This window comes from Ruditapes philippinarum, unplaced genomic scaffold (assembly GCF_026571515.1).
Source record: "Ruditapes philippinarum isolate M1 unplaced genomic scaffold, ASM2657151v2 ctg74_1_1_1_1, whole genome shotgun sequence".
NCBI lineage: Eukaryota > Metazoa > Mollusca > Bivalvia > Venerida > Veneridae > Ruditapes > Ruditapes philippinarum.
The window spans coordinates 435-106,799 of record NW_026865153.1 but is presented as its reverse complement, the minus strand read 5'-3'; the positions used below and the strand labels follow the sequence as shown (position 1 = coordinate 106,799).

Below are 106,365 nucleotides of genomic sequence, written 5' to 3'. Positions count from 1 at the left end.
GAATTTTATCTGAAAACTCTCAATTTTATTTGGTAGATGAAAGGAGGTGACCGGGAGGGACTTTTTTGTTAGTAAACAAGAGCAATCCGTGATCACATGTGTCGCCTGACATGATAGTCATTTGCATGTTGCAGCTACTGTGTAGCAGGAGACACTCAAATCATTAACATGGCCAAACACATTTGTTATTCAAGGGCTATAACTGAGCCAAAAGTTATTCAACCAGAAAACCGTTTTATATAATGCAAGTACTTGAGGTACCTATCAATCCTGTCAAATTTGATTTAAATTGCATTAGCAGTATAAGAGAGTCTTAACAAAACATAAAATCATTAAAGGGCCATAACTGTGACAAAAATCATTGAACCTTAAAATACAAATACAAAATGTAATATAAACTTAGTACTAATCATTCCTTTTAAGTTTGAATGAAATTGCACTAGTTTTTCTGAGAAATAGTCCAGACAAGCTTCTGTTTAGGTGGCAACTAAAAAAAACCCTTTTTATTCAAGGGCCATAACTCAGCCACATATCATTCAAGCGGAAAACTCATGTTATATGCACAAGTACTTGAGTTACCAATCAATTCTGCAAAGTTTCATTGAAATTGCATTATTGGTACTCTGCATAGGGCGACACAAAAATGGAAACAGTATATAGGGAAAGAAACAACAAAATGTCAATAATCAGTGGAATGTTTTATATTTTATAAAAGTGAATAACAAACAAATAAATAAAAGTTCTCAATTCTATATACAGTGGAACAAAAAAAAATGACATAATACCAAATATATCAATGAAATTAACAATAAATTAACAATTAAAACACACATGCCCCCACCCCGATCAAAAATTGGTAAATAATAAAAGGAATGGGAGATTTCCAAAATTTTCATAATTTGACCTTTGAAGGTTAAGGTCATTTAGGGTTTAAGGTCATATTTTATTTTATATTCATCATGAAAAAACTTTATGTTTATGTGTCCAAGAAATATAATGGAACTATCCAATAGAATGAAAATATGGTGGCCAAGGTTACAACTGTTGGCAGAGACAGACAGACAGACAGACAGACAGAACAACAAAAAAGGATATAACCCTAATTCTACTGATGTGGAAGAATAAACAGATCTATCTCCAATAACAAAAAGAAACTGCTTTTAACTCTACATTGTCCAGTTTATAATTTGTAACACTTTTTATATTGCTGTTGTATTTAACTATTTATCCAGTTAACTACAGCACATTTTCAATAACATGTTTCAATAAGATTTTAATAAACATGTACATGTATTTAATTTGCAACAAGAATTTATAAAATGAACATAATAATACCATAATTAATCAAATATAACCCTGGATTTGTATGCTGTAACATACATTAAAGTGCAATAACTCTTTTCAATAGAAAACATTGGAATATTATTATGAATATGGTAAAAAAAAAGGACCTTAAACTGATAGGTGTGATGCTGTAAAATTAATACAATATATTATGTTGTAGTAGCTTTCTGAGGCTTTGTATTTTGCTACCAGCAGCGGTGGAAAATTGATATCTCCCGAAACCGAAGTTCGAGCAAGATATTAATTTTTCAACCTTGCGAGCAGGAAAATACATGGCCTCAGACAGCTGCTTCAACATAATTATTTTTTTTATACTCCAATAAATTTTAAGACAAAATGAGTTTTAATATACTGAACTTAGTTATTTGAGAAACAGAAATATATCCGAATGACCGATGAATACGTAACTTCTGCAAAAGAGGCCATGCCTTCAAAAGCTTTGGTTAACATTTCTTAATGCTATGTAATACACAGCTCAGATGGTAATCAACGAGAAAAATAGTCCGGTACTTCTGTTTATGAACAGACTTTTATTACAGTGTCTGTGGTACATGGATCCGTATTTGTCACTAACATAAAACAAATTTTTCCATACATTCAATTGTATTAGCTAGGCATCAAGATTTCTGTGAATTTTAGAGAGAAAACTTTTCAATATTTAATTAATACATTACTTTATAAAAATCAACTATTCTTAAACAAGCATTTTTATTAATTTACATGTCCTGCCACAGGCATTAATTTTCATGCCTGTTAAACTCTTTAGCATTGAAAACAAAAATACCGTAAAATTCCTATTAATTGCCAGAGGCTAAACATTTTTCAAAAGGCGGTTTATTAAACCATAGTTTTTCCTAAATCCAAAATTCATGGTGTTTAACAAGTATTCATTTTAACATTAAAAAGTGTTAAAGTTTAAAAGTTTATATAATACATGTACATTAATGTTTTGTGTTAACTATAAAATACATTGGATTGGGAAGGGTTTGAATAAAATTATGGATTTACACTTGAGTTCAGTACTGGTGAGCTGATTTTTTCCTTATCAAAAAACCTGTAGAGACCTTTATTAGGGGAGGGGCGTTTAATAGAAATTTTACAGTAGATGGAGAAATATTGCTTATCATATGGGTAACTTCATAAGACCCATTTGAGACATTTTTAGCCTATAGAATATGTGTTGATAAAAAAGAATCATTAAAGAATTAAAATACATATGTACTGGAATCTATCACAATATACTATTACTAGACTATACTAATGTAAAAAATATATAAAAACATATTTATAAATATCTAAAGTTGTAAAATAAGGCTATTTACTTGCGTGAACTTTCCATTTTTAATGGTGAAATATAATTTCAAGTTTAAAATCAGAAACCTTTTTGTGTTTCCTTTTCTGATACGGACCTTAACAAAAAGGTTAACAGCAATGTAATAAATTATTGTAATAACAAAAGACAAGAGGGCCATGATGGCCCTGAGGTCGCTCACCTGTATATAGCCCCCCCCCCCCCCCGGCCAATTTTTACCCAAGGCCAAGGGCTTTTATTTGAACAGACTTGGTAGACACCCATAAGAAGATGTTTCATGCTAAACATCTAAGTTCTAGCTCATTGGGTTTTTTAAAAGAAGATTTTTTAAGTTTTTACTATACACATATAGTTAAAAACAATGACACCCCTAGGGCAGGGCCAGTTTTGACCCCCGGGCTTTTATTTGAACAAACTTTGTAGATATTTACTTAAAAATGTTTCATGTATAATATCTAAACTCAAGCTATTTGGGTTTTTTCAAAGAAGATTTTTAAGTTTTTGCTATAATCATATAAGGAAAATCAATGATCCCCGGGGCGGGCCAGTTTTGACCCCAGGGCTTTTATTTGAACATACTTGGTAGACACCCATTAGAACATGTTTCATGCTAAATATCTTAGCTCTAGCTCTTTGAGTTCTTTAAAAGAAGATTTTTAAGTTTTTACTAAATGCATATAGGGAAAATCAATGACCCCCTGGGGCGGGGCCAATTTTGACCCCAGGGCTTTTATTTGAACAAACTTGGTAGACACTCATTAGAAGATGTTTCATGCTAAATATCTTAGCTCTAGCTCTTTGGGTTCTTTAAAAGAAGATTTTTTAAGTTTTTACTATATGCATATAGGGAAAATCTATGACCCCCTGGGACAGGGCCAATTTTGACCCCAGGGCTTTTAATTGAACAAACTTGGTAGACATTCACTAGAAGATGTTTCATGTCAAATATCTAAGCTCTAGCTCTTACAGTTCTTTAAAAGAAGATTTTTTAAGTTTTTACTATATGCATATAGGGAAAATCAATGACCCCCCCGGGGCGGGGCCAATTTTGACCCCAGGGCTTTTATTTGAACAAACTTGGTAGACACTCACTAGAAGATATTTCATGTCAAATATCTTAGCTCTAGCTCTTTGGGTTCTTTAAAAGAAGATTTTTTAAGTTTTTACTATATGCATATAGGGAAAATCAATGACCCCCTGGGGCAGGGCCAATTTTGACCTCAGGGCTTTTATTTGAACAAACTTGGTAGACATTCACTAGAAGATGTTTCATGCCAAATATCTAAGCTCTAGCTCTTTGGGTTCTTTAAAAGAAGATTTTTTAAGTTTTTACTATATGCATATAGGGAAAATCAATGACCCCCTTGGGCGGGGCCAATTTTGACCCCAAGCTTTTATTTGAACAAACTTGGTAGACATTCACTAGAAGATGTTTCATGCCAAATATCTAAGCTCTAGCTTTTACAGTTCTTTAAAAGAAGATCTTTTAAGTTTTTACTATATGCATATAGGGAAAATCAATGACCCCCCGGGCTGGGGCCAATTTTGACCCCAGGGCTTTTATTTGAACAAACTTGGTAGACACTCACTAGAAGATGTTTCATGCCAAATATCTTAGCTCTAGCTCTTTGGGTTCTTTAAAAGAAGATTTTTTAAGTTTTTACTATATGCATATAGGGAAAATCAATGACCCCTTGGGGCGGGGCCAATTTTGACCCTAGGGCTTTTATTTGAACAAACTTGGTAGACACTCATTAGAAGATGTTTCATGCCAAATATCTAAGCTCTAGCTCTTACGGTTCTTTAAAAGAAGATATTTAAAGATTTTTCTTTCGGTTGCCATGGCAACCAGAGTTCTGCATGAAATGGAATTCTTTGAACAATCTTGATAGAGCTTCATACAAAGAGTATTCCTGCCAAGTTTCATTAACATTGGCCTTGCGGTATCATAGAAGATGTCCTTAGAATATTTAAAATGTGGACGGACGACAGACGACGGACGCCATTTGGTTGGCCATCCTAAAAGCTCACCTGCACTTTGTGCAAGGTGAGCTAAAAAACCCACAGGAAATTTTTATCTCCCTTAAATTTGATTTGAAATTTCTAAAGGGAAAGAACTCTTAAAACAAGAGTTACTTCTCATGAATGAAAAAAAGAGAGAAATAATCTTGACTGCAGAGCAATGATATTTTGTGGTAAGTGAGAGAAATAATTATCAATTATCAAATTCAGTCCTGTCACAACTTTGCTAAGATTTTGGAGCTACAGGGGGGCAGAGAAAAAGGTAAGGCTCAATACTTTATGGTAAAATTTCTGTTATAAAAGTACTATTATCAGAAAAAAGATAAAAAGTCTATTTAGTCTTCCAGATAACAATGAGAAAGATTTAAATATATAAGTAAATGATGCTGAAACTTTGCGTTCTGGAAAAATTGACGTCTGCTTAAATGTTGTATGCTTATATCTATTTTTTTTTAATCGAAAGCAATAATTTTTAAGCACAACTGTCAAATAACTTGATACCAAACAAGCACTGACCTACTGGGTGTCAGGCCTTGACAAGCATTCCTGACGAGCACTGTGGTACTCAGCGTCCTGCCTGGTACCTGACAAGCACTGTGTTACTTGGCATCCAGCCTGGTACCTGGCAAGCACTGTGGTACTTGGCGTCCGGCCTGGTACCCAGCCTCTGGTCTAGAATCTGACAGGCACTAACATACTCAGCGTTAGGACTGGTACCTTGCAGACAGTAAAGTACTTGGTGTTTCAGACAAGCACTGTGGTACTCAGCATCTGGACTGGTACCTGGCAGACACTAAAGTATTCAGCATCTGGCCTGGTACCAAGTGTTTTTTGCAAAGATTATTAAGATTCTGCTCAGCAAGCTAAGTAACAGTTACTAAAATAGGTAGCCAAAACATACATGTATATCTTATTTTTCTATATCTATCTAAAGTACAGTTGAACTAGATTTTATAATATATATTGAGTAGGTGTAGAACATACAAGCTTCTCATATCTACCGAGGTAATAAACTGAGTTAGACTATCTAAATATACCATATAACACCGAATCATAATATCATAACATCAAAATTGTCAAATTGATCACAACTATAACCTTTTTACTCTGATAGATTTATACTCAACATAAGTCAAAGACTATACTCCCAATACATTTCTTCACTGATGTATTATATTCAACTCTTAATCGTTTAATTTCTTTAAAGTACAGTTATAGTGATTTAATATTAAGTATGGAAGTCAAATACTACTTTGTTTACATTTTGGTACTTTTATGTCAAATTATTTCACATTCAGCACTACTTCTTAAAGAAAAATAAGCATCTGACATTTTCTAAAATAATTAGTAAAACATTATAAAACTCATATATGCCTTTTCTAGAGAAGTAAAAATATATTCATTTCTGAGGCATAGTGTGCCTTTAAAATTCACATTAAAATGTAAGAAAGGTAAATATTTCTCCCTAAAAACTAAATCTTGACAACAACTCTATTTTATTAACATGCTTTGCTATTTTACACTTCTATGAAATACTGTTTTCTTGGATATAATATCTACAATAGTTAAAACACAAATATTGCATGTGACAATTAACATCTCTGCATAGAAAATATTGCTTAAAAGGGGGGAAAAATCACAAAATACGTAATCACATATCTCACTTAAATTCTTATATACATTTTACATAATAATGTTTCTCATAACAAAAAACTAGAAATGTGTCCATAGGACACGGGTGCCCCCACCGCGCCACTGTTCTGTCAATCTTTTTACTAAGTCAAGGGAAATAACTCTACAAATACTGGATAAATCCACAAGCGAAACCCCAGGTGCAAATCTAAATATGCTGAGCAATCTGCCCGTAAGGTTTAATGAATATGTCAAATCCTTTTTGAGTAACTTGCGACACAAGTTGAAAATTGCAAAAATTTTCTAAGTGAAGGGCAATAGCTCTAAAAATACTAAATAAATCCAGACGAAAATACCTGGTGCACAACTGCACATGCTGATCAACATTCCTATAAAGTTTCATGACTCTAGGTCAAATACTTTTTGAGTTACGTGCGACACATGTTGAAAATTGCAAAATTTTACTAAGTAAAGGGCAATAACTCTAAAAATACAAAAAACATCCAGACGAAAATACCCAGGTGCACAACTACACATGCTGATCAACATTCCTGTAAAGTTTCATGACTCTAAGTCAAATACTTTTTGAGTTACGTGCCACACAAGTTGAAAATTGCAAAATTTTACTAAGTCAAGGGCAATAACTCTGAAAATACTAATAATATCCACACAAAAATACCCAGGTGCACAACTACACATGCTGATCAACATTCCTGTAAAGTTTCATGACTCTAGGTCAAATACTTTTTGAGTTACATGCGACACAAGTTGAAAATTGCAAAATTTTACTAAGTCAAGGGTAATAACTCTGAAAATACTAAAAATATCCACACAAAAATACCCAGGTGCACAACTACATATGCTGATCAACATTCCGGTTAAGTTTCATGACTCTAGGTCAAATACTTTTTGAGTTACATGCGACACAAGTTGAAAATTGCAAAATTTTACTAAGTCAAGGGCAATAACTCTGAAAATACTAAAAATATCCAGACGAAAATACCCAGGTGCACAACTTCACATGCTGATCAACATTCCTGTAAAGTTTCATGACTCTAGGTCAAATACTTTTTGAGTTACGTGCGACACAAAAGTGAACGGACGGACGGACGGACGGAAGGACGGACGGACAGACGGACGGACGGACGGACAAGGGTAAATCTAAATGCCCGCCACTAAAGTGGGGGCACAATAAAAGGTAACTTAGAAATGAAATAACAAAACCTATCTTTAGAATTAAGTAATTCCATTTTAAGTACATTCCTTTAAGTACCATGTAAAGGGGCATAACTCCTGCTGGAATTTCTAGATGGTAGGGGGGTAACTCCTGCAGGAATTCCGAGATGGTTACCATATTCTTTTAAGTACCATGTAACGGGGCATAGCTCCTGCAGAAATTTTGAGATGATTAGTATATTCTTTTAAGTACCATGTGAAGGAGCATAACTCCTGCAGGAATTTCGAGATTGCTTATAAAATTTGGTGGCTGTTTAAAAAAAAGCTTAATGAGTGTAAATGATGACTGTCAAAGGATGGTAAGCCATTTTAGGTGATCAATCCATATATTCATGAAAAATCATCCAAAAGTTTGTTACTGTTTTCTATTTTTGCTTCCTATCAGGGGCAAAAGCAGTTTATGTTCAACCCTAAAATATTGCCCTTTATTTCTCTACAAAGTTTGATGATGATGTAACTAAAAGTTTATGAGACAAAGTTGTTATCTAAGATTATTTTCATCAATTACTGGCCTTTGTGGTCCCTGAAAAAGAGATGCTGAATGAATTCTAACGATACAAGGAAGGTTAATACAAAATCTGTGGAGGTCAGTAGAATTGGCCAACCAGCTCTATAGTACACTTTCCTAAAACAATGCTACATACTAAGTTTGACAAAGATCTGTCTATTCATTCATTCAGAAGAAGTTGGTCAGGAGAGTTCCTACCGTTGGTTATATTTAGCCCTTAAAAGGGTCTGTTAAAAAAATAAAAAAAAATCCTAAGGAGCAGGTCATAGTTTTCTAACTGTTAGCTATATTTTGACTTTGAAATAGGTTTTATAGGAGTTATTCTAAAAAATTGCCCCAGATCTTGTGTTTTAGTAATTGTGTATGGAAAAGAAGATGTTTTAAGTAGCCCAGACCTTGATTTTTTATATTTTTTTTTGGTTGGGTTTTACGTCACACCAACACAGTATAGGTCATATGGCAACTTTCAAGCTTTACTGAAGGAGAAAGACCTCAGGTGCCCCTCTTTATGATTTCGTGTTTTAGTAACTGTGTACAGGAGAAGATGTTTTAAGTAGATTGGTAATACAAGATCTATCCTAATTAAAAGCTTATCTTGACTTTCTATATTCTAGTTACTTTCAAAAAAGAAATCCCAATATTTCTATAATAAACCGCCTACCTTTCATCATGAAAACTGTAATAAAAGGTAACGTGCCTAATAAGGAAAGAAAAAAATTACACTAATTACATTGTAATTAAGCTTAAACTAGGCTTAAAATAGATCACTTCTAAATGAAAATGAAAAGCCTATACACAAGAAAATAAAATATATGATAAGATGCATGTATGTAAAGAAAATATCTGTAATATCTTAAAACACATAGGAGCCGCGTCACGACAAAACCAACATAATGGGTTTGCGACCAGCATGGATCCAGACCAGCCTGCGCATCTGCTCAGTCTGATCAGGATCCATGCTGTTCACTGAAAAACCCTTTTACAAGTAGAGAAACTGATAGCGAACAGCATGAATCCTGATCAGACTGCGAGGATGCGCAGGCTGGTCTGGATCCATGCTGGTCGCAAACCCACTATGTTGGTTTTGTCATGACACGGCACATAGATTGGTATATTTACAAAATGAGCATTTAAAAACTGAGCATGTAATTTCATATAATATTAAAATTGTGCATTAAAATAAAATTCTAATAACTGTACAACCCCTTGCTTGTAAATGCCCCACTTGTAATAAATTTCATGAATTTACCATACCAAAATCAGGAAAGTACAAAAATCTTATTTTTAATAAATCAGGCACAAAATGTTTCCTTAGATATATTGATATCTTGAAACAGGGTATAAAATTTTTATTTTATTTGCGAAATAAACTATAAAAAAAACAACAACGTTGGTAGACTCCGAAATAATTGATCCTTTGTTTCACTTTATAAAATTTCATATGAAGAAAATGGAATGTTTAACAGGGTAAATATGGTATGTATTTAATAAGTTATCAGGAAAATTTCTTAAGTATAAATAAAAATATGCATGTATATAAAATACTAAATCTGCTACATAAAATTTGCAGTAAAATTTATCCTTAAAACGATTTGTAAAAATTAATTTATATACGGTATATACATGTAACTATATGAGTTGTATCTAGTGATTTTGGTTAATGTGGATAAAGAAAAGATACTGGCCTAATGAGGTCATTAACTTTATAAATTGAACACCATCATTACTAACAAAACAGTATTGTTGTAAAACTTGAAATACAGTTAAACTTCGTTTTCACTCGAATACCCCCCCCCCCCATTTGCACAGGCCCTCTGAGTTCAAGGGAACAAAGTTTGCCTGTATAGGCGAACTTACACTTAGCAAATTGGCAGTGACTGAATCTGCCTAAGTGACTAGTACAAACCAAGATCTGTTGACATTTGTGCCATCTGATCATGGTCTGCACTGTTCACTTTTCAGTCAGTACACATATTTTACAATTTTCAGTAAAAATGATGAATGGTTTTGTCTAAATTGAAAGACAGACAAGTCCATTAAATATATTTAGAAATATAAGGGTTAATAAATGAGCCACATCATGACAAAACCAACTCAATGGGTTTGCGACCAGCATGGATCCAGACCAGCCTGCGCATCCGTGCAGTCTGATCAGGATCCATGCTGTTCGATTTCAAACTCTATTACAAATAGAGAAACTGATAGCGAACAGCATGGAGCCTGATCAGACTGCGCGGATGAGCAGACTGGTCTGGATCCATGCAGGTCGCAAACGCACTATGATAGTTTTGTCGTGACGCGGTTCAAATGTTTTCCACATGACCCCAAAAGCACTGGACACTTCTCATTTTTATTTTGATATTGAATGATAATCATCCAATACAAGTCAATATATTAAATACCAATCATTAATTAAAAATAAAATTGACACTTTATAAAAATTGTAAAAAATCCAACAGTGAATAAAAAATAAAACGCCTTTATTAAATTAAAGGAAATTTTATTATAGTTCAAAACCAATTTTTATTTTATTCAACAACCTTTTGTAAAAAATATCTTTAAACAAGAGCTCAATGATGAGCACGCCGCTGCACTTTTCTCAATGCTAGATTGTATTGTAAAAGTAAACAAGGGGGGGGCATAATTCTTTAAAACTGATTGGCAGAATTATTTGCTCTTTATACTTAACAAGTATTTCAAATTTGAAGTAAAAACCTCTGATTTTTTTCTTTGAAAAGTGGAGCTAAAACTGTACACAAGTGCTTAAAAAAATCACAATACAGTTATCATGAAACCTGATTAAAATGAGTAAAAAAAGTTCATGTAAGTATAACCTACAAATTGTTTAGACAACAGGTTACACAAATATGAAATTGCACTGAATTTGGCAATTTTCTCCTCAACATTTCCATGGCTTAACTCCCTTTAAAAGGGAACATTCATCGGAAAGTAAGCTGAAAAGGGGAGATAACTTTTCAAAGAATTGTCCAGGAATAGTAGGTTAACAGGGGAAACAACTCTGCTAGGAATCATCTTTCTCTTCAGATATTATTTCTTCTATTGCCTTTTTACTTTTCTCCGAATGATCAACAGTTTGATTTGACTCGAAACTACCGCTGTCGTCTAAACCTTCAGAAGTTCTACGAGGTCTTGTATTGTCTTTATTATCTCTATTTCCAGAACGAGTGCTCTCCCTTGATAAACTTCTTGCATATAAAGGTCTTTCACTTTGTTGCTGAGATTTCACAAGAATGTTTAATAAAACTAAAGTCTGATCCATTTTCTTATCCAACCTAGATACCTGAAACAAAATATAAATTTTTCTTAAATTTCATCTATTACATGGTAGTTCATTCTGTAGAGACAATATGCATATGCATACAGATTTGTTTTAGTACTTTTCAAAATTGGTAATGGATGCTTTCCCATGAATTATAGGTAAATCTATTTTTAGCCATAATGACCACGACCCAATAACCCTGGTAATGTGTTCAAGGGCAGTGAAATATCATTATCACAATTTCAAATATATAAAGATGGAAGGAAGAATGGTGGTGCTAGCAACTTTCATGGTCCATCGAAAAAAACTCTTGGAGCAAAACTTTATATCTTTGATGCAGTATTTTGAGTTTCTGTAAAATGTAACTATTACTAAGTATAATATATTAAGTGTACTGCTTTGAACTTTACAATATACCATGATGGAGCTTTTCATGTGTTTAAAAAGTCACTGTTAATATATATGGTGACTTTTCAGCTTAACTGATGGAGCACAACCTCAATTGCTCACCTTTTCACTTTTTTAGGCACAAGCACACACCCGAGTAGCCGGGTAAAAGGTCATCCAACCTTCAATAGACTGGATAGCTTCTTCAATGATAATATATGATGTGACTAGTGAACTTTGAACCCGAAATAATGGGGAACAAATGACTGGAAAACAGCAACCATTATCACTCAGTCACAGACGCTGCAGATAAAACTTTTCAGAAAAAAAAATGTTCGAGGTAGATTAGAAATGAAAGGCCTATGCCTCTGTTTGTTTTTAGTCAAACCAACACAGTAAAAGTAATTTGACAATCCTCCAGCTTTACTTGTAGGGTAAGACCTCAGGTGCCCCTCCTTCCTTTATTTCAGGTACAAACAGGCATGTGAGTAGAACCACCAATGTTCCATAAGCTAGCATGATAGCTTCTTACTTGAAACATTCCAAAGCTCCTTGCAGGATTCGAACAAGCAGTGGTGATCGGCATGTGATTTGAAGTCAACGACCTTAACCACTCGACCCGGGCTCACTTCTCTCAGTCAGGGATCATCAAAACAAGGAAAAGGGTCCATAATTATATTCATTGAAGGAAGGCTGAGTATTATGGTTTAGGTCCTGACCCGGCTTTCACTAAACTTTCTCAAACTGAAAAAATCTCAATCTCAGTTTCTGCATTGAGAAAAATCTCAGATTTAAGCTTTTAGATTATGACTTTGAGAACCTTAGTGAAAGGCCCGGGAGGTGTTAAACAAGGGGTAAAGGTGCGATGATTTAATGACAATCTTGTTACCTGATGTTCTATAGATGCTACCCTGGAAGAAAGTGTCATTCTATCTTTGTCTTTCATGTTACCTAGGTAACTCGGCTTTCCTAACGTTTGATCTAACCTTGAAAAGCAAAAAAGATAAATTTGTTGTTTTTTTTTTTCAGTTATCTTTACAAAATAATAAACAAACAGATTTTCATTCATTATCAATATTTTAACACTATTCTTGCATCAATGGTTTTAAATTTTATGTAAATTATTCATGCATCATATAAAATATTGTAAAAGTGAATATTTTCGCACATAAAAAAGTTCACGAAATATCAAAATTTAAGAAGTTTTGGAAATTTATTGTAAGGACATGTTCGTGCAGCCAGAATGCTTGTTCATTAAGTTCAATGTTATATTATAACAGGTTTTACAGCACGTTGTTATAATGTAATAATTTAGTCATATGAGCCGCGTCATGACAAAACCAACAAAATGGGTTTGAGACCAGCATGGATCCAGACCAGCCTGCGCATCTGCCCAGTCTGATCAGGATCCATGCTGTTCGCTATCAGTTTTCCTACTTGTAATAGGGTTGGTAAGCGAACAACATGGATCCTGATCAGACTGCGCGGATGCACAGGCTGGTCTGGATCCATGCTGGTCGCAAACCCATTATGTTGGTTTTGTCATGGCGCGGCTCATATGTTGTTTTTTTCTTACCTTCGTTGTAGCTCTTTAATTCTAACCATCATGTTCAAATGACCCTGAGAATACTGTTCTATCACATCCCGTACATCGTATGGTTTACGGGCTTGCTGAAATTTTCTTCTCGCCACAAAGAATTTTATTTTTCTTATTACACGTATCATAACTTTATGAGATTCTGTGAGACTGAAAAAAGAGACAAGAAAAAATTACTGTATAGTTGTATTGTTCAATAAACTTCAGTCTGCTGGCAGCAATGGTTTATAAAGATTTTACACTGTCTGCCGGTACAGACTGGAATATCTAGCACGAGTGGTAACAAGGCTCTGCCGAGAGCTAGATATTCAGGTCTGTTACGACAGCCGGTGTTAGATTCTTTTTCTTGCATATAACATATCAATCATAACGGTGAAATGATGTTATTCTAAGAATGCAATTCATTCATATAAGACGCGCAGGAATGAGGTCATTTACATCACGCAACTTTCTTACACTGGGGATGACAGACAGGTTTTCTAGCACCTGTATAAATGGTAGATAATCCTGTCTGATAATGCAAGAATATAATACTTGTGTGACCAATGTAAACCAACATCAGACGGCATAGAACATCGGACATTTGAAATTTCCCTAAAAGTGTCTCTAAAATGGATAAATGGTCTAGCCCAGACTGAAAGACAAGTCTAAGATTTCTACTGTGGTAAGAGTTAAAAGATGTATGTACGAGGGACGGTCAGAAAATATCCGGACTTTTCATGCTCCTCTCTTTCCACGTGCAGCTATATACACACATTATATATTGGTGAAAACTACATTCATTCGCCAATAACGTGGTCAGTTTATTTTCAATGATAGTTGTGTATACACAGTATTTTGCCCTCTGATATATGATAGGTGTTTCGTCTATCATGGACTCTTTGTTAGAGGAACAACGCTCTGTAATAAAGTTTCTGGTTGCAGAAGGTGAAAAGCCCTGCCACATCTTTCAGAGGCTTAAAAAAAGATTTTCTGATAAATGTGTATCACGTTCAACCTTCTACAACTGGGTTTCTCAGTTTCGTGAAGGCAGAACAAGTGTTTGTGACAGGCCTAGGACTGGGCGGCCACCTGAGGCGGTGACCCCAACAATGGTAGCAAATGTTAAAGCTTTTGTCAACAAAAATCGTCAAGTAACTTTGGAGGAGGTAGCCAACAAGTTTAGCATCGGTAAGGCATCGGCACACAAGATTTTACACGAACACCTAGGCATGAGCAAGGTAAGTGCCAGGTGGGTGCCTAGACAGCTGTCCGCAGATCAAAAGGCAACCAGAGTAACCAATGCAAAAGAACATTTAAGTCGTTTTAATCGTGAAGGAGATAAGTTTTTGAACCGCATTATCACTGGAGATGAGATGTGGGTTCATTATTCCGAACCTGAGACAAAAGCTCAGTCAAAGCAGTGGAAACGAGCTGGTTCCCCACCTCCTAAAAAGTTTAAGCTGTCTCCTTCGGCTGGCAAAGTCATGCTTGTTGCCTTTTGGGATTCACGAGGAATGATACTTACTCATTTCATGCCAAAAGGTCAAACTGTCACCGCCAAGTACTATTCTGAAGTAATTCTGAAAAATCTCAGAGAAAAGCTGAAGCAAATGCGTCCCAGGTTAGCACAGAAAAATGTCCTCCTTCTTCACGATAACGCCCCCTCCCATACCGCCGCAGCTACAGTGGAGGTTATCAACTCTTACAAATGGCAATTGTTGTCTCACCCTCCTTATAGCCCAGACCTCGCCCCCTGTGACTTTTATTTGTTTCCAGAACTGAAAAAATTGCTTGCTGGAAAGAAATTATAAGACCAGGGCGGCTTTGATATCTGATGTTACACACAGTACCTAAAACATAGGTCTACGTCATGGTTCACTTCCCCTCGTATTAACCAGTGTTACCGAGAAAAGGGCAGGATTTTATGATAGCAACTCTCCAAAAACTGATTTTGAGTTTTGCTGCAGTATCCGAACAGAAAATTTAGTTTGGAGTTCATTCCTCAGTGTTATGTATCAGACTGCAATGATTTACAACGTGACCCAATCCTATGTAACTGTTGGTAAAGGCAAGTTCTAATTGTTGCTAACATTCAAAGAACAGAGATAATCAATAAAAGTTAAAACATTCATAAAGTCAGCCAAGCGAAATAGTTCCAAACAATGAATACAACCTGTTACTTATAACTTATTTATAAAACCATTTTCAACAAATATTGGTATTCGTCTCTGTTTACAATATCCAATTTGAGAACTTGAGTACTGTGATTTTTATCTCCAGACAGAGGGACTACTTTTATTAATAATTCATATTCTAAATGCCGTGTTCAAAATTTTCAAGTAAATAATGTATAAAATAGGAGTTTAATGCAACACTGTACTATCATGTTAATTAATTTCACCGACCTACGATAGTGTTGAGTGAAAAACCTTCAAAGTCGACAGTTTAAGCCTTTGTTCACTATTTCCCAACCAGTGATACGATATGAGCTCATCATGCATGTTTTTGTTGGTTTTGATTTGTTTGGTTTCCCGTAGAACTAACACAGTTTAGACAGGAAAGATGATATTGGCTTACCTAGAGTGTTACAAACTTAAAGCAACACCAGGGATCAAAACCATCTCATCTGCTGCAGCTTAGAGATTATAACATAGACTCTAGTAATTCGAACCCATTTATTTAAGTCGCCTCTGACAATCACGCAATCCCTTAGCCATTAGGCGGATGCATGTTTTTGAATTTTGTTCATTGTTAATTTTAGGGAATTCAGGATCAAAAGTTAACCTTTATGAACCTTCTGAATTTTAGTAATAGATTGCGTTTCTTTGAACTTGGAAGAGTACATTACAATTTAAAGGAATTTCAATAACAAAATCCAAAAATTACGCTATAAACAGTATAGAGCCTGAATCGATAAGTCACAAAAAAAGAGAAAGTACATATTAGGGATGGTACTGCAATAGTTACAGTCTAACTTGCCCATGCGACCACGCGTATTAAGCGACTTTTGTCTTATGCGACCACTTTAAATTCACCCGATCATTTTCTCTCTATATCTTTAATGTATTAAGCGACTTTTCCTCAATGCGACCAGCGACCAATAATTAGTCACCAAATTGAGATCAATCTTTTCATTAAACGACCACTTTTACCTGTCAAGTGTTCCTGTTTTTTCAGAGTGTGGCTTTGTGATGTCATAAGTGTCAACAATCAAAACACAATATATAAATGTGTGAAAAACTCTTATTTCCCAAACTGTTTTTAGCGTATGCAAATGAAGTTAAATATACGCGCGACGTGTATAATATATCAAATAATATCGTTAGAACAAGCAACCCACCGCCTCTACTGAGACGGTGTATACGCTTCACTGTTGATATTTACTGCATTGAATTAACCTTGACCTTAAACTTGATCAGCAATTAAATTAATCGTAACAATAATATGTAGTTTGTTGATTTCAAATAAAAAATGCACAACAGAAAACACTAGAACTGCCACTATCTTGGCGTGAATACCCCCGCATACCACTTTGTCAGAATCAACAGTGGCCATTTAGAGCGCAAGGACAACCTCCCTGCCAAATCTGAGGTTACTAAGCCAGTGCATTGCTAAGTTATGTATTCTACATGCTTCAAATGTGAAAATGTCAAAATCAATACATTGCAGACAGGACATTCTTTAGCAATTGAGAAGAAAAGCTTTTTTTGTCAAGGTCCCTGTGACCTTGAACTTTGACCCAGTGACCTCAAAATCAATAGGGGTCACCTTATAGTCATGATCAACATCCATGCCAAATATGAAGACTGTGGGTCAAAGGAATCTTAAGTTAATGGGTGGACAAACTTTTTGAAGTCAAAGTCCCTATGACCTTGACCTTTGATCCAGTGACCTCAAAATCAAAAGGGGTCATCTACTAATCATGACTAACCTCCATTCCAAATATGACGACTGTGGGTCATAGGAATCTTAAGTTATTGGACGGACAAACTTTTTGAAGTCAAAGTCCCTGTGACCTTGACCTTTGACCTGGTGACCTCAAAATCAATAGGGGTCATCTACTTATCATGACTCACCTCCATGCCAAATATGACGACTGTAGGTCAAAGGAATCTTAAGTTATTGGGCGGACAAGCTTTTTGAAGTCAAGGCCCCTGTGACCTTGACCTTTGACCTGGTGACCTCAAAATCAATAGGGGTCATCTACTAATCATGACTAACCTCCATGCCAAATATGACGACTGTAGGTCAAAGGAATCTTAAGTTATTGGGCGGACAAGCTTTTTGAAGTCAAGGCCCCTGTGACCTTGACCTTTGACCTCAAAATCAATAGGGGTCATCTACTAATCATGACTAACCTCCATGCCAAATATGAAGACTAAGGGTCAAAGGAATCTTAAGTTATTGGGCGGACATGAAAAAACCGACGGACGGCCGGACGGCCGGACGGACGGACAAGCTGATTCCAGTATACCCCCCTTACAACTTTGTTGTGCGGGGGTATAATTACACTTATTAGGGTTTTCGTGTTGGAGACAAGGAGAAGCAACAGAGAAGTTTAAAAATTCTGGAAAAATGTCAAACACGTATGTTTTTGTCAATATATATCAGAAAGTTAATTTTTAATTTTAGCATCTATTTTATTTAAATTATCGGAGCATTCTAATTATTAAACATTTATATAAATGAATTGAAAAACATTCCTGCCAAAAAAGAAAGATGTCATGTATAAATTTTGACTTTTTTATCATGCTTTGTCTTAAAAGACCATTTCACTAAGCGACCATTTTTGATGTTTCCCTTGCACGGTCCTCTTAATAGACGTTTGACTGTACCTATACCAAAATAAAATCTAATATCTGTATGCAGAAATTCTACAAGTTACTATTTTGTTAATTCAGCAAAAAGAGATAAAAATATACATGTATATCTGTAACAATATAGATGAAATATGAAGAACCATATAAACAAATATGAAAATCAATGCTTTCACACTTGGTAGGAGGTCCAAGTGGCAGTTTTGGTGTAGAAACTGAGAAATAATGAAAGTTTGTGGGCATAGCAACATAAAAATAAATCAACATTACAGAAACTAGGTGTGATGTTTTAACATCATAAACTTTCAAAATGCCATGAATTTTCCATGGTTACAGTTTGTAAACATGAGTATAGAATAACATTTTTCACTTTCTGCCACAAACAAAAGACTATAAAATATTTTTTCTATTGAAATGACTTACATTTATTTCCCGAACATCTTAAGATTCAAATTTTAATGTAAATTCAAGTCAATGTAGATATGTACATTGTTATGTATCATACACGATTATTTATACAGCAATATTGATGATGTATATACGTATAATAATAATTCCATGTGAATATTATTAATGTATATATGTTTAAGGTGGCTTATTGGTGTAATGTTAAATTATTTATTTAGTTATTTGTAAATTGTCAAACACATGTCAGCATAAGGTCGTTGACTTCAAACCACTTGCCCCTCACCACTGTGGGTTCGAATCCCGACAGGGACTTTGGATTTTTCATGTGAGGAAGCTTTCCAGCTAGCTTACGGAACGTCGGTGGTTCTACTCAGATGCCCGTTCGTGCCTGAAATAATGCACGGACGGGCATCTGAGGTCTTCCTCCACCAGTAAAGCTGGAAACGTCGCCAAATGACCTATACCGTGTCGGTGTGACGTAAAACCCAAACAAACAAACAAACAAATGTCACCATAATAAAATATTTACGTTCTTACTTACTTAATATTATGTATTATGTTATGTTGAGAATATTTCAAAAATTTTGATGAAATTTTCCCTTAAAGTGACAAATGGTTTTGTACAGATTGAAAAATGGACAAGTCCATTTAAGAAATTTAGCGGGATGTACATAATTCTTGAGAAGGGAATGGCTTAATTAATGTGATGGTATGAAAATATGTGAGAGTGAAGTTATATCAATACCCAATGAAGCCATATCACTTTATATTTTTAGGTCCTTCTCAAGTGTTAACTAGTATAATCAAATCGTACTAATACGATATTTTATCACATAGCCTATGGTACAAGAGTGTCATGTAATAAAGCCATTTATAAAAACGATATAACACTGGTGTAATAATACTTTGACGTGACGTCATTTGCATTATATACAAACATAGTGTTATTTAAGCGCACTCATGTTAGCATTACACTATAGGTGCGTCGATGAAAAATGACTCTTTTAAACTGTATCGCATTCTCTTATTTTGAATATGTGATAGGTAGAATATCATATTCGTGTAGGTTCAATACTAACTTTATTGAACTCATTGACTTGAACAATACCATGCTCGCATGATATGAGTTTCTTCGACTTGTTCAATAAATTAAGTTTTAAACTACACTCAATCAATATCATCTGTATTAAAGAAGCTCCACTCAGTTAAAAGAAAGAAGCCTTAAATCATGAACTATGAAATTTTTACATAGATAAAGTGAAACACTAAAAATTCCAAAAATCTGAAAAAAATATTAAAATATACACAGAATACAATTGAATATCTATTTTTGTGTGAGATTCTTAACCTGATTGGAGTGAAAAGCATTAATTGAGATGCTTTACCATTTTGAACCATATAAATGATTCTTCAGGAGATCAGGTATGACAGAATTATCTTTAAATTTGCATACAAGCTATCAATGCTCCAGACCTATATCAAACTGTATATAAATCTTGGAAAAATATTTCAAGTCCCATCATATCAAAAATCTTCAGTGGAGTCCCTTTAATAGTTTAAAGAAAGAAGATACAATGGTAGATGTTTTGAAATACATTACAAAAGTGTATAAGATATCTTACTGTTCAGGTCTAGAGACCATGTGATAACCAAAATCATCATCTATAGATGTGTCCTGTACTGGATGTTGATACTGACTATTTACATCTGCAAGAAGTGAAAAATACAAATATAAGTCATTGACTTTTAGTTTAAGTAACAACTGCATAAATGCTATAATTATAATTGTATCATAGTTTGGGGACCTTCCTGTTGAAAGTTACCCGTAGTCCAAAGCATGCCCATTGATTGGCTCATTTTTGCTGGGGTTTACTTATTGTGAGGGCAGAGAAAGGGAAAGCGATAGAAATATTGTATTCAGATGCACGTTCATTGGTTACTTTTTTCAGGGGTTTCATATTGTGACAACAGGGAACATGTTTTTATATTTGACTATGATAGAAAAGAGAAAGAACATCAAAACACTCAGCAATCTGATTGATACTTGGGTGCTACATACAACTCGGAGAGCTTCATGTTTCGATGCTCTTTCTATTAATTATGTAGTTTAAAGTCTTTAAATGAAATTTGACACTGTTGGTGGAAGAAGCTATTTTTAAGCTCATTGTTGTGCCATTGACTTCCTTTGGAACATAAACTTGACAAGCATTTCTATCCTCCACAGATATGGTAGTTTAAGGCTACAGATAGTTTCTTTACATGTGATCATTTAACCAAAAGTAGGAATTCAAAAAATAGCCATGTGGGTCAATTAGTTCCAAATTTAGTATTAAATGTCTATGGACACAAAGGTTCACAACCGTGTTCACTGAATATAAAAAATTTCAAAAGATGAACTTAGTTGCAAAATCAGCTATGTACTAAAAATGTGTCCACATGACATGGATGCCCGTACATTCCACTGTTAGTCTATGGACAGTCAGCTAAAAGAAGAACAGCATTACAGTGAGACGGACGGACAGACAATGGCAAATCTATATGCCATCTTCCCTGTAAGTAATGGAGACATAATAAAACTCAAAAATCTGAATTAAATATTCACTATAGCCTGTGATTAATTTAGTCACCTGAGCAATTCTGTACAATATTTGGAGTATCTGGATTATGTAATTTCTGCGATGAGAATCTACGAGTGAGAAGACTGGCTCTTCTCGCCATGCGACTCAGCGCGTTGTTTGAGCCAGGGTTTGAGCTGAACATGTGTGGATAGTGATGATTATGATGATGATGATGATAAGGATGATAGTGAATCCTCCACGTTGCTTCCGATTTAAACTTAGGGTCGGCGGCATGGCAACGCCATATACTCTGAAAATGAAAAGTACAATGTAAAAAGACATAAAGCTAAAACTGAAAATTTATTATATTGACATAAATTCAAAAACTGTAATATCATGTTGTTTTCATAACATTCCAATCATATCTGCAGATATATAGCTTTGCCAAAAAAGTATCTCTGTTATTTAATGCATATTAATAATTCAAGAAAATCAGACAAAAAAACATAGTTACCCATTGTATCAGAAATTTCCATATAACATTCTCTCAATTTAGATACTTTGATATCACATGCATCAAAAAATTAAACAAAATACATTGTATCATATCATATTGAAAACATGTCAGAGTTATATTGTATACCCATACAATCACAGTGCGTTAATTAACTGGTTAGATTTGATTTGATTGGGTTTTACAACGCACCAACACAGTATAGGTTATAATCATGGCACTTTAAAGTTACCACACTGTCTGTTGGGGATAAATATGGAGTATGCTTGTTGATTGGCTATATTTTTTTAGGGGTTTACTTATTGTGAAGACAGGGAAAGGAATAACGATAGAAAAGTCATATTCAGATGCTCGTACATTGCTTACTTTCTTTTGGGATTTCATATTGTAACAACAGGGAACATGTTTTTATTTTTCTGCATATGATACAAAAAAGAAAGAACATCAAAACACTCAGCAATTTGATTTATACTCGAGGGCTATTTCCCCTCGTACAAATCAGAAAGCCTCGTTTTTCGATGCTCTTTCTATTACATACTTACAAAATAGAAAACAAAATACTCTGCCAATAATAGATGGCCCATGAGTATTTCTTGATACCCTTTGATACAATAGATTATAGCAGCGCCTTGAAAACAATCAAGAACACAGGCATTTAAGGGGCGAAATCTGTATGAAACAGATACAACTCGAGGGCTGATTGCAAAACGGTTTTAAGTCCTTGTATACTTAATACAAATTACTTCAGTTTTGCAGTCAATCCTCAAGTCATTTCTATCTCACATCATTTCAATTCAATAGTTTCGAGTGGATATGATATATATTTTTTCATTATTTCATATATGAATTACAGTGTATGTCCATTTCACCCAAGCCTTTAATACAAAAAATATCTTTCAATCACATCAAGGGATTAATTTTTTGTTTATTTTTCTTATAAAAAAAACTCAACATGGTTTTGCTCCAGTCATGGTTAAGCCATTCAATTTGCTATTATTACCAACTTCTTCAATATAATCATAGTAAATGAGGTACACAACAAACGTTATTACAGATATGGTTTCGATAAATGCTTTTTTTCCTGCCACAATGGAGAAAAAATGGGAAGATATGAAAAAGATCGTAGCCAGATCCGAAATAGAACAACCATACTTTGCATTTCATATGATACGTTTTTCTACTGCTTATGTTCAGTGGTATTACTTAACTTTTCATGAAAATTATTTCCTGCGGGTCAAAATTAAAAAATCAATTTTTTTATAAAATTATACCTCCCAAAAATTTTTTTTACTTCATGTATGAAAATAATCACGCAGCTGATTATCAAAATGTTGCGAGGAGATTTGATTTATGTTTTTAAAAAAATGAAAGGAAAATAAGACAATAAGATAATTTTTTGTAAAAATTTTGAGTCACGTGCACACTACGGTTTGTATCGGCAAAGTTGTATAAAAGAACCAACAACAAAAAAAAATTTAGGTGATTTAATATCAACATCTAGAAACATGAAAAAAGAAATCTCTTGTAGAAGTAACCTGATTGTCTAATTTTTTTAATGACATACATTTAGATGACAGAATTATCCGCCCACAGGAGTGTAAAATCTCTCTTCAGTTGATTTATTGAGTGAACTATGGCTCGTCAGAAAATGGAATTTCTTTCATCAAAATAATGTAATATATCAGACAAAACAAGACAGAAAATGAAATAAGCCTTTTAAATAGCTTTCCAGACAAACACTGCACTCTGTACTTAGAAGTGAAAGCACTCTAAAACATTAGCTTTGCTATTTTTGTTCACAAGAACAATACGAGAGAAAAAATTGGCTACTACTTTTTTTAGTTCTATACACACAAGAATTCTGTGTAGGTAAGTCATTCGCTTTGTTGCATTAGGCTAAATGACTTTATTCTTAGCACATATTTTCATGAAAGTTTTAGAGTTTAATTTTAACAACTCTTAAGTCTGGTTTCTGCAACAGTAGTGCCATACAAAGCAACATGCTTGTAATCTCAGTACTGTGCTTGAACCCAGCGTCCCTGGCTTAAGAGGCAGACATTTTCTCCACTAGACTAATCAAGCCATTTAATACATATCATATCTTTAAAATCCAATTCAGGAAAGCTTAAGCTTTTTGCTATTTTAACAGATAATTAACTTTATAAGTCAGCTAGAAAAACAACATTAACAGAAGCATAAGGGGCTACATGGTCCAGTGGTTAAGGTCGCAAACTTCATATTGCTTGCCGCTTAAAACTGTTGGTTTGAATCCTGTCAAGGACTTTGCATTTTGTTCATATGAGGAACCTATCTAGCTAGCTTACGGAAGAGTCAGTGATTCTACTCAGGCGTTCATACCTGAAATAATGCTTGAAGTGGTGCCAGCTCAGAGGTCTTCCTCTACCAGTAAAGCTGTAAAGTCAAGGTATGACCTTAACAGTGTTGCTGTGACTTAAAATTCATACATAAACAATCACAAGCATAAAAAAATTACAATTCTACCAATCACAAAACAGACTTTACTAAATCACATGTTCTTTTCACTTTATTTATTTTTTAAAGAATTCTAAAATACCTTGAAAATAATTATTGTCCCTTAAGCCTAAATCTTAGCGGAAAAAAAAACTCCCAAAAAAGTCAACAAATTTCTGAAGAAAATACATAACATGAACTCATTATGCTGTTAAGCAATTTGGAGAAATGCATGATAAATCACTACGCTTCATTTCTTAAAGAAACAAAACAAGAAAGATGCGCATAAACAATGTCTAATACATTAGATAATGCATCAATAACTTATACAGAAAAAACCTCTGCTAAGCAACATCCTTTGGGAGATAAATTTGTAAACACCAATTTTAACACAATTTGGATCATATCTCGCACTTGTTTGACTTCTTAACAGGCTTTCCTGTACAGCTGACCAGTAATTTCGCAGCTGGTTCACCATACCAGCTTTAATGGATAACTGGCCAGTAATTAACAATTGCCCATAAGTGATCAACTACTAACCAAACATGATTTTCTGAATCAGCAGTGAGAGAAAAATGAGCATTAGTTAGTATGTCAAAGATCTATTGTCACCAAGAAATGTCACCTAGTCCTGGGATCAAATCAGGGAGCCGAGTTACAAATCCTATGATACTGAGCAATGAGTGCTCAAGATTACAATAACTTGCCCCCGACAGTGTTTGAACCCGTTGGACTAGCAGTCATTACATTACTTTTTCAACTTGTTGACCACTCGGCCATGCCGTAGCATTCATTTAGACAAATAACATTCTTTATTGATAAAAACAAAACTTTAAAAATCAAATTCCCTCACATTACTAATGGACTGATCCAAATTCAAAGCAGGGCAGATCCATAACACAAATATAGCAAGGTCAGGAACAAAATTATTGATACCTGTATGAGCGATGCTGCCGTCGGAATCTGACGATTAAAATGTTTCTGTCTCTGCTTCTGTTGAACTTTTAAGGCAAATCCAGAACCGAGGATTCCCTGAAGAGAAACGTATACAATATGAAACAAATCGGAACTTTTCAATCCATATGTAATACATTATGACATGACAGATGCAATCTTAATGGTGATTTGTATAAAGTTTTTGTTAATGTATCGAGTTGTCACTAAAAACATGTTGCTGCAAATGAAAAGGCTTCCAAGAAGTGTCAAGAAATAAATTTTAGAGCTTTAAATGACTACAATGTACTTTATTTGTCTGAAAATAGCAATATTCCTTGTAAATGCCTCCCTGGTAACTACCTACGATTACAACCAATGCTCTTTTAGAACAAAAAAAAAATCCCTGGGCAAGGACAACACTAATTTCTGTGTACAAGACATTTACCAAGCGTTGCTTCAATTAAACAAGTTTTAAATGTGTATTGGAGTGGGTGCCATCATATTGCCATGTAGGAAGTGGAAGGGGGGGGGGGGGGGCAAAAATGTCTAATGATGCATTTTTTTTATGGAGGGGGGGGGGGGGGAAATGTGTGCATACCTTACACTATTCATTTCAATTGTTATAATTGCATCGTTATGCAATACGCCTCATTGTCATGCATTCTCATCTTGTAATCTCATATTGTCATATTCTGCTTCAAATGTCATTTGTTAACCTCCAACAACAATTCAAAGCATTTAAAATGGCGCTAACCAGATTCCATAGAAACCTGTTGAAGACAATCGCTCCCATTCAACACAATCCCAATTCACCCATTCAAAACTACGTAATGAATTGGTGGGAAATACATAGAGAAGGGTCGCCAAGGTTGACACGATTCATAAAAACTCGGGCTATGAAATACGGTTCCATCAATGTTAACTTAATTAATAAGATTGAGATGTCACTAACGTAATTCCCACATGATCTCGTATCAATATGATACAATATGATCTCATTATATAAAGTAAAAAAATTTGATATATTAAATTTTCCATCCATTCAATGCTGTATAAAGGACTTGTAAAAAAAAGAACATGAGCGCTATATAAAAACTATGTACATATAATTCAGGAACTATGTTGTATAAGCTATTAATGTGATCATCCCACACAGGGGTATTGTTCATACTGCTTGGCAATTCAATTAAGTAAAATTCTAGGATAATATTTCTATATGTGAATTTAACCAATACGTCCATTATTGATAAAGTCTGCATGGATTAATAAATTTTCAAGATCCTATAACAAAATATAAGTTCTACTTTGAATTTAAATTGTTCAGATTTTTGCAAACAGAAGTTTTAATCAATCTCATTTAAATCAGATCATAGCTTTCGCTCCTATTCTCTTCGTTACGATCGAAGCTTAGTGGAGCCACAGTTAGGATATGATTTTAATGAGATTGAAGTGTTAATATACTCGTACTTAAAATATTTCATCTTCTTTATAATTCTGATTTATTTTCTGGTTAGTGTGGTTTCCCATAAATCAACACCGCCAGCGAGTTAGTTGTTTTTCTTTAGGACATGAAACAGCAGCTTCCCCACTCCAGAGGCAACCCCAATTCTTTTACGTGCCCAGTGTAGAACACAAGAAAATACATGGGACCTTAGTTTTTTATGTCTTATCCAAAAGACGATTGGTATTGTTAGGTGAGGGCCATTGGACCTGAATAAATGATCCCATTATTATTAGCTCATAATGTTACTAATGGACTAAAAATAAAGGCATTGCTAGTTATATCCCTCTATAGCATTCTTACATTAACTCCCTTTTTATACACCACATTAGCCCGTCGTTTATGCACTACAATGAGCCATCACTAAAGCACAATATTTGCCCCTCCTTTATACAGCACATTGGCCCTTCTTTTATACAACATATTGGCCCCTACTAACTTTTACAATATATTGGACCCTCCTATATACACCACATTGGCTATTCCTGTAATTATGAACATGACCTTGACCCTTCCTCATTAAACTGTATTGGCCCCTCCTACATACACCACATTGGCTATTTTTGTACTTGTGTACATGACATTGGCCCCTCCTATATTAGCCCCACCTTAATATACTGATCATCATATTTTCATACACTAATAATATGTCAACCCATCATTCTACATGAGTATTATTTGCCCACCCTACATTATGCAACCATGTCTCCTTTTAAAAGATTCATTTTTGAATAACCATGAACTTGATTATTATTCCTAAAATTACTGCATGTTGTCAAATATTAAGAAAAAAATCAAGATTTTCCGCAATATTTCTTATCTGTTAACATTTCAGGAAGACATTTGCAACACATTGTTCTGTAAACTATTATCATTTTAACTGATGCGCAGACAGATAGATTTTCTAATCAAATATTAAGTTGTTTTTTTATTTGTTTAAGAGTTTAATTATTTTACCCAACATCTCATGTAAATATGTGTAATAACAATATGTTTGATATTCTAATTAAAATGAAGATCTATACAGTTTGTTAGTTTGTTTTACGATGGAAATGAGAAGTTACGCAATCATTTAATTGATTTTAGCGAATAAATGGCGAGTAATTAAGGCCTTAGAACTGTTAATTGTCAGACGCACATTAAAACATACAGGTATGCAAGAAATTTTATTGCATGAATAATACAGTAGTCATTGACAACATTAAAGCCTCATTCTTTTCAAAACTTTGGCCTGACAGTTTCTATGCTATAGAATTAATCTATTATATACATGTAAATTTATCATATAATCTCATAATTAGCACTAAGTAACCCCTTGCTACCTTTAATACTTACCATGCTAAATACCTTAATTAAACTTGTCCATCTGTCAATCTCAACAAAACTATTCATTATTTATGGGGAGAAGTTGAAAACAGCTAGTGCAGACCATTACTAAACAGCAACAATGTGCTTGCTTATCTTGGTCTACACTGGCTGCATGGGTTGATCAGTTATTACTGAAGCTTATTAAAACACTCTAAAATCTGTTCCTGGAACCAACCAGTACTAAGCAATGAGTGTAAAGTGTCTTGCTCGTGGAAACAACGCCTTGCCGCTGACAGGGTTTGAACCCAGTCTGACTTGTAAACCATTCGGCCACACCGCAAATCAACGGCATGGATACATTAAATTCCTGGAGGAGTTTAAGAGTCAAAACCATACTTATATCAGCCATTTATGGCAGTCAAAAAAATATCCTTTTAACAAATCACTTCAAAGCATCAAAACTTGCCTGAGCCTACAAGGTTATAAACATTAGAACAAGGAATTTTGACCTTTGAGTTCCTTTATATCATAATTATGTAGTCAGGAGATGATCTTTGACCTTTAACCTGCTGTAACCAAAACAAGAGGGATAAAATGGCCCTAGATCTCACCTGACCCATCAAACTCATCCATGCAATTACCTAGACAAGCATCCTGACCAAGTTTCATGATAGTTGAGTCAAAAATGTGACCTCTAGACTGTTTGGGCAGTGTGACCTAGTTTTTAACCCCAGGTGACCAATATTCGAACTTGACCTAGAAATCATCAAAGCAAACTTTCAGACCAATTTCCAGGATATTTGGATCAAAACAGTAGCCACAAGCATGTGAACAAGATTTTTCTATTTTTAGCTCCTGTGACTTTGTTTTTCATTAGAGATGACCCATGTACAAACTCATCTGAGCAATTACCTAGAAAGCATCCTGACCAGGTTTGAGGACAATTGAGTCAAAAATGTGACCACTAGAGTGTTAACAAGATTTTTCCATATTTAGGCAGTGTGGCCTATTTTTTAACCCCAGGTGACCTATATTCAAAGTTGACCTAGAAATCATCAAAACAAACTTTCAGACCAACTTCCAGGATATTTTGATCAAAACAGTTGCCACTAGAGTGTTAACAAGATATTTCTATTTTTAGCTCCTGTGCCCTACGTTTTCATCCGAGATGACCTGTGTTTGAACTCATCCAAGCAATTACCTAGACAAGTACCTGGCAAAGTTTGATGATTGAGGCAAAAACGCAGAAACACTGATAGAGTGTTTATGAACAAATGTGGACGGATCACATTCAACAATCCTAAAAGCTCACCCTGAGCAAGCTCAAGTGACCTAAAAAGATTAGCCTTAGCAACCAGTATAAAACCAGGTTAGCCTGAACATCATGCAGTATGACTAGGCACTATACAGACAGACTAACTTTTAACAAGAGCAATATGCCTGAATGTAAATTTGTTTGAGTTATCTTTCAATAAGGGTAGAGACCCAAATGAAAAATGTTTTATCTTAATTATCCTTATGATATTATATAACTTCCAATGTGGAACCATTTTTTACCCTATCTACATGTTATTGATTCATAAAACTTTCCTTTCACCTGTTTAAAAAAAATAAAGTCCGGACATGAAAACAGCTAACAGACAGAACGACGAAATGTATAAAATTATAATTATGCAGAATTTTTTCCGCCATATAAAAAGGAACAAAAAAATTGCCCATAAGAACTTGAATGCCCAACATACCACTGCTTTGTCAGTTTATGGACAGACAACGTGACAGAGGGATCATAAAAATCTGGAAATAAGGGTGACCCCTTGGAAGCATGAATCACAAAACAAGAGGGCCATGATGGCCCTGAGGTCGCTCACCTGTATATAGCCCCCCCCCCCCCGGCCCAATTTTTACCCAAGGGCTTTTATTTGTTTATTTGAACAGACTTGGTAGACACCCATAAGAAGATGTTTCATGCAAAACATCTAAGTTCTAGCTCATTGGGTTTTTTAAAAGAAGATTTTTTAAGTTTTTACTATACACATAGAGTAAAAAACAATGACACCCCTCTGGCAGGGCCAGTTTTGACCCCTGGGCTTTTATTTGAACAAACTTTGTAGATATTTACTTAAAGATGTTTCATGCTTAATATCTAAACTCTAGTTATTTGGGTTTTTTCAAAGAAGATTTTTAAGTTTTTGCTATGTATATAAGGAAAATCAATGACCCCCGGGGCGGGGCCAGTTTTTGACCCCAGGGCTTTTATTTGAACATACTTGGTAGACACCCATTAGAACATGTCTCATGCTAAATATCTTAGCTCTAGCTCTTTGGGTTCTTTAAAAGAAGATTTTATAAGTTTTTACTATATGCATATAAGGAAAATCAATGACCCCTGGGGAGGGGCCAATTTGGACCCCAGGGGTTTTATTTGAACAAACTTGGTAGACATTCACTAGAAGATGTTTCATGCCAAATATATAAGCTTTAGCTCTTACAGTTCTTTAAAAGAAGATTTTTTAAGTTTTTACTATATGCATATAGGGAAAATCAATGACCCCCTGGGGCGGGGCCAATTTTTGACCCCAGGCTTTTATTTGAACAAAACTTGGTAGACATTCACTAGAAGATGTTTTATGCCAAATATCTAAGCTCTAGCTCTTTGGTTCTTTAAAAGAAGATTTTTTAAGTTTTTACTTTATGCATATAGGGAAAATCAATGACCCCCTGGGGCGGGGCCAATTTTGACCCCAGGGCTTTTATTTGAACAAACTTGGTAGACATTCACTAGAAGATGTTTCATGCCAAATATCTAAGCTCTAGCTCTTACAGTTCTTTAAAGAAGATTTTTTAAGTGTTTTACTATATGCATATAGGGAAAATCAATGACCCCCCCGGGGCGGGGCCAATTTTGACCCCAGGGCTTTTATTTGAACAAACTTGGTAGACACTCACTAGAAGATGTTCCATGCCAAAAATCTTAGCTCTAGCTCTTACAGTTCTTTAAAAGAAGATCTTTTAAGTTTTTACTATATGCATATAGGGAAAATCAATGACCCCCCGGGGGCGGGGCCAATTTTTGACCCCAAGGCTTTTATTTGAACAAACTTGGTAGACACTCATTAGAAGATGTTTCATGCCAAATATCTAAGCTCTAGCTCTTAGGGTTGTTTAAAAGAAGATATTTAAAGATTTTTCTTTCGGTTGCCATGGCAACCAGAGTTCTGCATGGAATTAAATTCTTTGAACAATTTTTAAAGGTGACCACCAAAGGAACATTCCTGTGAAGTTTGGATGAAATTGGCTCAGTGGTTTATGAGGAGATGTCATTTAAAGCAAAAGTTTACGGACGGACGACGGACGACGGACGGACGACGGACGGACGGACGGCCGGACGCCGGACGAAAAGCGATCACAAAAGCTCACCCTGTCACTTTGTGACAGGTGAGCTAAAAATTACACGAATCACTTGGACATGAAAGGAGGGCACATACTGATGGATAAAATGAGGATAAAAGATATACATGGTGTACTTACAGCTGGAAGAGCAAAGAATGATATTGCAAACACTGAGAAACATGAGGCAACAATTCTCCCCATCCACGTCTGAGGAACTGTATCACCATAACCTATTGTTGTAACTGTTATCTGAAATCATATTTAAAATCATGTCATGTTCTGACTGCTGTAAATTTGAATAAAATTACAAAAATAAGTATGTGTGTATCATTGCTTACCCACAATGTACACAATTTAAGGAATATATATGTACGAAATATATACCGTGGGTAATCAATAACAAATGTATGAACTTGTAAATTTATTTTTCAGCTGCGATTAGGTCAAATAGCAAAGATCCAATTTCGAAGAATTGATCATTCTACATCAAGATGTGAAAATTTAATTCTATGCCTGCTCAAACCAAACATGATTTCATGATTTTGATGATTTCAACACAAGTGGAAACAGACTAAGCGTGTATTTTCATGACGTCTGACCAGGGTCATTAATGATAATAACCCAGTTAGGTATCTTTAATTAAGTTTATACCAATTTATTTTAGTTTGATTGTGTTAAAAGCTATTTATAAGCTTAAAATGAAACCTCGAATCCGTTCCTGGAACCAACCAGTACTTAGCAATGCATGTAAAGTTTCTTGCACACAGAAACAACAGCATGCCACTGACAGGGTTAGAACCCACACAGAAACAACAGCATGCCACTGACGGGGTTACCCACACAGAAACAACAGCATGCCACTGACGGGGTTAGAACCCACACAGAAACAACAGCATGCCACTGACGGGGTTAGAACCAACACAGAAACAACAGCATGCCACTGACGGGGTTAGAACCCACACAGAAACAACAGCATGCCACTGACGGGGTTAGAACCCACACAGAAACAACAGCATGCCACTGACGGGGTTAGAACCCACACAGAAACAACAGCATGCCACTGACGGGGTTAGAACCCACACAGAAACAACAGCATGCCACTGACGGGGTTAGAACCCACACAGAAACAACAGCATGCCACTGACGGGGTTAGAACCCACACAGAAACAACAGCATGCCACTGACGGGGTTAGAACCCACACAGAAACAACAGCATGCCACTGACGGGGTTAGAACCCACACAGAAACAACAGCATGCCACTGACGGGGTTAAAACCCACACAGAAACAACAGCATGCCACTGACGGGGTTAAAACCCACACAGAAACAACAGCATGCCACTGACGGGGTTAGAACCCACACAAAAACAACATCTTGCCACTGACGGGGTTAGAACCCACACAGCCAGCAATCCTAAGATTACTTGTCCGACGTCTTAACCACTCGGCCATGCCGCCATTCGTATTTTCGTATTTTTTATACTGGAATCACTTTAACTTCCAAAGAATTGTTATATATGTAATCCAAAGAAAAAGTTATCAACACAAAATTCAGGTGAAGGTGGGTTAACGGGATGATTTCTCCAGGAAGAGTTTTATGAAAGGGTTCATTTCTTAAATGTCAAATTTGAAAGTATCATTTATCAAGAGGTTTGAATCTATAAATCATTTATCAAGGTCATATTTCAATGAATCGTTAATGAAAAAAACTCCTATTTAAATTATACAACACTGAAAAAGGTTATCACTAAGGCATAGATAATTACTAAAGAGATTTCCGTGGGATCAAATATCAGGAACTATTCTATTGGAATTCTATTGGATGACTTGCAATGTCCCTATGTACAGAGATATTTCTACTTGGAGCTCAAATTTTTATATGGGTCTATTATTAACATGCTTATAATTTTACAAGTGGATGATCTGACATTAGGTTATACTTTTATAAATTCAGTGGGTGAACTTGCTAAGGGATCAATAATTTTGCAAATGAGCATAGACATTTATTTCCATTTTACGAAAACTAGGGATTTACTAGAATTTCTAGGGATTACCTATCATCAGATATTGTTATGTGTTAACTATTATATCGGCCATTCATTTATAGCAAAACAAACTAGAGCTAAGCCATTTTGACTTTTGAAAAACAAGTGATCTGAAGAAAAATTTGAACTTAACCTAAAATAAATGAAGTATCAAATGTGTACAAAGGATTATTTCAATTAATTGCAATACCAACTGGGGTTTCCATATAAGCTTGCTATACAGTATAATAATACACCAAGTTTGATTACAATACCTCATTCCTAACTCTAGTTATTGCCTGGAAAACCTTTTTCCATTTTTAGTAACGATGACCTTGATCTTGACTAGGGGGCCCAAATGCAATACAGAGTGTTCATATCAGCTTGCTATACACCAAGTTTGATTACAAGATCTCATTCCTTATTCTAGTTATTGTCATAATTGTCATAGTAAATCATTTTTTTATTTTAGTAATGGTGACCTTGAACTTGACCCCTAAGGTGGTCCAAACGCAATACCAACCAGGGCCATAGTTATCTACAAAAAAAGCTCATTTATTCTTACACTCACAAATCATCTGCATGAGCAAAAGCTCATTTATTCTTACATTCACATATCATCTACATGAGTAAAAGCTCATTTATTCTTACATTCACAAATCATCTACAGTATCAGAAGCTTATTTATTCTTACACGAGTGAATCTAGATTGTCAAAAGCTCATTTTTTCTTACACTATTGAATTTACATTATTCATTGTTTTATTCTACAAACTCTCTTCATTAACTCTATCCAAGCCACATGTCTTTAACAAAACCACTCATTACCTTTAAGGAAGTTTTCAAAATAACTACTCAATGAATGGCAAATAGTGTAGACCATGATCAGACAGCTTGTATGGCTAATTATCAAAAGCTCATAAATCAATCATATATTAATATAAAGCTTTACAACAGATCATTAACTACTCTAAATGAAGAGCTTAATCATCAAATATGCTGTGATAAACAAGTCATAAATTTTGTCAGGAATAGACTTCCTTTACATGAGAAAATTAAGAGCTTGACTTATATAGGAAGTAGTCTGGTTCCATTACCACCCTTATATCGCAAGTAAACAAAATGCTTGTCATATCCAGCGATTGCCAGATCAGACATGTAGTGATCTCAGCCACAAAATCCAGCTATTGTCAGACCATGCGCTCAGTTATCTCAGCAACAAATGCTGGTCTTACCCGGCTTTTGCCAGATCAGACATGTAGTGATCTCAGCCACAAAACCCAGCTATTGTCAGACCAGGCGCTCAGTGATCTAAGCAACAAATGCTGGTCTTACCCGGCTTTTGCCAGATCAGACATGTAGTGATCTCAGCCACAAAACCCAGCTTTTGTCAGACCATGCGCTCAGTTATCTCAGCAACAAATGCTGGTCTTACCCGGCTTTTGCCAGATCAGACATGTAGTGATCTCAGCCACAAAATCCAGCTATTGTCAGACCAGGCGCTCAGTGATCTAAGCAACAAATGCTGGTCTTACCCGGCTTTTGCCAGATCAGACATGTAGTGATCTCAGCCACAAAACCCAGCTATTGTCAGACCAGGCGCTCAGTGATCTAAGCAACAAATGCTGGTCTTACCCGGCTTTTGCCAGATCAGACATGTAGTGATCTCAGCCACAAAACCCAGCTATTGTCAGACCAGGCGCTCAGTGATCTAAGCAACAAATGCTGGTCTTACCCGGCTTTTGCCAGATCAGACATGTAGTGATCTCAGCCACAAAACCCAGCTATTGTCAGACCAGGCGCTCAGTGATCTAAGCAACAAATGCTGGTCTTACCCGGCTTTTGCCAGATCCAGTATTCAATGATCTAATCAACAAATGCTTGTTTTACCCAGCTATTGCCAGACCAGACAAGTAGTGATTTCAGCAACAAAATGATTGTCTTACAAATCAGGCACTCAGTGGTCTAAGCAATGAATGCTGGTCTTACCCAGCTAAATTAATTAAATGCCAGATCAGACAGGCACATAGTGATCTCAGCATCAAAATGCTGGTCTTACCAAGCTATTGCCAGTTCAGACAGGCACATAGTGATCTCAGCATCTAAATGCGGTTCTTACCCAGCTATTGCCAGAGCAGGCAGGCACATAGTGATCTCAGCAACAAAATGCTTGGCTTACCCAGTGATTGCTAGATTAGGCACTCAAGTGATCAAAGCAACAAATACCTGTCTTACCCAACTATTGCCAGATCAGACAGGCACACATTGATCTAAGCAACAAAATGCTTGCATTACTGATCAGGCACTCAAGTGATCTAAGCAACAAAATGCTTGCATTACTGATCAGGCACTCAAGTGATCTAAGCAACAAAATTCTTGCATTACTGATCAAGCACTCTAGTGATCTAAGCAACTATAACTGATCACATTAGTGTTAAGGATCTTCTGACATTTTTGTTGTTGTTATTTTTGAAACCCTATACTAATTGATTCTAGGCATGAGAATAGAAAGTTGTGTGACAATATGCTATCACGCTCCGTGACATTAGCCAGGATTGTCAACTTCTGACCAATAATCTAAAGAGAATGGATATTGATGGACTAGAAATAACCTCTCAGATAAATAGTTCTGTACATGCTAACAAGATGATAATAAATGCTAACTACATCTGGTCATGTATTGTGAAAGGGTATGTTAGAAATATGCAGTTGAGAGTTTCATACAAACACATTGAAACAATACACTGAATTTTCTATATTTTACATAGAACTCTTGAGCACTTACTGATTGAACTTTGAGCACTTAATAAATATCAAAGACCAAAATTAATACGCATGTATGCAACTAGGCCCTCAGTCTGAATTTTAACATGATTTCCGACCATTTACAACCTAGCCTTAAATGTCTAAAATATAGCATCTGCCATTGTTTCCAAAGCTAATTATTTACCTACTCCGTCAAAAAAAAGATTGGCGTTTGCCACTTGAACAAAGAGAGGCCATCCTCCATATTTATTTGTGCAGTCTGACCAGGCTCTTTCAAATGTATTTTGATAGTGAAATCCACTTAGAATGGACTGTTCTAAATTCAAAGCTTGGCACATCCATTACACAAATTAAACAGATTAAAGTTTTATTTAACAACTTAAAAATAAGAAAGAAAGTACAATGTATAACAATGAGGCATAAATAAAGGATATTTAAGTTTTTCTATAAATACTGTATATATTTTTATTGAATGGTATGAATTATGATATTTTCATAGTTACCAGGGGATGAAAATAAATCCTGTAGTTATAGAAAAAACATTTTTTTTGACAATACAATTTAAAAAATTAATTCCCCTTAAATTATGTGAATTGGCTGAATTTAGAAGAAAGCAATGTGACAAGACATCAGTGAAAATACGGAAAATATGTTTCACTGCAATGAAAAATAAATTTTTACAGTGAAAATATAGAAAATGAAAAAACGCATTTTATTTAATCAATATTTCTGAATATTTAATTCATAATTATATAATAAATGTATATACTTACAACCCCCCACCAGAGGGCGTCTGCATAGCTGTTGAACTTAGATCCAGAGTCCGGCTCTGCATCTTTTTCGGCCAAATACACAAAGTAAGAAGAGAAGATGAGCCCGAGAAAGCCTATGTACAAAGTGGTAATAAGTTCCTGAAAATATAAAATGACAATTTATAGTACAAAAGCTAATCTCTATTATTTAGTTTAAACATATTCGTTTTAGCTCGATTGTGAAACAACCCCTGCGAAAGCATGTTCATCAATTCATGAATTTTCATGAACAGTTCATGAATATTCATGAACATCTTTCAATTGTTCATCATCTTGGCAGAAATGTTCATGAACAAATATTCATGAACATTCAAGTTCATGAATATGTATGTCTGTTCACGATCATGTTGATGTGTTCATGAACATTTTGGTATGTTCATGAACAAGCTGACAATAATCATGAACTTTAAAAACAAATTTAATGTCTTTACAATTTTAACCCATGTGAATACTTTTTAGTGTTAGAAAAAATTTCAGTTCATGAACTCTCGTGAGTTCATGAACTCACTGATCATCAACAAGAGTTAGCTGACCTTGGTAACACCCATAATGCAAAAGTCAACATGGCCGCCAGAAACAAAGCTCTACATGTGTTTTAACAAATTTTCGGTGCAAACTTACTTAAAAATGGAATAAATAACAATGACTTAGCAAAATGAAGAAAAAGTGATGTATTTACATAATGGTCTATATAAAATCTTATGGAAAATTGTGTCAAAGAAATAAATTGAAGAGCAAACTGGCAAGTCGTGAATTCTAATGACAATTCAATTTGTACATAGGGAATCAATGAGCACAGTGTTTAACAAGTTTCATTACCTGTGTAATGGGCTGTTGTGTTTTGTATTTGTACTAAAACACTGTCTATTGTGCATTTTATGGCTGGTACAAATCAGCAGTCTTAGAATTAAATGAAAATTGATTGTGATGTCACATTATTATGACCCCTGGGAGAAGTTTTTGAATTGTTCGTGAACATATTCATGAACAATTTCATGAATGTGCATTTGAACAAGTTCATGAATGTGCATGAACAACAAATGAGACTTTTTTTCTTTCATGGACAATTCATGAATCGATATATTCATGAATGTTAACGAACATATATTCATGAACATGTTCATGAATATCTTGATTCATGAATTGTCCGTGAACGAAAAAAAGTCTCATTTGTTGTTCATGCACATTCATGAACTTGTCCATGAATATGTTCATGAACAGTTCATGAATTATTCATGGAATTCTCGCAGGGGTAGTTCTTGCAACTTACATTAATCACTTTCTGCTCTGCCACTTAGAACTAACAAGTACTGGTTTCATATGAAGAAACATGATCGTTACCTGAGTAGAGCTCAAACCCATGACCCCAGGGCCGAGAGGCAGGAACATTAACATCCAGGCCACCACTACCCTCAAATCTCAATCATTTTATTTACAAAACCTCTGTTGTTATAAATCTGAGGAGAGTTGCTCTGATGAGGTTACACTGTAACTATATATTTAATCTGTATTTGTCCATGCATAATTGTGAGACTACTTAAATTGATTAATTTGAAGCCCAGTTTTGGTCCCAATTATTTTTCCTCATATTGCATAAGTACTGGTCCTGACTCAATGGCTTTAATCACAATAAATCTATATATATGTATATAAGTTTAAACTTAAACTTGTTTCTAGACACCGCTCTCAAGTAGCCAGTTCTGATGTCTCATTTAGATGCAATGGTCTCCAACAAACAAACAAACAAACCGTGCTTCTTTAATAAGCACTGTGGTCTCTAAATAGGAACACTGTCATGACCCAGTAAAGCTCAAACATACAATCTCTGGATTGAGGGGTAAACATCTCAATTACTAGGCAATTACTGACTACCTTTTGCGTCGCATATGCACAGTATTAGGTCATATGGTGACTTTCCAGCTTTACTGGTAGAGGAAGACCCCATGGTGCTCTTCCATGCATTATTCCAGGTTACACACCCACCTGAGACTGACTCCCCATCAATAAATTTAAATTCTTGAAAAATAGATTTGTCTCTTGCTATTTGTCAACCTCATAGAAACCTCACATTGACATAGATGTCCAGCCAGAAGATCACATCAGATGATATATATATACAGATGAAAGAATACTTTATATGATGATGGAACTGTATAGATAAAGTCTTGTTAACATAGCAGTTCTCATGAAAACCTTACTCCATTGGCATATTAAAATTGTCTCAACTGCGGCAGTCAATAAATTCATGATATCATATAGTAAGTTATATATGCATTGACTGATTGGTCTTTTATAAAAAAATTAACATCACATTGCCAAATACCCTCTAAAAAGACATACAAGAATTAGATATTATTAAATACTGTCTTTAGTTAGTGACTCAGAATCAACCCATTGTGATCAGTGCAGACCAAGATGAGCCGGCACACTGGCACTGTCTGATTGTGGTCTGCACTGGTCAAAGTTTAGAACTGTTCATTATTTGGGGTAAAACATGTGTAAACTGCCATATAGCTAAGTAATGGTAGAGCCACAGAACAGTGTTCCGAGGGTCCCTGATTTGGAGTTTGAGTAAGGCTGCACATTTTTCTAACCCTGTGACACACTGTTTGCTATTCTGAGTCACTACATATTTTGGAATTTTCCCTAAAAATGATGTATGGTTTTGAATATTTAGAATATAAAGTGTTGTTAAGATGAAGTAGGGATTATTATGGTACTATAAGCTACACTAGATGATATTCTAATGTATTAAAATTTTGTTCAAGTAAAAAAAAAAACAGCTTTTGGCTTGCCAAAATGCATTTCAATGACCCCACCTCTTGCAAAACTATAGGAAATTTGTGCTTCTCCTCACTGTCAGATCAAGCAAGCCTGTTATTTATCAAAGCTTGCCCATTTTTTGTATATTTTAACAGCCAGAATTCTGTACAATTTCATGGAATTAAACCGACCAATCACTTTAATTAAACACCATGAGTAAACTGTGATATAACGGCTATATATAGAATCTCATATTAATTCATCACATTAATTATTCAATATGATGGCATTTAACAGAATGTGTTTTGAGCAATAAAATTCTGCAATGTTATCAATCATTGATAAATTACTCACATTTATTTTTTATTTTTTGCTTTCTGACAGAAAATACATTTGAATATTTTTCAATTATTTACAATTTGTTTGGACTGACTGAGTATATTATAGAACATGATGGAAAATGAAAATACCCTAAAAGGCTAAGCGATGTTTGAGTGAGAGTAATCGTGGTACATGTACATTTGTACAGACATGTATAACAAATAAAAGCTAGAGCTATCACTAAATGTGATTAATACCTCAGCAAGACTGCTTCGGAAATGAGGAAGTTACAGAATACCTTGTAAAAGAATTGAAATAGAGTGGGCAATTAAAGATAGTTGTGATTCTTGTATGTTGCATTTCCTTTCACTGTGGTTGATCATTAATAAAGTTACATTGAATTACTCTGTAATAAGTCTATATAGAATAACTGTTCTTAAGCACTGCACTTCCTCTCACTCCACTTGACCTGTGTATGAAGTTACATGGAATTCCAACCATTAATTTTCAAGTTATGCACTGGACAATAAAAAGTAACAAAGGGCAATAACTCTGAAATGAGTCAAGAAAGAGTTACAGTTCCTGTGCATTGCGCTTCCTCTCAATGTACTTGACCATTGTACACACATGTATTGAATTCAAACCTGGAGTAGATTTCATGTTATGCTCTGCAACAAGGCAAAGTAACAAAGGACAATCACTCTATAATTACTCTTGGAAGTGTTATGGTTCTCGTGCACTGCGCTTCCTCTAAATGTGCTTGACAATTGTATGAAGTTGCATTGAATTCCAACCATTAGTTTTTTGAAGTTATGCACTGGACAAGAAAAAGTAATGAAGGGCAATAACTCTGTGACTAGTCAAGATGGAGTTATGGTTCTTGTGCACAGCACTTCCTCTTAATGTTCTTGACCATTGTATGAAGTTGAAATCCAACTAGTGGTTTTCAAGTTATGTTCTGGACAAGAAAAAAGCAATGGAAAAATAATAAAGGGCAATAACTCTGTAAATACTTTACATAGAGTTATGGTTTTTATGCACTGCACTTCCTCTTATTGTGCTTGACCATTGTGTGAAGTTGTTTTGAATTCCAACAAGTAGTCTTTAAGTAATGGTCTGGACAAGGAAAATGCAACGGACCGCTGGACCGACCACCTGGTGACTCCAATGTATAACTAGCAAAATGGGAAAATTGCTTTATTTTAGTACACAGATGTAGGCTTTGACTAATTTAGAATTCTCATTCAGATTGACCTTAACCTTAACAACAAACATAGGTCAGCCTGAACAAGTCAAAATAAATTTTTAATACTCTTTCCTTCCTCCTTCGTTCTCAAATACAACTCTTCAACCCTTATAATCTTTATATAAATAACCTTCAACTTTTGACCTAAACATCTGCACTTATAAGGAAAATTTACCTTCAACATAATATTTCATGGGCTTTTAATATAAACTACATGTATCTGTGAACAGCAATTTGAAATTTAAATCAGCATTAATTTCATTAAATCTGTGAAGGGACTGTGTCTGTCGCACCCGCGCCTGACATTTAATTTCATTAATGCTGACTATTAAACTACAAAGAAGAAAAAAATGGAAAAAAAAACAAAACCATTTTATGTCAGGACTAAAACTAAATACAATGCATATGATTAGAAAAAACATTGGAAATCTCAAATGTACATACTTCATTCCAATCACAAAACAAGCTAAAATCAGCTCAAAGCAAGAGTGACAAGCAACACATAAAAAGTTAATGTTGGGATTTGATTACAGGCTGGAAAATTATTCTGAATTGTTGAAAGTGATTATGTTTCAATATTGTCTCCGTAATTATACAAATTAGATATTCACACAAAAAAAACTTGATTTATATTTTCTAAACAAAATAACAAGCAAAACATGAATTGTGATATCATTGGAAAAGGACAAATTGATTAGATTATATTAACATCTTCAAGCACAATTCTTGAGGACATATTTCAAGGTCAAGGTAGAAGATTTAAAGCTTGTCTTTATTGATAGTTTTAAAACGAGTTTTTAAAATATTTAACGCTTTTCCTCACTAAATATCTTAAATGGACTTGTCCATCTTTCAATATGGTCAAAACCGTTTAACATTATTAGGGTAAATTTTGAAAATATGTATCAAATGATTAGCCAACAATGCAGACCATGATCAGTGGCCATTGATGTGCCTGCTTATTTTGTTATGCAATTGCCAAAATCTCTCAATACTTAAAAATAGACTTTTCAAAATTTAAAAGCCACATGTTAAAATAATGGAGAAAGTTTCTGAAAAATTTATATTTGACCTTGAAAGTAAAAATCCTTCCCTGATTAAAAGTCATTACTTCAACAGATTAATTTGAAAATTTAGTTCCCACGTATTATTGTGTCAAAGATTTTAAAGGCTCTTAAAGCTTATTGTAAGAAATTGTTAAGGGTCAAAATTGAAGTAACCAACAGACGGACAGACAGACAGACAGAGGATGGAGAAGTGGTACCTATATGTCAACACTATTCTGTAGCGACGACATCAAAAGACTGCCAAAAAGAGAGGACTATAAAAAAAAACATGCCTCAGATCTATTTCATGTAGAATTGTACGAATCAATGCACATGCATAAAAACTAATACAATGTAGTTGCATGCTGAGATACGATAAATGAATCTTCTTGCCATATTGCAATAACATAAATATCAACATGATCTTCTGCTTTACATAAAGGATGAAAGATGTTGGTTCAATTTAATAGACTTTCAGTCCATCCATGTAAATGGGAAGAGTGTACAATGTCATGTAAAAGTAAAAAACAACTTTACATTCTTCCAAGATTGTTTCCAATCTTATACTTCTTATTCTTTACATGAATAAACAATGACCAACATCACACACAGGAATTTCTTTAAATATCATTATCCTTTGAAATTGATCAGTAATTTATCATTATTTAAGGAAGTGTGGTAGTCTTTTAATATTTGAAACAATTTATATTTTATTCTGAACATTTGTTGTCAATCACTATAACAACAGTCATTTCTTTTAAAATAACTGAAAAAACAAGAGCAGAGCATGAGTTACCACTTATCTGATAAAAATTCTATGTTAAAAAGGGGCATAACTCCAAAAATATTGTTTTCAGAGCTATGTTCCTTGTCTCACAGGGGCACCTTGTGTTTCATTTTGATAACTTTTAAAATGTTTGAATAATTGACTACATTCAAGTTTTTGCATGACAACAAGGACAAAATAAAAAGGACCACGAAGACACTGCAGCGATCATAATAGCTTGATTTTTTCTTCAAGGCAGACGAGCTAAAAAGTATTTAATTTATGTCTTTTTAAAGTGTATTCAATTTGAGAAGTTGAAATATCTTATCCTTTATTCATCAACTTGTACAAATATATATGCACAAGGTTCAATATAAATGGACAATATTACAAAAGTTGTCAATCAAATAAAATTGTTCATTGTACATGTATGTATTTTTGCAACAATTCCCAATAAGAATATACTATAAATAAAACTTATATTGAACTTTTGGCACAGCAATTGCTTTGACTAGCATATTACATGCCCTTCTTTAAAAGCCTTATATAACCAATCAATTACTTTACTGACACCGCTTTCCTAGAATTGTTACTTAGAATGGTTCTACTATACACATTATGGCATAAAATTTCAAGATAATTTTATTTTTGGGAAAACAATTCTGTAACTATGGAGTAGCACAACAACAGTCACTTTTGTACGTACCTGCCTATGAATGTATACAACGGAACCAAGAAGTCGCCATGTGCCACCTTGACGATCAACATGTAACATTCGTAATATCTGTAAAAAACGAACTCCTCTGAAAAAACAATTAACACTAATAATTATATAATGTTAACTTAATAATGTTCAGAATTGGAATGAATAAGAATATCAGCAAAACTGATGGAGGGTCCTCCCCATTGTTGCTTGGAGAAAATCTAAAAATTTGACCATGTTATGTCATACATGTAATAATCCCAGCTGGGTTCTAAAAATCCCCATATTTTGACCCTTATCCTGATTCCTGATAAGACATTGAATTCCCAATATTTGTCTATCATAATATGAGGTAATAAGTAGCAAAATCTATTCTTAGCCTCAGCGACCTTGAACTAGATCTATTTGTACAGGTGAATGTCATTGGAAGGTATCAACCAAATATCTAAGATATTGGTTAGTTTATAAACAGGAAGTATAAATATTATTTATAAACCCTTATGTCATGTTTTATCACAAGAAAGGTCTTGCATAAAACAGAACAAAGCACATTTGAAATAAAACTGTACCGCTTTTAAGTCCATAGTTTCTTTAAGTTCTTAATATGGAAAATATGGAAAAAAATGTTTAATAATGCAGAATTCTGTCAATTTAAAATGACATCAGTCTGTGAAAATTACAGGGTTTTTTTGTTGCTAAATCATAGGATTTCTTTTTGTGTTAAAGTACACAATTTTGTTTAAAGAGTATCATTTTGGCTGATGTGTAGCATTAAATTGGCTTAAAGGTAACATTTTGGTTAAAGAATAGCATTTTAGCTAAAGTATAGCACTTTGGCTAAAGTGAACCATTTCAATGGCTTTAGTGTAGGCAACAAGGCCTTTAAATATCTGGGAAAAAGTGATCCCTCGGACAGAAGCATTAAAAACAGCAAAATTACATGAAAATGGCAAACTCGGTTTGATTGAATCTGTGCATCTTTAAAGTTTTGGTGACAATTAATAACTTTTTTTTTTACAAATTGCTAACAATTAGTTTTTATGATAATCAGACAATTTACTTTTCTATTTCAATCAGCAATCTATATTATCAGCTATACATTTTCAATCATATTGTCCAATCTATTTTTCAAGTCCCCTGATATTCACCAACTGGCTGACATTTACATTTCTCTAATCAGCAGGCACTAACGTTTAAAAGATAAAATTACCAGTTTTTTTATCAGCAGATGGTACTTTTACCAGACCATAAATAGCTCCACTAATTTATCAAAACAACTTGCGTGTTTTTGGGGTTTTTTGTTTGTTTTTGTTGGAGTTTTTTTCCAAAATTTTATCTTCAAAATCAATCAACTCTAAGTGGTGGCATGGCCAAGTGGTTAAAGCGTCGGTCTAGTAATCTAGTAAGGATTGGTGACCGTGTAGGTGCAAACCCTGTCAGGAGCTAGCCATTGTTTCCTTGAGCAAGAAACTTTTACATTCATTGGTCAGTACTGGTTGGTTCCAGGAACGTATTTGAGAGTGTTTCAATAAGCTTATAGCTTCCAACACAATCAATCTAAAATAAATTTGTATAAACTAATCAACTCTTACACAACTGGCCCACACTTGACTATCAGAACTAAACCATTTCTTACTTACAAGTCAATGACTTATCAGAAATATGCTTTTTCTGAGTAATTGGCAAAATTGATATATATCTGAAAGCATTTTGTTATTTTTCCGAGACAAGCAATCAGCAATGAACAACGGTATATCTGATATTGATCAATTACAACCAAACATTAGTGACAATTCCGTATGTAGCGACTTATACTGTATATGGTGACGGCAGCTATTAAATGAAAAACAATACGGGATGAAAAATCTACAATTACTGTTAGTATATTGGATTTATATCTGGTACGCAAACAGCCTATGGCTGTAAAAGCTTTTTTTATTACAATTTCCAATGACAGGAAATGCAGGCTCATATATCAAATTCAGACTTGATAAATGACGTAAATTTCAGTGAACGTGTATATTACCACGAAAATTTTAAAATTAAACCATTCAATAAACCTGCTAAATTGCATAAATAGTGGTCCAGGTTGACCTGGCTGAAGACTGACAACAAACATTCACCACATTACGGGGTCCAGCTAGTAAAGCTTTTGGAAGAAAAACATTTTGATGAACAGAAAAAATAATAAAGCAAAGTAGTGCTATCACTAAAGGTGATAATTCTAAATACCCCCACCAGCAACCTTTACCTTTATCTTCATAAGCTTGCTAAATGCCAAGTTTCATTACAATAGCTCATTCTTAAACATAGTTATTATCTGGAAACCATTTTTCCTATTTTAAGAACAGTGACATTGACCTTGACCTAAGGAGGTCCTAAAGCAATCCTAAACAATGACTCCATTTAATAAGTTTGCTATTAAATACCAAGTTTTATGACAGATTGTTGAGAACGTGTTAGGATTCAAATAATACATAAACAGCAATATACACATCATTGTTTTAATTTGGCCCAAATATTTACCATAACTAGAAGAGCATCTTATTTGTTATCAATGACAGCAAAATACTTTTCAATTCTTTAATAAAAGGTTCAAGATGTCTTTTAAGCTTTAACAAGATGTGGCTGTAAAACATGTATGCCCCCTATCGGCAGCCAACTAGTCATGTGGTCAGGTCATTTTGACTGACTTTTGACCTATTGACCAAATACTTATAAGGGTTATCTTGCCAAATCCAATGCACCTACAAAGTTTGAGGGCCAACCACACATGGCTTGTCAAGTTATTGATCAAAAACAGTTGTTTCCTACAAATTCAATGTGACCTTGACCTTTGACCCCAAAATCAATAGAGGTCATCTACTGGTCATGTACAATCATCATACCAAACTTAAAGTTCCTAGGTTTAAATGTTCTTTAGTTATTGATCGTAAAACATTTGGACTATGGATGGACAGACCCACCGACAGACAAATGCAAAGCAACAAACCCCCTCTTCTTTGAAGGGGGGCATAATTATTCTTGCCTAAGCACATGTAATATATGTACACCATACCTTATTGCAGATGTGGCAAACACTTGACCATTGGATCCTACTGCTAATACTACTGCTGATGCTGTAACAACTAGAAAATCTGAAATATACAAACAAACAATTCATAATCATTCACTTTTAATCAGATATTATAAGTAATATTGTCAAAATCCACTTAAGCAGGGCTTCCATTAAGTTCCAAAAAATTGAAAGTCAGAGACTGCAAAATGTTTTACCTTGGAAGTCACATTATATAGGTATAGAAGGAAAAGCATTCCATTTTGGAAGTCACAAGCCTAAACTTCCACAAATGGAAGCCCTGCACTAAAGTGAAAATCAAACCTCAAGAATGCTTTGATATACCAGAAATCAAACACAAATTCAAATGAGTGGCATAATACATAATTTTCTAAAATGCTGTAATCTTTGTCTTTCACTTTATACTTTTTGATTCAATATTTCAATGTGACAAAATACATGTACATGTATAGTCAACAACATAAACAAAAGTTAACTAATTTTTGTACTTTTGTCACATTGCAGTACAACAGACGAAAACGCATTATGTTGGTTTTGTCATGACGCGGCTCATATTTACAGACCAAACTCCTGGCAACATCAGCCGTTGATTTTGGTGAAAGTGTTGCCAAGTAAACCCAGTAAATGAGTTAAACTAGCTATTTTGGATTCATCAAAATTAAAGCCAGACTTTGATAATTTTCATTACTATAGCACGCAGAATTTTGATATGAGGAAATCATCAAAATAATGTGCACAATTTCGTTATAACCATTGATAAACATAACCACTTCCATCAAAATTATTTATTATACTTTATAATATTTAGCCTTTTTTGATATATTTTTTTGTTTTGTTCCAATTTACTGAGCACAAACACATTTTAGGTTATATGGTGCAGAAACAAGGAAGATGATTATGGCTAGTCACAGGAGTTACAAACTTAAAGCAACACCAGTGGTCAAAACCACCTCATCTGCTGGTGCTAAGAGATGCACAGACTCCAGTTATTCAAACCCATTTAGTTGCCTCTAATGATCATGTAGGGATAAAGAATGGCTGCAATTCTGATGCCTCAACCTTTAAAGGCAACAAAACCCCTCAGCCATAAAGGTGCCTTTTATGTTATCAAGAGATCCTGATGCAAAGAGGGGCAAACCTAATAGTAATGTCAAAAGCACATGCCTTATATTGGATAAAAATACCAATTTAAATTGACCAATGACCTTTAAAAATGACACTGACCTTTGACCTTTTGATCTCTGATATTAATGATCATTGTATGAAGTTACTTAAAAATTCTATTATCCTGATGTCTTTCAGAAGTGAGTTTACAAATGTGACACTCAAAATGCTAACTGACTTTAGGATTCTGGATATCATAAATAACAGATTGCCTAGTGAGATAGAAATGAGAACATGATTGTCTATCAACATTACATTGTATGTCCGTAAAGGCAGCTGCTTTGGACGCCTTACTGTGTACCACCTGCATCCAGTACTTGAGGTCAATACAGGATAATGTCACAAACACAGTTGGCTGTTTGTCAGTGACTTCTAAATGTAAATCTAAAAGATGTCTCCAAGTTTGCTAATGCCTTGTCATATAGTTGACTTTGAAAATTGATGTACTTTGTTTGTTTGAGTCTGTTCATGAAATACATGTAACATGAAAAGTACAACATTTGAGCCGTGCCATGACAAAACCAACATAATGGGTTTGCGACCAGCATGAATCCAGACCAGCCTGCGCATCTGCACAGTCTGATCAGGATCCATGCTGTTCGCTATCGGTTTCTCTATTTGTTATAGAGTTTGTAAGCGAACAGCATGGATCCTGATCAGACTGTGTGGATGCGCAGGCTGGTCTGGATTCATGCTGGTCCCAAACCCATTATGTTGGTTTTGTCATGATACAGCTCATTTCTTACTTCCTCAAAGTACTAACATGTAGCTTCAACACTCAACATATTAAAATCAATGATCCTGAATGACCAGTAAAACAAAAACAACCACTGATGATTTTAATTGTCAGGCAACTTTTTGTTTAAAGCAGCATACCTCCAGATTCATGCTAATTTTCATCAAATTATTAAAATTGTATTAAAAAGTAAAATATTGTCATGTGATCAAAGAAAAAATCCGCACTTAAAAGCTACAAAAAATCACCATATTTAGGTCATAATATGCAAAAATAGCCCTTACTGTATTTTTTTAGCAATAAAAATTATGGTGATGAATTGCATATTCATTATTAATATAAATACCTCCTAAATTGTGAATATTCTTACTTTTGTGAAAATCTTAGTTCATTTTTCTCAAGGTTGATTTTCTTTCATCTAGAGGCATTCAGTTTTAATGATACTTACAGGGACAAAAAAAACCCAAAGAGATTTGTCTACAGTCCTTCCTATCCTTCTTTCAAAGATCAAACTAAACCAAACTAAATTAAAAGAGCTGAATCAACAGCAGTGAAAGTGATCCTATATCACAAGGAAGCAAAAGCTTTGAGAAGGAAGTTTAGAGATTATAAAATTACTCTAGTCTAGAACCCAAAACAAAAGTTGATGAGGGCAGCAGCTAAGCTTTGCACTCACCTAGATTTCCTCTCTAATTTAGGCAGTGATAAACTCCAGACAAATTAATGTGTTTTTCTAAGGGAAACAAATTGGCTTACACAAGGAAACAGACCTTAGACTGAGGTAGATTTAATCCCGCTTCTCACAGATTGCTTTTTTGCCAATGAGGTGTGAGGAAGACCATTTCGCAAATTTCAAGGACTTGACAAACTGCAGGGAGAGGAAAGAAAACATACCACTGGGAAATTAGAGAAAGTCGACACCAAGAACAAAATTGTACAATGTGACGTAAGACATCTCATTTCATTAGAGTAACACTTGACAGTATCATTTTTATGTGGAGTGATGCATGTACAACATACATGTATCAATACACTGTTTTTTGGGGTTTTCTTTCTTAAAAGATTCAAACTAGGAATTAACCTATTTTAACATTTATTTGAAGGTTTTCCTGATTTTTTTATTTTTACTTGAATTGACTTGTCAAGCCATTTTATTTTTTGCTCCGCAGACTGCTTAGAGCTGGTTCAATCTCATTTCCATTTGAGCCGCATCATGACAAAACCAACGTAATGGGTTTGCGATCAGCATGGATCCAGACCAGCCTGCGCATCTGCGCAGTCTGATCAGGATCCATGCTGTTCGCTATCAGTTTCTCTACTTGTTATAGGGTTTGTAAGCGAACAGCATGGATCCTGATCAGACTGCGCGGATGCGCAGGCTGGTCTGGATCCATGCTGGTCGCAAACCCATTATGTTGGTTTTGTCGTGACGCGGCTCATTTTTTGTTTGTTAATTATACAAAATCATGAACGTTTTCTGTAAGAACTGCTACAAACATTTTAATTCAGGGGTTATTAACCCTTAAAGTGCTGGAACCGATAGTGTTTACCCTTTGCCACCAGTATAGAGCCAGGCCAGCCTGCATATCCAAGCAGTCTGACCAGGCTCTATACTGTTGGTTGACAAAATTTAAATATTCAAAATGATATCCCTAGTTCTAAAATGGAAGTGGAACAAGTCCATTAAAATTATTCAGCATGGTCAGTGTCAAGTTAGAGTGTTAGTGAGCAGACAGTATAGCTAGAGCCTGGTCAGACTGCATGGATGCGCAGACGTTGCTCGTATGTACTTTATTGGTGGCAAAGGCTAATCACTTTCATTTCCCGCAGATTAAAAATACAAAACAACTATAACTAAATGTATAACAGTAAAAAAGATATTTTGCAAATGCCTTACTGAAACATAAAGTTTGCTTCCTTGCAATTGTTCAAGAAAATCAGCAAGTTTGATGCATCTTAACTTTTATCTAAGACTTGCATGAAAGACTTGTACGATTAATTTTTTTTCAAATAATCAATCAAGAAATTTTTTCAATTTAATTTAAGCATTTTTTATAATTTTCAGTAAAAGAATAGACAGAATGATTATAAGGCTAATAACATAATATTTTGATTGAAACCACTTGCTTGCATGAGGAAGTCTTTCAAAATATGCACTCCAAACTGGTGTTTTGGCATTTAACAGTACTGGAATATGTACAGAACACAACCCCCAAATTTTAAGTTTTCACTAAAGTACATAGAAGTTTTCACTAAAGTACATAGACGTTTTCACTAAAGTACATAAAAGTTTTCACTTAAGTATATAGCAGTTTTCACTAAAGATTAGATTTACCTGCTGCAACCAAAAGTGATAAGCCTTTGCCACCAATATAAAGCCAGGCCAGCCTGTGTACTTCCATGCAATCTGGTCAAGCTTTATACAGTTAGTAGTTCAAATTTTGTATTTTGATATCAAAATCCCTTTAATCTGCGAAAGGACTGTTCTAAAGTAGGACAAAGCAATATTCTACAAATTTAGCAGGTTAATGTTAGTTTGTCCAGGGTCAGTATAATATGACTATGTGGGGTACCATGTTAATTTTGTGTAAGGGCATGAAAGTAAAACATCCAAACTCTGAGGTACAAGAAGATATACCAGTATTGATGTCTGTACAACTGAACATTTTTAGAGAAAGACCTTTAAATTTATGTATATACAATGTACCAATGTGTGGTCAAACATCCGTCCAACTTTGGACAATGGATTCGCTCTGGTTTATGAGTTATATAAACCCTGTTCATGCCAGCTGCAAAGTTGTGCATGCTAGCCTGATGATCCATATTCTATACTAGTGCTGAATAAGCAAATGATCCGCACTTCTGTTACAAACAGTATCGGAATTAAGAAAAAAAACAAAACAACAAAATAACAGTATTGCTGACAAATTAATGGCAGTGATTTTAAGATAATGCGGCTTCATTGACACTGGTATTTATAGCGCCTCTATTTTCCTCCGCTGATCTCCCAGCAGTAATTTTTTCAATGGACATGTCATCGGCTCTACCGATTTTCAATTTGTTGACAAATCACAACTGAAATTCCTGACAATGCCATGGTGGTTTAAGAAATGTTGGGAGCGTAACTGATAAAAGTCTGTTAGTTTTAGACGGATGTCACAGTGACATTCGGCATTTATTGTTTCCGAAAATTGCAACATGTTTAAAGTCAACGAGGCTCCACTGAGGTTTTGTAGTATGTAGGATCGGAAATATTTCTTCTAGATTTTTGTTCTACTTGATGTAAGTCTGGGTTAAAAATCTTTGTGCCAAATTTTAAATCATTTGCCAGCTACATTTTTTTTAAGAATAATACTTTTTATTGTGCAAAATGATGTTTACATGCTTTAACTCATATCAGGCTAAGAATAGCCAAAAAACAACAGCCGACCACATGGCCTCAGTGGAGATCCGAATAGGCGGTGCCTTATTTACTTACCGAAAATCAACAACATTAATTTGATACTATTATACCAATAGTTTCATCAGTTATGTCAAAAGTACTTTTTAATAGATAACAGTTCGTTGAGCTTTTCAGGTAAGGTACTGTCCTAGGATGATAACTTGAGCCTTTGTTTACATAACAAAGACCAATAACAATGCGAGAAAAGGGTTAGGCAGATCAATGCCACAACTTATAAAATTGAAAATAAAACTACATGTTATCATATGTCTTGTTAGCGAAGTAGATAGAGCAACCGTGTCAGTAATGTGTTTTACCCGTACAGGCAGAAGTTCGACTACTGGTAAGACACATGTTTTTTTACCTCAGAACAGTAAATTGTTCAGAAAACAAGTTTGACCGGTTTTTTCATATACATACATGAATATGACATCGAATATTTTATTACCTTGCGATAAAAAAAAATACAAAAAGAAAATAGAATGGAAATAAAAAAAATAAATATATACAATAAAATATATATTATAAGAAGAAAACAAAAAGGAAAACGAAAAATAAATAAATAATAATGATAAAAAAACAGAGTAAGAAGAAAAAACTGTGGTTATAAAATGGCACTAAATGGGGTTCGAACCTATGAGTACAAAACACTAAAAGTTACAATTTCTTCGATCTACCGGCAGATCCATAAAGGTAATACACAAACGATTCAATAAGAATAATGCTATATAGTATATGTAAGTGTTCACTTTTACGATATCGGATAATGATCCAGATAACCCCGTTTTTGGACTTTCCCATGTACCGTTAAGACCATATTATCATCTTAGGACAGTATCCTAGATTTTTACAGATATGAAAATGTTTCTATTATTCTATAGATTAATTAATATAAAATTTATTATTATAAATATAGTGGCAGATAATTTTAGTTGATAAAAAAAACTTTCTTTTATAAAGAGTTATCTAACAAACATTATTACTTTAAAAAAAAAAAAATTCTCTGTTTCTTAGCTCCTTTTTCTCAATTTTTTTTAATGTTTTTTTAAGTGAAGTTTTAAGCTGATATTGTGAAAGAAACCATGACAATTTCTTGGCCAAATGTGACAGCTAACTAATAGAAAGCATCAGATCAGTGACACCAAGTTGCCTCCTTGAGTAAATGTGCTGTCAATGAAATGTATTAATACATGTGCTGTCAATGTAATGTATAAATACATTCCATTTAATCACTGCGGCAGGAAATTTTATAGTTCTAATGATATTTTTATGTAAGGCATATAAGGAAAACAAAGCATCTGGAATTTTGCAGGAATTTTCTGACTTTAAAGTTATCAAGAGGGAATAATTCAGTTAATTATTGCTGGAGTTGTGGGTCTTGGCCAGTGACCTATAATTAATGATCCAGACAACGTGTGTTTTAAGTTTCAAATTAGCAGCATAAGTGGTGGAGTAAAAATTTACATGCAAAATTTTTAACAAGGAATTTTGTCAATTGTATAAAGAGATTTAATTTAGTAAAAATCTTCGCTAGGCTTATGAGTCAGGGACGATTAACTACAACCATAATTTTGAATACAAGTGAAAAGCTACTAGTGAGCAAAACGATACAGTTTGCGAACACATAAGGAAACTTTTAAGATAAACCTTATAAATATTTTCTTTCAACACTGTTAATTATTTTAGGCACATTAGACTTTCCATTGGTAACCAAATAATAATTACTCCCAACATGTATTAATAACACCAGATATTTCACTCTCAGTAATCAGTAACAATCTAAAAATCTTAAAATGGGAAATGCTAAAACATGGACAATAAAAGCCTATCTTTTGAAAATTACAGCCTGAATACTGATGATTACAGTCTATTGACCACAAAGGCTTGAATACTGATGATTACAGCCTATTGACCACAATGACCTGAATACAGACAATTATAGCCTATTGACCACAAAAACCTGAATACTGATGATTACCGCCTATTGACCACAACAACCTGAATATTGATGATTACCGCCTATTGACCACAATGACCTGAATATTGATGATTACAGTCCATTCACCACAATGACCTGAATATTGATGATTACAGTCTATTGACCACAATGACCTGAATACAGATGATTACAGTCTATTGACCACAATGACCTGAATACTGATGATTACAGCCTATTGACCACAATGACCTGAATACTGATTATTACAGCCTATTGACCACAATGACCTGAATATAGATGATTACAGTCTATTGATCACAATGACCTGAATACTGATGATTACAGCCTAGTGACCACAATGACCTGAATACTGACAATGGCAGCCTATTGACCATTATGACTTGAATGCTGACAATTACAGCCTATTGACCAAAGAGACCTGAATATTGATATTAGTTGACCACAATGACATGAATACAGACAAAAACAGCCTATTGACCACAATTACATGATAACAGACAATTACAGCCTATTGACCACAATTACATGAATGCTGACAATTACAGCCTAAATATTGAAACTTACAGACTTCATATTGATAATGACAGCCTGAATATTGACCTTTCTGTCTTTGTTGAAATAACATTGTCAAAATGGACAATAACAGCTTTAATATGACAATTGCATTCTAAATATTGACAATAACAGTATGAAGATCAACAATGCAAGACAGACATCTCAATAGGTGAACACTTTATAGATGCTTTTATGACCAGAAATTGTTCTTTTGTATATGAGCCATGCCATGACAAAACCAACATACTGGGTTTGCAACTAGCATGGATCCAGACCAGCCTTTGCATCCGCGCAGTCTGATCAGGATCCATGCTATTCGCTTACCAACCCTTTAACAAGTAGAGAAACTGATAGCGAACAGCATTGATCCTGATCAGACTGCGCGGATGCGCAGGCTGGTCTGGATCCATGCTGGTCGCTTACGCACTATGTTGGTTTTGTCATGACGCAGCTCAATTATAAAGTAAAGTGACATTATGCTCATTTTGTCATTGTCACATTGAGCTGAATTGACTATATATTATAAAAGACTGACTTAAAACGGAGATTGATCAATAGTTGATACTGGAAAATGTTTGCGATAAAAGTATAAATCTGCCTAAAAGATAAAAAAGTTATAAACTGAACACTATAGGTATTTTTTTTTGGAAATTATGCGCAAATGAATTATTTATCATTCATGCAAAGTCAATTACAAAATTGAACGGAATTATGGCTAAATGTTATCTCTTGTTTATTACTCACTATATACCCTTGGATTGGCATAATGTCACTTAAATAAAATAAAAATATAAGTCACGACTGAACTAAGATTTGTAATACTGTAATGTTCAATTAATCATGTACAATGGATTCTAAAAACAATGCTGAGAACTGAGCATTTCGGGGAAACTTCACCTAAAAAAAAAAGACCTCTATTCAGCAATTCAATATCTATCAATAAATCTTGTTTCAAATTTTAAAAGCTGCAATTCTACTCTATTGTATTTCTTACATCAGAACATGAAATTAAATGGCTGAGAATTGAGAATTGCTGTACAATTTTGCCCTGATTTCCCAGAAATAACTCATTACTACAACTATTACCACATCCCTGATCAAATTATACAACAATTTCCAGGCTTGACTGCCAATATCTTCTAAATTTATCAATCTTGAACCTGTCTGCACACTGATTAAATAGTATATTACGAACATAATAAATAAATGTATTTTCTCTTTTTTTACTCGACTGATATGAAAATATAAAATATATGAGGGCTTTGAACCCTGGCTGGTTAAGACACTGTTTCAGGCATAATAATGAATTCCTGTGGATGTTTAATAAAGATATTAATTTACTTTAAAGTACAAGAATGAGACAACAGAATTAATTCCAAGAATAAGTTTCACATTCCTTATAGATCTCTTGTTGTTGTTTCTTTTTTTGGATGCGTTTGTGATGTTTTTGTTTTTCTTGTATTTGTTTTTGGGTCGGAGGGCTTATACTGGTCTTTGGGCACTGTGAAAAGTGTTTCATTAACCCAACCTAACTCGTTTTCCTCATTTAAATGACCTTTTATAGTAAATATTAAGTTTTTATTTTCATTTTTATGGGCTACATCAACTATAGGAAGCTATACCACTGAGTCTTATTGAATAAATCGGAAGCCAACATAAACATGTCATTCATCTCCCAGTGCCAACACAATGTTCTCATTTGTCTTAGTATCTTAGGATGTTTAGATTTTTTCAGCCTTATTGATATAGGTTAAAGTCACATGTTATCTTTAAGTTGCTCTGTAAAATATGGAGAAAGAAACCTAAGATTGGCTTTGTACTCTTTTGGGCATAGTGAAGTACCTTTGTAGAAAAATCTCCAACCGTTGATATGCTAAGTACTGAGGATAGGTACCCTTGATATGCTAAGTACTGAGGATAGGTTAAGAATTCCTTCCTGCAGGGCTAGCAAAATCTGCTTTTGACCAACTTGTCAGTTTTATATGGTTTTTATTTGTTTGGGTCGTCAGACCAAACAAATAATGGTAGCGAAATTTCAGAGTCTAATGTTGCTAATTGCAAATGCCGAAAGTAGTCCAATTTTTTGGAGCGGTTACTTCCCTTTTGTATGTACACTAAAGCCGAAAAATTCAGGGGAGATCACTGCGTAAAGATGGTCAAAGACAGGCGCATCAATTTTCAAGCAAAGTAATTCCCGAATGGTCAAAGATTTCTAATATTGTTTTATTGTATTTTCTGATCGAAAATAACTAAATACAAAGCGGACATTCAATCTCTGACACAGAAGTTTACTACAAACCTAACAACAAGTAGTTCTCAAAACAGCTAAAAACTAGCGATTTAAAAGAAAGAAATATTTTATTTTGTTACAAGTATCCAACAAATTACAACGCATTTAAAGTTAAACAATAGCGTTGGCTTATAGAATTGTCAATAAATGCACAATCACAAATTACGCGGATGAATATGATTTTATCAATGAAAATACTATTTTTAGCCATGTTGATTACCGAATACTACACAAACCGAGTAGTGGAATATATAGATTCTACATGCCGGACCGTTTGGGCGAGAGGATTTTTGCTAAAATATCTACTTCAATTATAAACAACAGGTTTAGCCTAAACAAAATACCTCGAAATTAATAAGGATTACAAACCCGAACTGCAATGGAAGTTCCAAATTTAGAATGATTTGATATTATTCAGACACACTGTGTATAACTTTTCCGTGGTACAAGGGTAACGCGCTCGCCTCGTGAGTGAGAGGTCTCGAGTTCGTATCCAAGTCGAGAAAACTTTTTTTTTTTGTTAAATTCTTTTTTTAAGTGTTTTTGTTAAGGAAGTAGCCATGATATACAAAGATAAAGTGTGGCTGTCGTAAAAAAGGACATAAATGATTTTTTGATGCAACTCTAGTTATGCAGAATTACGGATGTATCAAACTCTGGTGCCTTACAAAAGAAATTATAATACATAAAAATAAACTTATACAGGAAAATGCATACAGATATACAGTACGATTGCAAAGATCAGAAAATACCACAGAACTTGCAGCCGTTTGATTCTTTATAAATATACATGCTTATAGTAAGCTCCAGGATTATTTACATCTGTGTTAAACAACAGTTAAAGTCGTTACAAGCCCTAATTTAGAATAATAAAATTATGGTTTTCTTCAGGCCGTTCACATATAAATTCACCGTGGCTGAAGGGTTTTCGGGCTCGCTTAGGAAGCGAGAGGTCTGGAGTTCAAATCCCAGTAAAGGTTACTCATTTTTTTAAATTGTTAAAGTCAAATAAACATTGGATTGAATATCAGTGTTGCAATTAGTCTAATAGCCAATTTACTACAATTAAAACGCTGGAAAGCATTGGTGGCACTAAACATGTAATCTCACAACCTGCACCTTTCTTACATTCTGAGACCCAAACAAATTCAGCGCCTTCTGTGCTTTGATTTTCTTTGTTCCTATGATATTTATATTTAGTAAATTTTAGAGATATAAAATCATTTGTCCATATAGGTTGTGGGACAACCTTGCCAATACTGACAATTGATTCTTCCTGCACTGGAAGACTCAAACCCAAAACAGTGAAGATCGAGTAATTGACAAGAAGTCAGCCATGGAGACTTCAAGGGAGGTTGGTTTTGGCACACCAACACAATTGAGGTCATATGGCGCCGAAACAGGAAAGATTTTTTTGGTTCACCTCTTGTGTTACAAACTTTAAGTAACACCAGGGGTCAAAACCATGTTTTGAAAATATTTTAATCTTACCTATAATAGAAATTGGTTTCCGTGCAAATCTAAAACGTCCTCGTACACCTATGTATTTACTACGGCAACCAGCGGACCATAATCTCACTACATATTCTACACCAAAGAACACAACTAGAACTATCTCCTGAAAAGAGAAAAAAAATGTGAAAGTAATAATGTGTATGTGTGAGATGATGTATGAAGTATGACGTCATTTTCCTGTTGTAATCCATTCACTGGAAAGTAAAGTGAAGTAATAAAGAAAGTAAAGTAAAATTCAAGTTATGTAAAACAAAGTAAAGTGAAGAGAAAGGAATAAAAAAGTTATGTTTAGTAAAAGTAAAGTAAAAGAAAGCACACTAAGTAATGACTCATTTAATAAGACTTACACTTTAATTTTGGTTTCCTGATCTTATGGGTCTCTAAAGGGTAAAACCAAGAGCTATTTTGATAAAACCATCTTTAATGCCAGTTTGTAGAATTTTATTTATTTGTACATTTTGATGCTTTCTTAATTCAAGTTTATTATTATTATGCGAAATCTTTCATTGGTATAAATACACCTAAAGCCTAGGTCACAAATAAGAAAATGCCGCCGGGCGGCGTCTGTTTCTCCAAAAAATCGCAATATCGGCCGGCGTCCGTCCGGCGGCAGTGACTATCGGACTGCAGCAGCTGAAAATTTTGCTCATCGGGCGGGCGCCTTCGAGTTTTAAGTAATACTTAAAAGCTAACGGCGGCCGGACGATAATTTTTGGGGTCACTGAGTATAAATATCATCGAGCGGACATCGTTCGGTCGCCGGGTGGCGACCGGGCGATGATTTTTTTGATCGCGTGATTTTTTGTTCTACTAAAACAGCGTCCGATTTAAAAGGCGTCTGAGCGGACATCGGCCGGGCCCCGCCCGGTGCCTGAATAGAGACAAGAAGTCAAACAATTATCGCCCGGTACCCGGACGATTCATGTACAGGCACCGGGCGGTCATCGTTTTGTCATCCGGCGACCGGGCTGCTGTTGTTTGTTGTAATTTCAGCTTGAAGAAGTTGAAATTGCCTCAAAAATATATTTGTAAATTTCTTTTGAATACTAGTAAACATGAATTTTTTCTTCAATGTCCATGCGAATGTCTGATTGATTTTTGCTTTCTACGGCCTCGATACTGGTCGTTGTCAACAACACGGACCAACTCCTTGGCCTTCCCCTTGGCTTTGGCAGCTGACTTCTTTGCTGGCATAATTACAACTAGCTGATTTATCTAGGATGACATTAAATGTAAAGTCATTGTCGCCCGGCGCCCGCGCGGCAACCGTCCGATTCACTTTTAAATCGCACAGGCGCCGTACGGACATCGGGCGGCGACCGCCTGATCCGTTCAATTCTTTCTGTAAAATCTACTCGGCAAAAATCGCCCGACGACTGTTTCATTCATGACCACGCAAGGTATCAGATTTAAAATCGCCCGGCGTCCACGACATCAAAAAATCTGCCGATTTTATAAAAATCGTTTAATCGGGCGGCGCCAGTTTTATTTGTGACCTAGGCATAACATTTATCTTGTCTGAGCTAAATAATGGTAGGCATTAATAGGACCTTTGGCAGAAGACCGGTAACATTAATTTTCAGACTAACATCATACACATATAGGTTCAAATGGACTGTGCAGGTAGCATGTTGCATTAAGTCAGATTTTAAGGTCTTTTCAGTGTCCATAGAACACAGGAGCCCTCACATTTGCTGTTTTGTCAGTTTACAAACAACAGGACAGACAGATGGACAAGGACAAATCCCGAACTTAGTAAGAGGAGACAAGAATAGACAGTGTTCACACCCATCATAGCATTCCTTACACCGTTATGCTAAATTTAAACTATAAAATGAAAGATTGTTAAAACTGATACGATTTTGAAACAAACATCACGGAAGCATCTGTCAAAAAAGTCAAACTGAAGAAACTTTTTATTAAGTAACTCCCTTGACAGGCAATATGTCAGACAACATCTAATCTCCTTAAAAGAACTTGTAAATTTGAAATTATCACAACAATTTCTCTCAACATATTCTCTATTTAGATCAATTCACATTAAATATTAAAGCTTTTTGGCTTGAAAACAGAAATCCTGATTAAATCCTGGCCGTGCTGTGTGACAGGAAAACTTTCTTATACTTAAAAACAACAAACCTAAATCAATTTTATTGAAACAAAACAACATGGAACTAGGATTCTGATGACATAATATTAGTTTTAAATTAAAACTTATAATAATGTTGTTGTTGTTTTTTCTCTACTGTTTCTGAGATTTTTTGTCAATTTGTATAAAATTATTGACAATGATTTTAACTTTATGACTAGTATTTTCACTTTGTGTAATGAACATGGCCTACTTTGAAATAAGACCAGTAACAGACAGGGGAATACCCAGCCAGCTTTTTTCAACTTGTAGGCCCATAAAAGTGGGTCATGGGGTCTTAGCACCCACAGGGTCAAACAAAAGTTAAGATTAAAAAGACCAAAATGCGTTATCTAAACACAAATTTTAAACTATGAAATTTGATTAGATGCAAACTTTACTGGGGACGGTAAATCATGCAAAAGCCTTAAACACACTTGATTCAACCTTACCGCTTGAACCCACTACCAAACCCACCACCGCCTGTTTTTATTGTATTTTAGGGACTTTTGAAAATGTCAATTTTTTGACCAACTTGTTGGCCCGGGCCTACATGGCCTAATAGTAGCTACACCACTGACAGAATCTACCAATGCGAACAGTGCAGACCAAGATCAGCCCATAAATCCATACCACCTTAAATCATCATCAGTAATCGTCGCTGTTCCTTCAGTAATATCTTGAATTTTTACTTAAAAATAATGAATTGTTTTATGGATACATGGCATGGAGAAGTCCATATAAAATATTTATCTTGGTAAGTGTTAATTGTTATTGCTATCAGCGATCATGCAGAGTGTAAGTTGGTAATGATCTAATGGGGTTCACTCTTATTCGCATCATCTCTTGTAATTTTAGTACCTAACAATTGACATAATCCCCAGAAATTATCCAAAAAATGTGCAAAACCCCTAGCAATGTGTACACCGATGCAGACACTAATATTAATGCTCATACCCACAGGTACTCGTCCAGTCTTAGTGCCCATACCCCCCCCCCACCCCCATGCGCCCAGCCAAATAAAATAACTTTTCTGTGATAAATTTTGAAAATAATAATTTCTAAATACTTTTACCACAAATGATTTTTTTTTCTCTTTCATTTATCACGGAAAGATTATTTTGAGGCTTTTTTATTTTTATTTTATTTATTTACTTTTTTTGGAGGAAAGTGGGTGTGGGGGTTGTATGGGCACCAGGACTGGACGAACACCTGTGCTAATACAAGGGTACTGTAAGATATCTTCACTTTAGTTCACAGCGTGGAGCTAAAATGTAGTTTAAAAAAAAAAAAATTTACCAATGTGCTTAATTCGATGAACTCATTGATCAAATTTCTATTTCTTCAGGATCATTGATTTTATAAATTGTTGTCAGAAATTAGATATTGCTGTATAGTCAGAACTGTAATCTGTGTCCAATTATTGAATATGATGTAAAAAGAAGTAAACTGTGTTTTGACTCTATCTAAATGAAGTTTACAATATTCCCAAAATTACTTTATTTTCAATCGTCAAGAGGGATTTTCAAATTTGAAATGAATACAGATCATAAATCAAATATCTTCTGCACTTTTGCAAACCATAAATAGATGTTTCCATTTACTAGGAAAGTCTAAATTCATAATGACGCTGTCCTTCAAATCTAAACATTAACAATTATTGAATATGTAAAACCTGAGCTAAAAGGCTGCATCGAAACATCTGAAACATCAGTTTCTAGTTGTCACAAAAACCTATCAATTTTGATATTTTCCTCTCTTCTGATTAATTCACTGCTATGACAGACAGAAGTGTTTTTCCAGTCATCAGCGTAATGCGTGTACTACATTACTCCGCATGCAAAATAATATCTGTAAAAGCCGCACAACGTGCGAGAGTAATAAAGTGGCGTGGGCTTTGCTGTCTTTACTGTCAATTTCCTGACAGACTAACTACAATGTAGAGGAAACCCTGATTACAATTGTTCAGGAAAGAAAAAATCAGTCCACAGAATGTTATCTTTATACCTGATGATTTTCGTAAATGGACCTGACCTTGGTTTGAATTCAGACCTGTTCATCAGGTTTATTTTAAAGATTACAATGTAAGATATTAAAATTGAATAAGAGACAGTATATAAATTACTTAAAATACTTTAAATGATGTCATACAGAAGGTAATCAGTGTTTTGGTTGTTTTCTTGTTGGTTTGTTTGTTTTTTTTTGGGGGGGGGGGGGGAGGTTGTTTGGTTTTACATGGCACCAACACAGTAGAGATCAATATGGCGATTTACAACTTTACTAGCTTTACTAGAGGAAGAGAACCTCAGGTGCTCTTCTGTACATAATTGCAGTCACAAAAAAGGCACATGAGTAAGTTCCAGTGGCTAGCTGAAAAATATCCTCATATGAAAGAATCCAAGGTTCCTGGTGGAATTTGACAATCCCACAATGATGAGGGGCAAGCTGTTTGAACGTGTGACATAAACAACCATAACCTCTCGGGTAGATTTCTGGTGTATCATGAACTTTTGTATGGAAGTTTTGGTTAACAAATGTGTAATTGTATTTCTAGTGACAAAGACAATTCATTATTGTCAGAAGTAGGCTGAAAGAGTTCAGGTAATATTAGGAATTCATTTTTGTTACAAAATTTGATCACTAATTCAAAAACTAGCCTTTGAGGAATTACCTTTTTACAGAAATTAATCAATTGAACAAAGACTAAAGTCTTGCTCTTAGGATCTATCATTTTTTAAAGAATTTAATTCATATATCAAAGACTTGGTATTGAGGTAATCTATTCTCAATTTAGTACAGAATGTCATCAATTGATCAGATTTGAGCTTGCTTTTGGGAGAACATCCTTTATTTAAAATTTAATCCATGTTTGATTTTTGTTGGGTTTTAAGTCACATTGACAATTAACATTGTCCTATGGTATCTGAATAGATGTAATTCGGAACTCGTTTGTGAGTTTTTCCAAGCTAATCTCCCGGTACAAACAAACATTTACCTTTACCCCAAAATATTCTATATTTCAGAGTAAGTCTATTCAATCTGTTTATCAAAGATTTTCCCTTGAGGTACAGAATTAAATAATTATATTAAAGATCCTGTATGTTTTGTGATTGATATTGTTACTATGTGTATCACACACTTGCAAAATATTATATATGTATATAATTATGCAAATAAAACAATTTTCAAACATCAAAGAATATGTAAAATGTGTACTGCAAATATTTGTGCACATTATATTTAATCAATAAGTTACATGCATTCATTTCTTATTGGAAAATTTGACTTGGAATTTATAGAAAATAAATTTCTAATTACCTCCCTTTATTTACGCAAAATGTTAAATTGGGTAATATCTTTATAGATAATGCTTATTTGAACTTACAAGATTGACAAATCTTAATTTGAGCGTCATATTTATGAAATAAAACCATGAAAAAAATGTGTTACAGGATCTTTAAAAACTTGTTTTTTTGGAAAATTCATGTTTTTATGGGGGTCCCTTTTGTTACCGACTTTAATCAATATATCAAAGACTTGCTCTTGTGAAAATTTCCTTTTTTAGAATCATCCTTTAATCAAAGATTTTATATTGAAGGTTTTTGGTTTTTTTTATGAAATTTCATCCATAAATATTAATTTTGATCTTAGGGGAAATCACATTTTTACAGAATTAAATAAAAGAAAGTTCTAAAAGCTTCAAATTATGGCATTGGGGAAGTTCCGTGAAGCTTTTTTTAGTTGATTGTGATCTGACTGTGACCAATATAAAAAGTGTGAACATCAGGTGTTACAGACATGAGTTAGTACTCTAATAGAACAATTAAATCTCTCAAGTCATCCATTACTTTCAGGTTTGTAAATACCAATACTTCTCAAAATTAAGTCAACAGTAAATTTGTTTGTTTTGCTAACCCTACCTATTTTGTTAGATAAGATTTTTTTCCTGTTACTTAAATTGTCTTTTTTTTGCAATATTTCAATCCATTTTTTTATATATTTTTTTTTTGTTGTTGTTTTTTTGCAAAGCTAATTTTTTTTTTTACCAGTCTTTTTGTAGAACTGATCTATCGTAACCTTCCTATATGTCTAACCCCTATAATTAGCATGATTTTTTATTATAACCATAGAACAGCAGAAATGTAAATTTACTAACCATCCAGAAGAGTGTTGCATTTGCAAAATCTCCATACTGTTCTATTGTTGACAACACACTAAATATAAGACATATCAGCACCATCATGAATCTGGAAATAAAAATACGGTAAATAGTTGAAATATTGAAATAAAAGTGTACTTAATTGAAATATACAACTAAAAAGGTAGATACAAATTTATTTTACACTTATAATTGAAATACTGAAATATATTGATGAAATAAAATGCGTATTTGCATTACGCTATCTTTATTAGACGCATCCGTCAGTCATGAAATATTTATTTTCATACAGCTCGATGAAAATACTTATTTTCATACTACTCAATAAAATAAATCTTGTAGTAATAGAAAAAACCTGAAAATCCTCCATGTGCTTATTGCACAATAGGAATAAATAGTAACATTATAGAAATATATAGGTATACAATTGTACAAATGAATATACATGTAGTATTATACATAGTAGACAATTAAATATTTTACTAAAGGAGATTCACACTGAGGTTCAAAAGCCTAAAATCATTTTCCAACTCTTACTTAAGTCAACTGAAGCACTTAAAACAGTGAAATCAGTCAGACATGATTCTTGATGACCTTTAACTGTAAACTGTGACCTTGACCTTTCACCTTTAACAAAACTTACCCAGGACATATCTAGAGACAGGGAATGATTTTAAAATGGTGAAATATTATACAGGAATAATGTCACAGAATTATTCAATGTCAAATAATGAAATAAACCATATAAAAATATCTGAACATAAAAGAATGACCTTCACTGCAGCTTCAGACTTTGAAATAATTTTCCCATTTCATACTACACGTATAAGAGCATGAGCATTCATTGCATATTTGTAGCTAAGACTTGTTTTGTTCAAACCATCACATAAGCATGCACACTTACATAATCATTTCACATACAGCCTTCAATACATTCAAACTCAAACTTAAAATTTAAGACTGGAACCTGTAGCTTCAGCCACAATATGTTAAATTTATGTTATTCCTTTTTCTTTAAATTTATGTTATTTCTTTTTCTTTTCTTTTTTTTATAAAAAAGTCAAAAAAATGAAGTATGAAAATAATGACCTTTCATTCCTTTGTGTTTCTGATATTTTAAATTTTGAAATGTAATGTACCGTAAAATTCCTAATAAACGCCCCTGGGGGCTTAACATTTTCCAAAAGGGGGGCTATTATTACAACACAGTTTTTCCTAAATAAAAAAATCACTGTTAATACTTTTAGTGTTAGCAAGTGTTGGTAATGACATTAAAAAATGTTAAGGTTTTAAAGTTCATATACATATTTGTGTTTACTATAAAATACTATGGATTCTGAATTATTTGAATAAAATGATGGCTTAAATTATTAGTTCAGTACTGATGAGTAGATTGTTTTCCCTTTCAAAAAGCCTGGGGGGGCCTTTATTAGGGGAGGGGCGTTTATTAGGAATTTTACGGTAAACTGAAACTACAATACATTAATGGAAGTACTTTTTTCACATTTAACAAGCTTTTGAAGAAGGGATAAAGTTTCTAGACGTGTATCTGCTTGTAATTCTTTCTGTTCTTGAAAACACAACAAATACATTTCTTTAATCTTAGAAGCAAGTTAAAATAGCTTTCGACCTTGGAAGAAATTTTCATAATTCTCTTCAGTAGTAATTACAATAAAAACAAGAGCTGTCACAGGAGACAGCGAAGCTCGACTAATAAAATACTGGATGCAGTAAGGAAGACAAAACTATGAAAAAAAATCAATAATGTATAATTCTGTATTAAGTTATGTTATAAAAATAACATTGTTAACATAAATTCCAAGATCAAGGGGAATAATTCTAGAAATAGTCACGCTAGAGTTATGAATTTAACCTTGTCGCACAACATGTGTGTAATGATAAGAAATATATATTTGAAGTTTGAAGTAGATACCTTAAAAAGTAAAGTTATAATATTTTTTAAAGAAAATCCTAAGTTCAAAGAGAGATAAATCTGTAAATATTGCTTCAAGAGTTATGAACATTGTAACATAAAATGTAATTGATGAAAAGGAATAAGTATTTGAAGTTTGAGGTAGATACCTTTAAAACTAAAAAAGTTATAGTGAAAAAATATCATTTTTCTAGTAAAAAAAAATCTAAGTTTATGGGGAGATAATTCTTGCAATATTGGTGCTAGAGTTATGAACCTTGTCACATAACATGTGGTTAATGATAAGGTACATATTTTTGAATTATGAAGTTGATCCCTTAAGAAATAAATAAGTGACAGTAAAAAATAATATTTTTTAAGGAAAATTCTAAGTTCAAGGGGAGATAAATTTAAAAATATTGGTGCTAGAGATATGAACCTTGTCACATAAGATGGGGATGATGATAAGGTACATATATTTGAAGTATGAAGTTGATATTTTTAAAGAAGTAACAGTAAAAAATAGTATTTTTTAAGGAAAATTCTAAGTTCTGTGGAGATAAATCTGAAAATATTGGCGCTAGAGTTATGAACCTTGTCACACAAGATGTGGTTGATGATAAGGAACATATATTTGAAGTATCAAGTTCATCCCTTAAGTAATACAGAAGTAACAGTAAAAAATAGTATTTTTTAAGGAAAATTCTAAGTTCAAGGGGAGATAAATCTGAAAATATTGGTTCTAGAGTTATGGACCTTGTCACATAAGATGTGGTTATTGATAAGGAACATATATTTGAAGTTTGAAGTTGATACCTTAAGAAATGACAAAGTTATAGTGAAAAATATTTTACTGCACTAAAACTTTAATCTGAAATCTGGACGCGCACGCCAACGCCTGGGCGAGTAGAACAGCTCTCCATATACTTTGTATAGTCGAGCTAAAAATCAACTTAAATCTAATTCTTTAAGTTGAGTAACAATGATTTTTCAGTATCTACCACAGACTGGTTTACAAGTAAAGTGACAGACTGGTTACAAGTAAAATACACAATGTTATAATCTCGAGTAGGAAGACCAGTCAATGATGCTTTGACCTGATTGGTTAATTTCGAATTTCCTGCAGCAGTCAGTCTAATGCTTATTACCTTGACCCTAAGCTTTTAATGTTTTGCCATCTATATAATGAAGTCCTTCAAAATGTCACCTTTCTTTACATTATCTAATTATGCTCTAGACAGTTACTTAAACAGTTGTTTAGGGGGAGAACAAAAGGACAATATCCTGAGGATGATTGTTCATTTTAGAATAAATATTGAATATATTTCATTTAATAGAGAAATCTTGTTTATATCGTTCATCAGCTCAGGCTCAACACAAGTGAAATCACTTTAAAAATAAGATATTTCATCCATTTTGATTAACAGTATGCTTATCAAGAGCCACCACCTGGAGTCTGGGGCAACGCTCGACTTTTTTTAAAAATGGATGTATTACAGAAGAAAAAAATTTATATACCCAATTGAATTGAAAGTCCAATCATCCAAACTAACAAACTTGCAAAAGTTTATTCTGGTATTGTAACAGACAGATGTTTCCCAAACTCTGATAAAACCTGGGTTCTGCACATTATTATAAAGTAACATTTCTGCCAAATAGATGTAATTCTTTCTATCACGAAATTTTGAAATTGTTAAATTTAAAGATAATGACCAAGTGTGACCTTGAACTTGACCTAAGGAAGGTCAAACCTGCGATCTTCACTTTAGCATTTCTGCAAAGTAGTTTCAATTTCCTTCCATCAGTGTTAAAGATACAGAGTAGATGAGAAATTGCTAACAGACTGATGGACCGACTGCCAGGTTGGAACAATATTCTCAGGCATATGCCTGGGAATATTGTTCCAACCTTGCAGTCAGTCCATCATATTTAAATATTTAATGATAAAATATATAAAGATACTAACACGGTAAAATGGTAGATAAAACACTTCCATCCAGTCGGTCTCTCAAGAAAGTTATAAACTTTCCCTTGAATAGTGGCTTTCATGGTTGGCCGCACTTTAGCTTTATATTTGTCGAGCATCATTTTCTGAGCAGCCTGTTTGTCGCTCTGACTCCATAGTGGCGAATGTGGCATTTCCGACATTAATTGTTCATCCTCCATATTTTGCCGATCGGAAATTTCGTGCATTTCTGTCATCTCCGTAGCTTCTTCTGCTATAATACCATCAGGTATGTTTTCTTTCCTTCTTTCGAATGCCATTATCACAGGAAAGATGTTGTTTCAAATAATTAAAAACCAATTAGTTACTCCACGGTAGTCCAGTAAGATGACATATTTCCTTTACGTTAGGTCATTAATCATTATCACAATGTGAGATTTGGTATGTCACTAAACCTAAAGGGAGTAATGCGTAAATATTCCGTAAAATTTTTTTTAAGAAAGCATAAATTCTGTTACTCTTTTTAACGCCTTTTTAACGTTTTTTTACGTTAGATCAGGGCTCCAGGTCCACAGCAGAGTATTTGTCTGTATTAACAACATTTTCTAGACCTGAAATGAAAAAAAAATATACATGTACATTCAACTGGTAGCAAATTTTATCAAATATGCAATAAAAAAACACTTTTTAAGGCGACAATTTTTTTTTTTCAATTCATCGAGTGTTAAAAAAGATGACTGAACAAAAAGAGCAAATCTTCATCATTTTCATTGTTGCCATATGTATAATATATTCCCATCTTAATTTTTAATCCACATGCATTTTATCAATGCTGTAATCCAATACAATTTTCCAATGGAAAAGCTCTTTTATTAATATACATGTTTATTCACTCCCTTTTATAACAAACAGTTCCAGCAAATAATTCTATCAATAAAACTCATTAACGCAAAACCTAACTTGATCATTACGCCATTCATAATTCATGTTTAAATACTGTTAAAACGTCATAGTAACCTAATCCTCTTCAAATCATGACAAAGAAATAAATGTGAAAAAAAAGAAAAAGTTCCTGCTAACCTGTACTAACATGTATTTATGTCGGCTAGTTTTTCAATACAAGAGTAATTAAAACAGATTTTTCCTCTTTTAAAATCAATACTACCTCAGGATTTTCATTTCAACATTTCCATGTTAAATTTCAACCATTAGGAAAGAGGTGGAGAGAGTAGGGGTGAGGGTGGGGGTGAGTTGAAATATTGATTCCGAAAGAGAAAAATGATGTATTTTCATTCTTATTTGCTCAGTAATTTTTCCTAATTGTCAGACCGTAGATAATTTAATCATGAATTGATACAGAAAAATAGCAATCAAACGATTGTAAAACACAATTAAATCTTCTTTGCCTGATAACATGTATCTGTCAACAGAGAGAAAAAGACAGATTTACAGAGACATTAGACATAATGCACGGGATAATCAAATTAGAAATTTTCTGATAAAAATTTTGTCTCTGCATTAGAGTGGTAAAAAGGTTGCTGATTTGTCTGTCTTTGAATTCCCTGTCATGAGGCTATGTAGTGATAAGCCATTGCCACGAAACTCCTCACAGTGATTACCTCCCTTGGCAGATTGTTATCACTGCCTTTCACAGACGTCACATTACGGTGAAAGTCAATGACGTAACATTGTAATTCAAATGTAAATACATAGAAAATCTAACGTCATTTTTCTTTTTCTGTTTTATTTTTAATTTTCGTACCTACGTTCGTTATAGTTTATCAAAAAAATATCAAAAGTATACAAAATAATGAAAAAATAAATTCAAAAGCTAAAAAAATATAAAATAACAAGATATTATTAAAAATGTGTGTGGCGGCAGAGATCACTGTACTGATAAGGGGAGATCACTGGCTAGGAGATTGCATGACCACTAGTAAAAACCATTGAGCCAGCCAGCTCTTCCCTGCAGTCTGATGTTAACTCAATTTGTTTTTTTTTGTTGGGTTTCACATTGTACCAACATATGGGTTTCACATTGTACCAACATATTTAAGGTCACATGGCGATTTTCTAGCTTTAATTGTGGAGGAAGACCTCAGGTGCCTCTCCCAGGATTAATTCAGGCACAAATGGGCACCTGAGTAGAACCACTGATTTTAAGCTGGCTGGATTGCTCCTTCACAAGAAAGAATCCAAAGTCCCTGTCAGGATTTGAAGTGACAGGCAAGCGGTTTGAAGACAACTACCTTAACCATTGAACCATGTACACGCCTACATTTTTATTTTGACATCCCTTCAATTTTGAATGGACTGTTCCAAATTTAAAACTTACAGAAATTTAACTGTCAGTCGAAGAATGACTAAACTCCATATCAATACAGCTAAATCATTGCTTAACTACATGTATGAAGTTCAACAGTCTATTTTTAGCATCAGTTACCTTGACATCTTAGAAGATAAATAATCATTACTTAACTACAAGACGTATGAAGGTCAATAATCTATTTTTAGCATCAGTGACCTTGATGTCTTAGAAGATAGCTATATATTTGCTTAACGACATGTATGAAGTTCAATAATCTATTTTTTAGCATCAGTGACCTTGACATCTGGTCAATAAATGATAATATTAGGGCAGAAAGATGGATAGATATAGTAAAACTATTGACGGTGTGCTTGTCCTCACCCCAATTTAGTAGCAGTCATATTACGGTATATAATTATGCAGAATTTTTCACCATTTATTTGACGTAATACTTTAATCTTGGTTTTAAAACTGATAACACATTAAATGTTCCCAAAGCATTTGACTATGGAAGGGTATTAACGCAAAAATTACATCTTGCTTTCTTACGTTACATCGTGCTTTCTAACTTGTACATCTTGCATTCTAACTTGTACATCTTGCATTCTGACTAAATGTTTATCTTGCTTTCTTACATGCACATTATGCTTTCTGCTGTGTTCGTCTTGCTTAATTGTATGTTGGTATCTTGGCAATACAATTGATTACACTCACTTTTTACAATACTATTGACTACAATTGACTTTAAACCTTGGCAATATGATGGATTATACCCTGAACTGTGGTAATGCTATTGACTTCACCTTAAATCTTGGCAATACTATGGATAACACACTAAATCTTGGCAATATGATAGATTTAACCTTAGATCTTGGCATTGTTTATAATACTATTCACTACACCTTAAATCTTGGCAATATGAATATACTATTTCCTTTGAAATTCTCTCTATGAGGCTCAATACCTTTAAAATCATATGCATGTTGTATGTTGCTATGTTTACAATTGTTATTCTTTTTATGTAAACTTAAAAATAAAATGTTTGTATTGAGCATTGAAATAGTAAATGTTGAAAACAGATTCTGAACTGGTACATGCTATTTGAAATGTGAACACTTGTAGTAAATTATAAATTAGGCGAGTATGTTACTAATGTATGATATTGATAATGGCTGCCTCTTAACACATGTATATATAATTCATGAGTTAAATTAGGGGAGAACTCAGTTTTCACACTTTCATCATGTTCATGTAGATCCCAGTGTAGATTGTGTAGAGTGTAGATCCCAGTGTAGATTGTGTAGAGTGTAGATTGTGTAGAGTGTAGATCAAAGTGTTAATAAAATGGTCATAACTCTCTCTATGATGACAATGTTTGATATTCAACTTACTGAGTAGCATTAATGTTAATTTAATATGTGTAATGGCTTTCATAGAAGGAAGACTGATTCTTTTATGAAATATCAGACACAGAAGTAACATGAAAATATTTGTGGGGAATTGCCCTCATATGCATGTGCCGTTAAATAACGCCACCATATGCGTGACGTAAGAGAACGTCACTTCCTATGTTTTGTAATATGATTATGTTTGTGGTTTTGAATAGACTTATAAAGCAGACACAACGTGTTGTACATAATTTTCTATGGCGTAATTATCCTATCTGATATTGGTGCCGTGACCAGGATTCGAACCTGTAACAATGTAGAGATTCAGTCTAACTTTAATGTCATTAATTTTGCATAAAACTGGTCATTAAATGCGTCAAAGTTCATGAATTTTGTGCATTAAACAAAGGTTATAAAACGTTAATTAAAGCAGCATGTCTATAATCGATGACAGAAAATTTGCAGTTGTCCTAATATTTCAAAATTTCATGAAATATTTCAAAGTAATTGAAGTATCGCTTAAAAATGTGCATATCTTGACATTTTTGTATTGAAATCATATTGTCACCTTTTTCACCATCTAGATATACTTTCTTAATTCAGTATTGTTTGTTTGTTTGTTTGTTTCATTTTACACCTTTTCCCAACAGTATTTCAGTCATATAGGCGGGTAGTTTCCTAAACATCGTTCCTGGAGAGTTACACCAGTACTAGACTACCTTCCTCCACGCTAAAGTACCAAAGCAACTCCCGGGGATCGAACCCACGCAAGAGAGGTAATTGGATAAGAAGCCATCGACTCTAACCCCTTGACCACGGAGGCGGTTTTAATATGATTATATGAATCATTAATTACAAAAACTCAAAATAAGGATTGTATTATTACATAACACTGTTTCAAATGTAAAAGCTAGTTGAGCTTCCACTGAAAAATCTGCATAATAAACTTGTATCAAAGGAATAAACAAATTCTCGAAAGCTTTTTTGTTTATTGTGCAATTCTCCGAATGGCCAGCTCCAGTAAAGACTTTAGCCATAAATCCAAGTTCTGCAGCTGCAAAAAGTAGTAAAATTACGTACAAGGAAATTACTTTGTAACAGCATTGTAGTAATAAACGTGACAACTTTTGTCTGATTAGAAATATCAAAGATCCATTCCATTCAGTTTTTTGTGATAATAAAAATCTCCTATTACTGTAAATGTCCCGTTAGACGTCACTACTAAACCAGGATCTAGTCTCGTTGATTTTTTTATATATATTATAGGTTTTTCAGGGAGATATAGTAAAATAAAACTTCTTATGTGTGTATCATTATGGTCTATATTTGGAACTGTTAGTTTACTGTTATAAATATCAAACGAGTGTCAAAGCCTCACTTCGTTGACTTCAAACCACTTGCCCCTCACCTCTGTGGGTTCGAATCCTGACTGGGACTTTGGATTCCTTCATGTGAGGAAGCTATCCAGCTAGCTTACGGAACGTCGGTGGTTCTACTCAGGTACCCGTTCGTGCCTGAAATAATGCACGGAAGGGCACCTGAGGTCTTCCTCCACCAGTAAAGCTGGAACGTCGCGATATGACCTATACTGTGTCGATGTGACGTAAAACCCAAAAACAAACAAAAGCCTCAGTTACTTCCCTTTGAACACAAAATAATAAAGAGTTCTCTCCCTTCCACACAAATTCTTTTAACTATGATTTTGGAAATCAGATCACATATGAAAAGATTGTCTTCAGTTTTGAAATAATGTTTTAAATCTCAAGAGGCACAATAGCATCTTTTAGTACAAATGTCTCTTGGCAAAACAAGTTACGGATCAAACATTATCAACGTCATTTAAAATTCTCATTTTTGTCAAAATGAAAGCTCGAGTAATTAAGCCTTCACTAAATATTCCTTTTATGTACAATTTTTAGTTCATTTTAATCAACGTTCTCACTCTCACAATACCATTCTGTGTGCGATAATTAGTTTTAAAGTGTTGATTAGAAAATATTAAGATTGATATCGCGAAAAATAAGACGTCAGAATAATAAAACAATCACGCAGACCGTTGAATTTCGAGACACTTCGCACAACGATATGAATTATTGCACGAACTTTCTTAGCGTCAATTATGAAATATAATCCGGTTACGGCACCGTTGAAAGATGAAAATCCAGAACTCAATCTTGAAATTGTTAAATTGTCCATATTTAATGATAACTCAAGTGCTGCAATATGAAGTTACGAGGAGAATCTGAACTGCTGTAAAAGGCTTTATTATTTCAGAGATTAAACTTGAAATTGATCTTGTTGTTTAAATTTGTAGTTTATGAAATGCATTCAGCACTGTTTGTTTTGGTAAGACAGTGCACCAACACAATTAGGGTCTTATGGCACCGAAAAAGGAAAGATGATTTTGAGTAACCTCAGGTCTTACAAACTTTAAGCAACATCAGAGGTCAAATCCACCTAACCTGCTGGAGCTAAGAAATGCATAGTCTCCATTAATTCGAATTATTTAGTCGCCTCTTACGATCACTCAGGGATCAACAATGGTTGCAATTCTGGTGCCTCAACCCTTAAAGGCAACCCCTCAGCCACAAGGGGGGGGGGGGGTCAGCATTGTTTAATATCCCTCTCCATACATAGATCAGTGAAATGTACAAGTTTCGACATACTAAATAATTGATTTGAATCAAACACCAAAACTAAAGGGACTCTTAACAGTATGTTTAAATTGTACAACTTTTTTCCTTTGAATTTGGAACAGTCCATTGTGAGTTTAAAACTGCTAATTTTGTGATCATCTCTTAATCTGCTTGTGGCTACAGAGTCAACCAATACCACCAGTGCTGACCATTTTAGTAGCCATTTTGTTTTGCTGCTTTATTTGATAGCAAAATCAGGCAATGTGACATAAAAATCAGAGTAATAAAACAATGACAGAATCCTCATTTGATAACAAGGACTGAGTTGAGGAAGTGTGAAGGCAGAAAACGCACATACTACCAAGGGCCTGGGAACAATGTGGACTGGCATAATATCATTAAAATAATAGACAACGGTCAAAATCTCAACTACTGCATTCAAATGGTCAAGAGATGTCAGTAAATTACGCAATTTCCATGATCTATCTTGACTCTAGATACTTGATGTTAACATAGGCCTTATCTCAGTAACTTTTATTCACTAGTAAACTGATTGTCAAAAACATGTAAGTGTTACAAACTAAACTCAATGATGACTAAGGAAAACTGTGTTTATTGACCTTTAACCGCCAATGAATTTACTTAAACGTCCAGTGCAGAGAATAAGATTGGCAAACGCATCCGTGCCATCTATTTATAGTCTGCACTGTTCGCGTTCAGTTGGACCATATTTTAAAATTGTCTTTATAAATAATAAATGCTTTTTTTAATGATATCTTGGCAAGTTATTTAAACAGTACAGTATGAATAGCTTTGATAGATTATACCTTTTCTGGCTGAGAAATGTAATAGTTAACTTTCTAAATAAAGCAAGGGAAGAATCGTCTTTCTAAATTAAGCATTATAGTATTTTCTTTTTCTTACTTTAACAAATTTTTAGCAGTCTCAATTTCCTTTCTATTTTCATCATGCAGAATTTATTTAAAACTTATGACAGTAAGGTAATGCCTAAACTGGCAAAATTGCTTATAGTCTAATAATACAGTAAAGACTGTCTTAGTGACCCCCTGTATATAGCGACATTCTGTCTTTAGTGACCATAGTTAGGTGCGCCGAACAGTATTTACTATATAAATGGTCTGTATGTAGCGACTCCCTGTCTAAACCGTACAACAACCATGATTTAGTCACCCGTTACAGTATTTGCGCCGTGAAAAGCGACTTTTGCATGGGGAGCAGGGCTTGAGCTAGGGGGCGACTTGGGCGTAGAAGTCGCCTTCGGATCAGCGACTTCGCCTAAAACAAACTTCAAAGAGATTTTGAAGTCGCCAGATTTTTTTAATGATCTGTCATACTTATTTACGCCGCTAGTTCTGTTAACAATTTTTTTACCTCTCAATTACAACCAATTACCGTTAATCCGCTAGTTAAGAACGCGTGTCAACATCAACAAAGTCTAATACATGCCGCAAGGCAAGAGTTCACTATGTATATCTTTCTCATTATGTATTCATGCGATTGACGAATCAGAATGCGCGTTGTATCTACGGCAGTTTGCATCTCATTAGCAAAATTGAAATTAAACATATTTTTACAAACAGACTTATCAACATAAATTACATTTTTAATCAATATGTAACTTTTAAATACTAATGTAATGGTGTAGTTTATAATCTTAACCAATTATACATGCAATTTTAATACTGTCTTGTTTTTTATAAATGATATTTGGTATGTTTAATATCAATAAAAAATATAATTAAACCCTAAGTATGGTACTATCCTGCTTTTCAACAAAATATTGGTATGATATGTTCATATATCCGAATTATGTAGAGACTGTCCACAGTGACTCCCTGTCTATAATGACCTTTTTTCTTTTCTCCCATCGAAGGTCACTGTAAACAGTTTTTACTGTACATGTATTATTGTTACTTTTTAAGTGGCAAAATATTTATTCTTGCATATCAGACTGGCGTTTCCATTAGTTTTACCCACGCCGCAAATTTCATCTGGCATGGAGGTGCCCTTGGGACGGATAATTCAGATCCGAAGCATAACATATGACAGATATTATTAGGGTTGGTCCAACATTACAAAATAAATAAGTGAGTGAATGAAATACTGTCAGCATTGAAATTAAACATAGACGTTTAACAAAATCCAAAATTCGTAATTAACATTATCTTAATAATTTATAATTGTCCAAAATTATTTTATTGCCTCCTTGAAAACTACTTTATTTAGGATTCTTTAAAGATACAGCATTTTATCTGTCACAGAAGAAAATTTTAATGCGGATAGATTTTGGCTTTAGGCAAAAAAGTGACCTTGACATTGTGGGAGGGAAAAAATACAACAAAGATAACAAGCTGTTGTGAGAAAAAGAAACAAACATAAATAAAAAAGACATAAATCAAACATAAATAAAAAAGACATAAATCTTTTATGATTCTATTTTACATGAAAATGATAATTGTACATGCTTCATTGTGAGAAAATAGCTCATTTAGAAAAACGGAATAAAAACGAACAGATTAAAAGATAGCTTTAAAGAACTTGATGGGAATGATTTGAAATGTTTACATTTTTGCTCTGTTGTGAATTTCATAATAAAAATATTTCTTAAACTTTTTTATATACTTCACTATCTTGACATTCTACTTAAATTTGTAAGATAGATTCAAATAATTAACAGCCTTGCTTCTATTTTGAACCTTAAGCCATAATCAATTTAAGGGACCAAATGTTATAAATTAAACAGCCAATTATAAATAGTTATTATTGCAAGTCTGGTTGCCATTCTACGTTTCAATATAATGATATTATTACCCCTTTATTGTAACCATAACCCTGCTTACCCCATGAATGCTAAACATATGAAACACTACTAAAAGCAAAATAACATTGTGTTCTGTACAACATTTTATCTGTTTACATGCAATGTTCATGTGTGTTCAAAGACATTCTATGTTACAACTCTTTTGAGAATGGACCATAAGATCTTGGAAATAATAAAACATGGTGGTGCGGCCTGCCTGATTTTTATATATGAGCCACGTCACGACAAAACCAACATAGTGCGTTTCTGACCAGCATGGTCGCTATCAGTTTCTGTTCGCTATCAGTTTCTCTACTTGTAATAGAGTTGGTAAGCGAACAGCAAATGGATCCTGATCAGACTGCGCGGATGCGCAGGCTGGTCTGGATCCATGCTGGTCGCAAAGGCACTATGTTGGTTTTGTCGTGACGCGGCTCATATAGTAACATCATACTGCATGACATGATAATTCCTGGCATTCAAAGAAACTTTTATCATCTAAAGAAAAGATCAAACTTCACATATGATGCAAAGGAACAAGACGCAATCCTAGAGCCAAGTTAATATGCCACATTGCCTTTAGAGATGAAATATCGCCACATATAATCCACAAAAAATACATTTTTTTTTTTGGAGAATAAAATCCAGTTATAGCTCCAAATTTCATAATAAACCAAGATCAATTCTTTTTTGATAACTAAAATGTTATTTCACTTTAAAGCATGTCTTCAAAGGACAAACAGAAAGAGAAAGCACTTTTGATAACATGATGTCATTTATCATTAAGAAAACTTCTGAAATACTGTGAGGGTTCATTAATTCTTTCCAGTTCTAATCCTTTGAAAATGGCACAAACATTCACCCTGTCATTAACTTTAAAAAGAAAAAAATAAATAAATGAAGGTTTAAATGATTTGTTCTCTAGTTTTAATTGATGGTGGGTGGGGGAGGGATAATTATTAGTTAGATTAGTTGGTGTTTTTTTAATTATCGTCATTCAAAAACACATGTAAAGGGAAAAGTTCATTTGTATAATTGAAATTAATGGATACATGTAATTTATTTGAAAACCAATTCATGTGAGACCAACTTTTTTGTTTACAGCTACCATATAATGTCCTTCTGTTCATGCTGGAAGCTCGGGCTATTATATTACAAACTTTTTTAAACACTTACAGGTAGGTTATAACATATATTTTAATTAATCGATTTCCGAACAACCTTTTTTTTTAAAAAAAAAAATTGTTATATTCAAATCCAGTTAACTTGAGGGTGATTATTTCTTTTTATATATATATATATATATATATATATACTCAAAAGAAAAAGTTTAGTCAGTATTTATGTATGCCTCGTAAATTGACAATATGACATATATCGCTGTTTAACTACATATACGTCCAGGGTAATACTTGGCGACTATGTATGTAATGATTTTATCACCAACTCTATAACCATTGTACCGTATCGGTCAATATTCGGAAATGCACAAGGTGCACGTGCTCAGGTAATTGCCACATGGTCATTTTGTCATACATTGTGTAGTTTCGATAGTTTATTGTGGTCAGTCAGATTTGGATTACATTGGGCCCCGTCCTGGCTTGTCTAAAAATTATAGGAATATCGCGTTGGGATTGCTAGAAGGAGGTGCACGTGCTTCTGATGTCGCACATCATTTTAGTTGCAATGAATGGACTATTTATCGTCTGCAACAGTGTGTACGACAGACAGGCAGCGTTAATGATTGGTCAGGGAGACCGTGCATAACAACGCCAAGGGAAGATAGGTACATAGTGACGTCATCACGCTGTCACCGTTTCATGCCCGCGACAAAATTAGTGCAGCATCTCAGACAGGCTACTGGGACCAGAATATCTGTTTATACTGCCAGGAACAGACTCGAGCCGCTAGGCTACGAGCTCTACAACCATTCAAAGGTGTTCCCCTTACGCAACGTCATCAAGTCGCACGCTTGGATTGTGCACGTCAACACAGCCGTTGGGTTAGGCAGCGATGGAATAAAGGCGTCTTCATTGTCGAATCCAAGTTTAACCTTAATTGGGCTGATGGTGGGGTGGGGTTCGTGTATGGCGTCGTCGTGGTGAACGGCTAGATCCTGCCAACGTTGTTGAATGTGACGGTTAGGGTGGCAGAGGTGTCATGATCTGGGGCAGAATATCATATTAAGGTTAAACTGAACTGGAAATTGTTCAAGGACGCTTAAATGCTGCTAGCTATTGTGCTGACATCATCCTGCCTGCCGTTGTACCTTACATACACAACAGTAATGCTGACGTTTATCAGCAGGATAATGCACGTCGTCATACTGCTCTTTACACACTTAATGTCTTGGCGGCAAACAACATTAACACGCTCGAATGGCCTTCCAGATCACCAGATCTGTCACCTATAGAGCACATGTGGGACCACCTTGGCCGTAGATTGTGTGAACGGAATGATGTCAACAATGTTAATGACCTCGAGCGTGCCTTGCACCAGGAATGTGCGCACACACCTTTACACGTCATCAGACGACTCATATACAGTATGAGGCGACGTTGTTTCGCTGTTATTCAGGCAAGAGGCGGACACAAGGGATACTGGCATTTTTGAGAATTTTGACTTTGACAGCTACGTGAAAAATAGACGGAATATCCATAAAAAAGACGTTTGTTGTTGTTGTTGAAATCGTTAAGATGTATTAGATATTAAATTAATTTTATTGTGAGTAACTGTTTTTTTACAATTTACAAGTAGTGTAATAAATATAAACCAAAAAGTTTGCATACTGACTAAACTTTATCCTCTGAGTATATATATAAAATATGCAATAAATTATTCATAATGTTTCAGCTATTTTAGCAATTTTGTAAGTAAATTTTAATCATACACATCATGCATATAATCATATCTCATTTAAACAATTAACATTTCTGCATGCAATTACTATTTTTATGAGCAATTTATTCAATTTACAACAACTCTTTGTCAATTATAATCCATTATTCAGAGGAGTATCATAAAAAATCTGGTAATGACTCACAAAAAACAGGTAGATTTTTTACTTTCACTGAAAATAAATTATTGGGAAAAGCAAACAATAAAATCATATTGAATTGAATTATGACATTGGTTTTATACATATTTTATTTTAGCTCAGCTGTGACGCTTATTAATGCTTTAAATTTTTTTTGGACCACTCTCGAGTTGGCACTTTCTACGAGTACTCATGGTGTCTTATGAACAAACGAGCTGCAGGACTTTGCGCCCATGAGCTCTGGGTACAGAGGCAGACACCTTAACCACTAGGCTTAGTACTGCCCACCTGCAACCAATAAGACCTTTCTTATGTACACATACCTTTTACAAATACAGATGGCCTAAAGAGAAGGCTAAAACTAATAGTACTGCAGATATTCACAGAGCTCAATTACATAAATAAGCTCACATTTAAATCAATAAGTATTAATGAAAGAATTATCTGAAATATTCTTTAACATGCCTTCCTGAAACATAAAGATAATGAATATATTAAGTACACATAGGTCAAAAGTGTGACAGAAAATGCCAATAATAAAGGAAACAACTAGACACACAATGCTTCAGGTGACTGGTCTATAACACCTTGTCTAGAAAATCTCATAGATTATGTATATATCACAAACTATGATAGTATATTAACATTGTGCAACATTTTCCAACATCCTTAGGCATTTGAAGAATCATCAACTGTAATGTATAGCTCTTGTTATAGAGAAGTGTCAATGTAATATCATAAACATAAAACAACATTGACAATTTATAACATGTGATCATAAGAGAACATCTAAAACCTAGATTATCAAACAAATGAAATTATACACTTTGCCAGTTTTCTGATAATATAAATCAACAATCTACCATTATTTCAACAAATTACAATCTGAAATCTGCCATGATCTCAAACAATGAAATCTACAATCTGACATGATTTCAGACAATGAAAATGTACAATCTGCCATGATTTTAAACAACAGATATGTACAATCTGCCATGATTTCAAACAATGGCCATGTACAATTTAACATGATTTCAAACAATGGACATGTACAACCTGACATGATTTCAAACAATAGATATGTACAATCTGCCATGATTTCAAACAATGGCCATGTGCAATCTGACATGATTTTAAACAATGGACATGTACAATCTGACATGATTTCAAACAATGGACATGTACAATCTGCCATGATTTCAAACAATGGATATGTACAATCTGTCATGTTTTCAAACAATGACAATGTACAATCTGACATGATTTCAAACAATGGACATGTGCAATCTGACATGATTTCAAACAATGGACATGTACAATCTGACATGATTTCAAACAATGGACATGTACAATCTGCCATGATTTCAAACAATGGATATGTAAATCTGACATGATTTCAAACAATGACATTGTACAATCTGACATGATTTCAAACAATAGAAATGTACAATCTGACATGATTTCAAACAATGGACATGTTCAATCTGACATGATTTCAAACAATGGCCATGTACAATCTGACATGATTTAAACAATGGACATGTACAAAATGCCATATTTTCAAATAATGGACATGTACAATCTGATATGATTTCAAACAATAGACATGTACAATCTAACATGATTTCAAACAATGGTCATGTGCAGTCTGACATGATTTCAAACAATGGCCATGTGCAGTTTGACATGTTTTCAAACAATGGACATGTACAATCTGACATGATTTCAAACAATGGCCATGTACAATCTGACATGATTTAAACAATGGACATGTACAAAATGCCATATTTTCAAACAATGGACATGTACAATCTGATATGATTTCAAACAATGGACATGTACAATCTGCCATGTTTTCAAACAATGGACATGTACAATCTGACATGATTTCAAACAATGGACATGTGCAATCTGACATGATTTCAAACAATGGTCATGTGCAGTTTGACATGTTTTCAAACAATGGACATGTACAATCTGACATGATTTCAAACAATGGCCATGTACAATCTGACATGATTTAAACAATGGACATGTACAAAATGCCATATTTTCAAATAATGGACATGTACAATCTGATATGATTTCAAACAATGGACATGTACAATCTGCCATGATTTCAAACAATGGACATGTACAATCTGACATGATTTCAAACAATGGACATGTACAATCTGCCATGATTTTAAACAATGGACATGTACAATCTGCCATGATTTCAAACAATGGACATGTACAATCTGACATGATTTCACACAATAGATATATACAATCTGACATGATTTCAAACAATGGACATGTACAATCTGACATGATTTTAAACAATGGACATGTACAATCTGACATGATTTCAAACAATGGACATGTACAATCTGACATGATTTCACACAATAGATATGTACAATCTGACATGATTTTAAACAATGGACATGTACAATCTGCCATGATTTTAAACAATGGACATGTACAATCTGACATGATTTTAAACAATGGACATGTACAATCTGACATGATTTCAAACAATGGACATGTACAATCTGACATGATTTCACACAATAGATATATACAATCTGACATGTTTTCAAACAATGGTCATGTGCAGTCTGACATGTTTTCAGACAAGGCAATGAGCTCAATTTTTATTTTTGAAATCGGAATCCCTAATCTTTGAATGAACTGTTCCAAATTTAAAGCTGGACAAATCCATTACAAAAATTCAGCATGTAAAGGAGGCCAGAATATAATATATACATTTCTTGCTCCACCATTTTACAAAGCTTATAGCTTATATAACCCACTTGCCGACAACAAACCATTTAAAAAACAAACACGGCAAGATTAAGTTCTCAGATGTTTTCAGATTACTGAATTTTCCTTTGTACTCTAGGATCATTACATGGCTCGTTCTCTTTCAAATCCAATTATCAAAGGAATATGAGAGCAGTTCTAAATAGCAAGTTTTAAAATCAATCAGTAAAACCTGCTCTATCATTGCAGGATAAAGCGGCCTCGTGAATTTTTTACTTCCATTGGAACTCCATGTCAACCATATTAAAGTAAACACTTTAAGCAATATGCTTTCTGATAAACAAACAATCATTATCAGGTTCGACCAGTATTCAACCACTGATTATAATGGATTTTAACATTATAATCAAGAAAAAAAGGCCATGTCACACACAAAAAGAGAGAGAAATTTTCATCTGAAGTTAAGGTTTTAGCTTTTATACATAAAAAATATGTCCTGCCTTGATAAAGGAACTGTTCATTGTTTGCTAACGCATTTTATTTTGACAGAAACTGGAAGTTTCGAAAATTCAGTTATATTTCACAAAGTGATATAATTATTTTATTAGTTCAGTAAATATCGAAGCCAATAAGAGTTTTTCAAGAATAAAGACTGTTAAGATTTTCCCCAGTTAAGGGAGTGTGGTGGCATACAAAAAACTTTTTCCAGTCTGCATCGAAAAATGCAGACTCTATACTAGCTGTTACCTTATCTATTTTGATGATGATGATGATGATGATAGTAAATAATAGACAGATCTAAAATCCAAACAGGTCATAAAGCCACTGCAACCTTGTATTCCGTACCCAGGCCTCAAGGTTATAAAACTTTTTTCTGAGTTCTGTCTCAAATTTCAGGATTTTCATTGGTCAGTGTACAGTCTATAGACAGTTTTTAACCAATCAAATACCGGAGATCTGAGTTTGACACAGGAAAATATTTTTATAACCTGAGGGACCCCTGACACTTTATAATGCACCTCACCTGTTCTTTTATGTAACGAGAGAAACCAAATAAAAAATCTAGAAAGGTTAAGCCATTTCAGAAAACCACTAGTAAGCAGTATACACACTTACTGCTTAAATTTTGACTACGGGGCAATAACTCTGTGACACAATTTTAGGTGCATCAAGGGCTATAACCCTTGCCTAATAAGTCTGACGTAGAATCTTAAACAAGGCGGAAAGCATCTAATATCAATAAATATAAATTTTGTAACCATTGACTTTCTTGCCAATATTAATTTATATTTAGTTACCATTTTAGTGTTCTACTATTTTTAGTCCAATTTGATGTCAAATATGTATAATTTATATTAAACTTTTTGTTCCATATTTCATTGGATATGAGCACAAAAAATCGTTTGTGCCTTTCAAATTTCATCTATTAAATTCATAAAAGCAATTTATCATTTTATAACTTTTTGTAGACAAATAAAAAATGTCTAAATTCTCTTTGACTTTTACATGACAATATTTGTACAATAATTCCAAATAATTTTCAAATATCCATTATTTATTCATAGCTTTGGCTTAGAAAATAATTACTACTGTGTAACATTAATCGCAAAATGACAAGAAATTTATTGACATATACTTTCCAAAATTTTAATTTCACGTCATGTTAACCAGGTTTTTTTTTATCTCATTAAATTATTTCTTTAAAAAGATAAATCAGACAACAAAAACACCAAAGTATGAAAAGGATTTTCTATCAGTTCTGAGGGAACTTTTTTGTTACAAAATGTCAATTATTTAAAGAAGAAACATATACAACCAAGGGTTTTTTATTTAGCAAACCCCCTGCAAAATTATATATCACACACTTACAACTGAGACTGTGGAATTTTTAGTTAAACACCATCCACCATTCTTGTATTTAAAAGATTTTTGAAGGTTCCATGTTCACCATCATATCAGATCTGCGAATTTTTCCAAATTCAAAATTTCACAATTTTCCTGTTTAAATCAGTAGTGATGAGGGCATCATAGGCCAACATCTTGTACTTACCGATACCATTCATGAACAGACTCAAATAAAGCGAGACGGCAACATTTTTGCAAATTGCCATTTTTGGCGTTCTTTGTAAGGAATCCTATTTCTCTTTTACAGTTTGACCCTTGGCAAGGTCATTCCAAAAGCATTGCTAAAAATAGTGTAAGCAGATTCTTAGCATTGTGCTCAAAATTACAAGAATAGTTCCAATAGTGGTCATTTAAGTGCCGGCCTCGTTTGATTGGATTGGTTTGGTGTTGTTTTTACTGCATGATGACTTTTCAGTACAGAAGTACAGTGTTATAATACAATAATAAATTTAGATAATGCAGTCAGTTCTATTGACACTGTCATCAATGTACATTTTTGTTAACTGATAAATGGTTTAATGGATGTAATATTGTAAAATCTATCTCATACAATAGAATTTATTTTAGTTTGATTGTGTAGGAAGCTTATAATAAGCTTATTGACACACTTTTAGATCCATTCCTGGAACCAACCAGTACTGAGCAATAAGTGTAAAGTTTCTTGCTCAAAGAAACAGCGATCACTTGCCCTTGACAAGGTTTGAGCCAATGCGGCTAGTTATCATTAGATTACTAGTTTGATATGTTTACCACTTGGTCATACCGTCACAAGTTGTCTATGGACTTTAACTCTCCTAATAGCCTCTTCAACAACTACCCTCACGTTATTGACAGATCGGCAGTGACACCATCAATTGACTTTTCTAGTGGTCTAGTTTTCTAATGACATCTTTTTGACCGGCTGGAATAATGGTCATTTTACCAAATTATTAAATATAATAGTCAGATAATGGAGAAAATCAGTGGAGCAAACAAATTTCTCCTTCAGATGTCAATATTTCATAACAGTGCTTTTGATATTCATATTAATAACAGCAGCTGTATGATCTATTCTTCAGACAGATATAACTGCATGAATGGTTTATGTTACATAAGTCTTTAGATATATGGTTCAATGGTTTCAATTTGGGCTTTAGGTCTGTAGCCAGGCCTCTGGTTCCTGAGTTTAAATCGCAAGAAATTAATTACTTTTACCCTTGACCTTTGACCTAGAGGCATTATTCATGCACTCAACACTATATAGGGGCAAAATTAAGTATAAATAAAAAAATCCCTTCATGCATATACATGTACATGCATTCGTCCATTACGCCCACTTGCCATGAGCATTCCCATAATATGACCCTATTTTCTAAAAATAATTGAGGGAAAAAAAGATAGAATAAATAACCCTAAAAACTAGTAAAAAGCACTTAAATTATGTACCAAAGTGGATCTCTTTCCGCAAAAAAGAAGAAAAAAAATCACACAAAAAAATCTGTTTACAAAAACATACAATTAAGCACCTTGCCTAAAGGCGCGTTTAGCTGACGTAAACATGCCATTCTGCTATTGAGGGACTACGAATCTTCTGCCTGCCTTATAAATTATTCAAATTGTTGGATGACAATTTCTGGTTAAGCAAACTAATTAATTTTGTTGAGTTACGAAGATTTGGAAATACCATCTCATAAGTAATGCGTATTTTTTCGCAATAAATTTCGCTCATAGAAAAACTTTAGCTTCTGAAATTTCTATATTTAGACTCTCGCAATAATTAAGAATTTACGATCCCGCAAGACAGGCGATAACAAGATTGAATTTTCTGTCACTTTTAATAAATGGAGTAACTGCTGCAAGTACAGACAACATTAACAAAAATTTAGCATCTTGAAGGGAATTTGAAATTTGTCATAACAAGAAATGAGACAACAATACAGAGTTTGACGCTGACAATGGCAATTATATTGTCCAAAGTAACACTGATATATTGTATTGGATATAATAAAATGTTACTGTAATGTTCTATAGAAACGCAGCGATACATCAATGCAAATAGTTATGTAAATATCTTTTGAAGTATTCCTGTCAGTAGCTTAAATGCTGAGCTTTCATTCAATACATGTAGCTTTTGGTGTAAGTTAATAAAAGAGATGTACATTGTAAATCAGTAAAAATATAAGCTTAAAATGACAGCAGCACAGAATTTAGACAAATTATTTGATAGAGAAAATATCTTTAAACTATGCATGAGCAATGTTTGCACTTTTAAAATCCAGTTTTGTCTATTGTCAAATTATTCAAGTGCGCATTTTCTTTAATTACTTTACAACTACTGACAACAACATCGTGGAATTCAATTTTTGCTCAAGAGGTGTAGAACGTTGTACGGTATATATTTGTGATCATATTCCAGACAACATTAGTTTGAATTTCTATCAGAATGGAACCTTTTCTCATGCATTGAGCATGTTTGCGTAAAAAATTAAAGGGACTTCACTCCGAGATTGTTCAACGTGATGGGACTGGAATTTTTATTTTTTTTAGATTAATGTTCCATTTGATGTACATCTAGACAAGTAACTTGTGTGCAAAATTTCAGAGCATTTTATTACATTGTTTTTCCAGAATAATATTCTTTTTGTGAAAAATGACCCAAAATTAAAAAAACTAAAATTGGAAAAAGAATAGCACAAAAATAAGAATTAAAATTTATTTCTAAGTATCTTTCTATTTTATGTGTCCCAGCTGATTAACCAGTATGTACGAAATTTAAATTTTATGTTTTAAGGTTTTTGAACCTCAGCATGAAGCCATTGGTACAGGTAGAACTTAAGAAAAATCCAACTTGTCGTTCTAGGTTAACCTCGTACGGACAGACAGACGGACGGACGGTTCAATTACTATATGCCCGGGAGCATAAAAAGATTTTCTGTCAGTTCTGAGGAAACAACAAAATGTCAATTATTTAAAAAACCAAGTGTTTTATTTAACAAACCCCATTGCATTACATTTTTGTATGTAATAGGTTTTTGAAGGTTCCATGATCAGCACCAAATCACATATACGTTCAAAATTTCATCACAGTTTTCGTGTTTAAGTCAGTAGTGATGGGGGCATAATGGCTCATGAACAGACTCAAATAAAGCGAAACGGCATTATTTTTGCAAATTGCCGATTTTGGCATTCTTTAGGGAATCTTATTTCTGTTATAAAGTTTGATCCTTAGTGAGGTCATTCCAAAAGCATTGATAGAATAGTGTAAGCAGATTCTTAGCATTGTGCTCAAAATTACAAGAATAGTTCCAATAGTGGTCATTTAAGTGCCGGCCTCCTTTGATTGGATTGGTTTGGTGGTTTTTTTTACTGCATGATGACTTTTCAGTACAGAAGTACAGTGTTATAATACAATAATAAATTTAGATAATGCGGTCAGTTCTATTGACACTGTCATCAATGTACATTTTTGTTAACTGATAAATGGTTTAATGGATGTAATATTGCAAAACCTTTCTCATACAATAGAATTTATTTTAGTTTGATTGTGTAGGAACCTATAAGCTTATTGACACACTTTTTGATTCGTTCCTGGAACCTGTCCTGCAGCAACCAGTACTGAGCAATAAGTGTAAAGTTTCTTACTCAAAGAATCACTGACTCGCCCCTGACAAGGTTTGAGCCAATGCGGTTAGTTATCATTAGATTACTAGTTTGAAATGTTAACCGCTTGGTCATGCCGTCACAAGTTGTCTATGGACTTTAACTCTCCTAATAGCCTCTTCAACAACTACTCTCACGTTATTGACAGATCGGCAGTGACACCATCAATTGACTTTTCTAGTGGTCTAGTTTTCTAATGACATCTTTTTGACCGGATGGAATAATGGTCATTTTACCCAATTATTAAATATAATAGTCAGATAATGGAGAAAATCAGTGGAGCAAACAAATTTCTCCTTCAGATGTCAATATTTCATAACAGTGCTTTTGATATTCATATTAATAACAGCAGCTGTATGATCTATTCTTCAGACAGATATAACTGCATGAATGGTTTATGTTACATAAGTCTTTAGATATATGGTTCAATGGTTTCAATTTGGGCTTTAGGTCTGTAGCCAGGCCTCTGTTTCCTGAGTTTAAATCGCAAGAAATTAATTACTTTTACCCTTGACCTTTGACCTAGAGGCATTATTCATGCACTCAACACTATATAGGGGCAAAATTAAGTATTAATAAAAAAATCCCTTCATGCATATACATGTACATGCATTCGTCCATACGCCCACTTGCCATGAGCATTCCCATAATATGACCCTATTTTCTAAAAATAATTGAGGGAAAAAAAGATAGGAATAAATAACCCTAAAAACTAGTAAAAAGCACTTAAATTATGTACCAAAGTGGATCTCTTTCCGCAAAAAAGAAGAAAAAAATCACACAAAAAAAACTGTTTACAAAAACATACAATTAAGCACCTTGCCTAAAGGCGCGTTTAGCTGACGTAAACATGCCATTCTGCTATTGAGGGACTACGAATCTTCTGCCTGCCTTATAAATTATTCAAATTGTTGGATGACAATTTCTGGTTAAGCAAACTAATTAATTTTGTTGAGTTACGAAGATTTGGAAATACCATCTCATAAGTAATGCGTATTTTTTCGCAATAAATTTCGCTCATAGAAAAACTTTACCTAGCTTCTGAAATTTCTATATTTAGACTCTCGCAATAATTAAGAATTTACGATCCCGCAAGACAGGCGATAACAAGATTGAATTTTCTGTCACTTTCAATAAATGGAGTAACCGCTGCAAGTGCAGACAACATTAACAAAAATTTAGCATCTTGAAGGGAATTTGAAATTTGTCATAACAAGAAATGAGACAACAATACAGAGTTTGACGCTGACAATGGCAATTATATTGTCCAAAGTAACACTGATATATTGTATTGGATATAATAAAATGTTACTGTAATGTTCTATAGAAACACAGCGATACATCAATGCAAATAGTTATGTAAATATCTTTTGAAGTATTCCTGTCAGTAGCTTAAATGCTGAGCTTTCATTCAATCTAAGCTTCTCGTGTAAGTTAATAAAATAGATGTACATTGTAAATCAGTCAAAAATATAAGCTAAAAATAACAGCGGCAAACAGAGAAAATATCTTTAAACTATGCATGAGCATTGTTTGCACTTTTACAATCCAGTTGTCATTAAGATCTATTGTCAAATTATTCAAGTGAGCATTTTCTTTAATTACTTTACAACTACCGACAACAACATCAGGGAATTCATTTTTTGCTCAAGAGGTGTAGAACGTTGTACGATATATATTTGTGATCATATTCAAGACAACGTTAGTTTGAATTTCTATCAGAATGGAACCTTTTTTCATGCATTGAACATGTTTGCGTAAAATATTAAAGGGACTTAACTGAGGTTCAACGTGATGGGACTGGAATTTTTTTTTTGAGATTAATGTTCCATTTGATGTACATCTAGACAAGTAACTTGTGTGCAAAATTTCAGATCATTCGATTAAATTGTTTTTCCAGAATAATATTCTTTTTGTGAAAAATGACCCAAAATTAAAAACTAAAATCGGACAAAGAATAGCACAAAAATTAGAATTAAAATTTATTTCTAAGTATCTTTCTGTTTTATGTGTCCCAGCTGATTAACCAGTATGTATGAAATTTAAATTCTATGTCTTTAGGTTTTTGAACCTCAGCGGAGTCCCTTTAAGATATTTGTACCTGTATTTGTAAATGCTTTTCCCCCTGCGTCAGTGATTTACTTCATATATATCATGTTAATACTGTTAGGTAAAGACAATCCCCAAGGTGACAGCAATTACTAGATCTTTGTGCCAAGTATAGAAACAATAATAACAAATAACGCAAATTGTAAGATGGTATTACATCTGATTTTGTTTACGTAATTCAAATATTGTACAAAAAATTTTCGAGAAAATGAAGCAAATTGTAAATTTGGTATATAATGTACCGTAAAAAGTGTTTATTTTATGTTACCACGTTTGTAAATTACAGTTAAATAACTAAAACACTGCATTGGAATCGAATGATGCTCTCTTGTTTAAAAATGCAAATTGCGAGATTGGTTCAACATGTAGAAGGGGGTTTATGATGATTACTTCACACATGTATATAACAACATCTGATTGATTTTGGTTTCTATTTATAAAGTACAAACAGATCAAGTTCAGCAATCTCCACAAAACATTTATAATTCAGTTTATTTAAATATTTAATGTCCTTTTTTACTAGTTATAAAACTACGATTTTATACCTTAAAAGGATGAGAGTGATTGGCAATTAATTAATCCATGTAGTTTACCAATGGATTAATTGTTGTTTCCGATGTAAATGCCATTTAATAGCACGCAACATTTTTTTTATCTGATTGTGAAGTATTTTCAGGACAATTTTAGCCATGAACAGCTGTCAGTTAAAACTGTACACGCATTCTTGCCACTTCAACTCACCAAGTCAAGCTAAAAAAATTGTATTTAAAATTGCATTTATATTTGGATTTTACGTCACACCAAACTAAAATGGTCATATGGTGGGACATTCCCAGTTTCACTAGTTGTGTAAGTTCTAAGATAGCCCTCCGTGCATAATTTCAGGCTCAAGCAAGCAACGGAGTAGAACCACAGACTTTCTGTAAGCCAGATGGAGGATTATACCTGGGTGCTTCTAGATATAACAGAATCCCAAGTTAACCCGTGGTGGTATCCAATCTCAATGTTAAGCAAATAATTAATATGAAAGTCAATTACTCTTAATTACCACTCAGTCAGAATGCCCTACTTTATGTGTTTAAATTTTGTGACTTTGCTCAATAACAATTTGTTTAAGAACAAATTTCATCAATGAATCAAATGAATCATAAAGAGGAGAAGTTGTTTGTTTTTTGGTGTTTTTTGATGTCACACTAACATAGAAGAGGTTATATGATGACTCTCCAGATATAAGAAGACATCAGGTGCCCCTTTGTGGATTATTTCCAGCACTAACAGGCACCAGAGTATTCCCACTGATGTTAAATTGCTTTCTCACATAAAAAGAATCCAAAATTGAACCAACAGCAGTGAGTGGCAAGTGGTTTGAAGTCAAAGACTGCTACCACTTGGCCAAGAAGTTCAAGCAAATACCTATAAAAAAACAATTCCTTGCAAAAATAACTATAGTCAGCAGCCTACAAAAAAGCATTTGAGCAGCGCCATGACAAAACCAACATAGTGAGTTTGCGACCAGCATGGATCAAGACCAGCCTGCCCATCCGCGCAGTCTGATCAGGATCTATACTGTTCGCTATCGTTTTTTTTACTTGAAATAGGGTTTGTAAGCGAACAGCATGATTTAATGATTTAATGCAGCCTTTGGGAAAACATTGATGTCCCATTTTGCAGAGGAAATTGTGTGGAAATAATAATTACATGCAGGAATAGTTCAGACTTAAGTATCACTATTCACTTCAGATAAAAATTTCTGGAAAACAACACAAATTTGCAATTTTTCTTTAATTTCGAAAACTACAGAAAAGCTGAAAAACTTGCAAAAGTAAAGAAATACATGGACAACACTTCTGAATGAAGCAAAACTTTGACCAAAGGATGGCTGGAAAAAAAGAACACCACTGTAACTATACAATATAGACATTAAATTTGTATGACTTATAGGGGGCGTGAGGGATGTTGTACATTTTCATTATCCCTCAGACTCAATCAAACTGAGTATGTAATTTTCATGTAATTTTGCTGTTTTTAATGCTTCCAAGGGATCACCTTTTTTTTCCAGATATTTATATTTGACTAGTTCCATTGTCTCAAGGATTTTACCATTGACCTTTATGACCTTAAAATTCTCCTGAAACCTAATGTCTCAATAAACATGCACTTTCATGACTGTTGACAGTAAATCAACACTGGTCATTAGATAGAAGATGGTACAAAAACAAACTGGCTATCAGATTTCCAATGCTGCAGTATTGTAATGATGGTTTAAGGGGAAATCAATCCTAAAAAAATGACAATCAATATTGAAACAGAATGGTCATAATAAGTTATAATATAACACAACCAGTCATGATATATATTTATGTTCACTACCAGTCATGATATATATCTATGTTCACTACAAGTCATGATATATATCCATGTCCACAACCAGTCTTGATATATATCTATGTTCACTACAAGTCATGATATATATCTATGTTCACAACCAGTCCTGAGTCCTGATATATATCTATGTTCACAACCAGTCATGACATATATCTATGTTCACTACAAGTCATGATATATATCTATGTTCACAACCAGTCATGATATATATATATATATGTTCACAACCAATTATCCTGTATATCTATGTTCACAACCAGTCATGACATATATCTATGTTCACTAGAAGTCATGATATATATCTTTGTTCACAACCAGTCCTGATATATATCTATGTTAACAACCAGTCCTGATATATATATATATATGTTCACAACCAGTCATGATATATATCTATGTTCACAACCAGTCATGATATATATCTATGTTCACAACCAGTCATGATATATATCTATGTTCACAACCAGTCCTGAGTCCTGATATATATCTATGTTCACAGCCTGCCATGATATATATCTATGTTCACAAAATTAATAGTCATGATATATATCTTTGTTCACAACCAGTCCTGATATATATATCTATGTTCACAGCCTGTCATGATATATATCTATGTTCACAAATAGTCATGATATATATCTATATTCACTACAAGTCATGATATATATCTATGTTCACTACCAGTCATGATGTCATGATATATATATGTTCACAACCAGTAGGTCCACAACCAGTCATGATATATATCTATGTTCACAACCAGTCATGATATATATCTATGTTCACTACAAGTCATGATATATATCTATGTCCAGATCATGGTCTGCACTGTTTGCTATTTTAGTCAGTACTACATATTATGTAATTTTTCCATGGTCTTGACCATATTGAAAATCCATATAAAGATATTTAGCATGATACGTGTTCATTTACAAGTAGTATAAGCTGGTCAATATCGTCAAGTTAAAGCAGCATGCCTTCCGATTCATGTTAATTTTCATAAAAATTATGAAAAATGTATTTAAAAGTAAAATGTTGTATGGTGAACAATCCAATCGGCAAGTACAATTCAAGCAAATCAACCGGAAAGAGGTAGAAAAAAATATGCAAAATTAGTCCTTTAACTGCGTTAGTTAAACGCTATAGAAATATGGTAATAAATACTGCAAAATCAGTCTTTAATCACACATAACATATAAACTATAACTTAAATCTTGCATCTTTTTTCCTTTCTTAAAATCTTTGTACATTTTTCTCAAGTTTGATTATCTTAAATTATTTTGGCTCATGTGGAGGCATGCAGCTTTAAAAGTTCATAGCTTGAAAATTTTACTTGAAATAATGGAATGATGTCTTGTCCTGAATGAAAATTCCATTTAAAATATTTTAGCATGGTAAGTGTTAATTTACAGGTAGAATAAGGTACTGGTAGTCAATATTGTAAGTTAAATGCTAAAGCCATAAAAGTGAATTTATTGTATACAAGAATCTGCGAAAAGGTGATTGCTAGTATAGCAAACGTCTAGAAATATTGATTTCTGTGACACTTTGAAACCAAAGGATTTGCTTTACTATTATTTTATATAACAGGTATTTTGATTTTTTTTCAATATTTTTTTTTGCCAGCAATTCCTTAAAATATGAAAGAAATATAACAAAAACATTGTTTCTATTCAAAATAGTAATTAAAACTCGAAATGTGTTCGTAGGATATACTTGGATACCTTTTGTCAGTCTATGGTTGGACAGTGTGTCAATGGGTCATACAAGCAATCTATATGCCATTCTCCTATTAGACGTGGGGGAGACATAAAAATAATATATAAACAAATTTTTTAACATTCAACAAATAGTAAAGGAAAAAATAAACATGTAAAAAGTATATCAAATACTCACAAACTCTACTTTCCTTTTTTTTTTATAAATAAAAAATAACAAAAACATAATTATCCGATTCCATGTCCCACCAAATTTCAAAACTCCAAAACAAAATAAAAACCAATAAAAAAATCAAACAAACGATCAATCTACAAAACTATAGCCAATCTGTTACTTTTTCGCTTGATAAAAATTGAATTTTCATGTAAATAAGAAGGAAAAATAAAATTTATCACATACGTCTGGACAGATCCATTAGAGAAGCTTGAATGTCACTTGAAAGTATTGTATCGTAACTAGAATCTATTGTCTCTACACTCCGACACTCTACGACAATAACCTACAATTATAACCGTTTTTCTTTCCTCGCTGATGAAATTGGATTTTTGAGCTGCGGACTGTTCCATTAAGCCACACATGTGACGAAGGGTTCAATTTTTCCATAACAATCATCAATAATTATATAAAATGAGGAAATGAAGTAGAAATGATGTACAATTATTGTGTTATAACGTTATGTGTAATTATATAAATGTAAGTAATTTATTTTTGATAATTTTATCAATGGAAGAAGAAAACTATAAAATATCAAATATAGTAACATAAGCATACCCTCACTGTTGTTAACCCTGCTGAATTTCTTAAATAGACTTGTCCAACTTTTCTTTTTTGAAACTGTCAATTATCAATTTTGGGGATATCAATCATGATTAAAATTTATAACTTACTTATCAAAAATTTGTAGTTAGTCAATCAAAAAAATAGAGTCTGCTCTTGTAGTTACACTGGTGGCAAAGACTTATCTCACTAGGGCATTTGAGGTTTATAAACTAACTTAGATTTACTATTTTTACTTATTTGGTGATGGCAGATCATGGATGACTGTATGTTGAAACAGCTCAGTAATCATGATATTGTGTCTGCATCAAATTAATATAATTTAAAAATTGTTTTTTGACATCAAGATGACAATTTTTTTTACATCAAAAAGACAATAATTATTGTCATTGACATCAAAAAGACAATGAATATTATTAACACTAAAAGACATGTTATTAAAATTAACATTGAAAAGACATCTAATAACATTGAAAAGACATGAAATAACATTGAAAAGACATGAAATAACATTGAAAAGACATGTAACTTGAACATTGAAAAGACATGTTATAACATTGAAAAGGCATGTTATAACATTGAAAAGGCATGTTATAACATTGAAAAGACATGTTATAACATTGAAAAGACATGTTATAACATTGAAAAGACATGTTATAACATTGAAAAGACATCTAATAACATTGAAAAGACATGAAATAACATTGAAAAGACATGAAATAACATTGAAAAGACATGTAACTTGAACATTGAAAAGACATATTATTGACATCAAAATGACTGATTAAAATTTAAACATCAAAATGGCAATGTTATTAACATCAAAGACATGTTATTGACATCAAATATCCATGATATTGATATCAAAATGACATGTTATTAACGTGAAAACAGCAATATTTTTTGACATCCAAAAGGCATGTTCTTGACATAGAACAGCTATCTTTTGACAGCACTCTCTAATATTTGGAACTGTCCATGGTTATATTGGGGGAAGGGGGTCATTATAAGAGAACTCATTTATGTTGTTAGTGTTAAATGTTTAATAGGCATGTTAAGGACGTCAAAATTGGATCATTCCGTAGCATTATACTATAGTACCATTAACAATATTATGGCCTGGAAATTAGGATAACCAATTATCACATGAATTAACATCATATGTATCATTAATCATATTATATATGCAGATTTTTATTGATTGTATTTATACGGCTATAGATCTTATCCGGAACTCGGCAAAGGACCAAAATTTGGGTTTTCCATGCTAATTCCCCGCTACAAACAAACTTTAACTGTTATTATAAGCTTCAAGGTGCACTACCAGTCACAAAAGAAAAGTCAACCTGTTGCGCTTATTTCCAAAGCTTTAACTGTAAAAGTTTGTTTGTATGGATTTAAAGCTGGGAAAAACCCAAACTATTCTTAATTCTGGAGAAAGTCTATTTCTTTTGTATTTAGAAATATAATGCTCAAGAATGTAAAACTTTTCCAGGAAAAAATAAATTATTATTATTTGAGGCTTTGGATATTTTTAAAAAAGATTGGTACTTTTATTTTTAAGCTACATCCAATTTTTATGATGCTGCACCAATGTTGCCATAAATCCTGCAACAAAAATGATTTCCAAGTTTTCTTTTTAACAGGTTGAGAATGACAGAAATTTAACTGTTTACTGGTACAATCATACATTATTAAGAGACTAATAAACTAAATTGCAACAAAACAAAGTTAATAAAATAACCAACTCCAATAAGTTACAGTACATACTTTTAAATACATAAAAGAAAAAATTCCATGTTGTCTTGCTGGCAGATTTTACTTCATTTTAAAATGTGACACTGAGCTCAAAACTGCCAATTTAGATAATCTCTCGATAAAAATCTCCTTTTTTTTTCCCAATGAAATTTTCATACATAGCATTCCCAAGGCATCACTAGAAAATGACAATTTCAAATATATTAACTTTAAAAACATGCAGTCATTTGAAATGTTTTCCATTTAGGAAATCAGCACTATGTAAGCCACTCTACTTGTTTAATTTGTGTCTGTAGGTATGCATTTTTAGTAAACAGTCCTTAAAGAATTCAATATTGAATCATAATGTTATGATTTGAAACATTTCGAAAGGAATAAATTACATATTAACCCTTACACTTCTGAAACAGAAAGTGATTGGCCTTTGCCATCACGAGCTTAGGCCAGCCTGAACATACATGCAGTTGGACCAGGCTCTATACTGTTGGCTGAGTAACTTTTTAGGCCGAAGGCAATCTAAATTCAATTTGACTTCCTATAAAATTTACAGGAAAGAACTGAATATAAGTAGACTTTTCATTGGTCATTTTTTAATTACAAACTGAAATCTGGGAATCTCATTGGCTATTCTAAAATAACATGTAAAGGATAGTTCTTGCCATTCTAAAAATAGTTCTAAAATAATGTAAAGGATAAATCTGTCCATTATAAAATAAAATGTAAAGGATAGTTCTGAAATAATTTTTAAAAGGATAGTTCTTTAACTTTTTAGATATTTCAGTTCCATTTAACCATACATCCTCAATATAAAACATTTTACACTGCGTTTAGACCTCATTACACTTTCTAGTGAACACTTTATTTAACATAATTATAATAAATAACTTAAATATTTATATTTTATTAATACAAGAATATAGAGTTATAAATTTTGTCCACAATATCTAGCTCAAGCTCATGCAAATGAAAATATCGAAAAACACGTCAAAAATTCTGAACTTATCAGTTTATGATGTTCAACAAGTGTCCAATATATTATATGATCATTGATGTGTTCAATTTATATAATGGTTATAATTTGCATATTTGTTTGCATATTAATAAAATATTTATGAACATTACAACCTACCAACTGTGTATATTGGTGATAGAAATTGAGTTCATTTATCAAAACACGACAGACCTGTTCATTTAGGAACACATTGCAGTGTTCCACTTTTCAAGATTAATAAGATATTAAGTTAACCAGTTTTACCTCGGCCAAATATCTTTTTTAAAGATACTTCTTGTTAATTTTCATCTTGATGTCCCTAAAACTGATAATGAACGTCAAAAGATGTAACCTGGACAAGTCCATTAAAGGAATTCAGCTGGTTATGGAAAAGAACAAAATGGCGCATCCCCTAGAACTCGCAAATCCCAAATATTCTAACTTTGTTCCTTTAGAAACCATTAGACACAGTTTTGCAAAACTTAAGAATCGAGTGGCTAAATATTATTGACAGAAAAAGTGCATGAATTCTCATTGGAATAATACAAAGTCTGCATCGGTATTGAACTCCAAATAAATCAACACCTAAATAAACAAACAAATAAACAAACAAATAAATCAAATTCTAATACAGTAAAACAAAATGCTGTAATAGTTTTGTCTACATGTTGTAGAACAGTGTCACAGAAAACCATTAATACGAGTCACTTTTCTCTTAATACAGCTTCCATTAAAGGCATTCCTCAAGGGACGTCTTGAAATTACAAACGATACAATAAATACATACGGAACATCAACAACGCATGAGTACATGACAATAATGTCTCACTGTGTTAGTAGAAAATTAATTAAGGTATCCCCGTTTGATTTTGGCTCGCCCATGTGTAACAACCAATAATTATCAAATTAAAACAGACTGAACCTAAGATGTAATGTTATGACACACTGTTAAACACCTATCCCTTCATGTATATATTGATTAAACTTATGTAACGTGACTTTTATAATGGATCGGCTCTGTTTATGTACTTATTGACCTTTATTGACCTTTATTGACCTTCGTGACCTTTGAAGTGTATGAAATCACACTAAGAGACAATGAAAATCTCTTGGTATTATCCTTTTGTAGAAAATGACGCTTGTTTTTAACTCATGATCAGTTAAGGTGGTTCCTATAGTGTTCATGTAGGAAGCTGAAAACTGTGTAGTTATAATAGAATTCATTTAAACTCTGCATGATCTTTAAGGATATGATTGATGACCCCCCCCCCCTGTTAAATTCTTTTAGGTTAAAATGATTCTGTTATCCTATTCTAAGTTCATGCGAGGTTTAAATCAATCTTATTGAGCAGTTTTGCATATGAAAACATTAGCATAAGCTTTTGGTATCAAATCAGGTGCTACTGTTGGCAGGCTAAATATACAGTATCAGTACTGTATATGGATAACATTTCTTTCTGTAATTACTTATTCTTCAAAGAGTATTCAAGCTACATGTAGGTTGTTAGACTTAAAAGGTAAATAACATGTTTGTTTATGATCTGAAAGTCATGTGTGAAAAAGTATTAAATTTTTAATTAAAAAAGTTGTGCTAGAAAAAACTTAATGTTCATGAAAGGGTAAAATTCTCACAAAATCATGCTAAATTAAAGCATTGAGCTTTGATCAGTTCTCATGACACAGCCACTAAATTATTACCCAGATGACAATGTGTGAGAAGATTCAGTTTTATGTCTTAAAATAAATGCCAACAAGATGGTTTAAAGAAGGAAACCTTACAGAAAGCCGAGAAGGGCAAAATTTATTGAAAAATTTATATTTAAGACTTGAGTCTGTTCATGAACGGTAGTGGTAATGTGCAGCTTACCATACTAACCCAACAAATTGTGCACCTGAGGTCTTGATGGTCGCCCTTTGTAAAGACTGACATCTATGTAATATCAGTTTGTAAAATTGGTCGGTCTTTCAGTCATAATATTAAGTCTAGCTACCATCCATGCCCCTTAAGCACAGACTTGTGCATAATTCAACATCTAAACATTTCTTATTTAGAAACTTTATAATCAAGTTTTTCAGCATTAGTAAAAGATAATCACTTGCCTAACAAAAAAGAAATCTTATGCAAACATCCAAACATCTATGTAGATGTATCTCTTTTGTCACTAAATTACACAGTATTACACAAATTAATTCAACATCTTAGACTGAAATTAGTTAATATTAAAACCTTAAAAGTACAAAGGAATAGCTTAGGGAAGAAAAAAACCTAATCTTAACACAAAGGAAACGAAAATGTTCCTTAACACAAGATTAAAGAACACAATTGAAGATCAATGACCGAAAGAACAACTTCTGTTGATGTAAATTTCTGTCTTTCATTTACTTTATTTGATCATAAATAAAGCCTATCAAGAAAAAAGCGAGAAAAAGGGTGTCTAAAAGAACCAACACTATAGCTCCGATTAATTCTTGTTATTCAATTACTTATGCTAATTAACATCAGTAAATTTTTGTTTTGTTTGATGAGGGGCGATCGGAAGAACAAGTTTGATCACCGTTCTACAAGAAATACATCTAAGTCTGATTAATTGCGATAAAATCTCTTACACGTTTCTTGACGTGAAACATATTTCTGTGTCTAGTACAAATGTCCCCTGGGTTTGTATCATGGTCGAAATGAACGCAGCTTTCTAATCAAATGTTCCGTTAATCTTGTCCACTTCACGGCCTTATCTGGAAGAAGAAAAAAAAAGAAAACAAATGTTGTTCCTTTATTAACATAGCTTTACAGCAATTCATTAAGAAATGGGGGAAATTGTACTAAATCCTGATAAAATTCAGACATAAACTGGGAGATTGCTTTTAGCAAAAGTGCATATTGTTTGTAGTGTATTTCCTTAGGAAATTGTTTCAAACTTGTAACCTCTACCATAATAGATTCATGTTGGAAAGATTCATTGATATTTTAAGGGATTTCAATATCATTAAACTTTAACCACGCTGAATATCTTAAATGGACTTGTCCATTTTTCAATCTTTAATTTATATGGTTTGGTTTTATGGCGCACCAACACAATTAAGGTTATATGGTGCCAAAACAGGAAAGATGATTTTAGCTAACCTTGGGTGCTACAAATTTAAGAAACACCAGGGGTCAGACATCACCAGCCGGAGCTAAGAGATGCATAGGCTTCAGTAATTCAAAACCATTTGGTTGCCTCTTTAGATCACTTAGGGATAAATAGTGACTGTAAATCTGATGCCTCAACCATTAAAGGCAAACCTTCAGCCATAGGTCCAAGGGGAAATTTTTTCAACCTGGATAATAAGCATTCACCATTTAAGGAAGATTTGAAAATAAAGAAATGAAAAGCATGCAGTAGCGACTATGACCAGACAGAATGTTGTGATGTCTGATCTATTTCAGGCCTACACCGATTGCATGGGTAATATAAGCTGTCGCAATCAGGCTAAAGGTCAATATTTAAATTACATAGCCATCAACATAGAGTTCGGTAAGACTGCACTATTTTACAGGCAAGCCTAGCTCTAATATAACTTGTTGTGAACTAACTAATTAGTGTATAAATGAATACTTTAAAATAAACACCTTTCGGTATTTTAAATGTACATGTCATTTGGCCTGACTCTTTTTTGAATAATTATGAAACCATTACTTTTAATTCTAGCCTTCTTCCTGCGTGCCGCAGCATATTCTACACATGTGACGAGTGTAGACAAATCTCTGCTATCTCATCATGGTCTCTATTCAGTTAATTGGTACCTATTCCTTTCCACATTTTTTACAACTTTTTTTACAATCTTCAGCATGTACAATGCAAAAACTTCAGCTTAGATCACTAGAGAGCGTGCTAATTGACAGTAATAAAAGAGGTTTAACTCTGTAAAAAACCTAACACACGTGACACGAGTCATGGGACTTGTGCCAATCATTCTCATAATCACAGAGAACAAGTGTGAAAAGTTTCAAACCATTCCCTTCAGTAGTTTTGAACACAAAAACTTTTTCACCAAAGTCTGGTGGCATTACTCCAGTGCCAGAGTGAGTGCTTAAGCTCTTCCTATTTTTCAAATTGTTGTTTGGAGGTACGACAGAGTGGTTAAAGCATCAGACTAGTAATCTAAGATTTGCTGACAGCGTGGGTTCCAACCCTGTCAGTCAGGCAAGCCTTTGTTCCTTGAGCAAGAAACTTTACATTCGTTGGTACTGGCTGGTTTCAGGAACATATTCGAGAGTTTTTCAATAAGCTTATAGCTTCCAACACAATCAAACTAAAAAAAATTGTTGAGCTAACAAAACAATTGTTTAACACACTTGAGTTGGTAAAATTAAAGTACTTCAATAAATTACATGTATCCGATAGAATTCCAAGATAAAACTCTTTCAAAATAACAAATTTGATTAATGACAAATTAAATTAACACGTTTTCCTCAGACATACATTCTTGCTGTTTAGTCTGGCTTTAACATGTTCATATTGGTTTTTTGTCAGACATTTATAATTCTTGTAGAGATTTTAATGAAATTTTGCTGACATTTTACATACACTTAAAGTCTCACCAGCATATTTACTAGAATACAGTGATATAAATTGATGAGGAAAGAAGATACTGAAATTAAATAAATTGGGAGACTTGAAATTGCCTTTTAATGCTAGGCATTTTGTCCAAGGAAAATGTGCAACACTGGTGAAATAAATGAAAATATGTATTGATACAGCAAGAAGAGCTTTTTTTGTATAAAAGCTATCTTAAGGAAGAGCTACCTTCAATCAAGAACTTATATCTTTATTCAAGAGCTATCTTCAATCAATAACTATCTTTATTCAAGAGCTATCGATCTTCAACCAAGAGCCATCTTTATCCATGAAGTATCTTAACTAAGACCTATTAATAATCAACCACCTCACCTGTTGCAGTGAAGAGATAAATAGACACCAATAATTCAAACCCATTTAGTTGCCTCTTACTACCAAGCAGGGTTAAACTGTGGCTGCAATTCTGATGCCTCAAATCATAAAGGCAACCCTTCAGTCACAAGGGGAAGGTCATTAATGGCTAAGACCTCTGATATCAAAATCCTTCATCAAGACAACCACAGTTTTTGGGTTATGGCTATCTTTATGGTTGCACTTTTCCTTATGCCTCATGTACAGACTCATTTAAACTAAGTTAGCTATTTTTATGTAATTTTATTGCTTTGATGCTTCCGAAGGATGACTTTTTTTCCAGACTTTGACCAATAATCTCCCTTTCTAGGTTTGCCAACGTTAAATTGTTCCTCCTTCCAAGAAAAGAAAATGCCTTTATAATAAAGCAATGAAGAGGCTTGACATACTTTTTTTTTCTGAGGAAACGTCTTAAAATTGACAAAAGAAAAAAAAAACGGAAGTGGTATCAGACATACAATTCATACAGAACGTTATATCTTCACTAATTATAACAAAATTTTAATGAGACGGTCGTTTCTACAGATGTTAACAGAACACTAGTTTGCTCTTATAGAAGATTATAACGTTCTCATCTCAGATTTTTATCTAATGAACGAGATATGGTGTGACAAGTTAGAAACGGCAATTTGATTGTTCAAGGTGACACATTTATGAACATATCAATACCGTACTGTCTCGTAAACATATGAAGGCTGCACTTGATCGCAGATATCTAAACTTAATTCTTAATGAAACTATATGTTCTTATTACTGTGGAAAGATTTAAAGTTTTAAGTGATAATAGTAAAATTAAGTATTTGAAAGATGGACAAGTTCATTTAAAATATTTCAACAATGCATTGTATTCAGCGTGGTAAGAGTTAAAGCTCTAAAGTCAAGACAAGTGTAGGACAAAAAAGCCCTTCCAGACAAAAGCCTCCCGTCCAAAAATGACAAGGCGGACCAAAGCCCTCCGATGAAAATAAAAGGAGGACAAAAGCCCTCCGCAGCAAATACATATATGTACGTTGAAAAATGAGTTTGTATTTTCTTTGCAATGCACTCAACATCGTAATCATGAATATTTTTGTAAAAAGTAGAACAAAAAAACCCCCACACTTGTAATATCATTTATCAATCAGAAGACTATATTACATGGTCAATGAAATTCTGAGCACCAGCATTTGAGAGCTGTTTATTGTTGCCATAGAGATATAATTAATGATTATCTATAACAATATCATAACTAATCAAATATGGTGTAACAATGGCCCTCGAGGGTTTTGAGGCTCGGACAGATGTAGGCTCTCAGACACCGAAATCAAGTTGATATGTGATCAATCAAACCTGAAAAGAGTCACTAGGACATTTATCATATAATTTCATAATCAAGTTCCACTTATAAACAATGTGAACAATGACGGAACAGCAGAACAGCCGTATTTGATCTATGATAACCTGATATGAAAGGAAAAACAGTGTAATCTTATTTCTCTGATGCTTATTTAAAGCATTAATTGCTAAAATTGGATGATCATACTTGTATAAAGATCAAAGGCAAAAAAAAAATCCACACAACAAAGCAGATTGGTTATTCAAATAAAGTTGTTGGCCATTCATTTTGTAAACTTTGAATTTTGAACCTGTTTCAACAAAAGAAATCAATGTTTTTATAACTGAATCAATGATTCCTGGGATAGGTTTTGCAAATCTCTACGAACTGGAAATGAAGGGTCAGTAAATATGACACTTAACTGATTTCTAATTGATAACTTAATACACCATAAAACAAGCTCATGTAGGATAAAAGGACACAGATTGTGAAAAAGTAAAGTTTAAGAAGTAAAGCGTATGTCTGAAATAATGCCATGCCTTTGTCTGAATTTATAACATACCTATGCCTTAAATACGGTCTGACCTGTGGCTGAAATAAAGCAATGTCTATGTCTGAAATAATGTTGTGCCTATGACCAAAAATATGTCATGTGTATGCCTGAAATAATGCCTATGTCTATTGCAGCATGATTAATGCGGAGTACAAAATATTGCAGTCTGAAATAATGCAAACTGAAATAATGCAGCCTGAAATAATACAAAGACTGGAATATATTCAGCCTGAAATAATGCAAAGCCCAAAATATTGCAGTCTGAACTAATGCAAATCCCAAAATATTGCTGTCTGAACTAATGCAAAGACATGCAGCAGTGTCTATTCTAGGAGAGGGGATGGGGCAATTCACTCATATTTTTGAGAATTCCCTCCTATTTTTTCAGAGGCAGGGGGAAAATTTTACATAGAGAAAGAAGGAAAAAGATCAACAAATGTAATAAATTCTCACTTTTTGATAAAAATCCCCAGCAATGCTTTTGCCTTTGAAAAAAACTTAAAAAAAAAACCAAACAACAACAACAACAACAAAAATTGACACTTGCATTACAATAGACAATTTCATTTCAAATCAGCTAGGATATATAATACAAACTGATGAGACACATCTGTGTATTATATTACAATGTTTGACAGAAAACTGATGAAAATCTCTCATTTATTACTTATTATCTGCCAGATGCTACAAAGTAATTACCATGTATTGAATGAAAAAAATTAACTTAACAAATGTATCAGATTTCAAAAAAATATATCACTAAGGTGATATATGA

At 33.6% G+C, this 106,365-nt stretch overlaps 1 protein-coding gene across 2 annotated transcripts; it reads right to left on the bottom strand.

Moving 5' to 3' along the window:
- Positions 1 to 9,952: 9,952 nt before the first annotated feature.
- Positions 9,953 to 101,642, bottom strand: LOC132728022 (potassium voltage-gated channel subfamily KQT member 1-like). 2 transcript variants are annotated; one of them, XM_060713629.1, is made up of 14 exons: positions 101,360 to 101,642; positions 68,553 to 69,142; positions 64,672 to 64,762; positions 58,364 to 58,490; positions 46,708 to 46,786; positions 43,653 to 43,749; positions 36,766 to 36,903; positions 31,343 to 31,453; positions 25,006 to 25,101; positions 21,153 to 21,393; positions 20,148 to 20,232; positions 13,298 to 13,468; positions 12,611 to 12,707; positions 9,953 to 11,355 (listed from the first exon to the last, which is right to left on the bottom strand). In XM_060713629.1, the coding sequence occupies exons 2-14, from the start codon at positions 68,849 to 68,851 to the stop codon at positions 11,077 to 11,079; spliced, it is 1,911 nt and encodes a 636-aa protein (XP_060569612.1). In that variant the 5' UTR covers positions 68,852 to 69,142; positions 101,360 to 101,642; the 3' UTR covers positions 9,953 to 11,076. The 2 variants fall into 2 exon arrangements, with proteins under 2 accessions (XP_060569612.1, XP_060569613.1); XM_060713630.1 differs by lacking the exon at positions 101,360 to 101,642 and adding an exon at positions 95,626 to 95,770.
- Positions 101,643 to 106,365: the final 4,723 nt, after the last annotated feature.

Coding starts and splice junctions, on each gene's coding strand:
- LOC132728022 (XM_060713629.1), bottom strand. CDS start 68,851: ATGGCATTCGAAAGAAGGAAAGAAAACATACCTGATGGTATTATAGCA. Junction 46,787..58,363: donor GAAACCAATTTCTATTATAG/GTAAGATTAAAA, acceptor TGTATATTTCAG/ATTTTCTAGTTGTTACAGCA. Junction 36,904..43,652: donor TTGTATACATTCATAGGCAG/GTACGTACAAAA, acceptor TTATATTTTCAG/GAACTTATTACCACTTTGTA.